We start from the raw sequence: 121,245 nt of genomic DNA on the forward strand, positions 1-121,245 counted from the left end.
CTAAAATGTTATGGCAGGATCTAAAGCAATCTGTTTATGCAAGGATCCCTTACTCAAATCAATTATGTATGGAGAAATGTGCCAAAAGTCATAGAAGCCAATGTGAGAAAATGACAGACAGTTACAAAAATGTCTAGTTGAAATCATTGCTGCACAAAGAGGTACTACAGTACCAGCTACTTATTCACATTAGGATATTTATACCAAATATCCTTAATCCCAATATATTTTAAGTGTTTGTGCTTTAATCAAGGTTTCTTCATTTTTTATTAAGACTTTCATTAATAAAAAAAATGTGCTTTAGGTCTAAAGTGTACAAAAATACAGACCAGCCTAAGGGGTTCACAAACTTTTTCTCAGGACTGTACAGTATGTTTCATTTCACAAATTGTACTAGGGATTTTATCTATAAAACATAAACAGATTTCGTGGGTTTAGATTTATAATGCCATACAGATTTCTCATTGGAAAAGTAAACAAATTTGCCCCCTCCAGAATTTACTGCTTTAGAAAGCTTAAACTCTGTAATTCCCACCAATTCATAGATGGTGTAACAATTCTTATCATATTGAAGCAGGGATGTTAAATCTTAAGGCAGTCTAGTTTACTGAAAATTCTGATGGACTGAGTTATTTTCTGAGAAAGTTTTTATTTTGGCTAAGATATCAGACCCAAAATGAATTATTTTTCTTAAGTATTGAAGTGCTAGTGCAGCTGCTATATGGAATATTTTCTTGCTGCTCTACTTTTCTAACAGTTCTAAATCATAAAAATAATTGATAAACATGAGAAGCTATACTGTACTGTTTTAAATTGTATCCAGTTTCAAGATTCAGGTATAATGGACATCTAAATACACCTGAAGGGGGCAGCAGTGGGAAAGGAAGAAGGGTGAAGCCGGGTGATACAGCGAGGCAGCAGGAGCAAGCAGGAAGGCAGGCAGGCGAGCACACAGGGCAGGCAGGTGGAGACACATTGCGCATCCTGGCAGCCACACATCAATCGCAGGTGCAGCACAGAGATGAAGGCAACAGTACAAACAGGGAATGAGAAACCGGCTAAAAAAGGGAACCTGAAGGCACAGGTATTTGAATGACAATCACACCTTCTGCCCCAGCAGAAAAAAAAAGTAGGGTGTGTCAGCAACAATCTGCAAACCTCTTGGGTGCTTGGGAAGACTTCACCAGGTTACAGTGCACCCACTTCCATATTTCCTGAAGATTATGAGCGGTGCGTCTGCAGCAGGGACGTCAGGCTGCAGGTTCAGGAGAGGAGGCTGGTCGTAGCTGGTTCCTTGGCATATTGAGCAGGATGTTTCTCAAAAGCTCTGCCCAAGGAAGCAGTTGAGCCAAGTTCTCTTGAAAGATGAATCTAGTTCCCCAGGACCGGGTCGTTGCACTCCGTCTGCCCATTACTTTCTGGGAGATATCAAAAAGAGAGGTTCACCTTGATCCCTCCAGAATCTGGAGATGAGCTGGGTCTCCCCCAGTTTGAAGTAATGTCAGGTGGAAAGCCATGGAGTCTGAACACTTACTTTGTGGAAATGTTCACCATCTGAGAAGCGGTTGGCAACTTGGGTAGTGGGACGAAGTGGGCAGATAGAGCCTGTGAATTGTGTCTGTCTGGGCTTCAGTTGCAGATTAATCCGTAGTAGAAGTTTGCAAATCCCATGGAACACAGAAATCATTTTAGTGAGGTGTTAGTGTGCCAGTCTTATACCCCTCTGACCTTCTGGGGATCTTCTTGGGAGAAGATATGGAATCCCAACAACATTACCTCAGGCACATGGAAGTCACACTTTTCCAGCTTCACATACAGGCAGGGGTGGCACAATCAGATTAAGGCCTGTTTGACATATTGGATGTGCTCAATGATTGAACTGGAGGAGATCAGGATGTTGACGATGTAGACAATCATGAACCTGTCCAAGAAATCCCTGAAAATATCATTCACAAAGAGTTTGAAGGTGAGAGGGCCATTACATATGCCAAAGAACATCACCAGATCTTCATAAAGGCCCATGCTTTTGTTAAAAGCCATCTTCCATTCTTTCCTTTCTGTAATCCACACTATACTGTAGGCCCCCTTCAGATCGATTTTTGAGAAACTCGGCACCCAGTGGAACACTTCATGACTGAAGGGTCTTGACAGTGATTTTATTTGAGTCCCGATAATCAACGCATGGTCTTAAGGAGCCATCTTTCTTCTCAACAAAGAAGAACATGCATTGACAGGAAAAGAAGATGGGCAAACGTATCTCCTTTCCAGGTTTTCTTCAATGTATTCTTTCATAGCCTGAGCCTCTGGAGGAGAGGGAGTATAAAAAGTTCTTTAGGAAGATGGGCACCTGGGAGAAGGTCTATAAGACAGTCATATAGGCAATGAGGTGGAGGGACTTCAACCTTAATCCTGCAAAACACATCAGCAAACTTGTCTACTGGATGATTATTCCAGAGCCAAGAGGTCTGGGCTTCAAATTTAAATGGAATTGAACAGGCCTCCAGAAGAATTATCAAACATTCAGCTAGTGTAACAATTAGGTAAAATTAACAAACTTTTTTTCCTCAAATTCTTTGATCCTACAATTATGGTCAAGTGTTTCCTGTGAATCATTCTCTATGAGGCTGAGATTAGCAGTTCAGTGCATAGATACTGATTAGTCTTTTAGAGATATTTTCAAAAGAATGACATACATTTTCTGCATGAAGGTTTACATTAAAGACTGTCTTGAGAGTGACTCTTTACATAAACAAGGAAATTCTGTTAAGCAAAAAAGAAACACTTTTACGGTTGACAAACCATCCAAATATTTTTTTAATTGAAAACTCACTAAAATGTAACTTGCATAAATAAGCCTGATACTGCTTTTTTTGCAATTAACTTTTCAGTTACATTTTGCTTTACCAACATGATTTTATAATTGTTTTTGCTTATCAACAATATAATATTCTGTTTTTACATAGCAGATGTATATATTATATCAATAGCCCATGGTAGTATGAAGGTATTTAATGTTTATATTTTTTCAGTGTGCTCTGATTGTGTAAGTAGAAGAACAATGTAATTTGTAATTACTTATACAGGCATTTCATTTAATATTTCAATAAATATGGTCTGATGGTTATTCACATTCCCCATTCTTGGTCTTATTTTCAAAATATTCAAGTGTGGAACAACATTTTGGGACTACATGGTATAATTTAACAATATAAAAATAAAGGAATTTTGTGGCCTAATGTGGATGAACGTTTTTAGCAGCTAGAATGTCCAAACATATAATTTTCAGTTAATTCTAATTGCTTTCATTACTTTTAAACTCGCTAATATAATTTTAAAATGTGTTTTATATGAGGATTGTGTCAATTAGGGTAAGGTTTTTAAAATCAAATAAAAAAGCTGATGACTGCAAAAATCCCAGAATCTTAATTTTCAATGCCTATTTTGGTTATTTTGTTATTTTTTAACATGAACCAGAAATACTGATAACTGATTAGAGTCATTCTGTCTTCATATATGGCCAGTGAGCTTTTGTAAGCTTTAGGACTATCATAATTTGTCTGCTGTTAAAAGAAGACAGTATCTGATGAGCTGAAACAGTGATGATTTTGATCATATTTGAAAGTTTTTGTTAAGATTTTAAAGTATACTTCTTATAACATTGTTTTAAGACTGATCTTTCTTGTTCTCCTCTGTTTTCTCCTCATTATAATGAAGCCAGTGTAATTGACATTTTTTGAAAACTGCCTTAGTCTTTACGCTGCACTATCCACAACCTTGTGCTGGCTAAGCTGCAGTCTCAGGACAATTTACAGTACTACTGAGCACACAAAGTATATACTAAGGATGAGGACAAACAACAGAGAAGCAGGTTTCATTTTTCATATCTTAAATTTACAATACCCCAAGGGAGCTTTGAGTTATTGCTTCTCATTCCTTGTGATTTAAATTCAAAACACATTTGTGCTTTTTTGTTTTGATGTTCTCCAGGGTATCCTTCAACCAAGTTGCCTGGCAGTGCAGCAATCTGCTTCCTTCAGATATGCAAGTAACTAATTTTCAATCAGCCAGAGACACCACTAAAATAAATAAAGGTACTTCACCATTCTGCTGCTGTGCCTTATGATAAGGAAGTATATGAAAAGGAAAGTAAAATGGAAGGCTGCATTTGAAAAACATTTTCTACCTGAAAAACACTGAACGTATGTGCCCTTTTCATGATTCATACTATTGTTCATTTCTGCAAATTATCAGGGTGAACTGATGTAATTAATATGAAAATGAGGACATCATTCTTTATGAAGATAATAGGCTTTGGAAGCCATAACGTGACAATAGTAGGGAACATGAGTCAAAGAGATATTAATTTGCATAGGTCAGTGGTAATGTGAAATATAGGTAGGCATTCAGGGCTCAAGTTGCGTCCATAAATTCCCATTACACCCTTTTTATGATGACTTATGTTCTGTGCAGTTACTTTTTGGAAGACATTCACAATAGAGAATAAATTAAAGTAAAAATCTTTAGATAGTGATTTAGGGTATAATTCTGAATGGAACATTGAGAATTTTACTGAGATTGTTGCACTCTAAAAGCAATTTCTACAGAAGCTGATACTCTTGCTGGTAGATGTTAATCCTTTTTTTGTTTTTACTCCATGAAATCAGTAAACGGACAGTATTATTACAAATGTGTTTATGTCACAGTGGTAAAGTTTTGCAAATTTTGTAGCTAACTATACCTCACAATTTTGAAGAAGGTGCTGGTACTCTTCTCCCTCCCAATTCCCAGCCACCAGGGAATCCACAGGCCAGTACAAGACTAGTTTATGCCGTGATATCTATATATAATTATTTGTATAATGTAATTCTGGATTCATTCCAATAGATACTCTCATTTGCTAAAATAGAGTAGCAATATCAAAGGTATTCACAAAAGACCATGCCAACTAAAACACTCAACATAGTCCAAGCAACCAGAGAAAATAGTCCCAAGGACCAATCTTTGTACACCACACTGTCCCATCTTTCTCTATTCCTATTAAAACTCTATATTTTAAAAATATAAATAATGTAATTTCTAAGTACATTAATCGTTTTTAACCAGAAACTACAACCGCTAAAAGATACTGAGGTGACAGTTTTTCTCACCCTCTCGTATTTACAATTCACAGCACATTATGCAAACTAATTAACTTGACCCTATCTTTAGATAGGCAGCACAAGTGAACCTTTTTTTCTCTTGCATTAACTAGAGTCATTCCCCATTAACAGATTTGGTGGAATTACTGTATATTCAACCAACATCAGATCCTTTTCATGTATTAAGAGACAAGCCTACCTTACAATTACTTTGTTAGCTGTGTTTGATTGGTCATACAGTTCAGCATATCTTCTAAAATGACATGAAATATTTTTAGGATTTACATAAAGTGGCAGAGACTGTGCATAAGGTATCAGTAGAGACCTCTGAGATGAAATTGGATGGCAATTGATTTGTCAAAATTTTCTGCAGTTATGTTTTTTTTCCTTGATTTAAGACTGTACTTGATTTAAGAAGGGTACTGCAGTCAGCGATGAAGTGAATTTATTTCTTCCCTCTGGAGTCAATTAAAGTGCTACCATCGAAACTCTTTATTTTAAGAGAGAAAAAGGGCAACTGGGACAATTTCAAGTGAAGTATTTGTTGTTGGCAAGTTAAATAATAATAAATAGTAAATTTCCTAATATATCTATAAACTGCTTATCGGCCTGACTTCACTGTTCAGAGTCTGTAGCTGAAAGCCAAAAATGAAATCAAAGAACGTTCTGTTAAAGGAAAGATGGAAAAAGTGACATAAATGAAAAATCGACAATACCAAATTTACTTAAGAAAAAAGAAAACATCAGCATGGGTTTGGTCATACAGGAAAAACATCTCCTGTTGATGACAGAAAAATTATCCAACCTGTCAAGGAAAGCCCTAGAAATCACTATGGAATCACCAACAACCTCCAGAATGCAAGGTTAAAGGTATCAAAATTCATAGTTTGTAGAAGGCAGAATTACAAAGGCTACACCACAAGATGTAAAGCTCTCATCTGCACTAAGAACAGAAAATCAGATTAGAATGAAGTATGAAGAGCCAGGAGAGTTGTGAAATGAGGTCACACATACCTGCACCATACCTTTACCAAAGTAAATAGAAAGATGAAAATGAGAATTACGAAAGGCACTGTAGATGCCCCACAAAAACATCATCTCATTTGTAAGGCACTTTGGTGATAAGGTCATGGCTTGAGCATGCACAACCATTTCTAAAACTAGCTCACTCAACTTGGTATAGTATAGCTAAAGATGCCAGTATCAGAATGAATTCTGATGTTTTTACCAAAGCATTTTGTTTATCCTGTGGCATTACACAGTGGCATGTTCAGTGAGAAGGCAGAGCCCTGGATTATGGGGCAACCTTTTGGCGTAAGGCACTATTTAAAAATAAATTTAATTGAATTGAGGTGCCTTCGCAATCACAGCTGACCTGGCTAATTTTGGAAGAGAGAATGAGAGGATGGAGAAAAAACTACCCCTTTCAAGGGAAAACAAAAAAAACAACAAAATAAAATTAAAATGATCCCAACCAAGAAGTTCATAAGGAGTGACCAAATCAATCTGCAGATATAAATTTAAAAGAAAATTAAATTACATTCTGAAGAAAAAAGTCAAGAACTCAAAGTGGTTGCATCAAAGTACTGTATCCCAAACGATTTATTTACTGTGAATGAAGGTGTATAGAGATGTGCTGTCTATAGTAAAGATGGACAGTCTAAACCCTGAAAATGATATTGTCAAATAGCTGGCGAGCATGGTTAGCTTCCTCAATATATAAAGAAAAAGTAAGAAAAATTAAGATGTAAGTAGTAAGGAAATTACAGGCAGACACAACTGGCCCATTCCTGATGGGTGTCATGTTTCCGCATCTTGGGAAGGATATAGAGTTAGATAGATACTGTAGATACTTTATTGATCCCGTGAGGGAAATTGCAGTGCAACAGCAGCTTAACACAGACAACACAGCCACAGTGTAAAGAATGATACAATAATAATAATAATAATAATAATAATAATAATAATAATAATAATAATAATAATAATAATAATAATACAATACATACAATACAATCAGTACAGTGAGGGGTGCACTAAAAGAGTTACTCACAGTCCAGAACACACAGAGAACAAACTAGAACAGAACAGTACACAGAAAAATCGTATTGCATATATGAATATAAATATAGATGTAAATATAGATATAAATATAAATATAGATGTAATGCACGGGTCCCTGGCATATGGCGCTTGCTACCACCGACTGATAGAAAATATGTAGCATCTTACTACATACATTGAAGGACCCGAGCCTCCTCAAGAAGTAAAGTCGGCTCTGTCCCTTCTTGTGGATGGCCTCGATGTTCTTAGACCATTCCAGTCTGTCATCGATGTGCACTCCCAGGTACTTGTACGAGTCAACCATCTCCACACCACTCCCATGGATGTAGACAGGAGTAGGTTTGACCTTTTTCCTCCTGAAATCTACCACCAGTTCCTTTGTCTTTGTTACATTCAGTTCCAAGTGGTTGTCCCCACACCACTCCACAAAGTTGCCGACCAGTCCTCTGTACTCCTCCTCCTGCCCACCCTTGATAGATCCCACAATTGCAGAGTCATCTGAGAACTTCTGCAGGTGGCATGACTTTGAGTTGTACTTAAAGTCAGAAATATAGAGGGTGAAAAAGAATGGAGAAAAAAACGTCCCCTGAGGAGCCCCTGTGTTACTCACTACCTGTTCAGACACACAGTTCTGAAGTCTCACGGACTGTGGTCTGCCTGTCAGGTAGTCAGTGATCCACGAGGTCATGGAGGCATCGACTTGCATCTCCTCCAGCTTCCTCCTTAGAAGTAAGTGCTGGATGGTATTGAAGGCACTGGAGAAGTCGAAAAACATGATCCTTACGGTGTTGCCAGCCCTGTCCAGGTGTGAGTAAGCCCTTTGCAGCATGTAAGGCGAACTGTAGGGTGTCCAGTGATGAGCTAACCAGGGGTCTCAGGTGGGATAAGACCAACCTCTCCAGTGTCTTCATGACGTGAGAAGTCAGTGCAACTGGTCTGTAGTTGTTGAGGACAGAGGGGCGCCCTTTCTTTGGTACCGGGACCAGGCATGATGTCTTCCAGAGCACAGGGACTCTCTCCAAGCGTAGGCTCAGGTTGAACAGTCGCTGGAGCACTCCACTCAGCTGATCAGCACAGGCCATCAGAACTCTGGGACAGACGTTGTCTGGTCCTGTGGCCTTACCCTGGTGCAGCCTCTTCAGCTCTTTCTTCACCTGGTCAGCTGTGATGGTCAACCTGGCCTGGGGGATGGTGTTCATAGCGCTGTCAGTGCTGCAGGTGTTAATGGTGGAGGTGTTGGAGAATGGCAGCTGTGGGGGATGGGGGGGTGAGTAGCTGTTGGGGGTCGTAGCTGTAGGCGGCCATGATTGTGGGGGGATGGAGGAGGTGTTGGGCAGTCGTTAACATGTCTGTGCGTGTTCAATAATAGGGTTAGCCAGACTGATGATGAGACAGGAGATTTTCAATGCAACCGCTTTTATTACTGGTTGGATTCCATTGTTAAACTTGATCTGGGGTTCCTTAATTAAGGGAGACAGATGTAGCGGTGAGGCTTATTAATAAGGCAGAATTAAGTGTTTCTGAGCTTTCCCAAATTAGGCCTAATTTCTCTGTTCATCTCTGTGGTGCAGCCACAGAGAAAGAATTCATGCAAGCTGATTTAAGATGTTTTCTTGTGATAAGAAACCAGCTCCCAAAGGGGGATGCACTTAGCTAAGCCTGGCTATCATGATCAATGGTCATCCATTGGCGCCTATCTGTCTAGGGAGTGCGAGTTGGACATCTGGATTGCATTCCTAAGTGTCAGGACTAAGTGACTCATATCTCACCTTGATCAACCAATCAGGGACTGGTAGGGCCGAGTAACCCACGTGGGACTCTGATGCCCATGGAACTTTCAGCCAATCAATGAGCTAAAGTTCCTCCAGGTAAAAACAGGCAACACAGAGAGCCTGGGAGATTCAGATTCAGATTCAGATTCAACAAGATTCAGAAGGGATTCTGGAGAGGATTCTGTGGACTGTTCTAAAGGGAATTCAAAGGAGAATTCCAGGGCAGGACGGCCCAGGAGCAGAAGCCTCCCAAGGGCAGGACATCCTCGCAGCGCGCCTCCTGACCATCCTGAGACTCAGCCCGGACAACCACGGAACGGCCAGTGTGTCCGAGTGCCAGAACTTTCCTTTGTTCTAAGAGTCTAGAGTGGAGGTTGCCAGAGAGTAACCAGCAGCAGGCCTCGTGAACAGGTCGGAACTGTGGACAGCTGAATCACTATTCAGAACTAGCTCTTCATTAGGAACGAACCGGTCCTCTTCCTGACTTGCTGGGACCCACAGTCATCTTTTCTCCTGTGCACAAACTTTGCTAGTTAAAGCCAACACTAACTAGCCGGTCAGTGAGCATCAGCAGCGCACCGTCGCAAGCCGCACAGCACAGCCTGGCACCGAGCCAGAGAGCGCGGATTGGACAGCAACAGCCTGCAACTGTTTCTTTGTGCCCGCAGGAGATCTGAATCCCCAAAGATTGGATGAGTATTCAACTTCAATGCATTACAGCTCAAGAATTCAATTGTTATCCCAACCAGTTGATATCAATTTAATTCCTAAGAGTTATGTACTTGTTTCGAGTATCTAATGTAGAAGTTATAACCAAGTTCATTTATGAAACGGTCTTAATGAATGATATACTGAACGTATGTCCTCTTGATATATGTAACACTTCGTAACTGATTGAATATATATCTTTTGTATTCTGATAACCCTCTCGATAAGATCTGTTAGTTTAAGGCATATTCTATGTATTAATAAATGTATCCTCGTGTATTAGTACCTGTGTGTGTGCGTTGTTTGAGTTATGTCGCATGGTTGGACTCTAAAGCCATCAAAAGAATCAACTTTGTGATTTACTGCTACAATTAATAATTGTCTCAGTAAATGCCCAAACCCTACAGAACTGGTGCCTTCAGAGAGCCACTAACATTACATATTTGGCGTCCCTGAACGAATATGAATCACTACACAGATATCTGTTGTATAGTATGTGACTTTTCGGAATAATCAAAAGGAAGTAATAACATTCATGGTAAATGAATGAGTGATCGGGGCTGTACTCAGATTATGAAACCTCTCTGAAAATGACCTGCGGCAGAACATTAAAGGAATATGCACATTGTGTGCTTCTTCTCGGGTTGTTCTCTGAAAAATTGCATTTTTGTAACAAATTAGAACTAATTTCAGACCTTCACTGAACTGTACTTTGACTCTACACAATGAAAAATAAGAGCTCGGTTTTGGGGTTAATTTTGTTAATAGTATCAATTTTTTTATATATACTCATTTTCTGTAGAAGTCTGAGTCAAGTACCTTACTTAAGGATCTAATAAAAAACAATTACCAGGTAATTTCTGGTACATAATTCCTATGTGAACCCAGATGAAACCCAAAGAATAAATAGAATAATAGCTGACTCAGGCAAAGCCAGTAAATTCCATTTTGGTGGTATGTTTTTGCATGTTGGGTGAAGTGGTGGCTCTGTGGCTAAGGATCTGCCCCTGTGACTGGAAGGTTGCCAGTTCAAATCCCGTGGCTGGCAGAGGAATCCTACTCTGTTGGGCCCCTGAGCAAGGCTCTTAACCCTAACTGCTCCAGGGGTGCTGTACAATGGCAGACCCTGTGCTCTGACCCCAAGCTTCTCTCTGTGTCTGTGTCTCCATGGAGAAAAGCTGGGGTATGCGAAAAGATGAATTCCTAATGCAAGAAATTGTATAGGGCTAATAAAGAAACATTACATTACACTGTTTCTGCAAAATGTCCTTGATCCAGAACAGATAAAATTATAATTATTTTATCTTGGTGCTAAAAAAATTTTAGAACTAAAAACAATTTAAAAAGTAAATGAAAAGTAATATCCACTTTCCACTAAAAAGAAAGATTACACCAACAAGGATAGTCTATTTTAATATGTTCTAATAGGAGAATAAAATTAGATTTACAGAGTTTGCTTTATGAGTATATATCTGAAACCCATTGGTTTGGTGCACTTCAAGCTATGAAGTGCAGTTGTAAAAGAGGAATTATCACAGGGAAAACGAAAGGCACATTCTATTGTGAAGAGCTGGCTTTTGTGAAGGCAGAGTTTATACCCAGATAACCTGCCAAACTCTTCTAGTATAGATAAGAGTGGAAACAGGATCAGAGACATTGATGAAAGATGTTTGTCTGCCAAGAGACCTCCCAAAACTATTCTTTTCAAATTCTGGCCAGTAAGACATACAGTATCACCAGAGGTTTAATGATAATTGCAAAAAGGAGAGGTGAGAGAGGGCAAATTTGCCTTATATAGGAGAGGAAATAATTTAAATTGTACAAAAAGAAGCTGGGAGGAAAGTACGGGTATGTAGTGTAATGTTTGTACACATGAAACAAAATTGGGTCCAAAGTTAAATCTGTTTAAGGAAATAAGTGAATAATCCCAACTGACACGGTAAAATCCCATTTGCAGATGAGGTTTAAAAATAATCTTCTGTTAGGCCAAAAAAGGAATATACATGAGGTCAAACAGGTGAGAAAGTTAGAATATGTTTGTTTGTCCTGTCCAAAACATGACAGGTCAGATAAGATTATGGAAGGGAAGGTTGATTCAAGAATGATTAATAGCACAAATGTTTAAGTCTTAGGAAATAATTCAATGAACTGGTATTAGCAATGATTTAATGAATTCTTATTTTGTTTTAGTGGTAATAATAGTTATGTTGGGTGCAAAACTGGGGGTAGGAACAAAAATGTTTAGGATTTAAAGAACAGAATCTTAACATTAACATGAAATCAGGGTGGGAAATGGGAATTTAATCCCTTTTGAGCCCAATTAAATCAGGGGATTTACAATTCAAAATTGATGGAATAGTTTGGGTTATTTCATCTATGTTCCTCTAAGCATCTGGTCATTGATATCCTGCTAGTCTGCTATGGGCATGTCTCATATCCAAAGATTTATTGAATCAAATGCAAAACATGCAAAAATGTTGTTTGCCATGTCACACTTTGATTATTCTTTATAATTTATTTGCAGCTACATTTTCACCACTGTAATTATAGATACTCCTCCATGACTCATTCATTAGTTGATTAGTGTCTTTAGGTTTGAGATGGTTAAATTAATTTTGTCAGGACAAACATTGTTTATAGAGATGTTCGGAAAGAGGCTTAGCGTGTTCTAGGTTTAAAAGTAAATTAATTCTGAAGGCTCTTTTGTTGCTGTCTTGAAGAACTGGGGTCCTGGGTTCAAGTCCTGGGGTTCTATCTGTGTGGAGTTCGTATTTTCTCCGTTTGTTCATGTGGGTTTCCTCCAAAGACATACAGTAGTGGTAGGTTAATTGGATTTGGGAAAAAAAATGGTCTTGATGGGACTGTGTGTGTGCGTTCATGCCTGTTTGTGTCAAATTATTGACTTGGAATTGGTTTTGCCATTTTAAATATTAAAGGATAAAGACATCTCTTCGATGTTAGTGATGACTTTGTATGGAACAGGGAAAATGATTCCCATTGATTTGTTACTAGCATTTGTTTGGGAAGAGGGATTTAGTCCAGGTTAGGATCAATTTTGTTCATCAGGATGCAAGTTCTTTCTTTGGCCAGTCAAGTTTTTGTTGTTCTTCTAGTCTAAGGGTATATCTCTGGACCTTTCCATCTCCAGAGAAGGTGCTGATAATCACTGACCTGTTAATATCTATATATAGTAGTAAAACGTGTGTTGCATAGCTGTGCATGTTATTTATCATGCTATTTTATCAATCTGTGTCAGAGTATAAAAGAACACACACACACTGTGTTTGGGATTGCTCAGTAATCTCTTGTTTTAGGGAGTAAGATAATTTGCTTACATAGTAATATGATGTCAGCACCTAATTTTGTTTTCTGATTTATTAACATTCTTAATATTTTTATCACACCCCTTTTTGTAAGAGTAAGATACCCTGGAGATTTTGGACCCTGGAATTTATTAATCAGAATTACGTTTAGTATACAGAATATTTTTGCCTCTTCTATTATTCTATTTTAATAGAGAACTTTTTCCTCCAGTTTTTCATATTGCTGACTTCTTCTGATGCATCAGTAATGACAACTTAATGTGTCCAGGATCCTCAGTATGTCTATTAGCCAATCCTGAATATTAGGGGAAAGCCAGAGGAAAAGTAAGTTTTTAATCTACACTTGAATGAAGGAAGGTCAGGAACATGTCAGATTCACTGCACTGACCTGATGGATGCAGCAAAAAGGAGACAGAGAGTAAATCCATAAGCAGGAACAGGAACAAAGACTTAAAACCATTACGGAGCCAGACTTATCTGGACCCGTGTTCGCATGATACGGAAATCAGATGCAGAGCCCGGAACTGACTGAGTGTCTGGCTTTTAAGGGGAACGGGAAGGACGCTGGAACAAGGGGCAGGTGCACAGAATAAGTCCAAAGTGAAAAGAGCCGGAGCGCCCTTAAGGAGGAGGGACTACAATCGTGACAGTTCCACCACCGACAGTTTTTCGTGAGTAATATGCTCAAGGGTGCAATTTCAGTGACGGTCATGGTGTCTGTGACTGGATGGCTTCAATTCCCTTGAATTGAAGGGCAAAGGGCGATCTGCTTGCCTTAGAAGCGGTGCTGAGGTGAAACCATGCTTCAGTTCTTTGAATGCCTTTTGTGCTTCAGGGGTCCACCCACCCTGATCAGGTCCCTTCATAGAAAGGGTGTTGATGGGAACCACAATAGAACTGAAGTTTCTAATAAAGCGTCAATAGCAGTTTGAGAACCCCATGAAGTGCTGCACCTGCTTGAATGAGGTGGGAGTGGGCAGCCACCTTTTCAGGATCCATTTGTAAAACGTCAGATTAAATTTGGTATTAAATTTTCCTAAAAGGGTGACTTCAGATTTGTGGAACTCACATTTGTCCAGTTTTCTGTAAAGGTTGTGATGCCGGAGTCTCTGTAAAAAAGTCTTGACATTCCAAATATATTCAGAAATGGAATTTGAAAAGATCAACATGTTGTCAATATAGACTACTAAAAATTAATCTAAGAAGTCCCAGAAGATGGGACACTACAGAGTCTGAAAGGCATAAACAAGGACTGTAGTGTGCTTTAAAATTCCACACTTCATGGCATTTTAGATTATTTAGCTCCAGAAAATATAACTAGAAGATGTATTTACGCATCATTCCCCTTAATATAACAGCCACCTGACATTAGCTAAGGCATTAGCTTCAACGTGGATGGTGGGGTATAGCCCTATCTGTTCTTTTTTCCCCACCATTAAGCAACACAGACAATCTTAGTTTATAGTAATGTATTGACTGCTGCTAGTCAGCATTTGGGGAAAACTAATAACAGATGGGAAAAGCAATCTTAGAATGTCTCTTCACAGCCTATCATCTTTTAAATCTGGTAAAGAACACTACTTTTGAACTGTCTGTGCTCCAATGCAATTTCTCAGCTTTTTCAGTCTACACTTGATAACATCAGAAGTCAAATTGTATTTTGTAATTCCATATCCAAGAACAGTTTATGTACTTTCAAGTTGAGTGCTTCTCACTGTGTAAGATTTCACGCAGTCTCTCCTCAACAGATACCTGAAATGGTTTGAGTGGCAAGCGTTGCCTCTCTGCAGCTGCAAAGGAACAAGAAACGTTTAGTAGCTGAAAAGTAAGGAAAATAAAAGCAAATATGAGAAAGATCAATAGCCAAAATATTTTTCCTTTGTTTGAAACTCACTACTTTCAATTAAAATTAGACTTTATTATTATGACTGAATCTGCTGCAAAGTCCAACACAATATACAAGATAATGACCACTACTTAAATTACAATCAAGAAAAACTATTTCAATAAATAAAAAGCATAATTATTTTACATTATTCAAAAGTGAAATTGCATAGGGGGTCAATTGTTTATTTAAACTGTTTCCATTACACCTTAACACCAGAAGGGAATATTGCAGATTCACAGTGGGGGAGATGTGCTACACACTCCAGAATGCTGACACCCTTTTGGAAACCTTTGCTTATGCAGTGCTTTCAGGTTGATATGATTTATCCTAGTGATTTTGCAGGTTTATAGTACTGATGTTACCAACATATAGAAGGAATAATAATAACTTTTAAATAAAATAACTTTATCTCAATATACTCTAAAGATTCTACATCAATAATAACATATTGATGTTCAAGACTGCTGTTTTCTGCTTGTTGAGTACAATAAACCTTCAATATACAAGTTTAATGTGTTTCTCATAAAAACTCCTCAAAAGGTGAAACCTTAACTTTTACAATTACAATATTTCAAAAACAATTGTTTCAAAAGTTCTTACAGTGTATACTATGAAAATATTTGAAACAGTGAAGTCTATGAACTTGATAGGCAATATTCCATTCAAGATATAGTCATCAATAGTATCATCAGGAGACTTGAGGGGTGTTCTCCAGAAGATTTTCCTTTGGCTGTCTAAAAGTTTTCAGCCTGGGTGGCACTGAACAGTATTTCTTTAAGCCTCTTTTACCTTCTTCCATGTCTCTATTTTATCCTAATTTTGTTTTTTCACCTGTATCCAATGACTTTCTTAGCTGTTTCGGTGTCTGATCATCTAAATATTGTAACGCTTACGGCCGACAGGCACTGTGTAAGAGCCAGAGTACCAGAGCAGGTGATGTCACCGCCCTTCCCTGTGATAGCAGGACTACAGCTAGTGGGCTGTAGAGAGATCTCTCTTGGGCTCACCGGGCTGGGTTGCTGCAGAGAGACACAGGAGTCCCGGGTTCAAGCCCCCGACAGTGGGAGGCTGACCTAATGTGGCAAGGGTGCCCACCTGAGCCCCCTTTGTGTTACAGTATGCTAATACACTGATGCAATTCCTGAACTTGATGATAAGCACCATTTTTGTATGAGAGAGGTGATCCTGGCAAAGTTAGAGACCTCTTTCCATTGGTGTTTGGTGGAGTAACCCACAAGTTCCAGTCGATCTTAACGGTCATCAGGTAGGTTCTACTGCCTTGTTTAACTAAAACATAAAAAGGCCAAAAAAGGCTAAAAAGGCTCTGTTCCTTCAGCCTGTCAGTGTAGGACATTCCCTTAAGCTCTGGAAGCATTGTGCTTTGCTCCTCTCTGGAATCATTCCAGAGCAGCACTACTGTACTTTTTCTAAACCACAATTGCACAAAAAGAGGCATTTTTTCATATCTAGCATCTTTTTAGCTCAATTTTATATTATTTTTTGTCTTCAAAATAAGTCATCTGCCAGATGTTTGCCCAGTCTTATGAAATCATCTTTATACATCTATAGCACTTTTCTGGTGTTACCCCTGTGTCCTGGACAAATTTCCCCCTGACCTTTACCAATCATTGACTCCTAATAATCCCCATCTTTGACTTAACTTCATCACTCTGTTTTCCACTCCACTGATAGCTTGTGTGTGGTGAGCATACTGGCACACTTTGGCTACCATCTCATCATCCAAGTAAGTGCTACACATTTGTGGTGGTGGAGAGGAGTCCCCATTACCTGTAAAGCACTTTGAGTTGAGTGTACAGAAAAGCGCTATATATGTGTGAGGAATTAGTAGTAGTAGTAGTAGTAGTAGTAGTAGTACTGTAGTACATTAGGAATCCTGCAGTCTTTGCATACTACCCCTTTAAGGGGTGTAACCCGGGTGTCCTGGCCAAATTTCCCATTGGCCCTTACCAATCATGGCCTCCTAATAATCCCCATTTATGAACTGGCTTCATCACTCTGTTCTCCTCCCCACTGATAGCTGATGTGTGGTGAGTGTTCTGGCGCACTATGGCTGCTGTCGCATCATCCAGGTGGATGCTGCACATTGGTGGTGGTGGAGGGGAGTCCCCATAACCTGTAAAGCGCTTTGAGTGGAGTGCCCAGAAAAGCACTATTGTAAGCAATTATTATTATTTAAAAAAAACGATTGTCAAAGTCTCTGAGTGTTTCTAACTACAAATGAACAGACAGTATTATTTATAATTTGTTGACATAATAATAAAAAAGCCTTTAAATCTTAAGATTAAATAATTTATCCTGTAATTAATAAGTGTAATTAATAATAAATATAGCAAAATCCAGAAGACACAGGGGTTATCCAGGACCGGGACAGAGAACCACTAGACTGGGGTATTTTTTACCAAGTCCCGAGAGAAGAACAAACATGGCCATATAGTTTGGAGATTACACAAAAATAAGAGGAATATAGAGGAATACTAGTAAACACTACAGAAGGAACAAATAAAATTCAAAAACATTCAAAATTCAAGAGCTGGCAGATGATGTTTGATGTAAATGTGTGTAAGGTTTAGTTTTTAGGCAGGTTAATTATGAAAACAAAATGGGAAACACTGAGCTGCCTATAAAGATATATACAGTATATAGACTGCCTGTGAAAAGTCTATGAAAAAGACTTACAATAAGTGTTTATGTTGATGTCAAAATAGTGACAGTTAGCAGGAAATGTTGCTGACTCTGTCACTGTGAGGTAGTGAGAGGTGGCTTTGGAAGAAAGCCACCTGTTGATGGGAAAAACTGGACTGACTGAATAATTAGCAATCAGAGGGAGTAAAATTTCACATGAGAGAAAGAAGCTATCAGGCAATTTATCTGTCAGACTCTATGTGGAACTCCTCTGGGCTAATTGAGAGGTGTATAAGAACATCCAAGAGGAAAGGGGTTTCAGTTTGTGTCTAGGCTTAAGGCTGGAAGGAAGGAGAGTGAGAGCGAGAACGAGAATGAGATATCATTAGCAACAGATTGGGTTGTTTTACATGGCTATAGGGCTTGGAGAACATTTAATTTAAAAGTTTGGAAAGTAGGCATTGTGGTACTTTAGAACAAGTAATAGGTTTATTCCATGCTGAAAAAAGAAGAAAGAAAACTCAACATTTCGGCGGTGGAGCTTTCTTCGGGTGTGAGCCTGTGGTACTTTGTTTGCCAGGCTCAATGGGGTGGAGTGTGCTCTGGGTTGGGCAACTGAACAAGGGCTGACTAAAGGCATTGGCACCTGTATGTACACAGAGAAGTGGAACATCACTTGGCAAGACAGCAAAATGCTCTCCATAACTGAATAAAAGGAGTCCTGGTAATGCAGGTTAAGTTCTGAGTACACCTTGACTTTACCATCAGCAGACAAATGTGCAGTCTTAGAGAGTGTGTGAGATTTGAAAGAGAACCATAAACTGACTGCTCCTTTGTCAGTCATGAAGGTGTTGACTACAGAGAGGTCTCCCTGGCTGCATAAGATCAGGTGGTATAGCTAGTGATGAGAAGAAGGAATCCATAAATTTGCTTCATTAGTTTGTTCTTCTCCCCACTGATAAATGATGTATGGTGAGTGTACAGAGTACTTTGGCTGCTGTCACATTAAATCCATGTCACCCAGTTCTTAATCTTTGCTAATATGCAACACAGTCAGCCCTGGAGTAGTTAATTAGATTCACTCCATGTCAACCAGTTTCAATGTTCACTTAAATGACACTGCTTCAACTCTTTGCTATTTTGAAGTTCCAGATCTTCACTAACAACCAATAACTCTTCCAATAATAATCCATACACTTATATTGCGCTTTGCCCTGAAAAGCACTATATAAGAATAAAATAAATGTTTTACAATTATAAATAAAATAGAAAATATTGTGGGGACTGTCCTCCACAGCCCCACACCCCAATGTGCAGCACCCACCTGGATAATTAGATTGAATACTCCAGTGCCTGATGACACCTTGATAAGCATTACGTCCAAACAAACAAGACTGTTTTGGATGCAAGAGGCTACTTATTGAAAATACTAGGGTGTGAAAGTTGTCATATCAAATCATAGTACATCTTCCTGACAATGTAGGGAAGCAATAAAAAAGGCAAACGAAATATTAGTCTATGTTGTCAAAAGTGTAGAATTCAGATCGAGGGATAAATTGAATAATGCTATTTTTATGCCTCATTTAGAATATTGTTTACAATGGACATCACAAAGACACCAACCACGCGCTCCAACTTTTCAATGATTTCCAATTTCAGGGTACCGAATGCCACATTTTTACCATGGACATCACATCTCTGTACACCGTCATTCCCCATAATGACGGCCTTACAGCCCTCAAGCACACGCTGGACAAACGCACAGTGCTTGATCCACCCACCCACACCCTGGTACGCCTTGCAGAATTGGTCCTCACACTAAACGCATTCTCTTTCAATAATCTTTTTTACCAACAGGTCAGTGGAGTTGCCATGGGCACCAGAATGGGACCCAGCTATGCCAACATTTTTGTCGGCTGGGTAGAAGAACGCTTCTTCGCTTCCTACACTGGCTATGTCCCTGACCTCTACAAACGATATATTGATGACTGCGTCGGTGCCGCCACATGCTCCAACGATCAGCTTGAATTCTTCCTGCACCATTTCACCAACTTCCACCCGTCCCTCAAATATACGGTTAACATATCTTCCACCACTCTTCCGTTTCTAGACATCCACTTGTCTATCAACTACCCCCGACTGTCCACTTCAGTTTATTACAAACCCACGGATTCACACAGCTACCTCCTGTACAGCTCATTTCACCCCAACCACACTAAAAACTCTCTTCCCTTTTCACAGTTCCTTAGGTTACGACGATTATGCAGCGACGACATCGACTTCGAAAACCAAGCCCTCGAAATGTACTCATTTTTCATCAACAGAGGATACCCCAGCAGTGTGATTGACAGGGCCCTTGTCCGAGCCAAAAACACCCCCCGGACCATCAACCCGATCAGGAACTCCCGCCGTAACAACCGCATTCCTTTGGTGTTTCCTTACCACCCTAACACACTTCCTATCCCCAAGACCATTAACCAGAACTTTTCCATCCTACAGGATGATCCCTCCATTGGGGCCCTCTTTTCTGATCGCCCTATCATCTCATATCGCCGACCACCTAATCTGCGTAACCTCCTTGTTCACAGCTCCCTTGACCGCCCTCAGCAACCATCCACACCAGGCACTTTCCCTTGCAACAGAGCTCGCTGTATCACCTGCAAGTACACAGCCACCACCACACTCATTCAAGGCCCCTCAGGACAATTCCGGATCACCCAGACAGCATCTTGTACCTCCAGCAACCTTATTTACTGTATCTCTTGCAGTAAATGCCCAGCCATCTACAATGGGGAAACAGGAAGGAGACTCGGAGACCGCTTCAGAGAACACGTCAGGGCTGTGAAGATTAAAGATCTCTCCAAGCCCATTGTTTCTCATTTCACCTCTGATGGCCACGACCACTCTAATCTCTCCGTCTGTGTTCTCAAAGACGGTTTTCCGAACTCATACATCAGAAAGACCACAGAAACTAAAATTATTCTGCAGCTAGGATCACACATTCTCCCTTCCCTTAACGACAGATTACTGTTCTTTTAAATTTTCTCCATTCATTGGAAGTTTCATTTCACACCTCTCTGCACCCATTCTGACTTCACACCTCTTGATTGGCCTCTCTTTCTGTCCCCTGCTCCCGCCTCTCACTCCTCCTCCCTCTCAACCTTTGTTCTCCCGCTACTTTACCTTTGCCTACTGCCCTGTCTCTCTCACACCTGAAGAAGGCTCCACGGCCGAAACGTTGTGTTCTCTTTCTTCTTTTTTTCAGCATGGAATAAACCTATTACTTGTTCCATCACAAAGTTTTGATTCACTTGCTTGTTTTCTATTAGGAAATTCACTTTCTCTGCACTCTTGGAATAGTTGTTGTTAATAGGTAAATATGCAGTATGTATTAAATGCTTTCTATCTATCAGCTCTGTGGCTCTGTGGCTAAGGATCTGTGCCTGTGGCTGGAAGTTTGTTGGTTCACATCCTGCAGCTGGCAGAGGAATCCTACTCTATTGGGCCCCTAAGCAAGGCCCTTAATCCCAACTCCTCCAGGGGTGCTGTATGATGGCTGGCCCTGCGCTCTGACCCAAAGCTTCTCTCTCTGTGTCTGTGTCTCATGGAGAGCAAGGTGGGGTATGTGAAAAGACAAATTCCTAATGCAAGAAATTGTAAAGGGTCAATAAAGTGTTGTTGTTCTTATCTTACCTTTTGGAAGTCCACAGTCATGCCATTATTTGTTTTCTCCACCATGTTGTCTCAGGATTACAGAGCCTGTCTCATCCCTAGATTAAATTGAGGCCTCCTGTTCATCAATTGGAGACAATGGTGGGGTTTAGCGTATTTAATCTGCCACTCATAGTGTAGCAAATTTGTCCCTGTCTGACTCATCAATTATACCATGTCTGTGTGACTAACACAGCCAAGTGTTTCTAATTTGAACTGGTAAAAGGAACTTTCCATGAAGGAGTACAGATCATTCCTTTTATTAACTGTTCAGTAGTTTCTTCTTTTTGTGTAGATACTGTAGTTTTCAACACAGCACTTTTAGATTTCTGTCACCAATCCTGGATTTACTTTCAGGTGGTTTCATCACAGTCTTCCATCAAGAAATGTCTGGATGAGATCTTTTGATCAATAAGCCACTAACTACAAGATGGCCAGATGGATGACTGCCTCCTCTTGTTTGTAAACATTATGCTTATTTGTTTAGAGGAAAGTCTCAACTGTGGAAGATTATTTAATTTATGAAAGTGTCAGGAACAGTTCTTTCCGGGCCCTATGCGGACGACACGATCCGGAAGGTGAAGAAACAATAGGGAAAAATATCATGCAGGAGTGGGTCAGGAGACAGGGGGGCCGAGGTGAGCAGGTGTCCAGGGGAAGTGAGTCCGGGGCAAACAATCCAAGCATAAATCCAAAAGGGAAATCCAAAATGGGAGGCAGAGTCCAAGACCAGGGGATCCATCCAAAGTAAATAAATTAAAGGTTGAACTAAAGAGGGGCTGGAATAAGGAACAGGTGTGGGGAATGGGACAGAACGAAGAAGGGCTGGAGCGCCCTAAAGAGGAGGAGTAACGATCGTGACAGAAAGCAGTTTCACCCTACCTTATAAAAGAAGTATGTCCATTTCTGAGTGCATTGCTAGGCATGTTGAAGGTAAAGCTAGAAATGTGCTGATAGTAGATTAGAATTAAGGTAACAGGATCCAAGAACTCTTTCATATTGTGAATATACAGTAGTGATCTGTAAATACCATTTTTATGTAAAATACTTGTCTTTTAAGATTTTGCTTATTTCTCAACCACCAAATTCTTCACAGAATGTTAAAAAAAAACTTTTATTTAAAAAAGTCTTTGGGATTTCATAGCCCATTCTATGTAACACTATATCTAGTGTTCTAAAAATACAATATAGCGTTATATAAAAGTGGCTCTGTAGCATCATCTTACATACAAACAATATCCAAAGGATTAATAATAATACACACCCTCTTCTCAGGGATTGTTGAGTAAGATCACATGCCTTCTTTAATCCATTCGCCTTCAAAACTAACAAGCACACAATAGACCAAAAGCATGACAGACACAAATGAAGGCATCAGAATATATAAAGAAATGTCAGGTGAAAACTGAAATACTTTTCTTAAATACTAGTATAATATTTTATATTTAAGCAAAATTGCTTCCTTTGTGTAGTGTGCTTTCTTACTGCTTTACTGATATAAATATTCTTATTTTAAGTTTCTATATTGACATAGTGAACAGTTTCAGTTTATTTTTCTTCTTGCTTTACATGAATCCCAAGATATTCTTCTGTATTCCTATAAATCAATAATTAATCAATTCTTAATTTTGTTATACAGTATGGAATTATAGAGCAGCATAGTGGCACGGTGGTGAGTATTGCTGCCTCATGGTGTTGGGTCTCTGGGCTCAGTTGCAGACCATGGTTGCTATCTATGTGGAGTTTGTATGCTCTCCCTGTTCTCACATGGGTTTCCTCAGTGTGCTCCACTTTCCTCCCACAATCAAAAAAAATACTGGTAGGTTAATTGACTTCTGGGAAATTGGCCCTGAGTACAGATGCAGCCACTAAGAACATGGCTTATTTCTTCCAAATGCGTTTCCTGTAACACATTGCATTGTGTTATATAATTTACTGGCCAGAGGCAATCAATAGGTGGCACTTGTAGTGTGTTAAATGTTCATAAAACGATTGCTTCATTTAATCTGTTTCTCTACTGTGCATGTTTAAATCTACTTAATATCGAATTTTACAACTAAAGGGAAAGTTTGGTAGCTGAAGCTAAAAACAATAGAAGTATAATGTACACAACTGTATTCCACCTTCCTCATAAAAAATGTATGCATCAAAATATTTAACTTGGAAAAGCGTTGATGTGCGTGTTCTAAGTATATAAAGTTTATATACTTAAAAAAAAACTTTTTTTTTTAACCTGAGTATGTAATAAGAACACTATTTACTGTTGTTGTAAAAAAGTTGTAGTACCTATTTAACACCACTTCATAGCTAGGTCCCTTTTCAGGCCATAAAGGCCCAAGGGGCAATGGGGGGCTAGGGTCACCATTTTTCTTGACTATCCAACACTCGAGGTGGAGTTGATGTGGTCCAGCCGGCCTATTATCCCCAGAGGGATTAACCCCCGGAATTCTGGGAGCTGTCTGGAAGAAATTAGAGCAACCTACACTACATCACTTGCCCCTACCTGGGATTAAACCTGGGACCTTCTGGTCAAGAGCTACAGTAGCTGTCTGAGCTACTGTACCATGGCTGCACCACTTCATAAGAAATATTAATTTTAAATCGTGTAACTAAATAAATTTTGGCAGCTAAAACTAATACTTGTGGCTATTTTTTCGAAATGTTTTGACAATTTTATATTAACTAGTGGATTCCAAGCCTGGCGTTTTCTGGTGTTAGCCCAAATGCTTCTACATGCCACCTGGTGGTTTCACAAAATAATGCAGTCCGACAACAGAATATTTAAAAAAGTGCTACGCAGTGTGGTGAACCGAGATGTGTGCACCGCAAAATTGCTGAATTATCTGGTTACGCATTCCGACTGGCTGGATCTGTATAAGTGTTTGAGTGTCTGTGTCTGTCTGCCCTGTAATGGACTGGCATTCCCTCCAGAGTGTTCTCCGTCTTGCCCCTTTTGCTCCAGCTCCCCCGGGACCCTGAATTGGAAGAAGAGGTTAGAAGACGCATGGATGGAAGTATTAAATTATAAGCTACATGTTATATGATGATGATATTTCTTATTTGTAATCTATAGCATACACCTACTACTTTACTATTGGAATATTTCTGAATGATTGTGAACATAGATTCCAAAAATGTGTATTCCTCTTGCTTAAGGTCTAAATTAAGTACAGTATAAGCACGTAATCACAGTACTCAATCCTTTATTTTGTTATTCTCTTTTGTTCTCCCCTGATCTTTGTTTCCCATGTAAATTTCTTTAAAAGTTTATTTGGTGTCTACCCCTTCCATTCCAGTTTATATATTTCTGGAAGTTTTTGTGGATTCTACCAAGCCAACTGCTGCAGATGTAATCCGTCACATCTGGAAATATTTCCAGTGGCACAGAAAGCTAGATCCTTCTTCTGCAGGCCATGTCCTCATCAATGTTTTGTGTTGACAGATTGATTTGTAATTGGTCACCTCTGCCCAGTTACAGTTACCTTTGGTAGGGTTCCTGACAAAATGACTGATTAAGTCCACTTCTTACATTTCTTGCCAGGTTGTTTAAATTTGTTCTGGATGGAAAGTGTACTGCTTAATCAAATGTTATTTGTGCCCACATTGACAACAAGTGTCATCACCTGCCCTTGCTAGAAGTCTGACAACGTCAAAGAAGAGATCAAAATGTTGTGATCTCATCATGTTTGGTACAATATTATTTTATTTTTTATTTTAATCTAAAAAATGTGAAGACAGATAAAAATACTCTCTTTAAACTAAATTTTATGTATTTTCAAAATTTGGATTGTGGCATTACGCGTAGGCCTTAGCAACCACAGCTGCCCTGGTTGATTTAGGATAAGTCACAGCTGTGAGAGCCCTTGAAGAACACACTGAGCACCTTCCTGGAGAGACAAGCAGCCCCCGCAAGGTGAGAACCTTCCAGCAACAGGGGACTGTCCCGAAGGGGACTGTGACGCGAGCATAAGACCATCGTTCTTCCTTCATTTTCTTTTCTTTTTCTTTTCTCCTGTCCTGCCATGTATCTTCCACCATGACAGGGTAGGGCTTATTTTGTGTTTGGCCTTTTCTCCCATACTGGCCCCTGTTAGATAGGGTAAGTCAAGTCTGGATACTGTGGTGCCCAGTGGTTCTTTTTCCCCAAGCTGGACCCCATTAACTAGGGACAGTCCAGCCTGGACGCTGCTGTGCAAAGCGGTGTATTTTTTTCCGTTTTTTTTTTTCTTCAGTTTTTCGCTAACCTCACACTGGTGATTTCACCATCTCAGACTGGGCGTCGACTTTTACCGGTGTTTTACGCGACTCTACCCATTCTCACATTGTTACATGCAGAACCCAACATGGGTCCACAGTGGAAGAGGTTAGCAAACCGGCATTTTTTTCTTTTTCCTCCTCCACTTGAGAATGAGGCACAAGCACTACAGCTGGTAGCAATCATGCTCATCTAAATCTCTTTCACTGTGACTGCTTCAGGGTTCAGGCCTTTTTCTTTTCTTCTGGTCCAGGCTGGATCCCTCTGGATCCCTCACAGTGTTCAAAACGGCCCCCCTTTTCCCCGCTGTCAATACTTCTATACTATACTATATTTCTATACTATCAAAAGTGGGCCCCACTATCAAAGGCACTCCCCCGCTTTCCCCTGCTATCGAAAGCGGCTCCCATTTTCCATCCAGTCTGGAGCAGATTGTCAAAAGCATTTTTTCTTTTTTAATTATTTCGGCCTGGACTCTGCAATAAGGCAGCATTTTATTTTCTCCAAAAGGGGTATTATTTTTTTCTCGTCCCATCCAGCCTCCTCTGGTGGTTGTTTTTCAGAGCGGGAAATGGCCTTTGGAATTGGCTGATCTTCGGTCAGCCGAGGGGGGGGGGGGGTACGTGGCATTACATGGGGGTGTGTTCAGTGTGGAGGCGGAGCCCTGGATTAAGGGCAGCCACAGCCATCCGGCTAATTAAGGACGAGCTGCAGCTGTGAGGTCCTTTTAAAAACACACAGAGCCCCACCCCAGAAGGACGAGCAGACCCCCGCAAAGGGAGGACCTTCCAGCAACAGTCCAGGAGGGGACTGTGACGAGAGCGTAAGGCCTTCATTTTTCCTTCATTTTCTTTTCTTTTTCTTCTCACCTGTCCCGCTGTGTATCCTCCACCAGGGCAGGCTGAACCTTTCCTCCCCTGTCCCCCCGTGTATCCTTCACCGAAACAGGTTGAGTTTATTTTTGTTTTGGCCTCATGCTCCTTTTCTTCCAGACTGGACCCTGTTAGACAAGGTAAATCCACCCTGGATGCAGCTGTGCAAAGTGGTCAGTCTTGTTTTTTTCCTTTTTGTGTTTTTTTTGGGGGGGTTTTCGCTAACTTCACATCAGTGCCTCTGCCGCCTCAGACAGGGCATCAACCACCGTGGCCAATCCCAGTCCTGCATTGGTACATTATTTATTACCTGCAATTAACATTTTAGATCTATATCTAAAAATATATTTTGTACAAAATGTACCTTTGAAACAGCTTGTTATGCATAACTTGGAAAAACAAAACTATTATATGCATCACATTTCTTTCTTTCTACTAGGGAGTGTGGAATCCAACTGTTCCAATTGATTTTCTTTTAAGTCCATCTCTGGACAAAGTCTTTTCAATTTAAAACATTCACGCCCTTAAACTGTAGTTACTAAGAGGCAATTAGCTTCTGCTGTGTGTAGTCTGCAGACTGCTTTTGATTCAATAGTGATATTTCGTAACACCTACAGTTAGACTCAATTGTTCAGCTGGGTATAAAAAGAAATTCTCTTCTTAGCTCTTTCTATTTAGTGACAGTGACATCATAAGTAGAGAGATTAAATAATTTATTGCTTGCCCCCTGTAACTACATACAGTTGCAAAATTGTCAATATTTGAAGTATCACTACATTTTCAGAACAGTTTCATCATTCAAATACTTGGGTCAGAAATGGTAGAGGTGATTTTCTTTTAGATTGCACCTAACTATTTAATGTTAAAAAATGTCCTAGAGGGTGCATTTGGTCAAAATAACGCCCACAGCCACATAGGAGTATTCATTATTTTGAAAACAAGTGGAATATTGAAATTGACATCACTACGGAAGTATATTTTTTAATATATCAATATAGACCTGATTGCATCATAACTCTCCATGTCTTCATCATCCTCCAGCTGGCTGGATGGACACAATTATTAGTGAGCTCCATACAGTATAAATGATAAACTTAGGGTGAGGGGAAAAGACAGAAATAGCTGCCAGAGAAAATAATTTAGTGGGAAGACGCATGGCAAATGAAATTTAACATTGAAATGTGCAAAAAGATGCACACTGGAAATAGAAGCCAACAGTATACATTTTACATTAAATAGGATTGGTGATTCAGAACTGCAGGAAATAACATACAAAGGGATCTGGGTGTTTGCACGGGTATGTGTGTGCCCTCATCAAGGCAATGTGAGGAAGCAATAAAAAAGCAAACAGAATGTTCGGGGGGTCAAGAAAAAAGAGTGAAATTGAACTCAGGGAATGCTTAAACATTTAAGTGCACTATTTAAATCTCTGCTTGCTCATGCATTTTGGTTAATTGTTTTTTTTTTACTGTCAACTCTTTTCATTTCAGGATTTGGATGCCCTTACATAGTTCTGGGTGTTTTCCTGTATGATTTTATGAATCCATAAATAAATCAAAGAAGAAGCACACATTAGCTGTTAAAATCAGGAGTTCATAAAGAATTAACTAAACATTTCTTCAGAGACTTGAGGTAAGTCTGAGAAGAATTATCCTACTTTCTCTGCAATGCATATTTAGCAGCAGAGATAAAAGAAGCAAATGGTTTTAATTCTTCACACTTGAGTGCATATTTTCTAAATGAGCTGAAACAAATTTGGCAAATCAAAACCAGTCACTTCATCATCAGTAAATGGTCTTCTCTGAGGATCCAAAAGTGTTTTATTAGTTTCATGAATGAATACTGCCAGGGAAGAGCTGGGATTTACTGACACTGACACACTGTAATTACATTCTGGTCTCCTGAAACTGTTATTTTATCAGGCTGAGATGTACAGTATATGAGTAAAAAAAATAACTCCACTGAGGTAAAATTGCCCAACAACACAAGCTGTGGACACATTAAGAGGTGTTCAATAATGATAGGATATATCAGACCACACCAGAATTCTGTGTCTAGCTCTCAGCAGATTCGAGTGATACAAATCAGTAAAGTTACCTCTATCTTTCAACCCTTATTTGCTTGGATTTATTTGATTGTCTAACCCTGCAAGTAAGACACAGGTTTCCAGTGTAATATAAACTATAGATCTGTAACCATACATTTAATAGCTACTGATTATCCTGATGATTGATTTTATCATTTGTTTGTTTGTTTGTTTGTTTGTTTGTTTTTTTAATTTTGGAGCCATCTACTATATGTTAAATTTGTGAATTCACCTGAACCTCTTACATTTTACTTACTACAATGGATGATCAACCTGAGAGTTAACAGTAAAATTCAATAAGCAATAAACAATTTAATGATAGTAAGCAAATTTTACCTTATTTATTACATTTGAGAAATATCTTTTTTCCAATAGAAGATGATCAGCAAATATACAGTATTTTCTATCTGTGTTTCATTAAAAAGTGATCTCAGAGATGAATGTAAATATATTGGTATCATATATTGTACTGAGTTGATGTGTGAGCCAAAATAGTACTGACAGTTGAACGCTGTGATCATTATCCAATCTGGGTGGTTGCTGCATTATGTAATGGGGCATCCTCTGAACAGAAGGGAATGGGAGGTTTGTCGAAACTGAGGGTGAAATTGAACAGAAAGTCCATTGCAAAGTCCAAAATAATTTTAGAGGAAAACCTGTTTCAATCTGCCCAGTCTAAAGACTCAAAAACAGTGTGAACATTTTCCTTTCACCTTTCAACAATACAAGGACCCAAAGCACAAGCCCAAAGCTACACAGAAGTGGTACACATATGCTGCATCTGTATAGCAATGAATGTCCTTGAGTGGCCTAATCAAGGTCCTGACTTGCAAATGACCCAAAAATCCCTGGTAAGACTTGAAAAATCCTGTCCATTGGCAGTCACCAATCAGCTTGCCAAAAACAAACTCAATGTGCAAGAATGGTAAAGACGAAATCAGAAAGACTCACAGCTATAATGGCTGTCAAAGGTGCTTACCCCAAATAATGACTCAGAAAGTGAATACCTGTGCAATTACTATAGCTTTTCACTTTAGCGTTTGATATTTCTTTGCAGTGTTCATTCTGTGGTCTTTTCTTTGTAATTTATTCACCACTGCTTCTCTTGCCAGGAGCAAGTATTTTCTTCTCTCATTTTATGCAACAGCATGCACACACTCCAGTGTAAAAGTTTATAGATAAAATAACTTTCGAGTTTAGAATGCTATGCTAGGAATACATTTTCACTAAGCCATTTAGAAAACCTTGAATTGAAACATCAGTGGAAATTGCCAAGACAACAAAAAAGCATCACATTTTTATTCCATTTAAATAAGCTATCACTTTGATACTTTGTAATTCTTTGCGCACTATAGAAAATTAATTTCATGTTGGTTTCATTAAGTTTATTAGGTGAAAATTAAAAATGTGGTACTCAAATACAATTTGTCCTGTTTCCTACCTCTTTGTCATTCAATCAGGGAGCTGCAGAGCAGAATAAGAGCCTAAAAAGAATGATGTTACCGATGAATTATGATATTAGTTTCTGACAATAGTTCTTGTCTGACACAGACATCACTTCATGATGTAAAAATGCCAAATAATATAATTTGTAAAAGACTTAGGGAATAGTAATATACAACTATAACAGAGATGCATTTTTAGTTTTATTTTCTAATTTGCATAAATTGGAATTTTAATATAACAATAGTTTTACTTGGGAAATCAAGAAAAATCAAAACAGAACTGGATGAGATTAAATGTAATACTGTTAATCAGTTTTACCAGTTTAATGTAGGCATTCCTTCTTCATTGTTTCAGTAGCTACTTAGTAGTAACTCCTTAGCTACGTAATACTTTGTAAAGTAAGGGTTTCAAGGTATTTTTGCTTTTGAATGTCAAATGAATGTCAAATTTGCTTTTGAAACAAAGCTGAATGAGAAAAACCTATATCTATATATACAAATGTATCTGTGATTACACTGGTTGTGCTTAGCATAATAGCTTACTGAATTACAAACCTCTAGGTAGGTACAGGACACAAAATACCAAAGGAAATGAAGAAGAAATTGTAATAAATACGGCTTTGATGCACTACTTAGATTGTCTATACTTCTCTTAATAATTATATTTATTTTTAGACTAGCAGAATTCTCTTTTAAAATTATTTTTATCATTATTATTTAGTACTATTCAGAGAATGACATTCCATTCTCTTACTTTAGTTACGTCCTCCAACAGTGTTCTTAGTCAGTGTTGACTCAGCAAACAGTGAGCAAATAGTAAGCTACTGTACTGTATGGCTAACCTATGCCATCTGGCATTTTTGATGCCCTTTCTTCAGTATGATTGGTTACAGATTTTGTTCCAGAGGTGAAAGTAAAGGCTCTTCTTTCTTTGTTTTTCACAGTGTGGAATATAAAAGAAAATGCGAATACTGCTTAAGATGACAGATTTATTCTTCTCCTCTGTAAAGAGAGTTTTTTTATTCTTACTGAGATCAAGCAATCATTTGGATACTGAATAATTTATATACTACTGGGAATGTCCCAAAGCTCCATACATTTCTTATGCATGTTGTAATGACTTATGAACTGTTAAAAGCCACTCATCCCCTCTGCATAGGAGTTAACAATCCAACCTTCAAATGTTGTTCCAAAATATGAAAGAACAACTAAACATACCTCTCCTCTACATAATTCTTTGTACACATCTGTTTTCTCACTTATTATGAAACATATAGCAAATTGCAATTTATTTGGATTTTGTTTGATGTAATTCTTGTATATTTATGTTCCATTCACACATGTGTTTTTTTAAGAACAACCAGAACTTGCCATAAATCTTAGGCTATATAAATTGGATAAATTGGCCATTTCAAAATGCTACAGTTGTTTTGCCCTTATTAGGGCTAATCAGCATAACATAGTTAAACTTTGGCAATTTGTTGCTGGCTCTGATTATCCTATCAGTGATAATTGATTTCTAGGTCCTTTCCACTTATGCCTGCCACTAGACTGGCATCACACCTGACCCTCACCCTTTATTTTGCAGGTGGTGGGCCAACAAGACTGTCACGAATGACCCGCTGAGCAATCGGGAGGACAGACCCTGTGCGGTACCTCAGGCAGTCAGGAGACAGGCAGGTAGCTTCCAGAGCAAACAGGGCTAAGCGAGAGACATGGTCAAAGGCAAGTTTGTGGTTCGTGTCTTGAAGAGCGAAGAGAAGGTTTAGAAATTGAAGGCGAGGTAGGAGCTCCAAAGGGCGACCAATACCGGGCAAAGAGCAGAGGGTTTGGAGGGTTTAAATATTGTGAGAGGAGGAAGGTGCGCTGATTGATGGAGTGTCATGGTTGGCTGATTGGCAGGAGCGGTGTCGTTTGGAAGAGGTGCTCGGGGCTGGAGTGTAATTAGCACGAGTGCGCCTCCGTGTGGGAATCTGGTTGGATGAGGGCGTGACAAAGATGGCTCCATCAACAGATATGTTCCACCAAATGACTCCCCTGTCAGAGCCATTAATTGTTGGATATGCTTCAATCTCCACATGCCTTACAGAGAGGTTACAAGGGTCACTTTGTTCTCGACATTGAGAGGACTCCTGCCAACTAATGCCTAGCCTAATCCAACAGCATTCTGCTATTTACACATCGCCTGTTGGGGAATCCCGACTAACTAGTGACACAATCCAGGCTCAATCCAGAGAATTTGTGGGCTATAAACATCAGCCTTCTCTCTGATTGAATGCCTTTATTAGTTGAACCATCTAACAATGATGAGTGATGTTTTCAGAAACAGTGATCACCATGATTAAGCTTAACTCATTCAGCTATGCTCTTTAGAGTTTCTAAGCCTGCAAACACATTCTTTAGTGTGCAATATTGCCAAGGTCCCTTTTATATTGTTACAGCTATAGGTGACTAGGAAGTGTCTCTAGAGTTTAGATAAAGTGTGTGACACTTAGCCATGTAAACTGTTCCAGTTTCAAAGCAGAGGGATGTTTGCTGAGATGTGGGAGATCCCCTGATCAAAAACTATTTTAAAGTTAAACTTTGTTTACCTAGTTAATTAAGGTTAATGAATGTCAATGATCATTTCAAAAATATACCATATAAGATTACATTTTGACAAGAGAAGGTATAGGGGAAGCAGGAGGAAGAAGAGTACGAGGAGAGAGGAGAGAAAGAAGGTCAGAACACAAAAGAGGAGTCAGGAGGAATTGGAACTTGAAGCTTTCACCAGGTGAGAGCCCCTACTTTATGATCATCCAAACAAAACCTCGTTGGAGCTAAGTATTAGGGAACATGGGTTTTCTAGGTTAAATATACAGGTTAGAGACGTCTTTCTTGTTTGTGGGTGGATTTTTAGAATAGAGAGATAGGCTCTCAATTATTTTGTGGCATCTGGGTTTGCAGAGAAAGAGATTTAAGTGCAGGTTGTATTGCATTTATTAAGAAGGCAGCTTATCTCTTATTGTGGCCTCTGTGGGCATTATTTAAGAGTTCAATATTTAGTAGCAGTCTGAAGTTTTCTGGGTGAGTAGGATGTTAGACCTCTGAAATGCCTTGTTTGTACATACAGTAAACATAGTAACTTGTATGCTGTATGTTTATGTTGTGTGTAGTGTAGTGTTGGTCTTGTCATTGTTAATAAACATTTCTTTAACCAGCTGTGCCTGGATTATTGCTCTTTTCACCAAAACTGTGCCAGAGAATAAAGAATTCACGTGTCTCTAATTATACCAACTGATCAGGTATATTCTGGAGAAATCACTTGCAAGTTGGTGGTTATGAATAATTATTTTACTGATTGACTAAACTGCTTGGTCAATTCCTTCACCATTTTCGTAACCCACCATTTGTAACAATATGAATTTCTGGCTTCATGTAAACATTTAGCAAGTGAACCTCAAGTTTTAGTGTGTTTGTAATTTCCACAGGGCTTTTGTAACACTGGAAGACTGTTTCAACTGAAGACCCAATTAATTCAATGTTTCTTCAAAGAGGAAAGCCAATTAAAGTGACCTAAGCCAACACTAGAAGAGGAATATATTAACAAGAAAGACTACTAGCGTGCAGTTATAAATATTTCAACAGAAATACTCTTCTTGTAAACATAGAATGTGATTGTTAACAGCAATTTACCTGGATGCAAAAAGAAAAATCAAATACTATGGCCGAGATTAGTGATGCTTTACAGGTTTTAGACATTTACTTGTCACGTCCCCAAAGAGCCTTGTCTGCTTTATGATTCAGGTCTTATAAGATAAAAGCATTTGACGAGAAGCAAAGTCATGCCATGAAAAATGACAACATTTTGTGTTCTGGTTTTACAAGCAAACATCAAAGCCACAGAGGAAATAGAGCCCGCAACTCAGAGAATGTAATAATTTCAATAAATATATAAAGAGAATTGGGAATCTCTATTAAATCTATAGGCCTTTGAGGCACAGACCATTTCTGTGTAAAAATGTAAAGGTTTATTCATACTTCAGAGAAATGTATTTAGTTTTGCACCGTGTACATCAAGGTTGGGTAAATGCACACATTGGAATATATTTTTGAACATATTAGGATTATAAGCTCTAAGTCAAAAATATTTTAAAATTAAAAATGTATATCATATAGTTCACTGACAAATACATTATAAATATAAAGAGATGATATTTACATGTTCATTTATTTGAATTCATCTAGAGATTAGCTGAATGTTTTAAGGATCTCCAGGGCAACCGTTTGCTCCTTTTTTTCTGTCTCAAAATTACATTTTGTTAAATGTCTTATCAAAAGTTGAAGTGAAAAAAAAACATTCCCATTCTTCTGGTCTTCTGCTAAATTTTCACCTTTCAAATATTTTTTTTTTTCCTCTGTAGACTCAGGAAGGAATTACTCATACCTTAATGATGAAAGTTTTACTAAAAGTAGCACATTCTTGTGAATAAAAATTGTAATATAAAATTCTACACATGAAAAATAATTAAAAGAATTACTTCATTTACTCATTCCTCCTGCATTTTTTACTGAATTTGATTGTCGTACTTTATGGTCAACTCTTGGTATCTTCCATCTGGAGATTAAAACTGGAATTATGAGTTTTTGCTGCTGTCATCTTAGGATCTGTCCAAATATTTACATTTCTTTTATTCCTATACATTTATTTCTCTCTCTCTCACTTTAAAAATTATTTAAGAATACAATTTTGCACATAATATGACACTATTTTATCTTTAAATGTGTTTTTTTAAAAAAAGCTTTATTGATTTTTTATTTTGTATTGTTGCCAAAACTGAGATATTCTCTGGCTCCCCTGTGACCCTGAATCAGTAGAAGCAGTCAGAAAATGGATGGATGCTTGCCAAAATTAAATTCTATTTATAAACAAAACATGCAAACACAGATGCTCAAGTCTCAGAAATTGCACCAGTTTATATATTTCCCTTTTCTGATCTAGGCTATATAATTGCTTTGATATAAAAAAAGTTTTGTTTCATATAACATTCCTTAATTCCTTTACTTTTGTAAGTAAAGAAAATCATTGAATGATATTGCATTTTGCGAGTGCATGTAAATATGCTTGTAGAAGGATTTAATTATGTCTCAAAATAGTTGAATATTGCAAATAATGTTTGTGGCAAACCAAGTCCTAATCAATTTATTGAACCTACACATTGGTATATTGTTTTGTTTTAATGAACACTTTTCACAGAAATAAACTTCTCCAAACTTGAATATACTGTACCAGCATTTCTCTGTGTGCATTGGAATAACTGTAGTTTATTAATTAAAACATTGTTTAAGGCTATGGATAGTTAATTCATTGTGCTTTGCAAACTTGGTTTGGTATCCCATTCTCATCAACAAAATATGCAGCATCTTGGACCATTGTGGATTAGATTATTCTGCTTTTCAGTCATTCGGTGTGTAAGGACAAGGCCTATTATTTCACTTAGAATTAAATGTTATTAAAGATATCTAATAATATTTGTGTGCCTTGACCAAGCAGCCTGGTGCTGTCTGTGTGACAGCAGTGGAATATAGCTAAAGATGCCCCTCTTTATGATCTCAGCCACAGGATGACCTAGTGGTCTTTGCATGTGGGAAAGTAAAGGAAATGAGTTGTCTTTTTCCTCCCCAGGAAAGTGACAATCTAAACTCCTATGACGGATGTCCACTGCTGGTGCCTGGATGTCTAGTAGAGAGCAATGAAACGTCTGGACCTGATGGACCTAAAGTCACGTGGCATGGTCAAATCACCCCAAGGAAGATCCAACAATTGGGGATCTGTAGGGTGGGTACCAGAACCAAACCTGATGACCTCTTGGCCAATCACCAACTAGTGATGTTGCACCATATACAGTAAACTGGAACACAAGTCAAAAGTTTTTTTTTTCTCCAGCCTGGCTCTCTCAATCTCTCTCTAAACTGGCAAACTGACTTTTACAACCACGTAACTGCAAGCAGTCCCGGTCAGTACTTAAACTTTCTCCAAGAAGTCAGGCCGAGAGAGTGAATCAGTATAGTACAGAATTATGCCCAAGATATTCTTCCTGAAAGAGAAGAAATCTAGCTGTTATTTTCTGCTGATCATCTAAATTAAACAATTAGAATTAGATTTATTTATTTTTATTTCCAAAATATTGTGAACAAAGCTATAGCTTTTTGTTCATCTTGCAGGCCTCAAGAAGACAAACTGTGAGCATACTGTTTTAAAGACCAAAGTCAACAGGACGCTACTTTGGCAGAGCTGCCTGAGCACAGAGCAAGGAAAAGTTTTCACTCTGTCCTGTAGTTGCTACGGAAACCCAGCCAGCTTTTACCAGCACCAAGTTTAAACTCATCAAGGACGTCTGGACAATGGATCTTTGAGTATTAAATTTTGTTATTCTTGAGAGAACTATTATTACAAGTTTTATTATTTTATTTTATTATTATTATTATTATTTAGTTTCACAATAATAAGTGTACATTTACTTGTGTCTGGGAATGTGATTTAATTATGTAAGACTGATAGAACCTACACGTTAGACTGTAACACATTATAGTCGATGCATATTTTAACTTTGAAGTTATTAACTCTAATATTTGTAATCCTTGAGTGAATGATCAGCCATTCATGTTTACAGCACATCGTTTCACAGAGATATATTCTATTACGTTGTTGCTTGTTATGCGTGTTTTGGTTATATCAATAAATATACTGTATATTAAGAATCTGTGTGTGAGACTCTTAATTATGTTTGATTGGTTTCTAAAAGTCATCAAGTGCCCTTGCAATTAACTGTTATAATTCTGGATTGTTATATCAGATTAAAACCCCCAACCTTCTACAAGTCTAACATACTTCTCTGAGATAACAGTTCAATTATTACACTTGCAGAAACTGTATCATGTCTTCAAGGCCTACATTCAGGAGCACAACATCATTCATTTCCACTATTAAACAAAAGCTTCCACCAAAACAGAAACATTTCATGTCAGCACCAGACATTACACACTTCACTTGTCAAGACATTCCTCTTACAAACAATATCTTTAATTAACATGGATAGAAAATTAATGCACTTTAACACAGTACAACAAATATACAGTAATCAATGCACTTTAACACAGTACAACAAATATACAGTAATCAATGCACTTTAACACAATACAGCAAATATACAGTTTGTATTTCTGAATACTTGCTACTACAAGCACAAATCTTCTATTTTGGTATTATTTTATATAACAAAAAAACTTTTTCCTTGGCCGCTCAAAGATTTGAATGGACTGCTCTCACTTTTGTAAGAATGAGGCACATCCTTGGTATCTTCTGAAACATGATCTCCCCAATAATGCAGTCCTTCAGATATGGTGAAGAAGTGCTCTCTTGCAGAACACTGGTTAGGTGGTGATTCTTTAACTGATTCTTGTGAAATTTTCCTTGAACTTTGTTGTCTGGCAGTGATAATGATAGTGATCTCTAGCATTTCAAACACTCCTGGAGAATGATGTCTTCCTGACTTTCCCCAGGTTTTTTTTAGAAACATTTTCCAACTCTACTGTATAAGCAGCTCTTGGCAATTCTGTCAATCTTGCTGTAGTTTGGTCCACATGCCTTCACACTCTTTGTCTATTTCCACTTATATGACATTGGCTCCAAAGTTCCGAACAAATATCACATAATGCAACGCTGTGTTTTATGACAATGGTTAGAAATTGAAAGAACTGGGTATTCCACTTTCATTTTAACTGTTAAAGCTAGAACACTTTTAAAGTATTTTTTAGTTCTGTGTTTTCTAGTGTAAATTATTTAGCAGAAATAAGACATAAAGCAAAGTACAATATTTGGACTTTGTTGTTGTGCTGTATTCACCTTGATTATTTGCTGTATTAAAGCTCTCTGTTGTTTCCCTTTTTATAAGGCTATGACCTTTCTGAATCAGCTTTGAAATTAATTTTCATTGCTTGAATATTGTATCCCATTAATATTCATAATTATTTAAGAAATATTCTCTTTGCTTGATTAAACTCAATATTTTGAATGTTGTGATTAACTTGTTGTTTTTACATACAGATATCAAGCGTTGTGCTAGCCTTAGCTGCACACTGTGACATTGCTAGTCTAATCTTCAAAATGAACAGTAAAACACAAACTAAAGGGCACAATTAAAAATGACACGAAAGTCTATTTAAAAGCGAGAATAGGAGGCACTTCTTGGAGACTGCGTGAGTATAGAACTTTGCCACTTGATTGAAGCCAATAGTTTGGATTAATTTAAGAAACAGCTGGATGAGAACTTGGATCAATTCACTACTATCAAACCAGCTAGATGAGTCAAATAGCCTCATCACATTTGTAACCTTTCTTTTGTTCTAATGTTTGAACTACTCACAACTCCTCACTGCTAGCCCACTGTGTCCTCTGATATCCGAGTTCTTGAATGTTGTTCCCTTTCCAGAGAAGACAAAGCAGACATCTTTCTTTTGCTGGGTTGCTCTGGTTTAGACTCATACAAATGCACAGCTTTTCTGCACTAGACACTTTCACAATCCTTTAATCATCAGACATACTCTATTTTACTTACAAAGCCATTCCTACACTAGAACGTGGATCATGCACCTTGAAACACTCCTACTCACATCTAGACATGGTAATATTCTCTCCAAGGTACCCCCTCTCTCATCACACACTGGACCATGGAGAATCCATTTTGTCATAGTGCTTCTCCTGTATTCTTTCTCTTTTCTGGGCTGATTTGGAGGATGGCTGCTGGTGTGGCAGGGAAGCTATAGGGTGCTTTATACAGAAGCATCCCAGATACAGCAGCAGGTTTGCTGTTTCCATCTCCTTCTCCTTTCTCCTTCTCAGGCCGCCCATATAATAATAATAATGATAAACTTTATTTTATATAGCGCCTTTAAAGGTGGCTTCTCAAAGCGCTTTACAGAATGACAACAACAATAAATAAAAAGAATACACAAGATAAAACACAGTTACAATAAAGAGAGGAGACCGTGGATGGTGGTATTAAGAAAAGCAGAGGGGTGAAGAATGGAACCAGTTAAGTAAAGGCTCTTCTAAAGAAGAAGGTTTTGAGTCTGGATTGGAAGGAGTTTAGAGAAGGTGACTCTTTGATATGCTTGGGCAGAGAGTTCCAGAACTTGGAGGCGTAACATGAGAAGGCCCTGTCACCCCTACAATGTAGACGGGCTTAGGGGACAGTTAGGAGACCAGAATTAGAAGAGAGAAGGTTGCGAGGTGGGGAGTAGGGCGATAATAGTTCAGACAGGTACTGAGGTGCCAAGCCATGCAGAGCCTTATAGGTGAGCATGAGGATTTTAAAGTCCACATGGAATTTGACAGAAAGACAGTGCAAGGACTCCAGGATAGAAGTGCATATGACTGCACCTGGTCCAACACAGGGCACAAGGTGATCTGACAACTCATCCATTGTGCTGTCTAGTTTCTTTCTGTCCTGGTTTCTTTCCTGTGGTGAGAAGCTATGCTGCTACCTTGCCAGGCATTGACGCTCAGATAACAGCACCTCCTGTCAGTCTGGCTCAGCAAGCCAATCCTGTTTCTCAGCAGCACATTTCCACACCGTTACGCCTGGCAAATGAGCTAACTACACAACAAAAGGTTAATTTCATGCTGAAAGAGAAGAAAAGAAACAAAATGTTTTGGCAGCCAAAACGTTGTGTTTCCTTTCTTCTGTTTACAGCATGGAATAAGTCCAAACAGCACAGTGAATGAGTGCTGACGAGCATGAGCTCTGTGAGGATGAGGGTGAGCAAAATGGGGGCGGAGCGGTGGCACTGTGGCTAAGAATCTGTGCCTGTGGCTAGAAGGTTGCTGCTTCAAATCCCGCGGCCGGCAGAGGAATCCTACTCCGTTGGGCCCCTGAGAAAGGCTCTTAACCCCAACTGCTCCAGGGGAGCTGTACAATGGCTGACCCTGCGCTCTGACCCCAAGCTTCTCTCCCTGTCTGTGTGTCTCATAGAGAGCAAGCTGGGGTATGTGAAAAGATGAATTCCTAATGCAAGAAATTGTATATGGCTAATAAAGTGATCTTATATTAAAATGTGCTCTGAGACTAATCCTGCGGTAAAAGCGGTTGAGGTCGACTTGGGTTTGGGGGATGTCCAGCTTCTTAGGGACTGGTACTTTTGTAGGACCCCAATTCACAGTCCTTAAAAGTAACGAAATTAAAGGGGAACTGCAATCCGATTTTTATATTTTGGGTTTAGAAAGAACCTGCACTGATAAGTGCATTTCAAACCTCAAAGAAAGTAAAATATAACGTGTAAAACCTCCAATTTGCATCACAAAACAGATTACATTTCCAGGTATGTGCAGCGCCATATTCTGCAAAGATATTGTCATCAAACCAGCTGACAAAGGTAGCACTGTTGTGGTGTGGCGAAAGGACCTGTATATTAATGAAGCCTCTAGACAACTAACCAACTCTTCTGCCTACCTTCCTCTCCAACAGGATCCTACCACTGACTTCCAAAAGGAAGTGGTATCCAACATCTCTCTTCTTATCAGCAGCAAGGAGCTCCCCCGGGAAGTGAACTGGCTCATCGTTGAACATCCCCAGGTATCCCAATTTTACCTCTTCCCCAAAGTCCACAAACCCGACACCCCTGGACGCCCCATCGTTTCAGCATGCAACTATAGAATTACTCATATCTCTGCTTTTCTCAACAGCCTTATGAGACCACTGGTTGAAGGTCTTCCTTCATGTTTCAAGGACACCAACCATGCCCTCCAACTTTTTAATTATTTCCATTTTCAGGGACCAGAGTGCTACATTTTCACCATGGACATCTCAACTCTCTACACCGTCATTCCCCACAATGACGGTCTTACTGCCCTTAAGCACACGCTGGACAAACGCACAGTGCTTGATCCACCCACCCACACCCTTGTACGCATTGCAGAATTGGCACTCACACTTAATGCATTCTCTTTCAATAACCTTTTTTACCAGCAAGTTAGTGGAGTCGCCATGTGCACCAGAATGGGACCCAGCTATACCAATATTTTTGTCAGCTGGGTAGACGAATGCTTCTTTGCTTCCAACACTGGCTTCGTCCCTGACCTCTACAAGTGATACATTGATGACTGTGTTGGTGCAGCCACATGCTCTAATGAATCATCACTTCACCAACTTCCACCCATGTCTCAAATATACAGTTAACATATCCTTCACTACTCTTCAGTTTCTAGACATAAACCTATCCATTAACCATCCCCCACTCTCTACTTCGGTCTATTACAAACCCAGAGATTCACACAGCTATCTTCTGTACAGTTCATTTCACCCCAAACACATAAAAAACTCTCTACCTTTTTCACAGTTCCTTCGGCCAAAACAGCTCTGCAGTGATGAGATCGATTTCCAGAATCAAGCACTCAAAATGCACTTTTTTTTCATCAACAGAGGATACCCCACCCGTGTTATTGACAGGGCTCTCACCCAAGCCAAAAACAGCCCTTGGATTATCAACTCGATCAGGAACTCTGGCCTAACAACCACATTCCTTTGGTGCTTCCCAACCACCCTAACACACTCTCTATCCCCACGACCGTTAACGACAACTTTCCTATCCTACAGGATGATCCCTCCACTGGGGCCCTCTTTCCTGACCGCCTAATCATCTCATATCGCCAAACACCTAATCTGAGTAACCTTCTTGTTCACAGCTCCTTTGACCGCCCTCAGCAATCATCCACACCGGGCACTTTCCCCTGCAACAGAGTTCGCTGAATCACCTGCAAGTACATATCTAACACCACACTCATTCAAGGTGTGGAGATGGAAGGGATTTCTTGATTAATTATAGATTGTGCAGCGATACTCAAACAAATTAAAAGAGATGTTCTCCCGAATTAGAAACATTAACTAGTAAGTGCAAGCCATTCTACCTATTGAGTGAGGATATTTTCGGCTCGCTCTTGTGAATGCTGAATTCTTCAATTCTCCAGTAGAAAATTACTGTTCTGGCTCTATTCTTATCACAATAAATGATCATTTCAGTGCTGATAAAGCTCATCCCATATATAAACAATGGATAAAGTTTTGTGATATAGTCAAAGAAGTCATCTTGAGCAGACCATCTTGGCTCAGATCCCAGGCCTTGAGGTGTGACCTTATCATCTGTTGTGGTGCACCCCCCTGCAGGGGCATATAAGGATCCAAATGGGGTAGCACGAGAACTTTTCGTATACAGCTAATTAAAAAATCATACCACATTTTTCTAACAATCAGGCAATGCCTTTTTTACAGCAATTTATAAGTAGAAATGTAACACTCACCCCGTAATGATGTTTCTTCCAATATTCTGTATTTTAGTCAATATTAAGAACTACACCAAGTTACAGTACATTTTCTATCAACATCACATCGGGTATAGCCCAGTGATAGAACTGCTGAATCCAAGTTACAAAGACCAATCCAGGTTTCAAACAAGTCAAACATTTCTCTGAAGCTGGTATTATTTTAGCAAACAATTTAAGATTTAAAATAAACATATCTTGACAAACAAGTCTGAAATCATAATTTGAAAGAATTTGAATTTACAGCAGTTTGCAAACTGCTTCAATGTTCCTATATAGTAAATGAAAAAAAAAATCTTACAGATAAAATAAGATCACTTTATTGGCCATTTACAATTTCTTGTATTAGGAATTTGTCTTTTAACTTTATTAGTCAACAACATTAGTACTGAATTTTTGTTAAACCTTCTGTTTCCAATAATCTAAGAAGAGGACCATTCTAGATATTTAAATACAAATTGCCCTTTATTTATATTTAAATAATATTTTAAATAAAATAAATATATTTATTAAATAAATCATATATATTTAAATCATGGCAAATAAATATTGTATGTACAGTACAGTATAAAGGACCTTGTTGGTTTAAACAGAAGATAATGAAAGACCGTGTATAAGATTTATTGTATATTATTAATAAAACTACAAAATGCAGGATTATGAATTCCTGTTTTCCTTTTTTTAAAACAGTTTTATTTAGAACAAGAGAAATCTTAAATAAAATTATATCAATGCTGAGCTATGAGGTAGTGAGTAATGCAAACCTGGAAACATTTTTCAATTGTACATTTTTAACAACATTCATCTTTGAGACACATAGAAGTGACAGATTCTTTGTATTTTGTGTTTTTTCATTAGTTTTTTTTCTTCTTGGAGAAGAAAAAATATTGTTGAAAGTAAAAAGTAATAACAGAACTATACTTCAATGGATGAAGACAGTTTGATAGTCAGTCGAGCTAATTCTGTTAAACATTCACAAAGTTTTTTGATACCTACTGTAACTTACACCACACACTTTAACATGCATGTGTCTAAAAGTTTCACTTTTTATTTCTTTTTATAGTCTATTAAGTGAGCAGTGATTTTCATTATATTGAAATAATTGCATTCCTAGGAACAAGCAATATTTCTAAGGGAGAATATATAAATCATATTTATTGGTATGTCACAAGGGTACTTCCCTTTTAACTTACAGTATTTTTTCATCTTCTATCATTTTAAGAACTTTTTGAATTGGCAGTTTAATGATGTACTAACACAGGCTTCTGACAGCGAGTGTATAGTTCACATGTCATAACTCTTTTATTTAGAATTGGTAATATATTAAGAAATGTATCTTCACCTGTTTAAAAAAGTTTTTATATTTAACTGAAAAATCACATTTTAAATTGCTCTAACAACTTTACTTTGATGAACTAAGAAAATACACATACAATACATACTTTACTTTTAAATAATAGGTATATCAACATAATATACTCCTTTAGGCAATGTATTTTATTATGTTTGCCTGTACAAGTGCTTCATTTAAACCAAGGTATATATTTATTATAAATATAAATGTGTCACATTTGGAATACATATCTTAAAAATGCCTATTATTTCTTTGCTGGATGAGAAATGCTTGTTTTTAAAACCAAGTACAGTATACACATATTTTTAGAAAAAAATATTAATCAGTAATGGATGTTTATCTCTTTGGATGTGTTAAGAAACTTTGACGTAAAAATAATTAAAAGGAAAAGATCACAATATATTTTAATATATTTAATATTTCATAATATCATTCTTTATTTTTTAAGTAATGCTTTTAAAGACCTATCAGAAGTGGCTTGGTGGCAAACGTGATCAGCATTGCTGCCTTGTAGCACTGGGACCCTACTTAATAAGATAATTTAAGAATGCAGACACCATATCACAGAATATTATTTAAGAACATTTTATATAATTTGCAATATTTCTGGTTTCTTTTTTATCAAATTCTCAAAAAGGAAACTCTATATTAACAATATTTGATATTTAAAATATTTAATATAAAAATAAACACATCATAGTAACAGATTAAAAAAAAACTGGTGCATAGCTAGTAGGTTTCAAGCCAGGTCAATTAAAGATATCTATTTTTGTCATCATAATCCTTAAAAGTGTTTGAAATGTTGTCATGGGAAACAGTGACACCTAGTGTTTACTTAGTTAAATGACATCCTAAACTGAGGTACCCTCTATGAACAGTGTAATTTTTTAAAGAGTTTATAGTAAAATTATCATATTCTGTGGGTGTATATGAAAACAAGACATGCATGTATGTAAACCTACTGGGAAGAGCACACTACAAATGGATAAACAGGCATTATTTTTTACTAAATCTTACCTAGGTCTTTTCCAGGACAGCATTACATTGTCAGCATATTGAGCTTTTAGAAAGAAGCGAATTACCTGTTTTCTTCTCGGTCCATAAACTTTAAACAAGGGCTACTCTCTGCGAGAACCGAGGCACGGTACTTGTTCAATGATTTGTGTTCATAAATATATCATCATTTAAAGGTTTATCATACCGACAGCAGAGAATTTAGGTGTCATCACGAAAGGCTTTGTGTGCGCAGAACAGAAGAATGTTTATTTGGCATTGATATGTGGCCCTGCTAAAATTTCAGTCTGTTTGCCAACTGTCTGCAAACGATAAAGCTCTTTACAAAGGCACACTGAGATGTGACCACAAATGCTCTTGCCTACTTTTAGTGAAACTTAAGCAATTTAAGTTTCTTTCATATTTTGATTTATTGTCTCACATGACATTGCCAGAGATTTATTGCCGACATAAAGTTCAACACCGCTTGAAAGCATTGATAACGTAGGAATTATCTTCAGAATTAAAACGTATTTACAATATAATATCAGTGATTATATCTGATACCAAAACATATTCTCTGTGGCATCAGTCCATTATCCCTGGCTTGCAAAGACTATTACCATAATCGTCGTTATCTTCATCTAGAAACAATTACGTATGAGATGCGCTTATATTATACTAGCACGCGAATAAATGAAATTCTAAAACTGTTAGTTGTTGTTTTATGTAATAGCACTCACCACCCGATAAAGTTCAAATTTTGTCTTAAGGCAACTGCTTATTTTTATGCAAGATAAAAAAAAAATAGAATTGCAGGGCGTTTTGCTTCCAATAAACTGTAAAGAAAAAGTCTTCATATTTGAAAAAGCCTCATAAATTAGCAGTGTCTCCAGGAAGCAAGTCGTTTTCCTTTCCGAATAAATTATTTTTTTCTTTAATGAAAAGGGTTAAATTAAAACTTCTTCAGAAGATTATGTAATAATTTATATTACCGTTAGAGTTCGCTATTTGAAAAGCTTATCCATAATGTGCTAGTAGTATCTGCCACCCCCCCCCCCCCCCAAAATGTCGTTTACTCTTTTACTCTTCAGCTTCCGGGTTACAGAGTTCACAGGGCACAAGAAGCATAATAACTGTGAACAAGTAGTAATATTACATGAAGCAAACCTAGTGTTTTTATCATTTAAGGTTTGATTTTTTTTTTATTTGAAGTCTTCGCTCAGGATTTTAAATGTCTGGTTTACCACCCGGAGACCCCAAATTGGTCTCTATGATTGTTAATCATTTAAAAACACAAGGGCTTTTTGATCAGTTCAGAAGGGATTGTTTGGCAGATGTGGACACAAAGGTATGATTTAAGCTATACCGTCGAAATTTATAGCATTAAAGCAAAATGTATCATATTAACGCATATCTCTCGTTAAAAGCGACGTTTTGACTGGTGTTTGTATTTAAATATGAAGTTTCGTGTGAAGTTCCTATCACTGTGTATTTTACCGCTGCTGTCACGTATTTATCTTCCTTCACCTGCTGACATCTGTAAGCTAGTGATGTGTATGTCTATTCTGCGGTTTCAAGGTTTCGCTCACGTTTCCTGCGTCTCTCTTAAGTGTGTTCTTCCCCCATTTATGTACGATATCAGATTTAGTAAAGTTCGAATTTTAACAACAAAAACTTTTCGCCCAGCCTGCTTACCTGAACTTAAGACAGCGAGTGGATAACTTTGTGTCTAACCACCTATCGAATCACACATGGAGCCCGCATCTGAACAAGAATCAGCTGAGGAACAGCATCAGGCAGCTTGTGTTACAGTAAGTTTATCAACGCTCACACCTTTGTTTACATAAGCGCTCACTTTAATGGCTGAAATTCAGTTTCGCTGTTATCCTAACTGTCGTAACGGCAAAAGTAAGAAAGTCAGTTTAAGTTCTTAGATGCAAAATTTCTGGCAGCAATTTCTGAATGTGTTTTAACTGAGATGACAAACAAAAGGATGCCATTTTCCATCTTTTCGTGACATTTTAATGGTAAAAGGTCAAAAAATATAAAGTGTACTCATGTCCCTTTGTGTCTTTATGTTGGCATATATACACGTGTGTAATTTTCTATGTTTAGAAACACAAAGTATTCAGCACCTTTTTATATAAACATCCTTTTGAGATGGGATGGCACTTTCATTTTACTAGGAATCACTGCACAAGGGCCTCCTGCTTTTTCTGTATTTTTTCTACTTTGTTTAAAAATGAGGTATATGATCCGTTACAGAATGCATTCCCATCGGGAGTAGGAGATTTTGCCGTGGAACTAGTATGTAATGATGTTTTGTTCTGTCGGCCTGAATGACTTGAGAAAACTCTGGAAGCACTGTTCTCATGTTGACTTTTTTTGATGGCACCTTTTTCTCTTTGTTTCAGATCGGGGATGTTGGAGGCGGGAGTTGATAGAATAGTCACACAGGTTGTAGATCCTAAAATTCACCACACCTTTAGGCCTCAAGTGGAACGAGTAGTGTGTGATTTTCTTGGTTCTATAAACCAGAAGGAGGAGCCACCAGTTTGTTCTGTCCAAGCAGAAGAAAAGCAAGAGTATTACATTCCAACTACAGGTATGTTTAATGTTTTGTTGATTGTTATATGATGTTGAAAATGGATGAAAAATATATTCTTGAGGGGTCATAAATATAATGGGAGGTACATCATGATATATTTAAATAGTTGTTGCTGAATAAATAGACAACACATTGTTTGTTTGGAAATGTAAAATAATATAAATCCCACAATTTGGGTAAAAAATCCATCCTTTCCTTCATAATCATTTTACAGTCAGTAACATTTGGTGTTTAATGCATGTTTAATTTCTTTTTCAGGCATGTCCTCTGTCCCCAACACGTCAGTAGCCAGTGATGCTATGTCCATACTGGATACAATTACGTCTCTGAACCAGGAGGCAAGTGCTGCTTGGGCATCAAATGACATTTCAGCTGGGAAATCTGGGGACAGAACAGTCAGGAGAACCATTTCTCAGCCTGCTACCGATGGAGGTTTAGAGAAGGAGAAGTCTCCTGATGATGCTGTGGGCAAAGAGAAAGTGAGCGGAGAAGTCGGTGATGAAGAAATGTGCACCGCAGAGGAAGAAAACCTGGAAGCTGCTATGCTTGAGCCCCCGGATGCTGAGAATACAGCAGAGGAGCCCAACGAGCAGATGGAACTGAGCAAAGAAACCACTGAGGAGTTCAAAGAGCCAAGTGATGATGCTGATGAAAACAAGCCAGATGAAAGCAAAGAAAAGGTTAATGAAAAAACAAAGGAGTCCATGAAAGGAAAAGATGAAACAGCAGCAAAGGAAAAGGATGGAGAGGCTGAACAGACTCCCACTGACAAACATCACATACGACAGAAAGCCAGAGAGAGGCTGAAAGAAGGTAGAACTCTTTAATTGTGGTTATTTTTTCCCCTCATGTACAAGTTGATCTAAATGTCCTGCTTTACCCTATTACTTTAAATAGCCAATTTGAAGCTATTTAAATCATGATTTAAAACCTCATTCATTAATCATTTTAGGCTAATTAATTCAGAAATTAAAATAATACCACAATAACATACAGTACATATAGTAAAGTCATTGCCTCCTCTTCCTGTACTTAACTCAGTTTTCGTTTCAGGTTCTCCAAATAACATCCCAAAGATGATGTTTGTTCCTTTGAGAGTTGGTACTGGACAAGAACTGAGTGTGTGCTTTTGTTTGTTTCAGAATATTCCCTAGAAGACTCTGACCTAGAAGGCCTGAGTGACATCTCTGTCAGCTCCGTCCACACGAGTGACCTGTCCTGTTTTGAAGAGGAGAGTGAGGAAGAGCCCCAGCTTTCTGACTCTACAGAGGAAGGGGAAATTACTTCTGAGGGTACACTAGGGGTTGAACTTTTTCAAGAACCCCAGCAACGAAGCCTTCTTCTATATTTAAATTTCATACAGCTTTTTATGCTAATTATTACTAAAAATATCAGAAACAAATCTCTAATATATCATTTGTAGCCTGTCATGTAGTTTTTCAGAATTCCAATTTTCAGCAGTTTCATTGAAAATAAACATGCTGTTTGAACTGTTTTAATTGAGGATTTTACATTTTTACCATTTATGCCCCGGTTTAAAATAGTAGAAAATCTTTTTTTTTCATCTTGCTACTGGTCCCATGCACTCGGATTAGGTAATTTACCTTAACTACAGACAAATATACTGTCTTCAGAGACTTTATGTTGTCAGGCTGCATAACACTGCAAAAAGGAACTATGACAACAGGTCTGAAGGTCCAGTTTAAGCCCCTTAGTTATGCATCTGTCTGATTCTTTAAAGGTGTTGCTGCGACATGACAAGAATTTGAAAAGACCTAGACCATTTCTGGCCAAGTGTTTTCTGTAGCATTACCTTGAGCTCAGGGCTCCAGCCATGGTCAGTGAGTGGCTCTTCCTCCATACTTCAGGAAGAGGTTTTTACTGCATGAACTACTTGGTTACACTTACTTTTAAAAAAAATATATAACTTCAAAAGTGAACATAGAAATTGCTAAGCTGTGGTTATACACTTATTAGAAGTTGTCCCTCCACACTGGGTCATGGGAATTTAAGTCAGTTTAATTGTATTTCTGATCACTCGGGTTGTCAGTTTTGACAGCTATGTCTATTCACACCAGAGACATTTTGGTTTGTATTTAAGATGAGGAGAAAGTGGAACACAAAGCAGAGACTGCACTGAAGGATGAGACCATAGAGCGCAAACCCAGAACAGGCCGGCAAGCCTACGTCCACAAGCCTTTCCTTTACTCCAAGTACTACAGTGATTCTGATGATGAAGTGACAGTGGAGCAACGCAGGCGCTCTGCAGTAAGGATCTCTCTTAATCCTTTTGTAATGATTTGTTGGGTAGTGACTGAACCATTTATTTCACTACTTCTCAAACACTGATTTAATTTGAAATCACAGTAGCCCTATTATGTTGAATCAAGTGCTTGCAAGAATGACTGCACAGTTGAGGGAGGCTGTTTTGCTTCTTTCTGAAGATGCAGTAGGGAATATTCTTTAATGAAGACTTATTAAAATTAGTTACACTAATATCAGTTATTCATCTAGGAAAGCTGGTTTTCTGACTATAATTGTGGTACGTTGAATTTGCAGTATATCATCTTAATGTTTCTTTATAACATTTTTAGGGTAATCAGTCTCAAAGGCATTACAGACAACACTTCTTAGTGTTATTAGGGTTGTTTATAGAGTATAGAATATTAGTTTTAACTTGATACGTGCAGACTTTTTCTTAAAGTTTTGTCTTTCGGGTACTCAGAATTATATGGTGTTTAATAGTTATAGGAAAGTACAACTGTTGATGATACCTTATATTGTATAATATTTCTTTGTTTTTGACCCTGCTTTTAAAGCTGACCAGTAGTAAAAAGGGATAAAATTAGACATTTTGGCCTATGAAGTGTCATATGTTAAGCCTGGCTATAAGAAAGAATATATAAAAATAAAGGAAATGATCATAATACAAAGAATTGTCCTTAATGCATGAGTGTCTTTATTTTGTCCCTAAACGCTCATAGTATTAAATAATTTGTTTCTTGGGAATGAAAGTTGCAATCTTGTATTTTACCTATACTCTGATATCAAGGAATGTTGATGCTGTTTTTTAATCACTTAAATTTCATGTTGCAGGCCAAAGACAAAGAAGAAAGGCTACTGAAAAGACAGCAGAACAGAGAGAGGTTAGAAGAGAAGCGCAAACAGAAATCTGCACAGCTGGAGCAGCTAGGTACTGTTTTCCAAAGAGGTTTTTTGTGTACAACACAACATACAGTTACAGTTGTTTTAAAGCTGATTTTCGTCATCATTGGACCTTGCGTATGTTTTAGAAATATACTAAGCAAATTCAGTGTTTCCCATGTTCATTGAATCTGTTCTCTACTTTGAACAAAGATGAAAGGAATGCAGTCTCTCCAGTCTGTGATCCAGAAGGACCAAGTGTTAAAGAGGCACTGAAAGAGCAGAAGGTCCTGGAAAAGAAAGTGGCAATCAGCAGGAAGCGGAAACGAGATTCCAGGTTACAGATATGAATAATTAAATTGGAGTGTCACTGTTTTTTTTTAACAGTCATAGGATTTTTAAACCAGCCTTAATATTTTTTCTTTCAGGAAAGATGAAGATTTTGGCAGTACTATTAAGAAAAAAGGTGATCCAGAGGAGGAATCTAAAGAAACATTAAAGAAGACTGATGTAAGATTTTTTTATATATATATTGAATTAAACATCCTTGAATTTGCATAGGCTTCCAAATAACGTTACCAAGATTGATTTGTAGTGATCTAAATTTGAATTTACTGAAAACACTGGTGATACGGAAACAATTAGTGATTGGAACCATATATCCAGGGAATATTTTATGGTGCTAGGAGTCTGAACAATCCGTGATACATACCTTTCCCTCCTTTCCCTTATCATCTTCAAAACTCACACGTACACAGTTTCCATATTGCGTACCTGTCTTCCCAAACGTGGGAAGACCCTTGCTCATTCATGGATCTGCCCGCAGAAACTTCTAAAACTCTTGCGGCTTCTGTACTGATTTATGCCTTCATTATACACCTTGCGTCTCTCCACCCAGTCTTGCTCATCACCAGGACACGTGAGAGCCTAAAGCTCTTGCCTGTCAAGAGCGAGACAGGCAGAAGGAAAAGCCTAAATTATAAATTGTTCTGTAATGGAGGAAGCAAATGCAGTCTGTTCAGAGGTGTAAGCCCTACTCGTGATGGAATAGCTAGAATACAAGAAGAGTAAACCATGTTGAGAGAGAGGTATGTTGCATACTAAAAAGCCCTGTTACCAAAGAAGTGGATCTTTGAGTAGTAGCCCAAGTATGAGGAGTACATGAAGGGATGAGGTAGGGAGGCAAAGGGAAACTGGGGATTAAGGCGTGAGGACAGAATGTTGGGTGGCAGCAGTGCTGTACACACAGTGAGGGCCAGCCTAAGTAGCATTTGCACTAACAGGAGAGGCTGAAGCTGTAAAGAACATGAAGGTAGACTGTGTGCTGCCAAGTGGCCAGTTGTGCTCTTCCAGTTGTGGTTGTGCAGGTAGTGGTCGAAACTGGAGAAGTCGGGTTACTGTCAAAAGCAACAAGAAGGATCTGTGAAAATTATCGGGTTACAGCAAAGCGAGGGGCAGATCAGGAGAATCTCAGTAACACAACACAAGGGGAAAATCCAAAAAGCATAATCTCAGGAACAAGCAGGGTCAGAGCCAAGGAAACATCGAGGAACCCACAGACCTGGCAGGAGTCCAGGAGCAGATCTAGAAAGCACAGGTCAGGAATCCCAAACAAGGCACATGTCAGGAACATGGAACTGAAGACAGCAACATGGAAAGACAGACACAAGAGAAGCAAACTAGGGAACACAAGAACAGGCCGAATAAGGTTCAAAAACAGAATCTTGATCCAACTATGTGCTAGCGTGCCGAGTGCAGTCTGATCTGCACCATCTACGACTGGGTTTCTTATAAATGCAAGCGGGTAATCAGGCTTTCTGTTTGTGTCCGTGGTAACCGGCAATGACAGGAGAGGTGTGTCCAGTAACCACACTAACATCACCGCGCTTTGATGCTGGAGTCGTCGTGGACATGATAGCCTCAGTATAAACTCAGAGTATCCCAGAATGAGATGCATAATAGAGCTAAGTGATCTCAAAGAGAATTTGAATAGTACCAGAAAAGAGTATAAAAAAGGTCTATGTAGAAAACATAGGAAAGGTTTGGTTTCCACCTCTAAAGATGTGGTTACACCAAGGCGATGCTAGTGTTGGAGGGCCAGGATGTGCTGCCCAAGAACTGTGGTAAGCATGGTACTACAAGTCATGTGACCTGAGGATGAGTAAAATCTCAGCGACTTTGCTCCACCTCATGCTTTTTAAATAAAAAAAAAACATTAAATAACACTTTGAAAGAATACATTTAACTATTGGAACTGTAAGGGCTACATTTCTAAAAATGAAATGGAAAGCCTTTTTTCTTTACTAAATGCATAATTATGCTAAGTATTTGTTGTGAGAATCCTGAATGGAAACTGAAGCAGCAGTTTCTTTGAAGACATTTTGTAAAGGATTCCAATTATTTTTTATCCTGATTAATTTCTGTCATTTTAAGAATATCTCAAACACAAGTGTGTATCTAGGAAATTGATAAAGTAAATTGAAGAGCATCATAAACAATGTTTGCATTTTATAATATCCATCCTGTGACACTTGACCTTTGTACCATGTTTTAAAAAAAATTACACTCAAAATATTTAGGTTTCTGTAATTGTTTTCTGTTTTGTCACTAGAATCGCATTTTTCAATGCCATTACTTTCAGGGACCGGAAGCCATGGCTTCTTCAAAGGAACTGAAAGCCGGTCCTTTGAAGGGCCAGCAGCTGAAGCCAGTCAGAAGACTCTCGGAGTCTGCTGCTTCTGAAGAGGGCAGAACAGAAGCACGGAGGAAGAAGGTGGTCAGCTCTGTCTCGGAGGACACCGTCGCAAGTGGAGAAGCAAAAGAACACAAAAAAGTACCTGATAAAAACAGGACCCACTCTTTCATTTTGGATCTTGAACAAGGTTCGGAGGAGCTGTTTAAACAAAGGGCAGCAGGGAAACTTGAGAAGCACCCTAAAAAAGAAATGGGAGAGGCGGACGTTGAGTCTGGGAGAAAAAAGGAGATGAAACATTCCAAGGAAAGGAGTGACAGAGAAAGAAGCCTTTCAGATGACCGAGTCAAGCACAAGCAGAAAATTGATAAAACACAGAAAGGAGCTGAAGGTCCTATTGAATATCATGGTTTGGAAAGTAAAGGGTTGGAACATTTGCAGAAGGATGGTAGTTCTGCTTCTAAGCCAGCTGTAGATGATAAGTCTGATAGAAAGAGCAAGGGAAAAACAGAAAAGAAGAGTTTGTCTTCAGTCAAGGAGTCAAAGCTTGTGATATCAGAAGTGACCTTGGATGAAAGCTCTTCTAAGGATGGCACAAGGAAGGTTAAAGTTTCTTTAAGTGACAGTTCAAAAACGGAGAAGGTAAGGAGTGAGAAAGCACTAACAAAGTGTGACTCTAAGCAGCAGCTCCTCCTAGACTCCTTTTCCAAACTGGAAAGTTCCTCTGAAGACAAATCAGATATAGAGCCTGTAACTGACGTTGGAAGAAAAAAAGAAAAGCATTCCAAAGACATTACAAAGAGATCCAAGAGCTACTCTGATGACCGGTTTATGGAAAAAGTGAAATCCAAGAATGAAAACCGAGAAGTCAAACCAAGTGAGAGAGAAAGCATGAGTTCTGATCGGAAATCAAAGGTAGATCAGACCCTTCAAGACTTGAAAACCGAAAAATCTAGTTTGGACGTTGATACTGAGCGTAGATTCAGGGAACTGGATTCTGGATTTAAGGGTAAAGCTACAGCAGAATCGGACGGTGAGAGTAGCAGTAAATTAGCCACTGGTGCTCAGAAGGATTCAACTTCCAAAGTTAAAGTGGAAAAGTCCTTAGTAAAATCGAAATCAAGGGATGATTCCAAAGTTCAGTCTACATCCAAGTTGGAAAAGAAATCAATGAGTACAGAGCATAAAAGCAAAGTTCCAAAACCAAACAGGTCTGACTCATCAAGAGAGAGAAAAAGGGAAGGGAGTGTGAAGGAAGAAAGGAGGAGTTCAGAAGAAAAGATACATGATAAACCTAAGGACGAAACACAAGCACAAGAAAGCAAGGATATTAAGAATATTGATAAAAAATGTGTTAAAGATTCTGAAAAGAAAAAGGCAGATGAAACCAGTATTGCACAAACTTGGGATGAGAAAACTGACGACTCTGAAGTGAAAGCAAACGTAAGACAAGATCACAGTAGAACACCACTCAATGTTGCTGTCGCCGAAGACCTTTCCCAATTCACTCATGAATATGTCGATGCTGATATTGAGCACGCAGATGTATCTGAACTTGGCAAAAAGCATGAGGCTCTTGATACCAACAGTTTGGAAAATGAAACCCAACCTGTCTCTGAACAGATGGATTTTCCAGATGGTAAAAGTGCAGAGCCAGAAGGAATAACTGCTGTTTCAGACGACACATTTGATGCCCTGAGTGATGTTACTCCTGAACCTGAAGTTGAGACACAAATGCAGACATGTTCCCCTGAGCACGATTCCAAGGAAGATGAGACAGATAGTTCCAAGATAGAGCTACTAGAGCACCAGCAGACTGTATTGGAGCCAGAAATGCGTGTGTGCCCAATGGAGATTGGTACAGAGAATGATGCTTTGGGCGATAGAGAGAATCCAAAAGATGACGAAAATGTTCCAACTAATGTGGTGTCATATCCAACAGTACTTTCTTTGGAGACTGAAGATAAAGACCTCGCTACTGGTCAGCAGCAAGAAATGGATAATGCCTGTGAAGAAGAAGAAAAAAGTTCTGTTGTGATTTCTGCAGAGGAAAATAACCCTGACCTCAAAAGTGAGACCAAAGTGGAATTGGAAGGGATTACACAGACGGAAACTGTGGAAACGGTTCAAGACATTTCTTTTGAAGAGGCTGATATGAAGATGAAAGAAGCTGCCTTGACATTGTTATCAATGGATTCAGAGATCACATCTCAGGATTTACAGGCAACACAGACAGAGTTTGCTGTAGAAATATCGTCGCCTGTACCGCACAATAACGATCAACAAGAAAATTCTCAGGCAGGAAACATAAATATCTTGAGTGATGTACAACAATTGGAAAGCACAATAGGACAGGGACATCCTCACTCTAATGAAGTTTGCAATAAGGCTGTCGGCTCTGGAGAAGATGTAGAAAATAAGGAGGATCACAAAGACAAAAATATAGACACCTCAATAATGGCAGTGGACAAAACTGTAGGAGAAGCAGATGCAGATTGTAAAGGTAATGATACAACCATACATGTGGTTTAAAAACATCTAATTTTTGTTTGGTGGCAGAAATGTATTTCTTGAACATTCTGTTGCTGATATTGGACAACAAGTTTGATAGACTCATTGTTTTACTTTTAATTTTTTTTTTAAAATAATTCCATTGTGTTTAGGATAATTTATGATAATTTTCATAGGATATTCTGATTTGCAGTTTTCAAAGATACTGGTTTCAGACCTAGTATTTAAGATTTCTGGTCCATTTTATAGAATAAAAAGTTATTTTGTTTTTGCAAGATTGTATTACCAAAAAAACTAACTTTCTGTAAGCACCTGAAACTCCAGGTGAATAGGGGCATGCAGTATTCAAATATGAAATTGTACCTCTAAAACCAGTTTTGAAATGGATACCACTTTGAATCGCAGTTTGTAAAGTGATATTGTTTTTGTGTAGATGCAACTAAAGTAAGTGAAAGTGTACCGGAGAAGAAGCCAGCACCTGAGATGACCTGTGAAGGCAAGCTGGTTAGTGACATTGAACTTTTCATTTGACCTGCTTTGTTCAAATCTGAAAATCAGAGGTAGAAAAAAGAGAATATTTTTTTATGTTCTAAAGAATTTTGAAGGGCAAGTGACGTTGATTATCACTTCTGCCTCAGAGATTTTGGTCCCAGGTTTGATTCCAATCTGGGACAACGTATGTGTGGAGTTTGCATGGTTTTTGTGGTAACATGGGTAACCAGTTCAATTGTCTCCTGTCTGTTTGTATGTCTTGTGATGGGTTGGCATCTCCTCCAGAATGTAAAAGTGTGTTGTATCCTCTGCTTCTGGGATAGTTTGCAGTTTGCAAAAATGTGTGCTTTTTATGCAGTTTAAGAGTTAAACATTTGAATATGGGCTTAGTTTGAAAAATGAGATCTATTTACATATAACTACAATGAACTACACTGAACAAATCTTTTTAATAACAGGAAGTAAATAATCCTATCAAGGAAAAGGTGACTCCTCGAAGGGGAAGACCACCTAAGGCCTTGTCTGCAGCTGTGAAGAAAATTGGTAAATTGAAGTGCTTCATGTTGATCAGAATAGATTTTTTAAATTAGTTTATTCAGGGAAAAGGATATAGGTAAAAGAAATCTACACATATGAGGAACAAGTAATAGGTTTATTCCATGCTGAAAAGAGAAGAAAGAAAACACAACGTTTTGTCCGTGGAGCCTTTTTCAGGTGTGTGATCTAGAAAAAGATTTGGAGGAATGCATAGTGGGTCACAGCAGATGTTGGTTGAAGTAGTTCAGGTGGGTAGCTGCATCAGCATGAGTAGGCTGCAAAGGAACAAATAATAGGTTTATTCCATGCTGAAAAGAAGAAAGAAAACACAACGTTTCAGCCGTGAAGCCTTCTTACACATATTAGACCATTATTCATTACTTAGCCAGAAGACTAGTTTACCAGAGGTTCCTGTCCTGCAATTCTTTTTTGTATAGGTATGCTTTATACTGTTTACCTAACCTTCATGAAATCGTAGTCCCCCTAATGTCCGTAGTGGGGAAAAAAGAGTTTAATCCTTGCCTAATGCTCACAGAAGAAAGAAACCTAAAAACTTCATATCCGCATCTTTGAAATGCATTCAGAAATGCCTTGTATGTCTCGCCGTAATCTCTAAAGGAGCTACACATTGTTCTGTAATTTTGTTATCTCTGGGTTTTCTTTTAAAGGCATTATACTTTGGAATTTACTTAACATTCAAGGCACGTTTAGACTGCATGTTTTTTCATTGGCCATGCTTTAAAAATATTTTCACTTTAGTGTCATCAGGAGGGTGTTCCACTGAGATGCCTGGAGATACAGACATGGGTCAGAGAAAGGTGACACCCAATGATGTAAGTGAACACTTGTTCTGCAGCTGTGTGGTTGAAGGAGGCAAAATGTGTCAGTTAATGTTCTACATACTGTTTTTTGTTGCAGCAAAACATGTGGCTAGGTCATAACGTGATTTTATTTATGTATTAAAGTATACTTCATCTTCAGACTGCAGTGCTACTAACAAAAGCTGAAACTTGGTAATGTCAGTTCCTGACAGGCAATGGAATCAAACCAGTAGTTGTAGGTGTTTCAAACCAAATTCTTTGTATTGTGATTGTTTGATTTGTTTCTGGAGTAAAACCAATTAATTAACTGCAGTAATGTGTATACTGCTGAGTATAATTTAAAATATTTTAATTTGTATTTTGTCTTTGAATGTCTTTATATAGGAAGAAAAGGCTACTCCTGCCATAGACCAGGAAAAGGTGAATCAAAGTCAAGGTGAAGGACAAAACTTTTACACATCAGAGTAACAGAAAATTTAGATCAGGCAGCATATTTCAGAACTAGTAATACCAATCTTAACTCTATTTGACAGAAAATCCAAGTGACAAAAAACAGAAACCAGATGAAGATGAGAACATTTCTTCACAAACGATATTACAGGTCTGTATTTTGCCTGCCGATGTATAAAATGGAACACTGTTTTTCATTAGGAAGTTTTGTCACTAACCCACATAGTTCCATCTTTAACAGGAAGGTCTTGAACAATGTATTTTTTGTGGTCAGGTTGAAAATAAAGATACCCAGGAACAGAGAACTGGAGAGCATCAATCACCTGAGAATGAAGGTATTACTTTTATTTGGTTCCATCTGTGAGAGATAGAAGCATGTCCCAGGGATTTGTTTAAATGTTTTGTCCAGATAACTCACTGTTATGGTGCAGTGCGTTGCCTTGAAAAAATCATTTGATCCATCTGGCCTTGCAATTGAAAGGTACTGTGCTATAACAGCTTGTGATCCAGCACTAATATTTAATTGCATCTTTCTTTCTCCTGTAACTAGCTTTAAAAGTTATATGCTTAATTTGTGTACCAAATTTATAATTATTTTTTTATCTCTACAGCTGGTAAGTCCACAAATCAGGATCGGGAGGTAGCAGAGGACAGAAAAGAATCAGAGATGAAAGCTGCTGTAAGTGTGTGACAACAGGTGTTTTGCAGATTATAATGTTATTATGTTTTGGTGGATGTTTGAGTTTTGCTGTATAGCAGTCATGCTGCATCTAGATTTTTGTTTAATAGGTAAGTATTACCATGATCCCCGTCTTTTATGGGAAAATATCCAACTAAGGCAAATACATTTCTTACCGTTCAAGGTAACGCACCCTAGTGAGCCACAGAAAATTAATAAAATGTTATTGCGTGAAAAAGTATATATGTCAGTTATATAAGCACCCAAGTAAAAAGTCAAATATTGACTCAAAGGAGAATCAGTTGGTTAAGTTAATACATGTTTTTTTCTGCAAAACAAATGATACTGGAGGGTACAAATAGAAGACCTATGGTTTTAAAGAAGACCTTTTTTTTTGCAGTCTGGGGAATCAGAAACTGCAATCTGCAAGAGAAGAGGAAGACGGCGCTCAAAGCAGGCCTCCATTTCAGTGGAAGACACAAGTAAGCACCCTTTCATGGGGATTCATGAAGCGTGCTTTTGTTTTTAAAAAAAACTGCTGTCAACAGTTTATTTCACTGCTTTTCTAGGTGATCCATTGGTTGCTGCAGGGGAGCCTCATCTTAAAAAAAGGAGCGATATATCAGTGCAAGAGGTGAATAAACTGAACACGTAAACCCATGAGGTGACACAAATAAAGAAACACCGTACAGAAAGACAGACATCAAGAACTTTCAATAACTATTTGAATAGAGTAAATGATTATTTAGGTCAAAGAGAAGAATGTTCAGAATTAAAGCATTATGAAATTCCATAATATGTTTTCAGTTTCAATTACTTTTATATTACAGGGTGAAGAGTGTGAAAAGAGTAAAGAGTACACCTTGGTTTCTGAAGCAGAACAGTCTGTTGACGCTCCAGAAGGCTTCAATCCTGACGGTATGACACTGCAAGCAAATTAAAATGAAATGGAGAGGACCATATAGTAATTGGTTAGGTTTTCGGTTGTGTTCTGTATTACAGTATTTATTAAATAAATGCATTGATTTCATAAAGAAGATGTAGATAGTACTTGTGGACCTCTAACATAGCCCAAAGAAGGCAATTTATAGAAAGAAATCTGTGCTTAAGTACAGCATTATCTAAAATATGAAAGTTATGTAATGCAGTTATAACGTAAAACAAGATTTTTTAAAAGTGTTGTGTTCTCTGAGATGTTTCAGTTTTTAAATGAAGTAATTAATCATGTGCCTTTTGCATTTATCTCCTGAATATTAAGCAGGTCGGTATCCCTTTTACCATGAAATAGGATTGACACAATAGTGAACTGCAAAGAAATTACTCTGTATTGATAAATTGAAATTGTACAACTGCATTTTGCAAAATGTATTGTAACAGGTTACCGTGGATTTGATTTGTGCCGATTTTGTTGCAGATGAGAGCAAATATGAATTTCTTGAAGCTGAAGAAAAAGATCATGTGGTAATTTTTTATATAAGTAAAACTTTTTTTGCTGTAATGATTTTTATTGTGCTCTGTGCCTGTCAAATTTAATCTGTTTCAGTAATTAATGAAGATAAAATTACTGAAGTCTACAGTTTATTATGCGTTTTTAAATTAAGAAGGCAGGTATAGAAAAAGCAGAGGATAAGAAGTCAATTTAGAATGACAATTTAGAATAACTAGTGGTATCTAGGACTCTAAGAACAGTGAACAAGAGCATTCTTGTCAGGCTTTACAATATAAAAGGGACAGAATCCCATCTGTCCATGGGATGGATGATCTTAAGACCCCATCATAAACTTTCTACAATGCACAGGTCTCGGGAATACTTGTATTGTTGACAGTCTTGGCCTCACAATAATAGTCTGTGCCTTACTTTAGACCAATTGAAACCCTATTGATGACCATTATTAATCTTTAATAAAGTAATCTGTCATGCCTGTTCAATAATGTGTCAGTTTATCTGCAAGAGAAAAACACCTCATAACTGTGAGTGATGCAGTTTTAAGCTGAAAGTTTCTTCTTGTGCTCAGTATATCATCAGTGTCTGTCTTCAAATTAATATAATTGATTATGTATTTTGGATGGCAACTGCTTGGCTTAAGCCTCCCGTTTTGAGATGTTTACATTAGCGTCTTAAGTATAATTAGTACTTTCTAAATTTAAAATATAATATACTACACTGTTAAAACTGTATCGGATTCCTCAAGGCTTGACTGGTGGACTGAAATCTACACAACCTTATTTGAAACTTATTTGAACCCTATTGAGGCTTCATATGACAACTCTGTCTCTGTCTTCCCTGGGTTCTAAATAGTGAATAGCTTGTTGAATCCTTTCTGATTTTGACTTGCAGTTTATTTTCTGCAAATTTGTACAAGTACCCTTGCTGGAACATATCTAAAAATCTCACATTTAAATAGTTATATAGTGGAATTCTAAACATCAGGCTTGAGCTAGAACAGCATAATCTACTCGGTGGGTTTTACTTACAGATTGACCATAAGTACATTTTTATGCCAAAGGGCTATATAAGTTTAGATTTCTTGGTTATGGATCTGTTGTACGCTTATTAAACATAATATTCAGCTGTGCAGTTATCTGCATGTATGGACAGGATGAAGAGTTAAAGTAATAAACCATTGCATTATGGTTTGAGCTCTGGACGTGTACTTGGATGGTTGCAGATTCACTTCCCAGTTGGCGTGCTGCTGTTGTATTTCACTTCACTTGTTCCCGTAAAATATCTAGCTTTAATAAATGAAAACGGTGTGGCTGTGGCATTTTCCTTTCATTTTTCATTTTACTAACTAAAACTTTGTAGATTTAAATGTTTAAATGTACTGTGCTTCCTTACATTCGGCCCTTGAAAATCTTTTTCAAAATCAAAATCTCTTTTAAACCAAGGAGGAAGCTTCTGGGCAGTCTGAAGAAGCCAGAGGGACTCGCAAGGGCAGAAAACCCAAACTAGCGAGACAGACAAGTGAGTAATTTGTTGCACATTGCGGGAGTAGTCTGTTTGTCTTTCACTAATCTTCTGAGCTGCTTTCACATTCATTTTAACCTAATAGAAACAATTGTTTCATGTGCTTAATTCAAGGTAAAACATCCCAGAAAGATGAGGATGAGGAGAAAGGACAAAAGCCATATACATCGGGACTTGTAAGTTATTTTTGTTATTGTCAGCCTGGTAGCACTGTAGAGTTATAGTTAAGTTTATTGTTCGAATAGTCTTTTGTAGAATACTTGCAGCTGATTACAATTGCTGTCATTAAAAATAACAAATGTTTACTCACTCCGGTATATTATTGAAACTTTGTGTCCATTAAGAAGGTAGCAACACTAGCAGTTCAGTCTGTAGACATCTAATGCTATACTTTGAATAACTTGGGGTCTACAGCCTGACTTAGAAATTTGATATGCAGCAGGGTTTTTTGGCTCTACACATGCCTGTATATTCTGACAGATCTGGTGATTCTAAGTGTAATATTTTCAATAGTCTGAGAGCTTAGTCATATTCTGGATGCTCTGGTAAACATCATTTTTAGGCCTTATTTGATCATTTAGAAAAATTCCATCGTATTTCTTATTTATCTTTCATGAAAATCTAATAGTCTCTGTGAACACCAGGAAAAATGTTGGCTAAGTTATACATGAAAACCACTTATGAGTTCCCTTTGGCATGCTGCCTTAGCTCCAGGAAATGAACCATGCCAAAAAATATATGTACATAAATGTATATGTCTGTCTACATACTTATTGCAAATGGGGGTGTTACTAGTAGGTCACTGTAGAGGTTAAATAACAGTAAGCAAATTCTGAAAGTTATATAATAAAATATTCCCACTTGTTAGGAAATACCAAGCAAGTTCTTGTGGATTCTTTCATTTTTCTATGAATAATTTTGTGGTTAATAAATAGTTAATAGCTTATGTTAAACTCCAAATACAAGAAACAAAACTCTAATATTTCCACACTACTGTCTACAATAGATGTGACTTCCAGAGCCGAAAAAACTTCATCCAGTCTCCATGTCCAACCCTAAAACATAGACACTCTTTTTGTCTGAAAAAATAAGACTTTTCATCAAACATCTCGAACTCTGGTACTAAATAAAGACAATCATCAATCTTTATACAGAAATACGTCCAAATACAAATTAAAGTGACAAACTTTGTCTGGTGGATTTAAAAAGGGAATTTAAAGATTTCCACAAAGTGACTTTTCACGTTTATTAGGACTCTCGCAGTCCTTGTTCAGAGATGAAACATATGCAAACAAATTGGCTCTTAACACTATTTTTTGGTTAAGATAAACAGGTGTCTGTAGAAACAAAATGTTCTTATCAAAATGTAAAGTACTTAATAGTGATAAATTGTAGAAAAACAAAACTCGCCTATGAACAAATGTAGTTTTGACTTTTAGGTCACAGCACATCCATACACAACTCAAAACCATATACTGTATATATATATATGTATGTATTTACAAAAAGATAAACAATGAAGGGTGGTTGAAGTCATGAATCATCTGGTTTTTGGATTAATGTATGATGTGGCAATTTATTCCAGGATGAAGATGTTGATGACAAAAAGCCAGCTCGAAGAGGAAGGCCTTCGAAAAAACTTACAGCACTCTCAAAGGAAGCTAGTATGTTTAATTGCACACTTATACAAGAGCATAATGTAATTGTCTCAGAATGGTAATGACACAAAACATTAGAATTATGAAACTCGTATTATATTACCACCTTTGTGTCCCAATAATAAATTCTGATTTTGTTGCTAATCCTATCAAGTCTCTCTGAAACAGTTAAATGGGATTGCCACCAAGAAAAACATCTTACTTTTTTAGAAAATGTGTAGTTGATCATTTGTGCTGTTAGAAGAAATAATATTGCAGGTCTGCAATCCAGTAGAAATACTCTATGAGAGCAAATGCAAATAATGATACATTTTTAGTTGGGGAAAAAAAATAAATGCTAGGAGGACTTTTTGCATAGGGAAACTATAGGGAAATGGTGATACAGAAGGAAAGAAAACAGCTGTTGAAAATTCATGAACCTAAAAGAATTGTCTGTCTAACTGATTTATAGTGGAATGGGAAGATTGCCCACAAAGAAAATAAGGCTGTCAGTGTTAGGGCATATCCACTCAAGTGGAGTTGGAGCGAGCAGCTGATGGAAAAAGAAAATTTAAGGGTATTCTCAGAAAATTAGGTGGCTGTGGAGGACAAAATTAGAAAAAAGGCACTTACCTATTTTAGGTATGTAATCAAAGCAAATGTACACATGGAAGTCTCTATTGTACCATTACTTTAAACTAATTTATAAGGCATTGCAGCTGCAAGATTGTTGCTGGTAATTAATGGCTGGATCTGCCACTCAAAGGCAAATAGTTAACTTCTTGACATTCAAAATAAGGCCTTTGTGTGCACAGCATTTTGTATATTTTGGGGGGATTTTTTTTGTTTATTTTCTGTATAATTTTGTATGAAAGTTGGAAGTGGTCAGATCCTGACCATTTATGTGTATAATTATTATACAATATTATATACATGTGTATACAATCACCATATGCACCTGACCATTTATCTTTATAATTCTTCCACTATTTCCCCCAACTAGGGATTTTCTATAGTGTTAATATAGAAAAAGTGAAGTACTCCATCCGTTAATGAACGCCCATAATAAGATAAAAAGGTGAATGTTTGCTTTGATATTATTAGTTTTGGCCAAAAATATAGCAGCATTTATATTGTCATTATCCAGGTAAACCACTTAAAAAGGAGGAAGAAGAAGCATCTGATGAACAATCAGAGACTGTAAGTATTCTTTTTTTAATTTTCACAGCCCAGAGAATGGAGTTTTGTGGTTTCTAAAGCATGGTTGAGGTATAGAAACCTTTTGTACTAGGATTTACTATTTATTTTTTTTAGAATGATTTTTAGGAGCATTTACTGAATGACTTCATAAAATCGGAGTAAATCAAGGTTCAATACACTTCAGGTGTCTCATATATACATGCTTGATTTTTCACTCTGTACTTCAATAAAAATTATTATCTTATTAAAACTGTTGGTTTATATCAGTGATCGGAGTGAAAAAACAAAACTTGAGATATTTTACAGAATGCATTATTTGGATCCTTGTACGATAAAGAACAATGAGATGTATACCACAGAAAAAGAACAGTCCTTTTTTTTTCTTTTTCTTTTTTTCAGTGTGAAAAACATTTGAATTGGTTTTGGTGTCCAAAACAGCTTTGTCTGTTCCCGGAGTTAAAACTGTTAGAGAAGCACCCTGTGAATAATATTTGTGTTTAGATACAAAATTGGTTTTGATGTTTGTTCATCTATTCTACATTTTAAGGAAAACAGGTTGGACAAGGCTGAAGGAAGAACACCTAGGAAAGGAAGGCAGACCGGTCAAAAATCCACTCCAGTGAAGGATGCAAGTATGTATTTCAGGACGCTTTAATTTGTTTGTTTGAGTTTTTAATTTCTTTCTGTAATTGTATGTGTCAGATTCCTTACATATTTTGAGTAGTTAAAAATGTCACTGAAGCCAAATGCTTGTCATTAGAAAATACGGGAGTTTGAAGTAATTTATTTAAACATGACTGTTTTATTTTCACATGTTGAGTTTTTCAGCCATTAAATTGTTACTGTCATAACAGAAACATGAAGGGAGTTCTTTTTTTCAGTTTTTAATGTTAAATGTTTAGTCACTAAAATGATTACAGACTTTTTTTTAATTTAACCTTGAAGGCAAGCCATTAAAGAGTGAAAAGGAAAATAAAGAACAGGGCTTGGATAACTCAGAGGAGGTAAGTAACCTCTTTTTAGACTGGCAATTTTGTCACCACCAAAATAGCTGTGAATGTGTCAGAGACTATGACTACTTCTAAAATATAGAAAGCTAACTTTGATATGCCTTATGTTTTTCTGTGACAGTGCTTTGCTGACATTTAACTTATTTCACCAATATATGTTCAGTCAGTCAAGTTTTTATTAAATATTCAGCATTTCCATTTCTTCACTTGGTTGTTTTTACATGTTCTGGTACTTTCAGGATATTCTGGTCATTAACTTTGAAGTATTGAAATAATGTTTTTGTTTCTTTGTACAAATAGGAGGAAAAACTGGAAAAGGTACACGAGGGTGAAAGGCAGAAAAGGAGAATCTCTCAGACTGCTTTAACTCCTCTCGGGGAAATAAGTAGGTTAATTTGACACAAACATATTTAGTGTTTCGCATGTAGTGTCACCTTTTTAAACTTAACTACCTTTTTTTAGGTAAAAGAAGTAAGGAAGAGGCAGAGGAGAGTCCTGTGCAGAGCACAGATCAGAAATCTGAAAGTGTGAGTAATGAATTTAAAGTGACTTTAAAAATAAATATTTGTGACTGAATGTACTTATGACTGTCGTAACAACATTACATTGTTTTACATGGTCTCATAACTTTGGGGAAGGGAGCAGATATTAGATCCGGAACATACAAAAGCGCAGTTTGTTCATAATTCCCATGTTCCTGAAATATGTACAGCTTATTTTTTGTGCATATGACAAAGTTTATTGAAAAGAACTTCAGGATTACAATTCCGTATTTAATTTTCTTACCAAACACCCTTACTACCTTGGTAATGTACAGTGCACAAAATTAACATAAGGAGTAAGGAGCAATCGTTGGGGTAAAATAAGGTTAATTAATACAATAGCAGTGAGGCTACTACAAACTGCCTGACTAATGCTAGTGAAACAAATTAAATTGTAAAAATAAAAACTATATACAGTTACAGATAGCACACATAGGTATGCTCCCTGTTTATTTTATGTTTACAGTAAGTATAGTTAACATGTTAAATTACCAATTTACGAATTAAAAGGTAACTCAGTACGGTATAAGAACCATCAAAGGACACTGGTGAGACATCACAGGAGCTGTTTACACATCAAAGTCAAGAGATGGTCCGGGAATGAGCCGTTTTTATTCCTGTGCTAAGTTCATTCTACCAGTGAGTGAACTAAGAGCTCTGGCAGCGAAAGATTGGAAAGGAAGTGCAGAAAGCTTAAAGGAAGAGGAAAGAGAGAAATAATGGTGAGAGAAGAGGCCAAAGAACCATGTAACAGCAGGAACAGAGAAGGCTGCACCAGAACTAGGGTATTCAATCAACTTTATGCAGCAACGGGGAGCTAGTGGGAGGTAATGGAGAAGAAATAAATGTGGAAGAGAAAAGAAAAATAAGCAGCAAAATTCTGGATTGTCAGGAAAGATGGCTGAGAAGTAATCACCATAGTCTAGGTGGGAGAGTAACATCATGAAATATGTTATGTTGCTCAAGATGCAGCAGGAACAAAGATGAGCTGGGGAGGCAAGGGTCAAGAATGAAAAAGAGGTTATTGGCAAACGAAGAGGGGGACAGGATAGTGGAGCAGATGAGGGAAAGGTCTACTGAGGTTGGGGGCAGGGGGGGGGGGTGAGGAAAAAGATTTCAGACATTGAAAGGCTGAGTTTAAGATCATGGGAATGCATCCAGGAGGAGATGCATATGAGACAGCTGAGACAGCCAGAGAAATGAGAGGCAACAAGAGTGTCACTGTGCGAAAAAGACTTCTGATTCATTAATGTAAAGATATGAAGAACTGTGGGAAGAAATGTGAAGTCCCAGGAATCAAGAGCAATGGGTAGTCAGGGACAGAACCCTGGGGCACATCAGTGGAGAGGTAGTGAGGTAGGAAGTGAATCAAATGTGAGCAGCACCAGACATTCTTATGCTATCAAGTGTTGAGAGTAGAACAGACTCATCCACAGTGTCAAAGGTGGCAAAGAAAACAAGAGTAATTAAGACAAGGGATACAGAAGCAGCATGCACTGACTGAAAAGAACCAGTAATGGAGAGAAGAATGGTTTCTGTTGAGTGTGCCAGCAAAAAACAAAAATGCAGATAGTCAAGCATTCAGGGCCGCAGTAGGGAAGCAGAGAGCTGGCACTATACAGCAAGCTTGAGGGATTAAGACAAAGGATGGTAGTTCTGAAGGGATGACAGATTCATGTTTTTTTTTTGTTTGAGGGGTTTAATGCAGGCTTGGTTAAAGACTTAGGGAAAACAGTCAGAAGAGAGCAGAAGAAGAGAAGCAAAGATAGGAAAGGAGTCTGGGAGCAGCAGTTTACAATAGAGGAGTATGTGACTTAAAACCTAGTTTTCAGTGTTATCCACTAGTAGGCTGTGTCTCTAGTTCCGTATCCATGCTATAAGAAGCAAAGAAGACTCATGGTTCACTTATTTGTTGTTTACCTTTGTAATTAAAATCTATTATAATTTTCCTAGATATTAATGGAACCTTAAAATTTCCTCTAGATTTTTCTTCTGTTAGTTATTTTCTGTACTGTTCATCATAAATTAGTTCCTTCTGCATTCCTCATGATGAACTCTTTACAAAATTCAGGAAGAAGAAACTGAGACAGTCGAAGAGCCAAAAGTTCTGCGGAGAGGAAGGTCGTCAAGAAACCACGCCCCTCCTCTCAAGGAAACAAGTACGTGGTTTTTATAGGCCATACTACTAATTTACTTTTAAACGTAAAGGCAAAGAAAGCCCTCACAAAGTTCGTTTTATAGCTGAAGAGGATGAAGTTGATGGTCTTCCAGCTAAAGAGATCATTGCTTAATTATGGCAACCTCACAGCCTTTCCCTGATGTCAGTGGATCGTTCAGAGTTCAGATCTGGAGTTCTACAAGACAGCGTGCAAAATCAACATTCCAACCAGTCTCTGGATTGCTTGTGTGACACTAAATTAAGATTTAGTATTCTTCAATATATGGGCTTCTCCTTTTCATAGTGGAGGAGGGTAGATCTGATAAGAGGAAGGGCACTATGTTAATATTTCTTATATTTGGTATTTAAAATGATTTGCAAAAAACATATGCAGTCATTTTGATTTCAATTTCTTTTCATTCCAGGAACTTCATCCCAAGAAGTAGATGAGGAAGAAGGAGAGAATTCAGAAGAGGTTGGTTAAAAAATTTACGTTAAAGAACCATTTGTACTGAATTCCATCTGTTGAATGTATTCTTGCAAAACCACCGGGACATTTCCTTTGCTTGCATTCTAATGATTACTCTTTTAAATCTATTTGACGCTAATATGGGAACATTAAATATTGAAGGGTAAAAATCTCAAATAAAACCTCTCTGCTCCTTTTTACGTTGTGTTTTGAAAGAAGCCAGCGAAGATTGAGAAGCCTCCTGTTCGCAGAGGAAGACGTCCTGCTGCCCAGCTGAAAGACGCTAACAAAGGTTGGTTTCCTAGCTCTTTTAAAACGTGCTCAAGTGTTAAGGTCCCTGTTCGCAAATGTGAGCTGCAGGCTTGCATAAGTTTCATTCACAGTTAACAAAAAAGGCTCACCTGTTTGTCATTAAACATTTGACTTTTTTTACAGGTAAGGAGCAGAAGAAAGATGATGATGAAAAAACAGAAAATAGTTCTGAAGAAAAGCAAGATGAGGTAAGATCATTTTTTATCTTTTATATAATGGTGAAAGAAAGTTTACATTTTTATACCTTTGTCCCGTTGAGGTGTGAGTGGGGAACAAAAGTTTAAAATGGCTTTTAATTGTTTTTTGTTAGCAGTGTTTCTATAAAGCAAAGAGCATTTTCATGCAGTGGGACTTTGAAAATAAGTGGAGTGAGGAGCAGATGTATTGATGATGTAATCCACATTCTCACAATCTGAGACCACAGTGATTCAAGAAAGCTGCATAACACATTTGTCAAAGTGATCAGTTTTACTTTTTGATGTACAAATAAAATATTTACAAAATATGATTTTGTTTCCAAACACAAACAATTATTTTTGTGTGTTAAATTTTAAATAGCCAGCAGCCATATCACCCTGCAGCTCTCAACCAGCTACCCACTGAAGCTAAGTAGGGTTGAGCCTAGTCAGTACCTAGATGAGGGACCTCCTGGGAAGCTATGGTTGCTGCTGGAAGTGGTGTTAGTGGGACCAGCTGCGGTCGCCCACCCTGCCAATCATGGCCTCCTAATAATCCCCATCTATGAATTGGCTTCATTACTCTGCTCTCCTCCCCACTGATAGCTGATGTGTGGTGAGTGTTCTGGTGCACTATGGCTGCCATCGCGCCATCGCATCATCGCTGCGCATTGGTGGTGGTGGAGGGGAGTCCCCATTACCTGTAAAGCGCTTTGAGTGGAGTATCCAGAAAAGCGCTATATAAGTGTAAACTATTATTATTATTATTATTATTATTATTATGATAATGCCCCAGTATAGTGGCGGGGACACTATACTGTAGTGGGTGCCATCTTTCGGATGAGACATTAAACCGAGGTCCTGACTTTCAGGGGTAATTAAAGATCCCTGGGCATTTCTTGATAAGAGTAGGGAATTATCCCTGTGCCCGGGCCAAATTTCCCCCCTCTGCCTTTACCGTGGCCTCCAAATTGTCCCCATGTATGATTGGCTTGCACTTGTCCTGTGATGGACTGGTGCCCCTTCCAGGGTGTACCCTGCCTTGCGCACGTTGATTGCTGGGTAGGCTATGGTTTCCCATGATACTGTGTTGTATAAAGCAGTTTGGTGAATGATATGACATGACATTTTAAATAAATGTTACAAACATTATTAGTGCAATCATTACTAAAGAATTCATAATGGCAGTGTTATTAAAATGTTAATGATTTCTACCCAAGTGTTTATTTTTTTACAATTATTTTATTTCACCCATTCTTTTCACTGAGTAATACCTAGTGATTCAAATAGATTTAACTTGAATTGTAATATAAAAAATGACAACATCAGACATACTGAACATCGCTAATCACCGATTTACTAATTTTCTTACATGGCAGCATACGTCAAATGATCACATTTTTGCTGCTAGTGTTATTGTTTAAAGTTGTTACTTTATTGATAGCTTTTAAAAATGTAATTTCAAACATTGACACAATGTTGCTGTGTTTCTTATGGAGCCAGTAACAACTAAGAACTAAGCCACAAGTTTTTTTACAATGAAACTGCATAAAAACATTTTCTGCCCACTGGAAAAAAAACAAACATAATGCAGACCTTTCTCTTTTTAACAACTACATTGCATCATTAAAGCTCTAAAAAACAATTATACGTTAGTTTTGGTTTTCTAATATTAATATATTACCCATCCTGTAATAATATGTTACCATTTCCTTGTGCAGGACCAACTTTAATGCAACATAGATATGTAATTATAAATTTCTAAATTTTATTATGGCATTAATGGTTCTATTTATCCATTTTATAAACACTTCTTCCAATTAATGGTCGTGGGGGAGCTGGAGCCTATCCTGGCATGCAACTGACACAACACAGGGTACACACTAGACGGGCACACACACTCATACCTAGTGTGAATTAACCTACCAATATGTCTTTGGACTGTGGAGAAAACTGGAGCACTTGAAGGAAACCCACACAAACACAGGGAAAAAATATAAAGTCCACACAGATGGGCCCCAGCACTGCAAGGCAGCAATTCTAACCCCTGTGCCACCATGCTGCCTGTGGTTCTTCACATAAGAACAAAAACAATGCTGCCATTTGCTTAAAATGCCCAACAGATGGCAGCACAATAAAATGACTTCCACGATGGTGCTTAGGTAGCCAGTTGTGAGTGTGAATGATTTTCTGTCTTAATTACATTGATTGCTGCTGGAAACTCGCGCATGTTGTGATAATTACTCTTCTGTTCTGTGTGTTTATGCTAAGTCTTCAACATTTTTAATTTAGATGTATGCTATTTAGCATCAGAGCAGTTTGGTGTACAGAATGTCAGGAGACATGAGTGAAGACAGTGCTCAGATTGCTTGGTTGTGCAGACCCATGATTCACCACATATTCTGTCATATTTTTGCATTTTTTTAGACTTTTTTAAAAATGCTGACAGAAGTGTAATGTTTACTTTGAGAATGTTTTGACCACGAAAAGGCATAGTTGGTTTGTTGACCACTTGCGAGAAGTTTTAAGGTTTCACATGACTTATCTTAAGAACAGCTTTCTTTATACTTTAAAACTGTTTCTTTTTGCATTTAGAAGGATGAAGAAGAGAAAACTCCGCAGCGGAGACCTGGGCGCCGTGGAAGAAAACCCAAGTCTCAGACATCCACCCCACAGCAAGCAGGTGATTGTTTCCACAATTGAGCAACTACTGTAATTAGGTGGTTTCCCCCTGTTGTTTCCAAGTTAAAAAAAAATGACGTATTTGATGTGAATTCTGTAAATTGTGAATGGTGTCCAATGCATGGACTGTTTTATTGAATCGTTTGTTGTCTGTTTTGTGAAGATAAACAGTCAAAGGACCAGAGTGAGGAAAAGGAAGGTGAAGAAAGCTCTGAAGCAGACTTGAAAGATGTAAGTCTGAAGTACTGCTCGTAGTCCTCTCGGATATTTCTGTTGGAATCATATTTTTTCAGCATCATGCTCATCAGTAATACGACAGATTGCCAGTTATATTAACTTTAATATTAACTACAAAAAGATATTTGTAATACTTGTAAGCAAGTTTAAGTGAGTTTTCAAAGCCTACACAAATTTTGAAGCAAAAAACATCAGCCAAAATCACATTTCTCTCCTAGTTACGGTATTGATTTTCTGTGCAGGAGGAAGAGCCTGATAATGAAGATAAAGGTGCCATAAAGGGGAAAGGAAAATGTCCACCTAAGCAATCCAGAGGTACATGCGTCTGTCAGTAGAGAATACCTCTGCCTAGTTCACTGCTTAGAACTGTTGAGGAGAAGATAATAGTTTTACAGCCTTAACCATTCCTAGTAAACACCTTTTAAAGTGTTTAAAAGTTTAAAGGAATGAAGTCTGAAAGAAGGACCAATAGTGTAAGATGTCAATTTCCCCTTTTTAAGAAAGAGGAGAACACACTAGATTTATTGCTACCCTTGATATAATGCAACTGAAAGAAAAAATGATCAAATCTGCTAAACACAGTTGAAATGTGTGAGCCAGTAAATAAGCCCAATATAAATATGTGCAGTGTCAGGCAAAAGTATTCAGATCTTTTCACCTTTTCGCTGTAAAGCTTGCAATTGTGACACTTTGAAGTAGTGATTAATGTGGAGTTAAAGTGTCTAGATACTTATGCAATCAGGATATTTCTGTTCTTTGTTTTGGTTGACATTTAATGTAAATTAGAACTGTTCAGTTTAAAAAATGTGCACATAATTTTGTAATTTCACAAAATGGGATATTAGAGGACTACTGAATTATTTTGCAAGACACTGTAAATGGAATAATGCTCTGCATTGTGGCCATCTGATCATTTTCTAAACAGCTGGAAGATTTGAGACGTTTGTGGATGTCATCTTGGGGATAAAGAGGGTAAAAAGGAGGTTACACACAGATACAATCCAGTCAATATTGGTAATCATGGGGAAAAGTCAAATAACTGTCAGATCGTCAGATGTAAAAGCTTGTTTGACCTCCACAAGTTGAGTAATGCTATGAAAAATGCTCATTTTCTGTCCATCATGCAGTTCAAGGCAGGTGGGGTGGTTTATATCTTTCTATAAAGGGGACTAAACTACCCAAATAGTGGTTTGGAAGGCTAACCTCACAAATCTGTGGTTTACACAATCAGTTTCTGTGAGTTTCATGGCAACATAAAGCAAAAAGAAATGAGAATAGCAGAAAGCAGCTAATTGACTACCGAGTCAAATGGGACTACATGATGTAGCCGATGAAACACAAAGCAGTCTCGCCAGTACAGAATGATGAAGGTTTAGTACAGAATGGTAAAGCTCATGTTGAAAGAATGTCATCTCTTCTTGGAAGTATGGAGTTGGTTCTGTTTTGCTTTGGGGTTGTTTTGAATCCTCTGCTCCTGGTGTCCATATTGGGGAAAAGAGGAATGGATGGATTCCAAAACATGTTGGAATGTATTATCCAGAAACCTGGTTTCCTTTGCTAAGAAACTCAAGCAAAAATTGAACTGGTAAGGGATGGGCAGGAGTTTAAATAACTTTACTTGACATCCTTCAGGTAAGCCTGCTACAAAGAGAAAGAGGGCAGAAGAAAATGAGGACTCTGATGTGAGTAATATTTTGTTTGTTACTGGTGTATTTGGATATTAATGGTTCTTATCTGCAACTTTCTGTCGTATTCACTTGCGATTCAATTTCAATGAATTAATTCAATTTAATATTAAAACAGATATTAAAAGTATACAAATGATCACGTTTTACATTTCTTATAATTTAAGGAAGGAGAACCTGAAGAAGCCGAAGAGAAGAAAGCTGCCCTAATGAGGCGAATGCCAAAACGAGCTCGAGATGACAGTTGTAAGTGGTTAGCTGTATTTTATCAGCAGATGACCGATGCATAGTTCCCTGTATGAGGCATAAGATTCTTTTCCTTTATATTTTATTCAGGCAGTCCTTTGGAAGATCAGGAGGATGGAAAAGGAGATGAAAACTTACATGAACCAAAAGCTGAAAATGTAAGTCACTGTTTTATTACATCAGCCAGCAAGTGAGCACAAGTGCACTCCAATAAATTTGGAATATTTGGAATTTGAATGTATTTATATTCACATATTAATGTAATGTAGTAATATAGATGACTTCTTTTCCTTATTTACTTATCTTAGGATGAAGACAAAGGGAAATCATTGGAGAAGAAAGTAGTTCGGAGAGGAAGGCCTTGCAAAGTGATTGCAGCTGTGTCTGAAGAGCCAGGTATACTGCTTAGTTGTAAGGACGTAGAACTATAAAAGACTTGATCCTCATGTAGGGGTCAGCATCCTTTAAGAAGGGGCATCCCAAGTATAAGCTGGTGCCCTTGTTTTTATAGATTTTCGTGCCATGGATACGTTTTTTAACCTCAGTAATGACCTTAGTTACATTACAAATGATCCTTCTTATAAATTAATACAAATTATTACCATTATTTATAATAGTTTTCATAATTAATTACCATTTAATGTGATCCTTGCTTTCCCTTGCTGAGTTTAGCTATTAACCTGTTCACAGAGGTATGTTGATCCAAATGCAGAAAAAAAATCCCAGTGTATATTTTCCTTGCAGAGATAGACATCTGAAACATCATGTTTTAAAAACAAATAGGCATTTTAATGATAAAGTGTAACTCTCACAAAATGCAAGACGTTTGACATCTCTATGTGGTTTTAAGACACTTAAGTTCCCAAAAATGAAAATCAATCAACTATTGAACTTTGAGCTTATTTTACTGCGGTGTATTTCTAAATTCTTAACATCCATCCACTGAAACATTGTGCCAAAATGTTGAAAATCATAAATTCTGACAAACTTCTGGTGCCAGTTCTCACATGTTCCCTCCAAAGGTTGAGTTGGTTCATATGTGTGGTGAATGTTAACTAGAAACCCATTTTTCATCATGCAGTTTATCGAAGTTTTCACCTTTTTTGACTAAAGATCTTGATTGCATCAAGACAATCCACATAACCAAAACCTTCACAAGGCTTTACAATGGTTGACTTTACACTTAAGTGTACAAAATGTTATGAGCGATGTAGACTGCAAGCTCATCTAAAAACAAAATGCTAGCCTCGCTAAAAATTTTGCAGCAAATAAAACAAGAATCAGTGTTTCTATGCCAAAGATCTTTCATTGGGTAACATGTTGTAGAGATTTACAGAACACCCAGGTATAGTTTTATCATTTTATTTTACTTAATTTCTTTGTGACATATTAATCTTGTGTTTTATGTACCACTTTCATTGCATGTGCCATTAGAATTTCCTTTGCGTGCCAATAATGGCATGTGTGCCATAGATTGCTGACTACTGATGTAGAATTACCCCTGTGGCAACTTACTGCTGTACTGCAGCCTTCTTATAAATATATATAATAAGAACTGACCAGAGATTCAGAACATTAAGTTTGTAACCTAATTCTTTGGAAGATCACTCCACACCATGAAGCATCATATAAACAATTTTCACATGCATAGTTGTTTATCTTCTTATGTGTTTTGCACTTACTAATAAGTATTAAAATAATGATTTAGTGGATATTTTTATGCATTAAAGGTTTTTACATTTTATGCATTATTTATTTTAAAATATATGTAGAAAATGGGTTCTATTAACGATCCTCCAGGATTAGATTTGGAAATTACTGATGTAGGAGAAGGAGGTTAGAGATCACTTCAAAGTTAAAATACATCCAGTAATCCTTTGCCAGTCACAATACCCATGTGCAATATCCAGAGTGTCATTTCTGTATACTTGTACCCTACCCATTACCTCTGATCTACCCTGCATGTGTTCTCTTGCACCAAATTATTGAACCCTACCACTTATTCTCTTTTTTTAAGCATAACTTAACCAGCAAGCATCACCTCAGTTCAAAGGCTGAGTGTAATTCTAAGGTTAAGTGTTAAAAGGTTAGGAAATGTAATGTCTTTGGGAAATTAGAAGATAAGATAAGATCACTTTATTGGCCGTATACAATTTCTTGTATTAGGAATTTGTCTTTTTCACATACCCCAACTGGCTCTACATGAGACACAGACACACAGACAGGGAGAGAAGCTTGGGGTATGTGAAAAAGACAAATTCCTAATTCCAGAGTGTAGGGTCAGCCATTTATACAGCACCCCTGGAGCAGTTGCGGTTAAGGGCCTTGCTCAGGGGCCCAACAGAGTAGGATTCCTCTGCTGGCCGCGGGATACACACCAGCAACCTTCCAGCCACAGGCGCAAATCCTTAGCCACAGAGCCACTGCAACGAAGTGTTGCCCAGCTAGCTTGTGGTTAAACTTTCAACTTAGGTAAGCTTAGGAGATGTGGCAGGGTAACAAGTCCACCATCAAGACAGTAAGGAATTATTACTCCTTTTACTACTACTACAGATAGTGATTTTATTTTTATGGTTTATATAGAAAAACAAGAATCTGACAAGAAAACCAAAAAGACTGATGAAAAAGAGGAAGAACAGGAGGATGAGGATGATGAAGATGAAGAAGAAACTCAGATACGAGCGACAACACGGTCTGCATCACGCCTGGAAGCTGAGAGGTACGATCTTAGGGATGCTGGAAGACAAAAGCTATTGTCACACTTTCATCACACTACCCTCTGAACTTTAAGAGCTGACTTAAAGGGTTTTGTCCAGGGTTGATATCCATTGCTGTCCTATTCAGTGGGTTCCAAGCTAATTCAACGAAGGAAATATGGCCCAAATATAAAATTCAAATTGTTTAGCCTGTGATGAGCTGGCTGGAGAAATGGCAGTAAAGACAATATCATGTTTTGGAAGCACGGACCTGGGTACTGTTGCTGTCCCTTGTCCCACCCACGCTAAAATGTTAAAACTCCAGGGTCCTCAGGTGGACATTTTGACTAGAGAGACTGGAGGCAAACAAGGGCATAACAGGAGGGCATGCTGTAAGGAAACTACAGTGCCTTGCGAAAGTATTCGGCCCCCTTGAACTTTTCAACCTTTTGCCACATTTCAGGCTTCAAACATAAAGATATAAATTTTTTATTTTATGTGAAGAATCACCAACAAGTGGGACACAATTGTGAAGTGGAACGAAATCTATTGGATTTTTGAAACTTTTTTAACTAATAAAAAAATGAAAAGTGGGGCGTGCAAAATTATTCAGCCCCTTTACTTTCAGTGCAGCAAACTCACTCCAGAAGTTCAGCGAGGATCTCTGAATGATCCAATGTTGTCCTAAATGACTGATGGTGATAAATAGAATCCACCTGTGTGTAATCAAGTCTCTGTATAAATGCACCTGCTCTGTGATAGTCTCAAGGTTCTGTTGAAAGCGCAGAGAGCATCATGAAGACCAAGGAACACACCAGGCAGGTCCGTAATACTGTTGTGGAGAAGTTTAAAGCCGGATTTGGATACAAAAAGATTTCCCAAGCTTCAAACATCCCAAGGAGCACTGTGCAAGCGATCATCTTGAAATGGAAGGAGTATCAAACCACTGCAAATCTACCAAGACCTGGCCGAGCCCTCTAAACTTTCAGCTCAGACAAGGAGAAGACTGATCAGAGATGCAGCCAAGAGGCCCATGATCACTCTGGATGAACTGCAGAGAACTACAGCTGAGGTGGGAGAGTCTGTCCATAGGACAACAATCAGTCTTACACTGCACAAATCTGGCCTTTATGGAAGAGTGGCAAGAAGAAAGCCATTTCTCAAAGATATCCATAAAAAGTCTCGTCTAAAGTTTGCCACAAGCCACCTGGGAGACACCCCAAACATGTGGAAGAAGGTGCTCTGGTCAGATGAAACCAAAATCGAACTTTTTGGCCACAATGCAAAACGATATGTTTGGCGTAAAAGCAACACAGCTCATCACCCTCAACACACCATCCCCACTGTCAAACATGGTGGTGGCAGCATCATGGTTTGGGCCTGCTTTTCTTCAGCAGGGACAGGGAAGATGGTTAAAATTGAGGGGAAGATGGATGCAGCCAAATACAGGACCATTCTGGATGAAAACCTGTTGGAGTCTGCAAAAGACCTGAAACTGGGACGGAGATTTATCTTCCAACAAGACAATGATCCCAAACATACAGCAAAATCTACAAAGGAATGGTTCACAAATAAACGTATCCAGGTGTTTGAATGGCCAAGTCAAAGTCCAGACCTGAATCCAATCGAGAATCTGTGGAAAGAGCTGAAAACTGCTGTTCACAAACACTCTCCATCCAACCTCACTGAGCTCGAGCTGTTTTGCAAGGAAGAATGGGCAAGAATTTCAGTCTCTCGATGTGCAAAACTGATAGAGACATACCCCAAGCGACTTGCAGCTGTAATCGCAGCAAAAGGTGGCTCTACAAAGTATTAACGCAAGGGGGCCGAATAATTTTGCACGCCCCACTTTTCATTTTTTTATTAGTTAAAAAAGTTTCAAAAATCCAATAGATTTCGTTCCACTTCACAATTGTGTCCCACTTGTTGGTGATTCTTCACATAAAATAAAAAATTTATATCTTTATGTTTGAAGCCTGAAATGTGGCAAAAGGTTGAAAAGTTCAAGGGGGCCGAATACTTTCGCAAGGCACTGTACGTACTTATTTAATCTTTTGCCTGAGGAATTTGATGGCCTGAATGTTTGATATGAGACCTGTCAAAATAATTATGTTGAGAGTTTAAGATTTAGTTTTGGCAAGGATATTGCTTTTTTAACTTCTGAAGCTGAGGTTCCAAAGTACGATCAGCATATCACTTTGCAGTGTGATTACTGTAGCAGTAACAAGTTGATTTTTCAAGTCATTAATGATCCCCCTCACAACATTAAAGGACTACAACAAAACGAGTTATGATCCCCTTATTATGATTTAAGCAAACTCTACTAGAGCCACTTGAGAAATAGTTATGGAACTTAATAATGTATCACCTTGTGCTAATAACCAGGAGTTAGTTTGTTGATGTACAAACAGCAGATGTGCAACCCAGTGGCAATGAATCTTGTTGCCATTGTAGGGGAATCTAATGAGTGCAGTCGCGTTTTATGAGTTAACCTTGATGCCCAGTTGTTGTAGAAGCTTTAATTGTTGTTGTGAGGAAGCAAGCCCTCAAGAATCAGTTTATCAGATATGATCAGTCACTGTTTAAAAGATTGAATGGAAAAGCCAATACAATTTCAATTGACTGCTCTGTGGAACCACTGCCAACTTGTGAGCTTTTGTATATGCATACAACACCTTTCCCTGTCAGTCTGGGCGCAAATTTAATGCTGTGAAATCAGGGTTTCATACTTCAGAAATAAGGAATACAAAATGTAGATATGAGCATCAACAGTTTTTGCAAGTACATGACACCCTCCTGTTGTCCTTACTAGGTTAACTGGTTATTATTGTATAATTAAGATTTAGGTGTGAACAGAGATTGTTTTAGTGTGCTTTGCTTGTTTTTTGTAGCAGCTGCACTAACATTTTGTTAAACAGACATAACATAAGTAAATTCATTATGCTGATTAACATTTGTCATCAACAGGATTGATCATCAGGGGGTCTACTCTGAAAGTAACAGGTTAGTAGCTTATATCACCAGTGTTGGAAGTGATTCATGATGTATGACTATAATGCATGCATTGTACCCGGTTGCGGGTGCCACTAGTATGATTCTGTTCCATTCCTATTATAGAGCCTGGACAAGCATGTGGCTGTTTACTAAACTATAAACCATAGATACCACACATCACTTAAAAATTATCAGTGTGTTGGAAGTGTGTTGTGTAGGGCAGCATGAGGACATGTTGTCCTGCTGGAGAATTGTTACATCGGGATGGGCCCACAGCAATGTCAGCAAGTGAGGTCTTGGGACTCAGTGTTGTGCTACCATGCAGTCAGGTTGCCTTTATTTACTAAAATGTAGAATTCTGTAGCAACTATACAGTTCTGACTAATCTGTCGCACTTGGGCCTCTCAATAAGTTGGTCTGTTCTACAAAACAATTATCTTTTTGCATGTCTGCATAACGCTCCCTGATGTCCATTAGAGCGGTCTACTCAAACCTTAACTTGTTGCTAAAAATGCTTTTCCACGGGCAGCATTGTGGCACAGTGGTTAGCGCTGCTGCCTTGCAGCACTGGGGCCCTGGGGCCCTGGGTTCAATTCTTTAGGTGCTATCTGCATGGTGTTTGTTCTCCCCATGTTTGCGTGGGTTTCCTCCCACATTTCAAAGACATGCTGGTGGGTGAATTGGCTTTTGTAAAAACCAAACTGGTGTTTGTGTCTGTGTGTGCCCCGCGATGACCTAGCGTCCCATCCATGGTGTGTCCCGCCTTGTGTCTGGTGCTTCCTGGGATAGGCTCCGTGATACCATGACCTTGAGTTGGACATGGGGTTATTAAATGTGTTATGATGTGATTTTCTTCCACTGTGGCGTGTACCCAAAAGATATTGCCCAAAAACACTGAATTCATGGGAGTGATGTTGTCTTGATATGCAGTGAACATTTGTCTCTTGTTCATATGTCAGTATGTCAGTCAGTTATGAATAATCAAAATGTCAAAAACGTTTAATAAATATCCCAAATCTGTGTGCATTACTAATTTAAAAACACACATGTATAAATAAAGCGATTAGGATAATTAATGTTAATTGACTGACAAAACCCTAAAAGTATTTGGGTATTGTTCAAAAACCTGCACTTGTAATTGATGGTTTCAGAGAGAGATCCTTACTTATTTGTATTGTTACAATATGTGTCTCCAGATTTGCATGCTTGATGGCAAAAATCCTTGTGTCAAATATTAGACCACTGAACAAAATAGTGTTGTTTGTGAACAAGATTAGAGGGAAGTTTTCTCTCTGCTAGAAAAAAACAATATTTAAATTTTAAGTCATGATAACTACAGTGAATTTAAATAAAAATACTATTTTCTATTTATTTTCTATTTTCTATTATAGTTTTCTATTTGGATTTTGTCTTTGTAGTTCTCCAAGTACACCATTTTAACAATTGTCTTTGGAGTCTCAGTATGTGCAAAGTAATGAGAATTAATAGAAATTCCTTCCTTGTATTTCTTTTGTTTAAGTCTAAGCGTTTATAACCTTCTATTTATGAAGCTTACCCTAAACCTAGTAGCTTTTACACTTGTTTGGCTCTTTATTGTGTTTTAATATAGATGTTTATAAAATATATATATATTTTGTTAATCAAAGCAGTGTTTTTGATACTAACACTCAGTGTTGCTACAAACATCATAATATTTTTGTTCCTCAGAAACAAGCCCACAAAGCCTTCCACACGTGCATTCAGTAAGTTGAGCAGCCCAGATCCAGGCTCAGCACGTGACAAACGGTCTTTGTCTGGAAAGGAGGACACCACATCCACAACACGGTAGATACTTAACATTTGTCACAAATACAAAAAAAGATTTTGACAGTACAGTTTGTTCTTAGTTGTGATTTATTAAATAAGACATAAGAGGTGTCTTTTTACCTGATATTAAATCAATAGTACATTTATTTACTATTAAAATAAAAATTAAATTGTACAATAAATAATGCTTAACGGCTCCAGAATTTACAAAATGATACAATCTGAAGTATTATTATGTCACATCTTTATGAACAATCCCTTTAGACTGCCAGAATCAAGTGACAAGATAGAGATGACTAAACACAAATAAGCAACTCCCATTATTGAGGACTGTAAAATGTAAGGGGAAAATTCTATGGCCCTCCCATCTTTACTCTGGGAATGGACAGTATGCTGCTTAACATAACAATATCGTAGTTCTATTCTGCAAGTACCTGGTTTCCACGGAAAGTATTTTTTTTTTGTCACATTTGTATTTGAAGAATAACAGGTTAAAGCCTGTCCTTCAAAAGACTGTTAAAGTGTAATGTTTGTAGGCATCTAATAAAAACAAGTAATAGGTTTATTCCATGCTGAAAAAAAGAAGAAAGAGAACACAATGTTTCAATGAAACATTGTGTTCTCTTTCTTCTTTTTTTCAGCATGGAATAAACCTATTACTTGTTCCTTTGCAGCCTACGCATGCTGACGCAGCTACCCACCTGATCTAATAAAAACTTGTGGGGATATGACTTAAGTTTGATCCAAAGTTGTGATTGGATGAAGACCTTATTAATATTCATACCATGATTCATTGCAGCTGCTGCTCTTAAATACCACCTTAACCGACAGGGGTCTTCAATTCTGACAAAAAGATTTACTGTACATGTATGTCCCATGTTCTAGAAGCTTAAAGGAAGAGCAATAAAAATATTGAAAAACCCCAAAATAAATACCCTTTCTGTCACTGTAAGAGCCTTTTATTTAATTTACCAGAACTTTTTCCTGAATATCCCAACAATTTCCATTGATTGCTACTTTTCAATTATTTCTGTTCTTCTTTGCCTGTTAAAGTGTTACCAAACCAAATGCTTCGGCTTATCAGCAGTCAAACTCTACCAGATGTTTATTTTGAAGACAATTGAATATTTAATTGACTAATTTAGTAAAACAAAGAATTCCAAAAACTAATTCGGAAATGTGTTTTGAAACAGTTCAAGAACCCAGCTTTCTCCTGCCGCCAAACTGGGACGCAAGCCTGAAGTCAGCCCTCCTGCAGTCCGCACTCGAGGGGGCCAAAGAACAGAGGAGCCAGCAGCCAAAAGGACAAAACGAACTTGAAAGTGACATGTGCCATATTTGAGATGTAAATCTACATATTTTCCATTTTTTATCCAGTATAAGTTTGTATATATCCAGTATTATAAAATATGAGGCTTATAAACACTAGAAAAACCTTATGCATTTAGGATTTCTGTGATTGTAAGGATGTCAGTTTAAAAAAAAAAACATTTTAATGATATATTGATAGTGAAGTAACTTTGTTCTGGGTCACTTTTTCACAAGATTGATTTTTTATTGATTTTTACCTTCTTATTTGGTTAACCGTGCTTACACGCATCAGATTCTTCAAAATGTTCATACTTGACCAGAATCGTAGTAAGAATTGACCACTATTTTGGTGTAAAAGATTAGTGCTTAGAATATAGGTATGGAGCTCTTCCCTTTTAATAATAAATAGATGCACACTTTTAGAATCTGCTTGAAATATACTTTTTATTTTACATTTTGAACATGTTAAAACCATTATTAATTTCCAATTTGACGATGTTCACATTCTATGAATGTTAGTAGAAAGCGTGCATGTTCTTTTTTTTTTACTTATGATCCGGTATGTCTATATTGTCATTGTAAATTGTAAATTTCATTATCTTTATTTGCTGAAAATAGTTTTAGTATTTTTATTTATATTTTCTATTCCATCGTTCCTTGGATTGATACAAACTCTTAAACACCATGCTGCACTAGGAAGCATTATAAGTAATTTTTGCACTCCATATTTGTTAAACAAAAAAATAATAAATCCAATATTAGGCATTAAATGTATCATTTATTCTTAAAACTATTCAAAGGTTTTCTGACTGAATGAAGGGATATATTTAAAGTTCAGAATCTTGAGGTTAATTAAAAATGTATTATCTTACATTTAAAGTTTCATATCCCATGTCACTTTTGGAAAATTAATTTTAAATTATAAATTTATGATAAGCTTTCCACTCTAAGCATGAAGGCTCTTAAGGAGTTAAAAAGTTTTCTATTATTCCTGTTCCTTTGATTTGCGTGCATTGTCTGAATGTTTCAATAACCCTATGCTCTTGGAGCCCACTTGTAAGGCAATAGTTCTCAACTGTAGAAATGTCTTTGGTTTCATCCCATAAGAACTACATCAAACATTTTGACACCAAACATAAAAGTCACATAAAATCTCATACAGGTGCACAAAATAATTAAAAATTGTACCTATACTATTTACCTATATACTATATATACTAAAATAATACTATTTACCTAATTAAATAAGAAGTGGGAAAGAATATTCTTAATATTTTTACATTCATTAAGCAGTTTTATTGCTCATGGGACAAAGGACTTCTTCTGAACACTTCTGTTACCCTTTCAATTTTGGTACCCTAAACTGTCTCCCTTGTGGGAGCTATACAACCTGAGGATAGAGTGGATAAGTGGAATCAGCTGTGAAACTCCTCACCTTTTTGAGAACTTAACTGGTATTAAGCACCAGACTGGGTCTGCTGTTGCGCAGTTATTTTTCCTGCCATTCTCACAATCCTTGACTCTGATATTACCTTTCACCCCCAGATATATAAACCGCACTGTCATCTTTAAATGCCAGGATGCTGTCAATAAGGCTTTTATAAGCCTTCTTTAGGACATTTTGACTGACATTTAAGGTCTTAAGTTTCCAAATTAAAAACAGCCTCTGAATTGCTTTCTTGAAAATATTATCTGTATTCTCAGTGTAACTCAACCTCTGTCAAATATGTGTTCCCAGATTTTTAAAACTCTCCACAACCTCTGTAGACTGACCATTAAGTACTGTTGGCTGAAAGGTTGCCAACAGTTGGATTTAACACTGAAAAGAGGCTCTTTAGTTTCAGTCACATTTATTTCCAATGCACTGGATTGACACCAGTTTTCAAAATTACTGATTTGCTCAAGGTAAGTTTGCTCACCTGAAGGTTGATCCCACTAGAACCATACTATCAGCATATTTGAATAGATTGACAGTAGTGTTCTAAATCTGAATATGTAGTATATTTTGAGAACAAAAGAGGTGATAGCACATAATGCTAGGGTGAAAATGCACCGTTCGTATAACCTCTGAGGCTGATCTGTGAGAAAAGTCCCTTATCTAGCATATAATACTCCCATTCATATGCATCAGAGAAGTGTTGTAAAAGAATATGAACTTGCATAGTATTAAAAACTGGGCTAAAATCAATAAACGGATCTCACACAAAGAAATTTGTTGGAGATGTTTGTTACCAATTTAGCTAAAGTAAGTAGTATCCTCTGTCACCCTGTTTCTTATAAGCAAATTGTGGTGGATCCAACATGAGGTGGTTACTTACAACTCCTTCCATACATTTTGCTAAAAAGTGTATCTGTCTGAGAATGTTATTATGTATTAAAAAAGTATTATTTTATATAATATCAAAAAAGGGGTAGAACCACAGGTCTAAAATCATTAAATGATTTAGTGCCTGCCTTTTTGGGGGTAGGTACAACAGTAGATACCTTCCATATGTCTGGCATAGTAATGGACATTGAGCTGAAAAAGTTGGGTAAAAACACCTACCTAATTTGGTCTCATAATTCAACAATTAATTATATTCAAATAATTTGCTGTTCGGTAGAATGATTCACAAGATCACTGAAAATTTTCCCTAATTTCCACAATGTACACTTCTTTCAGGCTGTGTTCTCCTTTCTCTTTTTCACATTATCAATCCCTTTGTCACCACAATCTATTAGATATCTTCAGTGTGGATGGTCTTTGCTCATTGCAGGCTTGGCATTGTAATATGAACTGCCAGGGTCTTCTTTTTGTACTCCTTTGTCTCCCTTCTGCAGTGTGAGCCAATCGCATCTGTGGGGAAAGGTTGTTTACACAATCAGTTTGATCTTGGGGGCTAAGGAATTAGCTTCATGTTTTCTAAAACAAATATAAATGCTGCCTCTAATACTAATTGTGTAATGAATCACTTAAATCTCCTTCACAGCACCTTTCTTACCACATGTAGATGGGAAACAAGTTCCTAGATCTCAACATAAGCATTTTTTAGAGGGCACTGTGAGCACCATTTTTCACCTTTTGCAAGGGACTTTCTGGAATAACACTCAGATCTACCCCATCCTTTCCAAACTGTTTGAGGGCATGGATCTGTGGTTATTTTTGGTGTGGCATCCATTGCAAACCTATCTACAAATTGATTCCTTTTTTCAAATTATCTTAATGTATAAGCAAGTGCTTACACAGAGAAATAAGGGCCCTACTGAATGTTAATGGTGGAGAACAGAGGCATCATTACAGTAAGTGCAGAATGCTATTAAGTTGCCCTTTACAAAACTGAAGAACCTGCTGTAAGGCATTATAAAAACTTTGATTAATCTATATTGGTGTTTAGCAATGATGTATATTAACTGGTTCTCCACAGGAATGTTCTCAAAATGATTTTAGTAGCCATCTTGAGAGTATTCCTGTGGAGAACAGGTTGATGTATAACTAACTGCAGTTCATTTAGGTTTTTCCACAGGTATTTCCTGATGAAGGACTATCTGTCAAATATTAGTCTAACTAATTTTTCATATTTTGCTACTTGCTGTGCAAATTATGATGATATTCCCTTCAGTTATTAAACGCAACACTAATCTACCAGGGCTCTTTTTACTTCACTGTACAATTTAATCCACACAATAACTGAAGTTTCGTTAATCTAAGTACATATTTTTTTTAAATTCTTAAATATTACAGCATTACTAAAAACACAGAGCCACATTCTCAACAAGTCGATCTACAATAAGGTAAATATAGTTACAAGCTTATGGATGTTGCACCTAATCATGGAAATCTTTTATGAATGAGGTCCATAGTTTGTTGTTTTTCCTTCACTTAGAGCCATACAGAAACTCTGATGATCCCAATAACCGTAAAGAAAATATATCCATCCATCTTCTAACTACATCCTCCAATTCAGGGTCACAGGGGAGCCAGAGCCTTTCTCAGCAAGCAACAGGCACAAGGCAGGATACATCCTGGATAAGATGCCAGTCTATCACTTGGCAGACAAAAGCACACAGCAGGGTCACCCAGAAGCTGATTAACCTAGCAGTGTGTCTTTGGACAGTGCGAGGAAACCCATGCAAACCCAGAGAGAACACACAAACTCCATGCAAATAGCACCCCAGGTCTGGAATTGAACACAGGGCCTTAGCACTGTGCCATCATGTTGCCACTAATGAAAATCTTTTTTTTTAATTAATGCTTTTTTTCCATTAAAAACAGCAATAGCTGAGTCAATTGGAAAAGACTATAAAGCCTTTCCTTCTTTATGCCTATTCTTACTGTTTGAAGTCTCTGATGCATGTCATGACACATCTTGAAACATTCGTCATGAGGATAGGTTTTTGAAACAAACTATAAATCCCTTTCTTTCAATCTACACACATTAATTGGACTGTAACAGTTTTCATTAAAGGAGTGCACATTTCTGTTCAATTAGTGTTGATAATGTAACCTGCATCATTTTTTTGAATATCTTCCAAGTGTGGTCAACCCATTTGCTACTTTCTCATGCCTTCAGTTTACACTATAGTGCTTTTCAAAAGGATTGTTCCATCTAGCATCGATTGCATACAAAGATCGTTTGTCTTCTGAGAGTAGGAGTGCGGAACATCCTGGATCAGTACTTATGTAACTAAAAGCCTACTTATGTTTACATTTTTATAAAATGTTCATTTTTCACTTTTCAGCATCAGGCTTGATTAATGAGACTATTGAAGTGGCTTTTAAGATTTTATATTTGTGGAACAAATTCTCCTGAGCACAACTCTAACTTGGCAATACATTTATGCGTTTTTTATTATGTTTGAATAAAATCTGGCAATAGGTCTTAATAGAACAGGGAAAATATTAAGAGCTTTTTCTGTACCCACCAAGAGCTCTTTCCCGCTATACCAAGTATAAAAATCTTTAATAAACCCTTTGGAACTAAGAGAAATATAGTCCTTTTCATATTCATGTCAAAATTATTAGCCTCTGTGGATCAGCCATGTTTATTTAATCTGCAGTCAATCAAAGTTATAGTAAAAGCAGTTTAACTGTTTAGTTATTCACAACTGAGACCAGTCTGCATCCTGAAGTAAAATCATATATAACCATTTATGTCTTTGGGACAGATAAAGTGATTGCAAGTTAATAGAGCATTATGAGTCACATATATTAAATAAGAAAACCTGGACAGTCACCTGTTCTTTCCCATACATTTTAATGGTTAAATATTCTAAGAATCTAATTGCTTTATATAACAAAATGGTATAGAGTTTTTCTTGTTACTTACAATGTGGTGTATACATAGGTTTTTCAGATACTGTAGCACAAGCGGAGTAAAATCAGTTCAGAATACAATACTTCACTATGCCAAAATATTTCTCATGACCAGGCTCTATAAAAGCTGTAGGAACCCAGTCCTGCCAAGAATTATCTCCCTGGCCCCCATTGGCTGACTCATGGCAAACTGCAACAGGTAGAGAGGGTAATTGAAGGAGTGTAGCTTACCCTTACTTTCTTTGACTGTATGCTGATGTGGACTGCAAATATTAAGGTTTTCCATATTTGTTTAAATAAAACTAAATAAGACAAATCTTTTATTTTTCAGCCCCTGAATCAAGTTTTTTCATAGAACCTTTTTGGTGGAGACGGTCATTTGTTTTCATTGCTTAAAGAATTTTGCTGTATGCTAGTGGGAAATAGTTTGTTCCTATTGTAAATAAAAGGGCTGATTTTAAGGTTTTGTTTCAACACAAGATATTGCAAGAATATAGTCAGTTCCACCTGGTAAATAGTGAAAAAATAAATGTATAATAGTGGCTTACTCACCTCTTGATTTACAGTCTTGCTGCACAGCTACAGTATATCAATCACTGTTCTCATTGTGAAAAGAACATATCCTAAGCTATTGTTACATTGCTTACATTTCCTGCCACTTTACAAGCACTTACTTCCTATTAGTCATTACTCTACACTTATCATAACATAACAGCGCTGTTCTGGGTGTTCTGGGTGAGCTCATCCAAAGAGTGGAGGTTAAATAACCTTTGTAGATATTTGGCAAGTGAACAAATACTCTTTAGACATGCACAAGCACAACTTTTGTACTGGAGCATTTAAAATAAAATCCTGAAAAGAATTGATCAGAACTGAATGAAAACACCTTAAAATACAAAACAAAAGTCAGCACCAGCTATTTAAATCCTCCATCCATTTTCTAACTGCTTCATCCACTTCAGGGTCCTGACAAGCAATGGGCACAAGGCAGAATACACCCTGGATTGGATTCCAGGACACTGCAAGATACACACAGACAAAAGCACACTCACAGGAGGGCCAATTTTTCCAGAAGCCAATAAACCTAGCAGCATGTCTTTGAACTGTGGGAGGAAATCTACACAAACTCAGGGAAAACATACTTTACACAGATAACACCTCAGGTACAGAATTGAACCCATGACCCCAGCACTGCAAGGCAGCAAAGCTAAGCACAATACCACCAAGCTGCCTGAATAAAAAAATAAATTACTTCCAATTAAATAATAATTAGATTTGTACAAAATTCTGGGCCTTGTGTCCTAACTGTAAGTAAATATAAAGATACGAGATGTTACTGATGTTACATGGGAAATAATTCTTCCTCTCTGGATTGCATGCTAGTAGTTCATACTAAAATCTCAAACTCATTTTGAGATTTTTTTTAAAGAAGCCAAATTGCATACTGCAATGTGCAGTAAATACTAGGCATCTAAGTTTCAGCAAAGCTTGTAGTTCCCAGCAAAATTACCCTATTCTGAAAGTTTTTTAAAAATAGGTATAGTTTTTCTCTATTGACGTAGCTGTCCTTGGGCCATGAGGAAAGTAAACTCGGAGGAAGCCAAATATGACAAAGGAAGCACATTATTCAACAGTGACTGGGTCATTTCTAGTGAGTTCATCAATCCAGCCTGCACAGGAATAGACCATAGCATAAATAGCTTTTGGTGATGTTTTGATAAATCATTCATGGCTGAATGATATAAATATAATTGACTTTTTAAAGTTGCAGAAGTCTTTGGTAAAACTTTATTGGGCAGAGGTGATGAGGCAAATTATCTTTCTTGGATGTCAAGCCTGGTGAAAATCAAGAAATGAGAAAGGAACAAATACAGTCTATGTATGAAAAGAACACTGTCTTTTTGCCATTGGTATGTGAAGTAACACATCAAGAGGACTCCCCAGAATTAGAACCAAGTGTGTTAGATCACTCTAATGGATGTCAGCAAGAGTAGTGTAGACTTGCCAAATGGCATGCTGGTTGTGTACAACAGACACATTAATTGGGAGATCCAAGTGTGATGATTTTGGCAGGAATGTCTAGTCACAACAGAACTCTAGATATGGTAGTTTGTAAGGTACATTCACTGCCCTTCCTTCAGGCCCATCATGGCATGAAAACATTTCAGTATAACAACAATGAACCTCACTCTTGTGTCACAAATGACAAGGGACAGTTACAGTATGCAGTGCATGTCTGACTTTTCATCTTTTTTATTAAGACCCAGAATCTTAATAAAGGCCTATTATGATGGTGCATTTGTTTTACTTGAATTTTCTTAGTTTTTTTTTTACATACAAGAATTGCCAGAAATAAAGTTGCCAGTCATCACAAAACATCAAGTATTATAAATATAAATAAGTATGAAGTCTGTTAATTCTGTTTGACAAGGGGATGCAGTGCAAGGCAGAAAGGAGAGAAGAAAAAAAACAGAAATTCAGAAATTCAATATTATTATCAAATTATATTAAATAATGCACTTCTCACAATATCTCTAAAAAGAACACCAGACCCATTAAGATTATAAGGACTTCTCAAATGTACATCTGTAGAAGGTAGGGCTCTCAAACTCACTTTATTTGTACACATCTATTCATAGTGTAACCATTATATGTTTTGTAATGTTGTGTGTCGTATATCTTAAATTGCTGTGTTATTTAATGTTTAATCATGGATCCAATTTTGTCTCTTTAATCTATTCGTCAGAGAATTAAAGAACACATGTGCCATGTTACACTCAGAAATCTCCGATTTGGGGGGGTTTTAGGTCTAATTTTAATCTTTGTTTGCTTGCACAGCAAGCTAGTGTCAGAACCCGATTATTATATTGATTTCATAACTTCCCTATTTTATCATTTTATCATACATCTGATTTGTAAAAATATGATACGTTCTGTGTTCATTGCTATTCTTCTTTTGTCAAAAAATTCTAATGAGACCTACCTTTTCTAAATCCATGTTGAATACACACTAGAGTAGTATTGCCAAACAGAAGTCCTCTAGTATTATTGTCTAAATGTTCTTGCAAGGAGTAAAACCTATATTACTTGCTTCAGTTTTCCCTTTTTATGGGTAAGTATTTTTCTATTCAAAAAGGTATATTGTATTACCCACTGACACTGGAAGAAAGAGAGATGAAAGAATTCTGTTACTGGCCTATGGATAACTGATTTCTAAGTAAAAGTACTGCATTACTCCTGTCCTCTGCCTTGTGTTCCTGAGAAACTGGACATAGAGATTCTCCTGTTCATATCTAAAGTACTGAATTGTCTAGCTCCAGATCATTTTAAGAATGTAAGGCATGTATAATCCAGCTCTTAATCTGTGATGTGCTGATTCAGGCCTTCTTTATCTGCCAAAACCCTGGCTCCACACATGTTGTAATGGTTTCTTGTATGTAGCGTCAGGTATATGGAATTTCATAGAAATTTAGTGCCGTATTTTGTGTTATTTCTATGAAATACTTATGATAATAACCCTCTCATAACATCATAGGATTAAAGAAGGAAGAATATAATGATTGACAGTAATTTTTATCCATGTAATACCAGTGTTCAGCTCTCTTGGCTGTCAATGCAATTTCACTTATGTAGTCATCATCCTTCTCTTTTACACACTCTTCAAAAGTGTCTACTTTCTGAAGTGTTTACTGCTAACAATTTGAGTGTGATTTAGAGACACTATTTTACCATCTGCTTAAATCTTGAATGCAAATAAAAAACATAATACTTGTGACTGTTTCCATTCTCTTTTCTTTTAAAAAGCTCAGGGTGGTGGATATTGTTTTCTAGAGCATTACACCTTCATTTACACATTCATATTGAACTTTAGATACTACTAAGAATTTCTTTCTATTATTATTGTGTGCTGGGATCACAGTGTCATAAGACTAAGAATGTGATTGTAATAAACTAAAACGAAATACAATAAACAAATCAAATAATCTCCAAAGATACTGGTTTGCAAAGGGAAAACACACAACCTGATATAATAGGTCATGATCTGAGACTCAACTTGGTATACAGTACCTTCATTCATACCTACCAAATAAGTGAAAAATCACATCAGACTGATACATGATTTATTTAATCTTTTTTTCCCTCATGTTATCCACAACATAAAAAGCACATATTGGACATGTTTTCTTTCTGTAACTCTCCCATTCAACCATTCTTTGCATGGAAAAAGGGCAGGACCCTGGACAGCTCTTGACAGAACATTTCTGTAAATACAAGGCCAGTTGTCAATCCACTGTAATAAGGGCTTTCATAATTCCCCAGACTCATAAACAATGCAATTAAATTGAGTTCTTAAATATTAGGTCAACCAGGAGCTTACCTTATAACCCTGCTTTTTTACAACCAGACCCTGAGTAACTTTTGCAGAGGTTTCACATTGATGATGGATTGTTCTTACAAACACAGAGAATCTTGCTTTTAAGTAGCTACTATAAATATTATAATACTGGCCGCTAGTAGGCATTTTGCCCTCTATTTTCTTGGTGGTGGTGTTGCCTGCCTATTTTTCTGCTGCCCACTGAAACATTGAACTTTGTCAGAAAAATGTTGTTATGGAATTAATGAATCGGGGACATGATGTCACATTAATATCCACCTGTTCCTTGTTCACACTGTACAGAAAGAGAGACTTGTCTGGAAGGAAGAAATTATTTCTCAATGCAGTGATTGATGGTATCTGACCAGAACTCTGAACTAACACAAGTTGGGTTTTTTTTCAAAGACTGTAATGACTGAACTTTAAATGATTAAACTGTGAAATAAGGTGATTATTTTAAGGAATAGTTACTTCTTTGTCTATTCCAAAATACTATCCATCACTATTTTAATAAAACGGTCACCCACATCGCCTTTTCTTATGAATTTTTAGCATTTTGCTGGTTTCAAAAGTAGCATATTTGCATGGACAAGCATGTTCTGTTCACTGGTTTCTAAACCATAGATGCTGTGTGTCATCCCAAATCATCACCCAGATGTTCAAAAACGACACAAATCTGACAAGCAAAACATCCACTGTATGACTGTTACATTCACATAGTGCAAGAAAGCTGCTGTTGTACAGCCAGCATGAGGATGTGTGTTGTCTTGCCATAATGTTGTCACATCAGGGTGAGCTCACAGTCATCACAAAGAGCAGTGATTTCAGGTTGCCATCAATTTTTACAATTGGAGCTCTGTAGCAGCTAGACCACTCCTGCCCTAATCATCTTCACACTCGTTATAAGCAACCATTAACATATGGCTCTACACAATTGCTGACATCTGTCAGGGTGGTCTGCACAAAACCCTGATTCATCACTAAGGCTTCGTTGCTGGTGAGCCCACCTGAGGTGTTGTTCCAACACTATGATGGCATAAAGGTGAATCTCACTTGATATGCCATTAATATTGGTTCCTTTCTTGACTTACACCAGGTTTGACATTTAACAGATTATAAATGACCTTATCACCAATAAACTCTCTCACTAAATGTATTGATTTAGTGCTCTGATTCAACAGTAACAGCCACTCAAATATTTCACAAACACTCCAGAATGATCAATTAATGACACCAAAACATTCAGTCACTACCCATAATCTATATATTTTATTTTTTTCTACAAACATACATGCATACATAGAGTGCTACGTATCTTTTGATGCTCAGTATGCCTTAATACACACTTAACATAAAGTGACAGTTTTCAATACCCACTCTTTTTAAATCATTTTTTCTCCTTGCGAGGGAATATCTTACTTAATTTTCACATAAGACAAAATCATAAATCAAAAGGAAGCGTATAGGGACAAAATAGACAAAATGATTGTTGTAACAAAAATCAGGCACAGTATGTATTGACAGTAAGCATACAATGACTCAAATAAGTAGCCTATTGGTGCATTTTGTAAACATTATGTTATTAGAGTCATTGTATGTGCAACAACTTTACATTTTACCTATCGAAATCTAAATTTAATAGTTGATCTGCTTCATTTTTCACATTAAAAGAACCTTTCGAATATAAAAATGGTCTTCTGGCAATGTACGGTAACGGCTACCTTAATTGAGTATTATTTAGTTAAGCGAGCCACTAGATGGCACAATATCCATTTACGGTTCAAACCCTGAATAAGAGATATCTTGAATATAGAATGGTTTGTCATAAAAAGGAAAATATTTGTTATTACATATTATATTACGATGTTGTTATCTATAGCTAAATTCAAATGTTTGAAGTTTTCGAATCTTTTCACTTATGTAGGCCTGTTCGGGAGATTCGCTGTGCTACTTTAAGTAATTCAGGAGGTGCTGGTATGTAACCAGATCTATAATATATTGAAGGAAAAAAAGATTTCTAGTGATTTGATTTAATGTAAAATTATTTCAAACTTTAAAATTATATTTTATTAATCTGCTGTAAAAATAGATGTAATGAGTCGTCTGAGAAACTACAACAGAAGCAAAAACATATCCATGAATTTTAAAAATCAAAAAGTGAACAACGTCCCTGTGTATCACTAAAGTTAAATCTCTAAAAACAGAAATCTAAGTATACAATCAACGATGTATAAAACTATTATGAATTACGATGACGGATTCTGGGTTTTAACTTAAAAAGGAGAAATAGTTATACTTTAGTTTTCAAAGTTTATCAATTGTTTCAAAATTAATCAAGCAAGAAACAAATACAGTACTACCCATTTTTATTGTATTTTGACGTTTTAAATATGTTTTTGTTTTATATAAGATTAGACTGCGAACTAAAATATCTCATCATGAAAGGCTGAGACAATTATCTTATTCCTCTATTAAGGAAATAATGATAATAATAATAATGATGGTAATAAAGTAATGAACGACATGGTTAACGATGCTGCCCTACTGCTCTTGAGTTCTGGGTTCGATTCCTGACTGGGTCGTCTTCTGTACTTTCAGGTGCTACCGTCTTAATACCGTTTGTGTGTGTGTGCCTTACAAGAATGAGTGAATAGATTCTATTTTAAAACGTTTGGTTTTATGACAAGCTTAGAAAACCCATAACAGCGAATTTAATCATAATTGCATTGAAAAAACATAAAATTAAAATTCGTTATTAGATTTGAAAATGAAAAATGTAATTTAACTTACTTTAAAATATATAGGAAAACGTATTATTTTACCCGTTACTTTGGATTAACACGCTAAGCAGTAATAATAATAATAATAATAATAATAATAATAATAATAATAATAATAATAATAATAATAATAATAATAATAATAATAATAATAATAGATAATCTAATGGAAGTCTGGATAGGTATATGGAAAGCTTATTTATAAGGTAGGCTATCAGTATCTTTCTGATGTTTAAATCCATTCAGACCATGAATTTCACTCGCCCGACAGCAGCAGAGAAATCTTTTTATGCACGAATAGTATGGAAGATCGATTTAATTTGTGTAATACAGTATATATATATATGTTTAGCTTTGCGAACAGTTACCACACGACTTGTGGTTGATCCTATTTTTTTTGTAATGAACGAAAAAGTTAAATTATTATATATTCATGTAAAGCAATAGTACAGAAATTGGTATGAATACACACCACAGTAAACAAGCCACGAGTCAAATGCTTAAGAAAAATGTTGGAAGTATGAAGATATGCGGTTTCACTTTTTAATTTTTTCTTTAAACATTCTATGCAGTTTTTGATAGTGATATTACAATTATTGTAATGGTCTGTTTCAATTTCTCCATTTTCAAAGCACATCTGCAGAAATAAAGATTAAATCATTAAACATTTTAATGGACTAAGCTAACATAAGCAGAAAAAATTTTCCAAAGAAGACAATGGGATAGTTTCTGAATGAAATAAATACTTTATAAAGGAACTGAACATATACCTTAAATGTACCACAACATTACTTTACTGCAACGTAAAGTTACAATGTATTCCAAATAAAACAAAAAGTATATGTCAACACGCCTCTAGCAAACCTCTGACTACAGTTAAAATGACTGTAGTCCTTTTCGGACTTCTCTTTAATAGCAACCATTCTTCCTATATTTTATATATTCTTACACCAAACCGATATAAAAATATATATTTTTTAAGATGATGGTACTGTACTATATATAATTTGTGCATAATGATAATGTAATTCAATATTTCAACCATGTTATAAATGTAAATTAGATATTATATACGGCGCCACCACCCTGTTTTGCTCTATTTAGAAGAGCAACTTTTACTAAAGAAATCTCTGGAATATCAAAGGGGTGTCAATATCATGCCGAAAGTTTTGATCCCGCCGTAGAAATACAACAAGCAGGAATTTAGAAAGGTATTAATGTTTTCTGACCATGCTTTACGCTTTATCAACCGTTAACAATGTAATAAAATAAGGCATTGTCATAATCTTCCAAAACACGTTTTGAGAAGGCCTTCTTATTCTGTTACGGTCTCTTAAGATGTTTTTGCAGTGCTCACATGCCAATAAAAAACATCTTATAACTTTTTCCTGTTAAGGCCACTCCGTGATAAATGTGCATTGGCCTCAAATGAGAGGATAAAAGTAATTATTTAACAAAAAACTTTATAGCAAAAGCCTGTATAAATCCTGTTAGATGCCTTCATAGCTGGACTTCGAGTACATAATACAGTATTTGAACAATTTCCATTATTATTGGTAACAGTTGTAGTAATAATTTAACACAAAAATGGGATAAAGTCTCTCTTATTTCAAAACATTGTCCTTCTGTAAAAAGTGAAGCAGTTCTGAAAATTGGGTTTACTTAAACCGCATGTTCTTAGCCAAATGACAATATTAAATCAGTTTAGCAGTACTAAAAATGTCAAATAGATTATTTACCTGAAAAGGGTCATGGGATTAATTTTTTTAAAAATCAGAAATTTTAAAATATTTTACAAAAATATTATTGCAGTTCAAATCCTTAAAGGCTCATAGTTGGTTTAAAATGTGTCCTTTTACATTGTGTTTTTTTGTAGTTCTCGTATACTTTACTCAGTTGGTAAAGGGTTAAGACTTTTCAATGAGTAGAAGTACCCGGTCATACTATTAGCATTTCGTAGCCAATGATGACCAATCAGGATATAACAGTGTTTTTTCTTCGTCCAATAGGAAATGGTAAGGCAATTCTGTCAGTCACAGGTAAGAAATGATACCAGTACTGTCTGAAAAAGGAGAGGAAAGGGAGAAGGAGTTGGGACAGTGAGAGAATTGCAAGGCGTGAGGAACCCAGCGTAAGAAATCATCGTCAAAATCGAATTTCGGTGCAATCAGATTCAGGACGCAATGAGATTATCAACCCAGTTAAGGGAACGTATTGGAGCTACTCTTCTGTAGGAGTGGGAATATATTTACATTTATTTGAAAAATTCTTAAAATTCTAAAGAAGAAGTTTTTCATTAAAATGGCCGTGCGCAGCAATACTTTAACACCCTTCTCCATCCAGGCTATTTTAAACAAAAAAGATGAGAGTCGGCATTTGAAAGATTTGGACGTTTGCTTTCCTAGGTCAACCTGTTGGAAAATATTCGGGGAAGTGGACAATGTATCCGAAGAGTTTTCCTCTCCCTGCAGAAGTGAAGCAGAGGCTTGTCTGGCCAGCTCCCAGAAAGTTTATGACTCCGACTCGGGTCTTAGTGAAGAGAATGACAGCAAGACACTCACGGTTTGCAAATCGGAGAAAGATTTGGACCGCTCGACTACAGAGTTACTTGAAAGAAGTTTGCAGGACGAAACTGACCACGAATCTACAGTTATTGAAAATGCAAACGGTCTCAGTGATTGTGAAACATCAGCAAACGTTTCTGGTAAGTGATTTCCTACAAATGAAACATTTCCCGTTTATCAAGACTTTGAATTAAGAACGATCAGTTATCATTACTCATACAATTCCGTGCTTACTTTTGCAGCAAGTTAAAAAAAAGGTCATAGACAAATGTAATAAGCTATCCTTGGGGTAAATTATTTTAATACAATAACAATATGTTTGCTTAGCCGGGCGATTTGAAACATGCTCACAATAGGGAGTCAGCGCCTTGGGGCAACCTTGTTGTGAAAGGTGCTATATAAAAATAAACTGAACTGAATTGAATTATTTTATATGGGAAAAAATATTTCCTTATCTTCTCAATCCTTGCTTAATGAAGTATGACATGGAGGAGTTCGCAGTTTCTTCTAAATTCTGCTTCAGTGAGTGACAGTTAAAGCCATACTCAAATGTTTGATCAAAACATTAGCAATTAGATAGGCCTATAATCTCTCGTGTGTATTTTCAGTATTATACAATATATTAAAATGTTGCAGTCCTGTAAAATGCAACAAAACCGAACACTATGGATGATACCAACCACAAAACTATTTACGTCAGTGTAGAAAATGTTTCAGTAAAATGAAAAATAACCCTAAATATATACTCATAAATGCATTCTTCTTCCAAATCACGAAAAAATAAAGACATTAATGCGTCACGACAAATTGGTACTAAAAGTTTGCAATTAACATAATTTGTACGGAAATAATAGTAAAGAAAACTTTTGCTTTTTAGGCTAATTTCATTCTTCCTGTGGTGGGCTACCTGACACGTACTACGAGTTTGAGAAGTTTTGAGATTAATCCTGCTGTTGTTGTTGGCACCACAATACCACTGCACTGATTTCATTACAGATATTTATCTATGTCTATATTTCTTTCCAGATTCAAACAACCCCGACGATTCTGCATGTGACAAATCGTCAGACCAACCGAAACAGAGGAAAAAGCGGTCCAGAGCTGCTTTCTCGCACGCACAGGTATTCGAGCTCGAGCGGCGATTCAACCATCAGAGGTACTTGTCAGGTCCGGAGAGGGCAGACCTGGCAGCCTCCTTAAAGCTGACAGAAACCCAGGTTAAAATCTGGTTCCAGAACCGCAGATACAAAACCAAACGCCGTCAGATGGCCGCCGATTTACTGGCTTCCGCCCCAGCGGCAAAGAAAGTGGCAGTGAAAGTTTTAGTCCGGGATGATCAAAGACAGTACAACCCAGGAGAGCTCGTAAGGCCGCCGCTCCTGTCTCTTCAACCGTCCTATTACTATCCTTACGCATACTGCCTGCCCGCATGGACACTCTCTGCCTGCGCTGGAAATCAGTGAAACGTCGCTAAAATCTGAAAAACGGACAAACTGAAACTGAGTACTATTTATTTTCTCTTTTCACAAAGACAGCTGATTTATTGGGATTCAAAAAGAAAAAAAGGACATAACTGCCCAGTGTAGACTGTTTCATGGTATCCATGTTTTGGCATTTTATAGCATTAAAAGAAAATAATAAAGACTTCATTCTCAGTACCAGGAAAAAAGACTCAGTTGGACTATTGGTGAAAATAGCCTACTATTACTGAATGTATCCATTTATCTTATATTTTGTTTTCCTTCAAAAGAAGGACAGCGCTGTCAATGGCTTTGAAATTTGAATAATATTCGACGTGTTATTGCCTTACTAAGATTAGAGGGTAAGACTTTTCAGCACTTTTCCACGCGTAGAAGTAGTTTTTGTTTTGTTTTTTTCAATTAAAAGCCTACAACTGATGGGGTGTGTATAATTTGGTCATCCTAAGTGACTTGAGATCCACAACTGTGGAAGGAACTTAGACGAATTCTGATTAAAATGTATATATTTTTTTCTAATAACTGCTCGCTAAGTATTCTTTGCAAAACATTAAAAGTAGTTGGCAATAAAGCCTACATATGTTTCCAGCCTTAGTCTTTATTTAAAATCTAATGATACTGAAAAACTGAATTTTAAAAAACATGACTTTTATGGTCTTAAGTGCATCGCTCTTCGCACCATAGGCCTGCTAGTGACGCCTTTGCGCAAGCTAGTAGGCCTGTTCTTAGCAACTTTATAACTTACTGATTTTGAAGCCTGTTTTTCAATTACACAAAAAACGCGAAATATGTTATTAATTTAACCAATGACACAGAAATCATTTATTTGGTCTAGATTGTTGTCAGTATTGTGATTATTTATGTTACGTTCTCTTACATTTGATAATCCATAGTATTTGCCATCAGCAATGCCATTGATAAGAATGTTAAAAGGTCAAAGGGTACAACATCATTAGGAAGCCTTTGGCAAGATTACGTTGTGTTACAGCTTGCATGTTAACAACCTATTTGACATATTTACCCATAATCTTTATAAATAAATGCTACCAAAAATGATAATTCTATTTTTGTACGGGATGCATGGTATAACATTTAATACATGCTTGTTGCTACATAAAAACATAATTGTTTAATTAAACTGTAAAGCATATATATTATAAAATATTCAGCACAGATCTCAAATAAGGTGGAGGCAGCATATCGCAATCTTACAAATGTTCACTGATTCCTTATTAAAAGAAAAGGTGTTTTCACCGTCAAGTATTTTCACCAGGCCTTTTAATATAAATCAATAAATATACCAGGAATGTAATGAAGATTTTCGATCGTTCTTTAGTCCTAAAGTTAGTAAATTGTAAATCCATGTGATTCGCCAAGCATTTTGATTGGTCTGATTACTCTTTACATTAAGTAACGTCTATAATACAAGCTGCGAGCACACTTTGATTCAGAGTTATTGATTAGGTGGATTATTGGATACAGTATGAAAACGATCTAGTAGCGGCGAGGGGAGGAGGATGACGTGAGTGCTTGCGATAGTACATACATGATCATGTCTTAGTATCCCTTTCTCTTAAAAGAACATATCAGCAACCCAAATAAAGTTTATATGACAGCTGTTTTTTGCTCTATTAATTTGACCACTTTAAAATATCCCCTTAGGTAATAAACTACGTTTTGTCTTTGTATTGAAGCCATTTCCAGTAATCTACGAACACTGTTGTAAATCCTTAACTACAAACAATTTAGTTTACGAGCCAGAACTAAACATATTTTCTTTTCAGTTTGCTGACAGGCATAAACCCTGCATGTCTAAATTTTTAGAGGGTGTGTTCCCGTTCAGCAAATAATAGGAAAAAAACTAAATAGGCCTATAGCATTACAGAAAAATTGAAAATGTATTAATTCAAAAAGCAATAATTTTCTACGCATCAAACCGCGCAAATAACTTTTCACCATTAGAATTTTTTTTCCATTTAAAGGTGAAAATACAGTTAAAACCTACCGTTGGTCCTTAATATTTATTCTATCTATATTAAATAACCCGTAATACTTAAGTGTGATTTGACTTTTAAAGATGTAACTTTAATTAAGGATATTAATACTTTACCTTCACCAGAATAGACTGCCATTGAAGAGTTCAAGGACTTTAAATTGCAAGCAGAAAAGGCCTACTTTCAAATCTCTTATAAAAATTTTAAACCTTCATGCATTGATCGGTTTTCAGAATACCATTTTCTCAAAATTTCGTACTTTTCCAGATAAAACAGATAAATATTCAAGACATTGTTTTAACAAAGTGCTAATCTGGACATGTAAGCCTGGGTCATTGTCATAAGATGTCAAACCACACATTATTATTATTATTATTATTATTATTATTATTATTATTATTATTATTATTATTATTATTATTATTGGGTTTTTTATATCGCTCTACTGTAGCTGTGCTTTCATGGAATGTGTCAACCCAGGGAAAAGAAACATTTCGGTTTGTCAATTTTAATTTGGTCCCGTCACGATCTATAAATGAGAAGCACAAATGTAAGTGAATATTATTATTATTATAATGTCACAGAAGAATTAAATATGATTTTAAATAAAAGTATTAAATAGTTATTTAAATGTAGTCTTGGCGGTCAGCTTGCTGGTCAGATTTTCCACGTTTTTAGTAACTTTCTTCAAATCAAGAACTACCACGGTTATAAACTACATTCGTTGTGCGTTCGAGCATTTAATCTTTCATTTATTCATGGAGTGGTTAGTGGTTGTTTAACCAATTACATTATTAGTGGCCAAAAAGATAAGTAGGTCTTCAATGTAATGTAATAATCAATATACGAGATAATGCCCGCACTCTGGTATTCTTCTGTTTTCATTTTATCTTCCGAATGATGTAATAATTTAAAGATACAGAGCAACCACATACAGTATGTTTCAATATTTAAAATATTTTTAAAGGAACGCATTTTCAGGAATGTGCCTCTATTGTGTATGGGTTTGTATATCTCCATTTCAACGTGTAGATGATATTGAAAATAAAATATGCAACAATCCATGGACTACAGTCAGCGAAAGGTACTGTATAACGATGTTCTAGGCACTTATAGTATAGTATAGTGACAATAGCTTAATAGCAATGTTAATGGCATTAGGTCATTTATTACACTGAAACAAAGTTTGGAAACTTTTGAAGAACGATATAATACAGCATGATGACTTTGAAATTATCCTTAAAGATTCAGAACTACACTATACGCACGAATTAAGTGAGCATATGTTGTATAATACAAAATGTAAGTGCACAGGAACATTTTATCGAATAAATATTCTAAGATCCAATATTCCAATAGCATACATTAACATTTATAAATTCGTTAAATTATTAATATACAATTACTCCAAGCAATTTATTACATTTTAATGTTTCTTATAAATTCTGTTTGTTAAAGAGAATTCCTTTGACGTTTCCATAGTCACTCGTCAGGGACTGGTCCCAGAGGTGTCTTTCAGATGATGGAGTAATTGCTTAATTGGGCTGAAGAGAAAGAAAACTGTTTTCTAGCTTCAGTTAATATAAAACACAAAGCCATTATCGTTTTTAGTTTTATTATTATTGATGGGATTGTATCACATAACGTGATAGTACGTTTGAGTATTTAATTATGTAAGTTAAAAAAAACAGTTCAACATTTCGAATATAGATGAAGAAATGTAAACAAGTCAACAGAACAACCTTATATCGGAACTGTTCAACCTCAACTAAAGGATGTGGTAAGAGTACCATTTGTGTTATCATCTATGACAAGGAAACGGATTTATCTTCGCTGTACGTCACACATCATCATCAGACGGATCGGTTTTACATGGTGGCAATCAACACCTTAAGTCAATACGTGTTGGTTTCCGGTAGGGCGATGAACAGTAAAATGAGTATGTCTGCGGGAAAAGGACTGCAGAGTCCATCCCACATGTCTTGTCATAGTATCCAAGTCACATCATGCCTGCGTATGGAGATATCCGATGTAGCAAAACGATTAGATGATCTGTTGCAAGAATTTGTGTTCATTAAATGGCAACTGAAACCCTCATCACTTTTATTAACCCTCAAAAATAAATTTTGTTATATTTAGGCAATGCTCGTCACTCAGAGCATCAATCTGTAAATATCAAACACGTTATTTTAAACTACAATATCGACTTTTTACTGTTTATGATCAAGCTGAACTACATTTCAGCTTTATTCCAACCTACAGTATGTCGAGGCATTCCATCAACATGCACATGAAATGTGTGAAAACTCGCTGAAATTCAGGTACTTTTAAATTTAGGGGAGCACAATAGTAACAATGTGACACCGTTATGTGACTTGATAGTCCCCCAAAAATCGTTTTTCACGGTCTTTGGCTTTAAGATGCTTCGTTATCTTACACTCTGATGTCTTTTACCTACAGTATGTGTACACAGTCACATAAGGCATTGGAATCACTGTAAATAGTCTTTAAAAATAGTATTTACAATTCAAATGAACATGAAACTGCAGTTAGAACCACAAATGCGCCTTGTGATAAACTTTCAGTGTTATTGGCAATGTGTTATTAAAATATAACATCAAGAACAGCTTCTCTTTTAGGGTCTTTCGGCAGACAGGCACTTCTTATCATTTAGAATTGCTAACTGAACAGCAAATAATATAATGAAAGACGCTTTGATTATACAGTTAGTTGTCTCATATCTGAAGTAGGCCCAACTTTACATTATGGATTCTTTTTTTCAAAGGGGTTTACGATTATTATTTGAAGCATGTTTTTTTGCCATTTCGAACAGTTGTAATCAGATAAAACAAAGACTACAGTCTCTACACAACCATTGAAAAATATGAAGCTTTACATACGGCAAACCCAAAATCAAAACAGCACAAACGAGCAACCATGCAGATAACTTGTTGAATGAGGCTCATTGTGGTCATTCTTTACAATCCTTCACTTCTGGCAAACCCACTCATAGTTGAAATACTAAGAAGGAATTTGCTAAACATCAAATCAAACCATACTTAGCGTTTTGTGCGACATCTTAATAGTGGAATGCGTCCTCATATAGATACAGGCAATAAGTATACTTCTTCCTTTCATTATGTGAAAGTCGGTTATTGTCGGTAAGGGTCGTTGTAACCTTAACTCTGTTCCCGGAATAAAAGGGCTCGAGGCAGAACAATTACCAAAGACTGGACGCCAGTCGATTACAGCAACAGGTATATTTTATTATATTACGAGGTAAATAATTAGTATTGTTTCATACTTTATCCGGAGCAAATTATCAGGAGCCAAAAAATATTTTTTATTCTTTCCTAAGAACGGTACACAAGTGACAGCCAAATATATTTCGGGCCTCCGGAGCGCACAATGAAGATCAAAGACTCAGAACCTACTGCTACTTCTAACTTCTGTACTGTCCGATGTGATTGTTACTCAAGAACATTACTAGATGGTGCTTTTCCTTTACAGCTATCAACAATAAATAAAATGCAGTGTCTTTCGATAGACTAAATAATGATCAATGCTTTTTTAATTTGACATCCCATTCATGACACAAAAATACATACAATTCATTATCAAGGCATTTGAATATTTATAAGAGATGCAGTAGATACATTAAAAGAACGAACAACATATACAGTATACTGTATATATGAGGGATTGTGTTTCACAAAGGTGAACACAAAGTTGTGTTAAATGCTGTAAGTGGTATTCAAAATACTACATTTTCAAAAGAATATCAACATGTCACACCATGTACAATGCATTAAAATGTATATAATAACTGATACAGAAAGGATGATTCCACAAAAAAGAAAATTCCCTCACAATCAAACAAGTGATGACACCATTTTTTATACGTATCTAAAAAATCATTAGAAAGTCAATTTCGCGTTTTCAAAATCAATACTTTTTACCACGACAACTCTGTATCTTGCCATCTATAGCCCATCCAAGACTGCGTACATGATCAGAACAGACAATTTAGTTGTTTTCTTTCCAAAATCTTTAATTTATGAATATTTTTTATTTACTCCAATGAAAACCTCTCACCTGGCTATACACCAGGCCAGTGAGCAGTTGTGTATAAGCATGTTACTGAGCTAAATTTGTAAATTCACACTCAAGTTCTCACCATGATGATCATGTGATTTTTAAAATATTCATTAAATAGAAAAGCGCATCAAATTGGTTATGTATTGAAATATTTGAATGCGAACTTCAAGACATGTAGTAGGAAAATATAAAGTGTTTAGCAGAAGTGCAGCAAGAAATGATACGGTGGCCTTCGTATTCAGTAACTAAGGACCTAACGATTAGGACTATTTTGACAGAAAAATACAGATGACAGCAAACGCATGCACATGCTGGGTTTTCTTCTCGCCACGTGTCCTTTTCTGTATGATCACATAATTTAGTCTTTGCACTTGCGGTGCAAACAGGCTCAGATCGAGCTTTGTTAGATTTCAAGGAGTTTCTTCACGGTATTATTACAGCCAGTATTACGGTCCAAAGAGAAGTTACACGTGAATCACTTTGTATAATCAGAATAATATCCAAAAGTAATATACCACCCTTTTCGGAACTTTTTGGAAAAGAAAAATACAAGGGTATAGGAGGTATAGCAACAGGCCTGCAAATAGTCTACTATATATACAGTACATTACCTTAAAACGTAGACTGCTTCTTCCTAGCAAGAGCACAAATAATTTCTTATATGATTATAACAGGTAGCATAATTATTTAAAGTAATTTTGTAAATACAGTATTTACATAAATACTTAAAGAAATAGACTATTAAAATGTACGTGTAAATTATCTAAAAAAATCAAAACCGATACTTTCAGTCGGAAACGTATTTCAAAGATCAGAACTTGCTATATCCATTTAATAGACACTGCACAATTATATAAGATATAAAAACTAGATGTTCGCGTCATTTTGCATATACGGTACTGAGTCAGCCCCTGGAAAAAAATCATTTGTTAAACTAGAATATATTTTCCAGTCATATCCCTTTTAACAGTTATTAAGAGATATCATATGGGATTCCGATGCGCATTTCATTAAATCTTTTATCAGGACGCTTATATAGAGACAAACATGAACCCCTACATTTTAAATGCTAGTAGAAGAACATCTAAACCGCAATATCAATTTAAATGATTTCCAAAAATAAATAATAATAACAATATCAACAATAATAATATTTATTTCTTCTTATTATTATTCCAGGGATGAGAGCAATTCTTTTCATTTTTACACATTTTTTTTAAATTGCATTAATGCAAAAACGCTTTTTGCAACACAAAATGGTACAGTTCATAATACGGATTTCAAATATGAATTAAGAAAAAGTAAGATTTTTAAACATGTTCTAAAACATCGGAAGCCTTTTGTCTTCATGTGGTTGCTCTTGGTGATAATGTTTAATTCCTAGCAACTTAAAACTAATAGCATAGGAAATTCTGTAAAAACACTTATAGTAATATAATCAGAAATGTGGGCTTTTTTGACAGGATTTTCCATATAGTTGTGATCTCATCTGTACAACAAATCATGCCCACATAGTTAGGTTTTTGATTTAGTATATATTTTCTACTAAGTATAATACCATACAAATAACAACGTATAAAAGATTAGTTTTTCCAAACATAAGAATTCGTCCAGTTTCATTATTTGTGTTCAGGATGGACACTTTGGAGTAAGACCCAGAAAGGTACACATATTGTAGCTGAAGTCACATACGATATAAACATGAAGTCACTGTATATACAGCGAGTCAATGTATTTTCTTTTTCATTGTTTGTTTTCTGGATTAAACTCAGTAACCGAGTTAGAGAGGGAATAATACAATTCCTATGCATTATGTAGTTTGGGATTCAAGAATATTTAAACGTATTTGCACTTTAAAATTAATCAAAACAGATTAAAGCATATTAATGCTCATTATTGTAAACAAAATCGATGAGGATGAGGATACCTATTGAACTGAGATACCCATAACTGAGAAAGGCAAGTTAAATATCAGACCTCCACGAAGTATTTAACACAATACCCATAAGTGCTGCGCACAAGTCCTTTCTGTAGACCTTTTTGTTTCATTTTACGTACGATCAGCGACAGTCTGTTCATTCTGTTTAAGCAACGGTGTTTTTCTGAGTTCTATAATACATATCGCTATTCCATATGGTGTTCTTCTATATGGTGGTAGAGGAGTGCTGCATCAACGGGCGCGTCTGCGTACAGTATGGGTGTGTTGGATATGTGTGCTTTTTATGTGGGGGGTGTTATTATGGAAGGGGAGGATAAATTAAATAACATAAGCCTAATAAGGTATATTGTATACAAAGGAAAATACGTTCTATGTTTATAAAAAATACATGTAACATTTTTCTGTATCTCGTTCAAGTTTGGTTTGGTGTTCCTGTACTGGAGTTTCTGTATTGCACTTTGCTTTAACATCAGTCCCCCCACCGTTAAAATATGTAACTACAAGGAATGTCACATTTTTAAACTGACCTTCCAAACTGTGAAATATACAGTATTGACATCTAATGTACGGTTTGTCCTGTGTGAAAACAAGCAAACAAAAACATGGGTTTCGCGTGTTGAGCTAGACATCAACCTACAAAGGGTTCGAATAAACATTATATGTTTAACGTTATTAAACAAAACAAATATAAATAGGCATTTATATTTTTATTAATATTTTTTAAATCTATGCATAGTCCTAAACAAGAAGAATCAGTTAAGAGATCCTATTTGCAAAGGTATGATTTAAGCGCTTATGTTTAAAGCTACAATTTATTCGTCACGAATATTTCTGTTACCCAATACTAGAGATGAATGTTGCTTTTTATTTTCATAGGATTTACAACTTTAACATAGTAAAGCAATTTCCCAGTTTATAAGTACATCTTTACTATCCTATGAATGCCTGTATATTTTTGGTAAGATTTTGCACGTCAAGGACAATTTCTTTATACAAGTTAATAGAGTCCGCTTGACATACATAATGGTACTTAATCAGTAAAATTATTTTCCCTCGCTAGCAGACATGTTCCAGTTGTTGTTCTAGATCACATTTCAGATTTAATGATAGAAAATTACCATTTCAAATGCTACATTTTTTGACACTTAAATCCTCGAGCCATATGTTTCCGCCAGCAAGGGATAAATTTATTCTAGCATATAACTTAATGAAATTATATTTAGAGATGTCAGGTTACGACAGCCTAATTCACCACCACTATACTTCTCTCCGTGGCCGGAGACATTTTTTACTGTTTTTTTTTTGTGAGCCCGTGGGCAGTATTCGACCAACGAAGGAAAGTACGCTAGTCATGATAAGGCCTATTATTAATTACTATTTTCCACTATTCGGTCACGATTAACAGCTGAATAATACATAAACTCCCAAAATCTAAGTAGTTTAGTCCAAGGAACGAATAAAGAGTGAAAATTATAAGGTTTAAAAAGAAAATACCAGTATACTGTATGTAGTAGTGCAGTATGTATTTAATGCATAGACCATGAGCATGATATGCAATAAATGTCAAGTTAACAGTATTACAATAGACTATTAAAATATAATAATACAATAATCGCTACAGATCATCCAGTATACAATCAACTACACATTGAGGAAGAGTAAAAAAAATCGGCTGAGGTATCTAATTCTCTTATTCTTTGCTTAAGGTCTCTAAGATTAATACACCCAGAAAACCTCAGTATGATATTTATAATGTACAGTGTGCCATATTAAGACGTTCTACACAAATAACTGCTGAATTCACAGTACGTTTGTACATTCATAGTGGGCATGTTTCACTCTCACCGTCACAGACTGGAGAACAGAACTTATATATCTATTGATATAAATGGCTAAAATATATATCATATATTTTTCATGATAAAAAGTACACTAATTATATGAATGAGGCCTGTTTTAATTAATATTTAATTAACTTTAATATTTTTGTTGAGCAAAATATGTTGGCTAGCAGTGTTTTAAATGAAATCTAAATACATATCATAACTACAAAATTGATTCTAAAATTAAACAAATGTTTCTCTTTGGCAAAAAATTGATCAGATTCAGAAAAAGACAATAAACAATAAACAAAAGATGATGTAGCATTTAATGCAGAAGGGCCCTTGCTTCTGCAGTTGGAGTCTTTGTAATAATGACATTCACTTTGAATTTAACCATTTAGTGTTTATTATTGTCAAAAGGTCAGTTTCCTTGTTAGAAAATGTAAAATAGGTTTCCTTTTTGCTTTACAATGTACAATAATATGAAGTAAGGATGTTAATTTGTCATACCACTGCTGATTCAAAAGGGAAGGTGACCCTTAAAAAAGTGAAAACACAATAAAGTACACATCAGATATAAATTCTGACTCAATACTCCACATTTTGCAATGCTTTTTTTAAATGTTCCACATCACTGCCAGTCAAACTCTCCAACTAGACTCATAAGAATGAATACCTAAGTCCTATGACTGCATAATTCAATACAATACTGTAGAAAATATTTTCTTCTCAAACCATTTCAAATTATTTGAGCGATCCATTTGTAAACAGTAGTAAAGCTACAAATATGATCCATTAGCTACCACTGAAGCAAACCAAACAAACCTTTTGTTCTGAAATGTAGTCCAAGAACACAGAAATTGAGAAAATGTACATACTGTAAGTAACTACAAACGTATTGTTTATTAAAAAAAGTTATAAAATGTGCTGAGACTTTGTCTTTTGTCTGAATATTTAATGTGCTCTGTTGACTCTCAGGTGCCAAGACTTCTGGAGGCTGTTCCATGCTGTATGGTGAGTTGGCATCTGGCCCAGGGTAATATACACAAACATGTGATGTCACAATCTGTTTTTGGCTTCAGCCCAATATATGTAAACTGGTGACATCATAATCCTTTTTTGTTATCAAACTGAACCAAGACCTATTTCACAGTATTATAAACTGATAACTACTGTACTCAGTATATATAACAAACTGTAATGAACTCTTGGGAACCTTAACTCATTTATGAACATTTTACATAATAAGCATGATATCAATACATAATGCTTAATAGTCAACCAATAAATCAATGTACAATATTGTAAAGTGGCGGAGTGTTTTCTCTTGTGTTAGTCCAAATATTTGAACCATCTTCATACACAATGCACTGTATCATAACATCACCCAATTCACACCTTCCTCTGGTGAGAACTTTCAGCTACTTATTTTAAGGTAAATGAGAAATCCCCACTGTTATGACTGTTATAACTACAACAACAACAATCATTATCATGACTACTGATAGATACAGATAGATAGGGTTCAGAATTCATTATGCATTATCTGGAGTAAATATGAAAATATTGCTCTACAAATACAAATAAACTGAAAAGTAGACTGAGTGTTTAAGTAGTTACACATCCAATGGATTTCTATCATGTTGCCCCCACACAATATTTAACCTAAATAACACTATTGATGAAAATGTTCATAAATAAATAAATAATAATAAATAAATGTTCATAAATAAAACTGCATAATTACTATCCTTCCCTCTTAAGCTCAGACGTCAGTACCTGTATACTTTTCTGTTCTACACTATAATATATTGAAATAATTTCCCTCTAGCCAATACAATTTCATGTAATGTTTGCTCAGGGACAAAAATGTTACTATTACAAATTATGTATTTTAATTATGCTAATGGCATAGGTCACTTATCCAGGGATAATGTAAAAATGGTTCTCTGTATTTAGATTATAAAATTGGAACAGAACATTGGGATGCTTATGTTAAATCAAGAACCTTGGTACGAATAACTTACTGCTTATGATGCTCCATTATGCATTTTGTGCTACAGACACTAGCATTTGTAAAACATATGAATTTTAAATCCATGAATTAAATTTCTAAGGTATTGCCTTAGGACAATAGGTCCAACATATTAGCAATTGTTACATTATCTAGTTTGTAACTAGAAAAATATTTCTTTTTTTGGGGGGGGATTACCATATTATTTAATGTTCATTGTACTAATTGTAGGACAATTCAAATTACCAGCAGAGAAGGGTGACTCTTTTGTTCAAGTTCAAGTTCAAGTTTATTGTCATTACACTCATATACATGGTATGTGGTATAACGAAATGCTATTTAGCTAGCTCTCGGACATAAGTAGTACAAAGAGAAAAAAAACACAACAACAACAACAACAACAACAATACAATTGTGTAGCAAAAGAAAGACAGAGACAACAGGCAGTGTGCAAAAAACAACAACAGACGATGTGCAAAAAAAACAACAGGCAATGTGCAAAATAAAACAACAGGCACTGTGCAAAAAACAACAACAGGCAATGTGGAAAACAACAAAAAAAGTAACAGGTTATGTGCAAAAATATGCATCAACAGAATAAAATAAAGGGATAGAAATTATGGGGAGTGAGCTTTTGACATGTATGACATTTTGCCTTATGTATCAGCTGTGTAACTGTCTCTATGTCTGTTTGAAAAAAAGAGAGAGAGGTGGTAACATCACAGGTTTGCATGTATTGCCCTGAAGGCAAAACTATTGTGATATGATGAGTTTGTATATGTTGGCTCGGGGCCAATTTCAATAGAACACATCACCCGAAGGTCTATGAAAAATAGTCAAACATTTCAACAGAAGTCCAGGACTCTTTGACGACTTATGAACAGTTTTGGTCTCAGTTTTATAACATCAGTATTTTGGCTAAATGCCTTTCATGTGTACAAAAATATAAACAAAAAATGGTAGTCATTTTAGCCAGATTACTGAGGATTTTTTAAAAAAGGCAGCAAAAAGAAGACGATAACACCCAACTATTTTAAAGCTTTCACAAATATATCAGATTGGATATATTGCTCAAATAGTGTATCTGCACCTTTCAAGGTATGCAGTTTTTTAAAAGAACTGCATGATGACATAACAAGACAGATACTGGCCTCATACCTGAAGAAGGCTTCACAGCCAAAACGTTGTGTTTTCTCTCTTCTCTTTTCAGCACGGAATAAACCTATTAGTTAGTTATTCCTATACTGATAAATATGTCATTTACACAATTTCTTATTCTTTTAATTCAAATATTGCTACAGAATTTTAATTCATTTGGCAACATGTCTATATAGCTTGTATAGAAATAAAATAAGATGGTAAAGTGATGTAAAAGCAGGATGGGAAAGATTTATCAGACACCTCCAATTCCTTGCTGGAGTGAACAATACCCGAGTCTAAACTTTCAGCAAGTCATGAAAAATTGGAAGTCTTTTTTTCTCTCTTCAATGTAAGAGTACTTTTACTTAACAATCTAAGCTCATGTGTGTCTTACAGAAGATGCAATACATTTTGGAACAATACAGTTACTGCATTCTACAGTGTTTCTGTTCCGAACCCTGGAAATCTGTGTAGAAAATGAAAATAAAATGGGTTTAGACTAACACTGATTATTATCTGCGATCTAGTTACCTGAGCCAACTGACATAATTTAAAATGCTTTCTTTGTGATATCTTACAAACTTTTGAAGATTTTTTCGATCTATTTCCTGACGTCTTCAAAATCTTGAAAGGTTTCTTTCAGCACCGTGGACTCTTAAGATTTTAGATTATGTGTATGTTGTACACAATACACCTGTAGAGACTTTCAAGTTTATCAATGAAATGACAACACGTCATGGATTCAAATTTTGTATATTAGGCTGCAAGTATTGATAATGTCTAATAATTGCACTGACAGTTCTTTAAATTTGTATGGAGAAGCTATAAAGGGCTGCCTCCTCTCACATTTGTTTTTTAATTTAACCATAGAGGCCTTAGCTTGCAAAGTTAGAGCATCAGCGCAGGTTAAGGGTATAGAGGTATATTTAAAAAAAAGGACAGAATTTCACTATATTCGGATGATGTAATTATACATCTTTTAGATGTACCCAAGTCCTTTTCAGTGGTAGTCTACATTATTAACAGCTTTTGTAAATCACACTGATATAAAGTAAACTTGGATAAGTCAGAATTTCTTCCTCTTAATTTTTCACATTGTGATAGTTTGTATATCTAGTACAACTGGAAAAGGAGAAATGCTATCTCTGATTGCGAATAAAATCTGAGATAGCATATCTGCTTCTTCAGGACAAATTAATGAAACCTAAAGCATTAATCTTAAAGAAATGCTAAATCAAATTAAATTTAATGTGGCCAGATGGAAGCATCTACCTATCACTTTATGGTGCAGGACTACAATTATTAAAATGATGGTAATCATTTAAGTAAATTATGGTTTGGTAGTAATTCATAAGAAATTATGTAATACCTAAAATTTCATTTTGGGGAGGAAAGAAATCAAGATGCTCATCAGAGCAGCTATGAGCAAAGGTGGACTCCTGACTTTTACAATGACTATTTAGCTATTGGCTAATCTCAGCTAAGGGAAAGATCTAATCCAGGTTCAACAATAGACTGGGTAATAATTGAAAAATATACAGCTCATGGAAAGAGCATTAGCTTAGAAAGCCTTACAATAGTAATGTATGCCCAGCAGCTTTTAATTATATGCCGATTTCTTTATTGTTTATTTTTAAAAAACTGTAACAATCATGTCTTTTAATGCACCTTCATGTTTTAATCAACTTCTATTCAGATCTCCAAAGTTTTTAGTAACTTTAAAACCAATTTATTGGCTAGAGATGGATAGGGTAGGTACTAGTGTAATTCAGGATGTTATTAAGGAAAATAAATTGATAGCATTCCCAGAACTAGTTCTTCACAAGTCTCTTCCTGAGAAAGAATGTCTTAATTATGCAAAGCTTGAAGATGTCCTCTTAAGGTGGGGTAGTATTGGAGGGGTAAAAGAAAAACGTGCTTTGATGCATTAGATGCTAAATCAATTTTCAGGCTTATTGCAATTTTTTGGAGAAATTTGAAAAATAGTTTTAAAACAGGTGAATTATAGCCAACCACATAATTTATAACAATGACATGGGTTTCTATTCATTTTGAAATTAGAATAGTCACTGTCCAAACAAGTAAAGTATTATCTGCCCCAAGCTACACATGATGTTAATTTTTAATTAATGATACGGTAAATGTCATTTATCAAGCAGAGTTATTAGAAAAATTAAAATGAACACATCAGAAACAAAATAATACAGCAGGCCAACATTGTTTTTCCATTCATAAGCTTTCATAAAATCCATATGATTTTGTGAAATGTATAATATATTATGAATTGTATAATACAATGGAGAGGAAAATTGTTGCCACTGTCGGTTACCAGTTCTTCATCGCTGCAGTGCAGTGGGAGACTGGTAACAAAGTAAGATGCTAAATAAATGTGGGGGCAATGAAGGCACTCAGACTAATGGTCTCCTCTCAATCTTCTTTATTTACAGCTAATCTGAACTCATGACTGTAACACTGGGACCTGCAAAGATGTATTTAGAATAAAAAAATCAACCCTTTTTTAAATAAAACCTTTATAGCATCATTTAATTTAAATTCCATGATGACATTGTTAACGTCTTGAAATTCTAAAACTGAGAGGAAAATCCCCATGGACACCACCAAAACAACTGTTTATTGCCATTTTATAAAGGAAACTCACTTTTCTTTACTAGCATGTTGAAATGTTAGATAGTCCCTAAAATGTGTGTTGATATTTTATAAAAGTATAGTATAAATGACATACTGGTTCAGCTATCTGGTGGAATAGAAGTGATCATTTGCATGTAGAGTCGTTCAGGCTTCAGGCATTATCAGAGTTTCATAACATTTTACGTTATTTAATAGAGATATTACTGAGGGCATGTGTTTTTATAATGTAAACCAACTTGTCTTACTGCAGGTGGAAATACTCAAAGTAAAACTAGTCAGTCTGTTAAACTAGAAAGTCTGCAGGCATGAATTTAAATGAAAAATAAATAACACTGTATTTAAACAGAGTATGATACTTTTTCAAGACATTCAGGAGAAAATCTAGTGTAGAATCATATGATTACACTTATATGCCTGTAGGAAAGTGATATCCTACTTCTCTATGCTTCTGCAGTTTTTATGATTACCCCTGAAAATGCTTTGAAAAGTCACATGGCCCAATGTATTGCAACTGCCCCAGTAGCTCTGGAAAATGATCAATGCTCACCTTACTCTGGAATGGCAGCATAAAGATGGCTGAACTGTTTTGCCAAAAAACTAGATTTAGAGCCAAGTACAGAGTATGGCTTTTCACCAAATTAGTTATCCAAGTGGAGATATCCTTACAGAATCTTAAGAAAAGTTAGGCCTGTGACAAGAGTACTGTTGAAACATTAAAATTAAATTATTGTTTAAAATTGTGGAGGGGGAAAGAGAATCGTTTTGGATGTCAGATTTACTGTAACAATGTTTTCGAGATTAAAGAGAGAAATCAGTGTTGTGACAGAGGTGGATATCCGTTTCAAAGGAGGTGTGCAACTTGCCAAGCTTTGACTCATACCCTTTGGCATTAACTTTAGAGCTCTTAAGGCAGGCAAGAAAAGCCAAAGATAATACCAACCTGAAAAAGTATAGTTTTTTTTTTGTCAGGTAACCCAGACCTTTTTCAAAAAGTACTACACCACTATCCATTTTCCTCCTGGCACTTCCAATTTACAAAGACTTTGTTAATTTGATAATGTGCATCATCTACTCCACACCTTTTAAAACATCAGTAAATTCTTGATGAATGGGCCATGACACTGAAACACTCTACAAAACAAAACTCAGATATCCAATAAGTGCATTCTATATGGTGTACAGTTGCAGTGACCTTTTATTTTATTAGCCTATTTGTAAATATCTGATAAGAAATTTATGGTGCTATGTGGTATGGAGTACATGGAACTTTCAGGTCAGATACTCCAATCTAAGTGATTGATATTTTGTGTACTCTTTTTGTTTAAACACATGATGTCAAAGAATGTCAACATTATCTGAGGATGACTGGCATTGATGTCTACTCAACATGTCTCACTGATTCCCAACAATACGAGAAACCAGTATATGATATGGAATCCATACACAATATTTGGCATATGTTGTGGGGTTTCAGAAAACTAATTAAACATAACAGTACCTCTGATCTTTAAGGTAAAACAATGAGCATTCTTCGGAATGTTTGTTTGTCCTTTATCTTGTGGATTTTGAAGGAGGAAGAAACAAAAAAGAACACATGACTCAAGCAGGTTTTTCTCCAGCATTTGCTTATACTTTGCACCATCCACTTTATTAGTATTGACAAGCATACCAGTCCCTGTTGATGAGATACAGCCTCAAAACTTCATTTTGCCACAACTATGCTTAAGAGTTAGGATGATGCTGACTGGATGATGTTATGTTTTGGGCTTGTGCCAGACTTAACATTTTACATTTAGGCCAAAATAGTTTTGCCTCATTTGACCATAAAACATTCTGTCACATACTGTATCAGCAAGATTCAAGGTGAGAAATTTCCAGTTAAGTCTTCTTTCTTGCCATTCACGCATATAAACCATTCACACAGCTTTGTTTAGGGGCTGAGATATTGTCAATATATGAACAATATATGACATAGAACTTAGTAGATCTTTCAAAATCACTATTGGTTTCACTGTGGTATCCTTAACCAGTTTTGTGCTTGCCCAGCTGCTAAGTCTGGAAGGGCAGGCTGATCTAAGTGTCTGCTTGGTATGATGCACATTCCACTTCTTAATGATGGACTTCAATGTACTTAAACAGGTAGATTTGAATCTTTCCCAGATTTGTGTCTCTCTACTACATTTTTATATGAAAGATCTGTGGTCTCAATGGCCTTTTTGTTGTATCATTATATGAGTTGAAGTTTGAAATTCATTATGTATCAGAGTTAACTTACAGAGACAGATGCTTACTGCATCTTAAATCAAGTCAAACCACATTGATTACACACAGGGACTATTACACTTTTCTGACCTTCCAAACTATTGTTATGCACCTGGGGGTCTGTATTTTATATTAAAGTCAATGGTACTGTAACAGATGTATGTTACATGGTGTATTTGTTGTGAAATATGAAATAAAATACAGGTTGACGATGATCTTTTAAAGTTGAATGGTGCTTTTGGGAGTCTTTTTTTACCCGTTTCACTAACCTCAAAATGGGGAAAAAACAACATATATTAGGTGTAGTTACTGCAGTTACTTTACATTCATGGAATTTGCTATTGCTCTCAAACTATATACAGACTGCCTGGGAAGTAACAGCAACAAAGTAAATAAAGAAAATATTTGATTATTTCTTTGTAAAAGTGAAGAAAGCACCTCCAGACATGTAATAAATAAAATGATGAGAAAATCATAATCAATATGATACTTACCAGATAAGTTCCTAACCCAAAACTTATGAGATTCCTAAAGAAGCAACAACCAAACAGTCTGTGATACATTATTTCTTTACCCTCATTGCAGTGAATAATGGGATTTTCATTTCAGACCAGAAAAAACATTATAAATACCTCTGTCTCACTGTTGATATGCTGATTGTCCAAATGCTCTGCTCACAGTTGAAAAGCTGTGAAAATAAGAAGAATCCTTTGGACTGTAGAGATGCAGCAACACATTTTCTTTCAGAAATTTCCCAAGAAAATTAAATGAACGGTTATCAGTGATTTTAACTACATATTGACAATGCCTTATAAATAATGTGTATTCTTGTATTATTTCTTAAATTAACTATAGCATATGTACAGTAAGAGGGCATCTGGTTCAGACAAAATGGCAGCCTCTTGTCTGGGCCACGTTTCCCAGGAAGCTGAGGGGACTGAGCTGCTACCCTCAGTCACCTCACCAATTTTACTGTTAGATAACTGGTCAAGCAATATTTTAAAAAGCAGGAAGCAAAGGCTTCTAAGGTTGATTTTGAATCTGCTCTCTTGAAGACAGAAGACAGGTCCTCTGTAGTGCAAAATCACCAGAGGGGAGAGGAAATGAAAATTCCAGTGAGTTCTTAGATTCTGGAAGAGTGTTTGTTAACAGAAAAAAGAGTGTATGTAATATGGACATTTAATAAAGTTCTATTAAACATGAACACAATAAGACAAAAAAAAAACAGTTATTCCTATGTTTACTCTATATTGTTAAACTCATACAGTATTAGATGAAAGTTATAGGCGTACGCATACTGAAATACTTTTACAAAATAAATAAATTAGTTTTATGAAATTCTCTAAAATTTATAAAGGCAAATGTAGCATGTGGTAAATTCTGAACAACCCAAATATACAGAATATTTATCTGTGGAGTAGTGTTTACACTCCTAGATTCATAACGTGAAGGTTGTATATTGAAATTCAACATAAAACACTGTTGTTGTATCTTTCAGTAAGATACTTCACTCAGTTTCTTTAGTAAAATACTCAGTTTTACAAATAGGCAAACAGAGATGTTGCTTTGCATGGAAGTATCAGCCAGATTAACTAATATATTCATTTTGCTTTAAAACTACATTTCTATAATTTTGAAATATGTTTGTGACTGTTTTGGTCCATACTAGTTTTGATCTAGTATGGACATTTGGAGTAGAAATGTCTTATTGTTAATATTGTACTTCTCTTGTGCTGTGTCATTTCTAACCACGTTTTACTTCAGTTCAGTTTAATTTTGTTTAATTTCCGTAACAGTGATAACATTGGACTCTTGCACCTTGACAATATATGTTTGTGACTTCAGACCATACCATCTACTGTAGTAGAGTGACAGCATGGAATGCTTGAACATTTACATAATCTACTATTCCTCCTGTCCTTCATCTAATTCCCTTATTTCAACAGTGGAATGCTAGCAAGTAATATAGCCTGGATGTTTTTTTTCTTCATTTTTCATATTCTTAGATTTTAACTTCTCCTTGGAATATATTGGCTGCTGGCAATATTGCCAGCAGCCATATCACCCTGCAACTCACAACTGGCAACCCACTGAAGCTAAGCAGGTGTGAGCCTGGTCAGTACCTGGATGGGAGACCTCCTGGGAAAAACTAAGGTTGCTGCTGGAAGAGGTGTTAGTGGGGCCAGCAGGGGGTGCTCACCCTGTGGTCCATGTGGGTCCTAATGCCCCAGTATAGTGATGGGGACACTATACTGTAAACAGGCGCCGTCCTTCGGATGAGACGTAAAACCGAGGTCCTGACTCTCTGTGGTCATTAAAAATCCCAGGGCGCTTCTCGAAAAGAGTAGGGGTGTAACCCCGGGGTCCTGGCCAAATTTCCAATTGGCCCTTACCAATCATGGCCTCCTAATAATCCCCTTCTATGAATTGGCTACATTACTCTGCTCTCCTCCCCACTGATAGCTGATGTGTGGTGAGCGTTCTGGCGCACTATGGCTGCCGTCGCATCATCCAGGTGGATGCTGCACATTGGTGGTGGTGGAGGGGAGTCCCCATTACCTGTAAAGTGCTTTGAGTGGAGTGTCCAGAAAAAGCGCTATATAAGTGTAAGCAATTATTATTATTATTATAATATGTGGAAACCAAATTTCCTTCTCAGAAACCAATTTGTCTTACTTTATATTGGCCCAGCTCAATTAAGATAGCTACTACTGTATGCCAAACTGTACAGCCTACAATATGAATTCCTCTCTTTTCTTCTGCATCCAGGTTTTTCAGAACTTTATATTTAGTTCATATTGTTGACATACTGTATGGGTTATCCTATCAACAATAGCAGTCTTATCTAGCAACACCACCTTTTATCACTATATTTGTAAATTTAGATTTTTAAATAATATACACAGAATTCTCACTGTGTGTATAGGGATATTAGATGTTTTTTATTAATACTGCTATCTTCTTCATTTTCTTCAGTAAATAGAAAACCAGAACTACATACAGATCATCTACTTCTTTGTTAAAACTATAATCCTCTGTTTGCATAGACAGGCTTTACTACACACTGAAGAGAAGACCATTCTATTAGATGTATGTGTATGTATATGCTGCACATCTTGCACCTAGACCAGGATCCGTGGGACCTGGGATCCGTGAGACTGGAGCTGGGTGTGTCATGCAGGGTATGAACTATGCAGGACAGCATGGTGTGCACTTCTGTATGTCAATAAAGTCAACTGTACTTCATGGTGGGAGCTCTGGTATCTGGCTTATGCCATGTTCTAGTGCTGCCTCCAGTGGGTCTACTCCACATAAGACACTGCTGTTGTATCTTTCAGTAAGCTTATAATCTATAAGGGTGACCTGCATTACTATGCACATCTCTTCAGGCGTTTTGTTCAGTACCCGAGTTCATCAGTCTCTAAAGCCCAGGCAGGCAAGCACAGTCAACCTTGGTAACCAAATTGTGTCCTGGCTTCTGGGAAAATTGATCCTGGTGTGAGTGGGTGTGTTTGTGTCTGCGTGTGCCTTGCAATGGACTGGTGTTCTGTCCGGGGTATATTCTGCCTTGTGCCCACTGATTGGTGGGATAGGCTCCAGCTCTCCTGTAACCTCATACTGAATAAAGCGGTTAGAAAAAGGATGGATACATTTTGTATTTCAAGCATCTCGGATAATATTTTCATACTGTATATTCTCACTCTTAAGTCTTAGAATTTACAAGCAAAGTTGCTCTCCCATAATAAATCATGGTTTCTCTACAATACCAACAGTCTACAAACCACTCACAGACATTATGTATTTTTGAATGTATTCATTGGGAAACTGTCTTTCATTATAGAAACCTATGTTGAATTGTGAAAATGCTTGAAAATGAAAGGGACACTTTGGAAAATTATAAGCACCCCCACAGTAGCCAGCTGCAGGTAAACGGAAGTAATCTATTGTAACATTTTACTATATATCCTGCTGGGACTTGGAATTCCTGCCAACAGAAAATGTCTATGAACTCTGAATCTTGGCCTGGCAGGACTGCAAAGTAATGTCAAAAGACATTAGGCTGCACAATCAAGGAGGACAGTGGCCAGAGTTTCCTAACTCCTAAACAGCCAAATGAAAACTGTGTGCCACTAAAAATGAATTTCAGCCACATTCATCGTGTG

General features: G+C 36.6%; 2 protein-coding genes and 1 pseudogene across 6 annotated transcripts; all 3 read left to right on the forward strand.

Annotated features, from left to right (window-relative positions):
* The first annotated feature begins 40,266 nt into the window (after positions 1 to 40,266).
* On the forward strand, positions 40,267 to 42,094 carry LOC148677932 (uncharacterized; annotated as a pseudogene).
* A 3,627-nt stretch (positions 42,095 to 45,721) lies between these two features.
* bod1l1 (biorientation of chromosomes in cell division 1 like 1) lies at positions 45,722 to 83,443 on the forward strand. 5 transcript variants are annotated; one of them, XM_088628376.1, is made up of 44 exons: positions 45,722 to 45,958; positions 46,297 to 46,421; positions 47,025 to 47,215; positions 47,477 to 48,031; positions 48,361 to 48,510; positions 49,320 to 49,486; positions 50,315 to 50,411; positions 50,576 to 50,699; positions 50,791 to 50,872; positions 53,004 to 55,557; positions 55,999 to 56,069; positions 56,516 to 56,600; positions 57,354 to 57,427; positions 57,800 to 57,851; positions 57,949 to 58,016; positions 58,140 to 58,200; positions 58,477 to 58,544; positions 58,945 to 59,026; positions 59,114 to 59,178; positions 59,375 to 59,462; positions 59,959 to 60,005; positions 61,434 to 61,509; positions 61,627 to 61,688; positions 63,098 to 63,176; positions 64,297 to 64,349; positions 64,897 to 64,981; positions 65,295 to 65,353; positions 65,660 to 65,744; positions 65,822 to 65,886; positions 67,973 to 68,060; positions 68,485 to 68,534; positions 68,745 to 68,820; positions 68,964 to 69,028; positions 71,612 to 71,699; positions 71,862 to 71,929; positions 72,178 to 72,250; positions 73,568 to 73,617; positions 73,788 to 73,866; positions 73,957 to 74,024; positions 74,175 to 74,262; positions 76,450 to 76,585; positions 79,530 to 79,565; positions 81,264 to 81,380; positions 82,556 to 83,443. In XM_088628376.1, exons 1-44 carry the CDS (start codon positions 45,842 to 45,844, stop codon positions 82,680 to 82,682), a joined length of 6,696 nt encoding a protein of 2,231 aa, XP_088484502.1. In that variant the 5' UTR covers positions 45,722 to 45,841; the 3' UTR covers positions 82,683 to 83,443. The 5 variants fall into 5 exon arrangements, 4 of the variants coding, with proteins under 4 accessions (XP_088484502.1, XP_088484513.1, XP_088484521.1 ...); XM_088628387.1 differs by having other exon boundaries at positions 71,615 to 71,699; XM_088628395.1 differs by having other exon boundaries at positions 59,384 to 59,462.
* Positions 83,444 to 97,159: 13,716 nt separating this feature from the next.
* Positions 97,160 to 109,950, forward strand: nkx3-2 (NK3 homeobox 2). The gene is made up of 2 exons (XM_088628420.1): positions 97,160 to 97,825; positions 98,712 to 109,950. The coding sequence occupies exons 1-2, from the start codon at positions 97,423 to 97,425 to the stop codon at positions 99,146 to 99,148; spliced, it is 840 nt and encodes a 279-aa protein (XP_088484546.1). The 5' UTR covers positions 97,160 to 97,422; the 3' UTR covers positions 99,149 to 109,950.
* Positions 109,951 to 121,245: the final 11,295 nt, after the last annotated feature.

Source organism: Lepisosteus platostomus, chromosome 1 (assembly GCF_059453375.1).
Source record: "Lepisosteus platostomus isolate fLepPlt1 chromosome 1, fLepPlt1.hap1, whole genome shotgun sequence".
In the NCBI taxonomy this organism is placed as follows: Eukaryota; Metazoa; Chordata; class Actinopteri; order Semionotiformes; family Lepisosteidae; genus Lepisosteus; species Lepisosteus platostomus.

What these genes read in the sequence shown, in the direction of transcription:
- bod1l1 (XM_088628376.1), top strand. Translation starts at nt 45,842, where the DNA reads ATGTCTGGTTTACCACCCGGAGACCCCAAATTGGTCTCTATGATTGTT. An exon ending in GCGATATATCAGTGCAAGAG is followed by an intron (nt 59,179 to 59,374) that starts GTGAATAAACTG and finishes TTTATATTACAG; the next exon opens with GGTGAAGAGTGTGAAAAGAG. An exon ending in AGAAGGCTTCAATCCTGACG is followed by an intron (nt 59,463 to 59,958) that starts GTATGACACTGC and finishes ATTTTGTTGCAG; the next exon opens with ATGAGAGCAAATATGAATTT.
- nkx3-2 (XM_088628420.1), top strand. Translation starts at nt 97,423, where the DNA reads ATGGCCGTGCGCAGCAATACTTTAACACCCTTCTCCATCCAGGCTATT. An exon ending in AACATCAGCAAACGTTTCTG is followed by an intron (nt 97,826 to 98,711) that starts GTAAGTGATTTC and finishes ATTTCTTTCCAG; the next exon opens with ATTCAAACAACCCCGACGAT.